This window comes from Harpia harpyja, chromosome 3, assembly GCF_026419915.1.
Source record: "Harpia harpyja isolate bHarHar1 chromosome 3, bHarHar1 primary haplotype, whole genome shotgun sequence".
Classification (NCBI taxonomy): domain Eukaryota; kingdom Metazoa; phylum Chordata; class Aves; order Accipitriformes; family Accipitridae; genus Harpia; species Harpia harpyja.
The window spans coordinates 68,728,994-68,873,172 of record NC_068942.1 but is presented as its reverse complement, the minus strand read 5'-3'; the positions used below and the strand labels follow the sequence as shown (position 1 = coordinate 68,873,172).

General features: G+C 44.2%; 1 protein-coding gene across 4 annotated transcripts; it reads left to right on the top strand.

Moving 5' to 3' along the window:
- The first annotated feature begins 27,693 nt into the window (after nt 1-27,693).
- BCL11B (BCL11 transcription factor B) lies at nt 27,694-124,727 on the top strand. 4 transcript variants are annotated; one of them, XM_052783115.1, is made up of 4 exons: nt 27,694-28,576; nt 42,292-42,657; nt 70,572-70,787; nt 117,531-124,727. In XM_052783115.1, exons 1-4 carry the CDS (start codon nt 28,519-28,521, stop codon nt 119,540-119,542), a joined length of 2,652 nt encoding a protein of 883 aa, XP_052639075.1. In that variant the 5' UTR covers nt 27,694-28,518; the 3' UTR covers nt 119,543-124,727. The 4 variants fall into 4 exon arrangements, with proteins under 4 accessions (XP_052639075.1, XP_052639074.1, XP_052639077.1 ...); XM_052783114.1 differs by having other exon boundaries at nt 42,289-42,657; XM_052783117.1 differs by lacking the exon at nt 70,572-70,787.
- Nucleotides 124,728-144,179: the final 19,452 nt, after the last annotated feature.

Genomic DNA, 144,179 nt, shown 5'->3' with positions numbered 1-144,179 from the left:
TTTAAAGTATGGCATAAAGAGTTAGCATAAATAATTAAACTAAATTACAGCCATCAAAAAACAAGGCAGGCCAGATCCAAGCTGCCTCAGAAGAAATCTACTGTAACTCCATAGCTGTCAGTGGAATTATTCCCAACTGACACTGGCTTAAGGGATGCAGAATCTGGCATCCCAGCTTTTGTAATGCAACCTCCTTGTCATTGTGTGTTCACTTATTCACTTAATTCATAAAATTCAATCAATCGCAATGGGCCACCCAGCCACTAGAGTGAAGAAAAGAAAATCTATTGTATATGATATTTCTTTGATCAACTACGTCTGAAAGTGCATTCCCCCCTCCCGCCCCCCAGCAAAAGAATGCATCAGAGACCAGGGCTGACATTGTGGTGCTGGGAGCTGATATTTCCCTCCAGCCTCATTTGTATTGCTTTATTGACATGTTAATGACAAAGTACTTCCCCAGGTCCTATGAAGTACAGAACAAGTCAGAGAAATTAGAATAATACCTAGTCCTAATTAGAAGCCAGGTATCTGCCTGACATGCTCTCTTCTTGTATTTAGCAGCTTCAGATACTTGTACGTTGATTGATTGCCTGCTTGCTTGATTGATTGATAGAGAGGCTCCACCGAGCTCATAGACACACACATGAAGGGAAGCTTTTGATGTCAGTATGAACAAAGATAATGATAGACTTACAAACAATGCCAAATGCTGAGTCTATGAATTAAGCATAATGCAAACAGAAAATATGCCCAGCACTGTTCTGAGAGCAATGAGACTAGAAGGAAGATGTGTTGTGTATGACTGAACCTCATAGCTACAGGCAAAATTGTACTGTCAGGAAGATTTGCAGGTGATGTTTTTGATTGTCTGAAGATCCCTGCACATAAGCAGGGCAACAGAAATTAATCCAAATCTTTCCTTTGCAGCAACACAAACACTGTTTTGGAAATGGGCTTCTAGAGCTGGCCTGCTCTGGGAGACAAGGGTTTAACCAGAAAGGAATCAGATTGATTTTCGGTATGTGAAGATCACAAATGTACTTCTATATGGGAGCTAGGGCATTAATTGATGAGAAGGCTCAGTGTGCAAAGGACAGAAATGATCAGCAAAACATAGAACTAGAGGGCTGCAGATTCCTCTCCGCACCCCCCCCCCCATCCACCCCCAAATAAAAATATTTAACAACAAATAGAAAAACACAAAAACTTTAAGGGGCACCTTGATCCTCAGATGCTGCTGAGCCCATCTTTCTCTGACGCCTTTGATCTGTACTCCCCTCCTCTGTTCTGCACAGTGACAAATGCACTGCACACAGGGCACAGAGTGCAGCACAGCAGGACAGATCCTTTTAGCTAGAGCTGTGCAAAATGTTCATAGCAGAGCCCCAAATCACAAGAAACTTGCTTGGCTTCAGGTTGCATTGCAAACTTGGAACTCAGGCCACGTTTGTCAAAAGGTTACTGAGATTTGCTAGCCCTTTGAGAAATTTCTCTCTTTCTTTCCCTTGCACGCTCCTTTTCTCTCTTCCTCTCTCTAATCTGCCTGAATTTCTAAAACTATTTCCACAGTGTTTAGGAGCTAGGAGGACTCACAGGTCTGGATTAAAAAACCTGCCAAAAGTAGTCTCTCATGGTGTCAATTCAAAACCAGGTGAAAGTAGGTGATTCATTCCAAGGAAAAAAAAAAATCAACAGCCAACTAACAATCTCTCAGTTCCTGCAAATTTGTGAGCCACAGACTCGGTTCATCAAGGGCTTGAACATCTTTGAAAGTGTCTCAGTAATCCTACTGATTGTCATAGTGTTAGGGCAAAAGCTGGAGTTTTTGAACCCCAAAAGTCAAAACAAAACATGGGTGTGTAATTCCTTTGCAGACCAAAGTGAGAGGAATCCCTGTGAAATGAAATCAGAGTTTCACACAGCTCTTTTTTTCAGTATTGTGTTTAGAGACACCATGGATCATCGGAAGTTTGTATCATCTTGCTCTTATACCATTCCTCACTCAAAGATCTCACATCACTTCGTAACGATTATCCGAGTAATTAATTGACATGTGGTCAAATAGAAAGTCAGTGCTAAGGTTTGAACCCAGGTCTCCTTAGAGCTTTAAATTCAAGCTCATCTGCCTTGCTGGCAGAAGTGCTGTCTAGTTCTGTTTGTGCCAATGACATTTCATGATTCAGTTTGCATATTTAAAGAATAGGTGAGTGATCTCTCTCTGGACATACCTTATGTGCTCTGGTGCACATAATATCAAGTGGCATATGAATTCAGCACAGGGATATGCACTTTTTTGGAGCTTTTTGCACTGTATCTGAAGTATCTACCCTTTCAGTACCTAACAAAGAGGCTGGAACTTATGCACAGACTTAATGAACATCTTCAGTTCAAACCAGACTTTTAAGCAATGTGTGAAGTTAGCACACAGCAGTAGGGGATGCTTTTGGTTTTGATTGACCAGACCCATGAATTTCAGAGAACCTAACGCTTTCACAGATGCTCCATGAACAAGCTCACTATTAAGCTAACACCTCTTGTGCCCTGATACAGATGTCAAGCTTGCTTTACAGGCTTGGAGAGACATTTAAAACAAAAGAAGAGAAAATAGTGCCTTAAGCTAGCGCAGGTTCAGTTGAGTCATTATGTTTTAATGCCCAACCCTTGTTTGTTTTCTATTTCTCTTTGGAGATCTTTTGCCATGGAAGGTTAAAGATTACTGAGATAACTAACAATAAATGTGTCTGGCATTGTGACTTTTGACCAATAATTATAACTTGGGTTGACTGAAATGAAGCTGTATCCAATTTTATTTTACACCCTATTGCAACAAAATTGACAAGGGTGTGAATTAAAACCTTAGCCCTGTTGATTAATATCAAAATGGGGGTGGCCATTTCTCTGAGCTTTGACAACAACCTGAGCCCTTGTCTTACCAGCAGTGTGGACTGCAGTGCTGCAGTAATTGCTTAACTGCTCCTTTGCCTGTTAGGACTCAAATGACTTGGCTTTGGAGTGGACTTCAGAAATGACTCAGAGTTTCAACAGACACACCCAGTTACTGGCTTTGTAGTACACTAAATGCTTTCCAATATAACATATTTTTTAAAGAAAGGCTGTGTATTGCTCTCTGTAGACCCGAGGGCATATATTCAGTCACAACATAGGTGCAGGTTGAACGATAACTGTGCAAACTGCTGTCTCACACCCTGCCAGCCTGCTTCAGTCCTATTCAGAAAGGGTTCCTGGTGTGGGGAGAAGAGCCCCACTCTGTGTAAGCTCCAGCCTGACTGCTGCAGCTACTAGGGTTAGCGACAGGGATGCTTACGCAGGAGGTAGTGCCCTCATGTCCTGTGTACATTAGAGGTTGCAGGTGCAGGTGGCCATCAGCACACTTCCTGGTGCAGAGACCAAGATTAGGTGAGATTTGCATAGGTGGTCAGTCATTAACAGTAGTCGTGGCTTTGCTGCTCTACACTGAAAAGAAGCACCTTACAGCCATACCGGTTTGTGGAGCTTTAACCAAGCCAGTGATAAGGGGTAGGACATGCCCTCTGTCAAAGTTTGAAAGTGTTGGTCATGTCTGAGATGGCAATCAGTTTATTGAGAGCAGCCATCAGAGGTGGGCAGTTACAAACCAGGGCTGCACTGGAACAAGTAACTGAGGCAAAAAGCATCAGGAATTCTCATCACCAAAGCATCCTGTTGCCCAAGTCATATAATCTTCACTATCCAGCCCAGCACCCAACACTCTGGTCCACCCTGGTCAGAGGCATACTGTAGGCATACTGCAAAAATATACATAAATTCTTGAATATATGCTTTCTCCATTCACAAATCTTCAAACTAAAGAGTTTGACAAAAATAAATGAGCTTGATTTCCAAAAGTTCTTAGAGTTCCCCTGTTGTCCTTTGTTTTTAATACAGATCAGGTGATTCTTCAACTAGAAAAGCTTTAGAAGCACTGTCTTCCACAATAAAACATGTTTATTAAACAGATTATTATCTTTCCTGCTTTAAGTAGTTTCCAGCATTTTGGTGCCACAGAGGAAGAACAGCAGCAGGTTTAGTTATTAATAATATGTTGTCATGACAATTTTTTTTTGCAGTGTTGGAAAAATACTCTCAGTAGCATTCTAGGTACAGCCAAATTTCAAGGTAGTCACAATGACGGATTTTTGGGGGGAAGAGTGATAAGGGGTAGGACATGCCCTCTGTCAAAGTTTGAAAGATTTTCTAGGAGACAAACTGTGCTCTTCTTGCTTGCATTTGTAATTGTCCACTCATGTAAGTGGTCCCATGAGACCTTCTAACATTATTGAGTATGAAAAAGAACACAGCATTCATGATACAGTTGAGATTTCTGCTTATTTTCAAGTTCACAAATGCAGAGCAATTTCAGAAAGGTCTTTGAGGACTACTTTTTTTTTTGCCAGTCTTGGTCTCAAGAATTCAATGGCAGAAATTCTCAGACAAAAAACCTGCAATTCGCCAGAAAGAGGTCTGTGTCGGAATGAAAAATGTGCTAGAAATTGTTCTGTTTTGAAGAGAGGTATCGTCTAAGCCAAGAGAAATAAGGAGGTAGTTGTGGCTTTAGGTTTTCATCATCCCTAAGCTCCATGCCAGTTTTAAAGAAAAAAGTTGGATATTAGCCAAATGTGACTTCAATCCCATCAGAGGAGTAAACTTTACATTAGAGGAAGTCCTTTCAGAGGAGCAGAGTTACATTTGAAACTATTTAGATGCCCACAGTATTTGGGCGCAAGAAGACTGCTAAGACAAGTATCCCATTTTACTCCATGGCAACCACACCATTTAAAATGGGAAGTAGAGATCACCTTTTAAACTCTTTGCCTGCTTGCTGCACGTCATCTCAGCATCATGCACTGCCCCCAGGTAATCAGGTATTCTGGTCTTCCAGTTAGTCTACTTTATAGGAAAAATAAATATCCATTGAACTGGAGGAGCAGAGCACTTGCGCACGTGTGAGGGGGAGAGAGACTTTGCTGCCAGAGATTAGCGCACTAATGTGAAATAAGGAAGAGAGGTCTAAATCTCTAGGTAAATAAATATTTTATTATCTACAACAAGTGGAAGGGCTTCCGCAAGAGATGTCTTGCTGCTGAAAACAGTTTATGGTGGATTGGGCCTCTTCTCGGGGGAAACCTGGCATTGAGCTCAGGCAGGATGGTAAGAGGAAAGCAAGCCTCCCCTTCTGTGTTGCATCTCTATCCAGGGGATATGAAAGGAGACTTTTTTCTTCTCTCTGCATAGTTTTTATGAGAAAAGGCTGACCTGCTTTAGGCTTCTAAAGCAGCCCCCAATTTCAAACAGAGATGGATCTGTGGGGCAGGTTTTAGAACCATTTTCTCTTCCTAGCAGAAATACCTCTGTTTTCAGCAAAAATAACCCGCCACATCACAAATCACTTCTGGCAGCCAAGAGCTGGGCATGGACGTGGCAACAAGCAGTGAGTGAACCCTCCCTAAGCAAAACTGACCCCAACAGGCATCTCATGTCCCCACTACCCAGGGCAGGAGATGCAGGAATAGGAGCAGGATCAAGAGGCACTTCTGTGCTTGCTCAGTCACACTCCCATAACAAAACGTCTCAAACGCTTGTCCCAACCACCAGCCTGTCCAGCCCTGCTAGGGTTCTGACAGCAGCAAGGTGCCACAACAGGGCACCCTGGGCACATTGAGTTGTTTTTTGTTGTTGTCCAGATTGGTATTGCATTTATTTTTAAGCCAGGCTGGCAGTTTTTATCTGATCTAAGTGAACGGTTGATATTAAATGTACATTTCGGTATAAAGTGGTGTGCCATCTCCTTACATTTGAGGACCTGGGGAGGTCACTTTGGTTTCTTAAATTCCCTGTTCACATGGGTGAGTATCCCCAGGAAGCACAGCACTGGGCTGCAGCCCGATTTGTGCCTGGGGGAAACACAGAATCTCTACACAGAGGAGAGATATGGGGCAAACAGCAGCAAAGAGGTACTGATAACCTGCCCAGGGAGGTTTGGTGCTGGGCTTAACAGAGGCCTTCCACTGTGTGGGACTGACATATGGCTTTTGCAGAAAAGCCCCCTTAGCTCTCTGGTAATCATCTCATAGATGAAGGAAGGAAACTTCTTAGCATGGGACTTGGGAAAATATGTTTCTTTGGGAGAGACAAAAAACTTTTTTCTATATCTTCAGGATGTTTGTGGGGAGAAGAGGACAGGCTCTGCGTGAGGGATGGTGTTTATATTTTACGGCAGAGCCTTGTATGCTTGTGCTTTCTGGGTACATGGGAAGGGGAGACAGAGATCTTGCTTATATCCTTCGTACTTAGAGGAGAACAATGCTCTACTGTCTTGGCAGAAGGGAGGACTGCTGTTAGATATGTGAGGGTAGGGTTTATGAGTACTGATAAGGTAGCTCAGTTTAACCTGAGTAGCCCAACGTGTTGCATGTTAAGACTATTTCGGTTTTAGCTCTGACCTGTATGTCTGCAGATGGCTATGCAGATTTCCTGCCAGCCCAGGAAACTGAGCTGCTTGTGGCAGTACTGCCCAGATATGCAGAGATGGATACGGACTGGCTTACAAGCTCTTTGGACTAGCCTGAAACATCTGTCTCACAGGAGTTCGGGAACCTCAGCACCCAGCTATAGCCACACAACCATGGCAGGAACAGTATTCACTGTCCCCCAACACTGTGATGGCTGGTATTCCTTTGGGAAGAGAAGGTGATGGCCTTTTCCGACCAAAAACATCCTAAGTTGTGAAAAAACTGTAGATCATAGTTGAGATCCTGGCCCATGTCAGAAGGAAAAGGTGATGGAAACATCTCTGGCAAACATGGACTGAAATGGCTTCAGAAGGGCTAGGTCTCTCCATCTAGAGAAAACTTGACAAAGACAGACATGCATCCCATGTCTTTGACTCTCAAACCTTGGGAAGAGGAGCGGCAGCAAGGAGGATGCTTTCACATGTGGGTAGTGGATGCCTGAGTAACGGATGGCTGAGAGCATGCATGGCGGATGGGCGCCATACATACAACGGAATCAGGTGTCGTGTGAGGCACATGATGTCTAAGGTGTGCTGAAGAATCCCAATCTGTGTAGCACAAAGAGCTGTGGGACAGATGTTACAACAAGGGCTACTCCAGCTGGGATGTGGCTGCAGGTTCCAGTAGCATCTGGAAACCTGAAATGCCCATGGTGAATGCAGCCCAGGGAGTCTCTCATCTGATTTTTCCACCGCAATCGTTTCAGGACGGCGGAGGTCCTGGCCGCAGTACCGACAGGCGTTTCTGTGGGGAGGATCAGGTTGCAGCGCTGTAGCAGCTGATGCACAGAGAAGATGGCTGAGATCAGCCTGTGTTCCCATAACATATGGTTGGGCCGTGAAGGATTGCAAACACAAACTCTACTGCGCAGAGCAACTGCAGACATTTAAACCACTGTTGAGCTTTTATTGCAGTGTGTTCTTACTGTTTTCCCAAGCCGTACTAGCACTGTGTATGTTTGGGGATTAAAGCGTACCTTGGGTACCTGAACACTACCTGTTGTCTTGTGGCTACGGTGTGGAGAAATGTCCAGGACGTATGGTTAACTTTATTCACGAATAACACTTAAGGTTCTAACACCTACCTGTGCTGTGGCTAACCATGCATCAGGTGACATGAGGTTTGTAAGGATGAGTCATATTTTTATTAGAAATGTGATAGACTTGGAAAGAAATGGACAACCTCGCAGGCACACAACTCCTTCCTCCAGGCAGAAGCAAGAGCAACAAACAATAAGCATATCCCTTAAATCACATCATTTCCTCTAATGGAAGATTTTAGCTCTCCCTGCACAGGTTTCCTTTCTTATATTTTTACCAGGGATGCAAACCTACAAAATCCGGTTTGGCACTGCCATGGTGTAATGGGACAGCCTTTGCAAGCACAGCGGGAATCCCAAACAGGAGGTGTCGATATGTCCCCGAACACACTGTTCCTGGTGTCCTCACGGGCAGAGCTGTCTCAGAAAGGCTGCCTATCATTGAAAGAGTTAAGAACATCTTGTCAAGGATACGCAGTTATCTGGAACTTTTGTTTATACAGAGAGGCAATAAAACATTCAGCGCCTTAGACCAGTGTAAGAAGGGTCAATACAAGCTCCAGCAGTTGTATATAAATTAACCTTTTAAGTATGGCCTAATCCATAATGATTCATTGACAGGAATTATTCCAGGAGGCTGAGCTGCAACAAATTGTAGCAGTTGTAGCTAACTACAGTACCTCACAGCTGCTGAAAGCTCGGCTGCCTCTTAAGATGAGGTATCTAAGGGAACATTTTAAAAGGCTTTGACAATGTATTTCCACAATACTTGTTAGAACTAGGACGTCTCCAATGATCTTATGTTCCTAAAGTGGAATAAAAGTATGAGGAATCTGAATATATACATGAAGGATGTTTTGAAAGATTTTTGCTTTTACTGTAGCGCTGACAGAATATGAAAAGGATGCTTCACTCCTACACACTGGAGTGGTCACCCAAGAGAGCTCATTTCTTCTCCTCACTAGGATTTAGCCAGGATAGTGCAATGAGCGTTTGAGCTGAGAAGCCTGCAGCGTATTTGCAATTGTCAGAATTAAAAGTGAAGGAAGACAAAACAACCTCTCCACTCCCACCCTCTGTCAAACATGCCTAATGAATAGCTCTACATGCACTGTATCAGAAACCCCAAACGTTGACGGCGACGTGAGGCACTAATTTGTTAGTTATCATATCTGACAAATTGTCATCATGGTTCCACTCCTTCAGAGGGTGTTGTGCGTGTGACCTGGGGAAGGGCTCTCAGGCTTGAGCTAATGGGTGTACGACTTGGAACAGAAGATGATGTGCCAAGATGGGAACCACAGAGTGGGCTGCCAAAAAAGAACAGTATAATTATCTGTGCATAATTCACGGCCGGAGAATAAGCTTTCCTCCAAAGTTGTCTGCTGTGGAGCTGTACCAGATTCATGGCTTTTTCAGTGAGTATTCACAAAGTAGTGACAATCTGTGCAGAAATGTTCACTTCTCCAAACTTTTTTTTTCTATTGGACTAAAATAGACATTTCTATAGCACTCTTTGCTCTCAGGACTGGTCTGTTAAGACAAGTGATGACTCACAGATGTATATTCTTACTTTCTTGGATAGTTATCTCTCCCCTCACCCCACCTAATCCCTTCACCGATGGGATTTGAAAAAAAAAAAACCTCTGCAAGGAAAAGCACTAAAAATACAAACTATTGCAAGAGTATTGGCTCACTGAATCTTTATAGTTGCTGCTATACTGTGACAACAGTGGTCCTAGTTCTCCAATTCTCAGGAAAAACACTCAGACAACATGAGCCAAAGGAAAATTTCCTTTAATTCTTAGCACTTTTAGGCAACACAGCTTGCCAGTTCAGGTTCTGTTCAGCAGATGGCAAGGTATGAATGCACCTGTGAGAGAGCATGCATATAGCCCACTGCTCTTTCAGTTATTATTGGACTGTATGAGGCTTATTTGGTTCTCTTACCCTCATCAGAGATACCACCTTTTCATCACTGTTATGGAAGACAGATATTTTGTCTTAGCAATGAGTGAAAACTCATTTTCCAAACTGTGTTTGTTTTCTTGAAGGAGATTCAGCCTCCAAATGGGAAAGCTCAGGAAATTCCTTAGCTAGTAAGGCCTTCTGGAGGAGATCAGGGTGAAGGACTGAATGTCCTATAAAGGCTATTCCAAACGGGAGGTAGAAGGCTCTTAGAGAAAGGCAAAGGAGATGGAAAATGTTCCCATAATTGCTGGCAAGGAAGATGCAGATTTTGCTTGGGCACATTTCTCTTTGAAAGCTGATCCTGTTTTGTAAGGGTAGACAAGGAAGAGTTGCCAAATTCATAGGACAACGAAGTTTGGAAAGCGCTGGCAAAATATGTGGAATTGGATTAAATTTGACAAAATGTCATATTGCTTTAAGGCTCCTCAGGGTGTCCTGAACCATTTTTGCTCCACGTAGTGCAGATTTCCTATAAAGCTTTGGCACTGTCACCTCCATCCCGAGCTGCTCAAAAATGTTGCTGTGGCCGTGCCGAAGCTGGAGGGACGCCGTCTCATGGGAATTTTGCCAAAGAATCGGTGCTGATCTCCCTCTGGTCTATGTGTAGGAACCCGCCCTCAGGGAAACTCCCGGTGTTGCAGGGAGCTTGTGGGCACGCGCGTGGGGTCTGTGCTGTGCAGGGGTGCTTGGGCAAAGCTCACTGGGCAGAGGCTGGAGGGCACAGTGCTAAGTGGACACGAGAGTTTGGATCTGGAAGTGATGTAAAGCACAAATGTGCTTTCCAGGCCTTGACTAGCTGCTTTGGGGGTTGGTTGTGTGGGATGACGCTTGTGCACTTGTGGTGTAAGTCTACCCTCTGTCACTGCCTTGTCTTCCGTTACTTTGATAATTTATAATTACAAAGTGAAGAATCAGGACTGCAGAAAGATGTCCTGGTTCTGGCAGAGTGCTTCAGTCAGTGGGTAGTTTATAATTTTAAGCACATGCTTAATTGCTTTGCTGGATCGGGGTGCAACTTTCTTGGTAGATACTGCAAGACTTTCATTTTCTGGGAATGCTCTTGGAAGGAGGAAACAAAAACATTTCCTCTATGTTTGTGGAAAATGAATAAAAATCTGTGAGTATGCAATGAAAATGAATTTCCACTTCTTTATCGTGTTCACCAAACAATTCAATGTAGCAATAAGGACCTAAGCTTACATGAACAGTGAGGAATGAGCTCTGCAGCCTATTGACCTGAGTGAGGAAACCATGGAGTACAGACATGTCCTGCAGTTTGCACTCATGTAAGTGTCTTTATCAGACTGACCAATAGACCAGAGGGCATCAAACTGGAGCTACCTGGGAGGTGTCTCCTGGAAACACCCCAGGGACAGGCTGGTGCCACACCTGAAGCTGCTCTGCTGATAACCAGATGACTTCAGTTTCCAGAGATCTTAACCCAAGAGCTTTCATCAGCATTGCATTCACCAAGAGGAAATTACCAAAAAAAAAAAAAAATCATACAAGAAAAGTACTGGAAAATCAGGTGCATACATGTAACCAGGCCCAGCATTGATCTAACGTAAATGGTAGCACTTATGAGGCAGATAATCCAGCTTCTCATTGATCTTGGCAGTACTAGTAGGGGGCAATATTTACATTTGGTTGAATTGCTCTTGGACAAATTTTCTCCACAGTATTAAATACAAAGAAGCCTTCCATTACCACCAGGAGAGCAGGGCTTTTCATTCATCTATTTTTTTCATCTATTTTTTAAAAAATGCGTGGCCTGGTTGTCTATTCTGTTGCTGGTCTTACACTGGGATAGCTGCACTGAGTAAAGGGAAGTAGCAACTACATCAAAGGCTGCAGCAGGGAAGAGTTGGACCCTGAATATTTGCAGCAAACAGCAGAAAGAGTTTTCACCTTTTTTAAGCACAAAAGAACAAGGAGTTATTATCCTTCTTCTCCCAGCAAACCAGAGCAAAATCAATATTCTTCCCTGGGTCATTTCTCTAAGCTTCCTTCTTTCCCAAATACCGTCACCTTATGCTATCTCCATTCTGGAGATATTCTGCTCCTTTGATGAAGGAAGGAGGGAAACAAGCATTTTTTTGGAAGTCATTCTTTGGATGCTTTTTAGGCTGAGATGAATTGCACTGTAAAGTGCCTGTTTCTCTCCAGGTATGATAGAGTTCAAGCCCTGCAAATGTGTGTGTGTGCGACCCTACAAGTCCTGTCCATTGCATCTGGGCAGTCCCATCATGTCTGGTCAGTTTTATCCTGCCATCAGGTAAAGATCTTGACCCCTTATTGTGTTCAGGCAGAAAATGAAAGTGCAAAGGAGTCACTGTCCCTGCATGTCCAACCCCACCACTCCGGCAGCGACTCAGGGTCCTGTGACTGACGATGCTTTGCTGGACACTTCCAGCTGCCTCCTGGGAACAGGACAGGGAGACATGAGTTGCAGGGCAGAAGAGTTTATCAGCACTGGATAGCCAGTGTCTGTGGCCTATCAGCATAAACAAAGAAATTGTCTTAATAGAGAGCCACACCTAGAAGTATTACAGACCTCTCATGGGATCACACAGCATGTGGTACATGAACCTGGGCAGTGAACCCATAGCAAGCAAGGAAGAACAAGTTTATAGAGCAGCAGCTACAAAGAGAGCAAACAAGTAACATGAAGGGAGACAAAAAAAACCCCCATATAGTAGCAGAGAAGCCAGAACCAAGTCTGTATGCAGAGCTGACCATAAGAGATAAAGATGAGAAAATGAAGGTAAAGATTTTTACTGTCTCACTGGGAATTAAAGGACAAGAAGCAAGTGAGATGCTGCTGCCAGGAATAATGCCTGAAACACTGGAGGAGCTGATAAAGGTGTTTGATTAGAATCATGACCCTGCAGACAGAATGAGGCTCTGGAGAAATATTGTATCTTTTACCCCACCCCAAGAAGCAGGAGCTGAGATAGATAGACACCCGCCTTGCAGAGCTGCAAAATCTATAGCTCTGGAGATGTTAAACACTCCCTAAATAGAGCCAAGATCATCTGTAGGACACATGCGTCCCTCTTACAGAAAAGTATAAAAAGAGATCTAGCCCTAGAGAAACACCTCCAGATAGCAAGGGAACAGCTAGCTATCCCAGGAAAAGGTCAAACCAATACAGCAAAGGAAGGCAGCAAGCGGGAGGGAACAGCCTACCAATAACGCAGGCAGCAGGGGCCAGGGTGGGAGCTCTGTAGCAAAACAACAAGAAAGGCTGAAAGAAAAATGCCTGGCAAGGGCAAAGATGCAAGAGAGGTGGAGAAACAAAATGTTTGCCTCAATCCTGCAGCTCCCTAGGGAGTTAAAAAGCAGAATGCCTTTCAGATACCTGCAGCGTAGCTTCAGCAGCAGGAGGGACCTTGGCTGTCCACACACCCAGCAGAGCGTGGCCACCAGCCTTCAGGACCCACATCTGCTCTCACATCTCATTACAGAGCCAGCTGGGTCATGAAGCCACGATGTTGTTGAAAGAAGCGATAAGCAGCAATTCTAACCTGGAGAAATGTGACCACATCATGGTGATGTACAATAAAACCACCTTGAGGTCAATGGGCAATGCAGGCTGTGGATAATAAATCCATGAAACGAGATGTTATTGCTCGGAGTTTATAACAGTTGACATTCAAGATCACCACCCAGGGCAGAGCACTGGGGCAGTGCACAGCCTTCCTCCGGTCACAGTACAAACCCTCAGTACCCTCCAGTTGCATGAAGGGACAGACAGTCTCTGTCGGCCACATGCAGGATTTGAACAGGACTAAAGGGCATGGCTCTGTTCCCTGTGCCACATCAGAAAAGATAACATCGCCCAGAGAATCTGGCCCAGACACTGTCTGCACTGTGATGAGAGACATCCTGACTGTACGTCCCTGTGCACCGTGTGTAAAGGGTAAAAGGGGGATAAAATATTCTATCCTGACCCGGTAGCTTTGGGCACTCATTTTTGGACATGTCTGAATGCCTACACAAGATACCAGACAGAGGTGGATCAGGTCCAGAGCCTTACATGTTACTGTTTCAGAAAGTGTGTTATATACTTTACAATAGATCTTACACTACTAATTTACATAATTATCAAAAATTATTTCTTCAACTTGTATTTTTAAGAGATGGCTGAATCTGTGGTTTGCCTACTGTGCCAAGAGCCTGGCACGTGGCCACATGCTTTCACACATCTCCTTGTGGACCACTGGGTCGAATTCTAAAACCAGTGGTGCCATCCTACAGCTGAAGCAACTCCATCTACACAAGCTCAAGTGCGATCACAATGGGACCAACTGCCCCTTTGTTTGGCATCAGGACATATCAATATCTGACACTTCCTATGCAGGTATCCATATATTTCAAGTGACTGACCTGCTAGAATTATCAATAAAAGAAAGATAACTTACGCAATAATCATCGCTTCCTGACAGCTGAAATTTCAGAGGAATCAGCTCTGCCCTTCTTTTAATGACAATGAGTAACAAAACCTTACCTATGTGAAGTTTGTCTCTCACTATCAAAATAGCTCAGCTGACCTGTGTTAAAGACTGTGTAACAATCGTTGAGAAATAACAGGAGAGGAACAGGCAGAGATTTTAAGCTGGACATTCTCTCCAACAGATATAAGACAGCACAGATGACCTAGCTTTAAAACACGGCCTCGTTGAACATCTGCTTTTTTAGTCCAATACATACTAGGTAAAGCTTAAAACATATATTTAAACGCGTATTTCTTTTGTAAATACAATTTTTGAAACACAACTTGAGATAAGACATCTGTGCAACAACAGTAGATAAAAATACGGTATTTAATTCTCTTTGAAAAATTATGCTTCACAATATTCGTCACTGGGGAATTGCGGATTTTTTGTGCTAGCAAGGTACAAGCAAGATCCAAGAAGACAATCCCTTGCAGAAAGTGCTTACACAGCACAAATCAGTTTCTTGCGTACTGAGGACAGCTGCTTCATTCTGCTCTAAGTAATATTTAAGCTAGAATCTAAGAAAAAAAAAAAGAGAAGTTTGTTAAGCTGGATGCTGATGCTGATAGTGGTTGTTACTAAGTGCACCTGCCTCTCATGAGTCTCAGCCTTATGCTCTGTCCAGCAGGATTTTGAAAGGTATATGTGTCCCTTAAAAATGTAATTAATACCTCAGTGGAGTCTTCAAATGGCAGAAGTTCCTGGTTGATATCTATTTCAATAGAAAGAAACAGAAAAATACTGGGCATCCTCTGGTTTGAAGTGAAGTGGAGATAATAACCAAAGGAGAGGGAAGACAAGGGTAAATACAGTGAAACCACCAGGATGTGAGGCAGCAGTGATAAGGATATGAGGGCTCTGCAGTGATGTGGCAATTCCCTTAGGCTGTGGCAGGAATATCTCTCACTGATTAGAGCTAATTAGGGAGGACGAGGGTTGAGCCTTTTTATCCTCCTCAGTAAATTTGCCTTTGATGCAGACTGGTTATAGCACAGCTCTGGTTCTAAAATGGGGTTTGAATGCCCTTCCTTCACTGGTCCATTTAAATAAATACAACAAGCTCTCTAGGTCTGTTATGCACAATAAATCTGTTTTGGTTCCTGACGACTGATTTCTTCGGCTCTGCAAACGAGGTGAGAACACCAGTTTTGTTTCTTTTTAGCACTGTAAAGGAAGTCTTGTGTAATTTTGTGAGTGCTGGAAAAAGTTTAGGAAAGAGGTAAGGAAGTGATTTGGATTCTGGATTCTGCACCTTTTATTGAGCGACCACAGGTGATTTATTGGTGAGAAAGTTCAGAAATTTCATGACCAGAAATTGGGAATGACCAGTATTGGGAAAAGGATTCAGTTCTCTGTCCTAGCACAAATCAGTGAGATCAGTCAGTTGGAAGCTGAAGCTGGACAAATTCGGGATGGCAATAAGGTGCATTGGCTTTTTAATAGGGGAAGCAATACATTATTGAAACAATTCACTTCAGGTTGTTGTGGAGTTAAGTCAAGTTGTTAAGTCAAGACTGGGTGGCTTTCTACAATTCAAGTGGGAGCTGTGCGTTTGGTTGCTCGAAAGGCTGGATGAGGGTCTGCTGCCTGCATTATACAAGTGGCCTCTAGCCTTCAAACCAACTAATCCAAGTACTCAAGAGCAATGGGCAGATCTCCGAAAGTTGAAAGGTTTGAATTGCACGTGCCTCAGAGACATGCAATTTGAATACCAAATGTCCCAAATGGCCACAAAATAAGCCTCCTTGGGGAATCCAAACATTTCACCATATTCATCAGAAAAATTAAGACCTCAAGCATACGGCAGTGGTGGTGGTGACGTACAATTAAATCCAAGAGGTACACAGCAGCATACAAGCACATGTATGCTGCGTCAGGGAGCAGTAGACACTTCTGCACAGCACCGTGCAATGCAAGTGGCCGGAGAAGCCAAAACCAGGTCAATGCCGCGCTGTGCCAGCCCAGCCTTGGGCCTCCCATCTGCTTTCCTGCACCAAAGCTCACCCGCTGAACTCTGCTAGGTGAGAAGAGCACAGCTGAAGTTTGACCTCTCACATGACCCATCAGGCTTTTACTGCAGCTTCGTTACTGTGCTCTTAATTGCTGTGCCCCAGAAGATGGTTGCTGGTCAGCCAAAGCCCCCCAACTCTGCAGGTTTCTGTCTTGGTGGATGCTGGCCAGCTGGGGAATGGTTTCAGGGCTCATACTCTCGAAAGCACACGAAGCCCGAGCTGATATAGAAGAGCAAGATGGTAACCGCAGGCACTCGGGATTCATGAGGTAAGCCTGAGCACTGTGCATGTGACTGAAGAAGCATTTGCTGGTTTAGTTTCTTTTATTGTGTTTAGTAAAGTGTCCTTTTTTTCCCTGGAATGCTGAGCCTTTTGGTTGGCACCGTTTGGGCTTTTGGCACTTTTTTTTTTCCCCTCTGCAGTTAGGAAAAGCTCTTTTTTTAACTGTGAACATTTTTTTCACAAAAAAAATGCCCAAATCTTAATAAAATCTGAAGGTGGCAGCAACGAAACAGTAGCAAGGCTATGGCTACAGCTTCTAGGTCAGGTTTGCATCATACAATGAAGAGATCCCCAACCCACTGCAAAGTTGAGTTTGTAAAGTCTCACAACTCGGCAGTTTGGGTCTGGAAGGGTCTGTGGCTGAGTTGGTAAGCCCTGCGTCTCCAGCAGCACAGTCCACCCCTGCACTGGGAAGAGTGGTGCTTGTCCACCACGGCTGCCTACAGGCAGAAGCTGCCTGCGCAGAGCCCACAGGCGTGCCTAGCCCTCCTCAGTGCGTTTGAATGTCCTTCTGCAAACACAAGGAAGGGGTGTATACAGGGGTGAGAGTATTTACAGGTTTTGATGTACACAGAGGCTTTTAGGCAGGATGGTTTTACTGCATTCATATTTCATATCCTTTATAATATCAGCAGAATGTATCACGCTGAAACTGTAAATTGATTTGCATGGGTTGGTCATCTCAGAACAACATCCAGCCTGCAGCAAAGAGATATGCTGTACTTAGTTCAGAGATAAGGCGTCTCTTGGTTTGTCAGTAGTAAAAGTACTATCACGGGTGTTGCTGGCCCGCAGCTGCGGTCCAGAGCACCCCACCTCCCCTCCTGCTAGTCCCACGGCTCCTCCTCTGACTTTCTCCGCAGCCAAAGGGAAGGAAGCGTGGAGAAGTTCGGCAAAGTTCACCCACCACCACCAGAACTGCCTGAGCGGCACGGCCGTGACAGAGTGATAAAGCAACAGCTATCACCATGAGTGACCGGCGGCATGGGGTCAACCACAGTGAAATCCCCCCTGAAGAGTGAGCCTGTGAGGTTTCATCCTGAAAAAGGGCACCAAACAGTCCAATATCCCAGCGAGCTGCCGCAGAGGACAGGGGACAGTAGGTCCAAGTGCCTCATGGAGGCTGTTTGAGATTCCCTTCTGGATTGCCCGATAAATTGCAAGTGTGGCAGCCTCTGCAGCTTTGGTGGGGTCTTTGGCGGGGCAGAATATCTGTCAGCTGCCTCACGCTTGTGTCCTCAACCGCAGCGAGTCCAGAAGGCGGCCGAGCGTCCTGGCTGCGGTGCTGCCGCCTGACTTCCCCCAATTAGTTGCGTGATGGTCGGTGGGACAGGAGGCTGAGGGGGTGAGCGGGCCTTCCTGGACGGCACGGTGGGGGATGATTAGGCAGGGACTGGCAGCGTGCTCCTGCTGCTGCTACTGCTACCGCTACCGTACGGTGCTTCACGGAGGGGATGCAGAGGCGTAGCAGGCAAGCAGCAGGAGAGTAGGATGCCACATGGCGAGGAGGAGGAAAAGAAAGAGGTGGAGGAGTAGGCAGAAGGGAGATTCAGTTTAACATGGCATGCCAGGCCTCCACTGCTGCTTCCCTCCCTCAGGCCTGCTCATCATGAATTTAATTTGCGCATGGGGTGAGGGGGATTTTGTTGGCATTGTTTTATTCTTATTCGATGTGCTCCTTTGCATGGCAAGCGCTGGTAGTGTGCTCATCGCTGTGCATATAGGCAAACGTGGCCTTGGTGCGCTTTAGTCTAAGACCCTGATTCTGCAAACACATGAATAGTCTAAAAAGCAAGAGCACTTAGTAATATACTTAAAATGACACCTGCTTTTGTCTTCTTCTCTCTCTCCTTCCCACTCCCACTATACTTTTGCTTCTGGATAGCTAATTTGAGCTCAGTATCTCAAAATTTGAATACAGAAAAGATAGTGATTTTTTTTTTTTTAATCTCAATTTAGAGGCTGACCTCATCTACATATATTCAGTAAAACAAATAAAATCCACTTGTGCCCTGTCCCAGCTAAGATTCAATATAAGACACCTTCTCTAGCAGGAAGGGCTAGGAAGGGTCAGGCTTTGGATGGCAGTTGATACGCAAGGGCATTGCCATTTGGAAAGATTTGTCAAAACCTGACTCAGAAGAAATTAGTTATGTACTTTGGTAGATGATTGTTTGCTTTGCTTACAGACATTAACTTGCTCTCTCAAAAAATTATATTTGGGAAAGCATCTACTGAATTTTGGGGCAATTTAGTGGAAGGCAGTAAAACTACCTGTAATTCTGAAAGGGGGTCAGAAAATTGACAAAAGGTAGAATAAGCATATATATACACACACACACATATACATATATATGTTTAAAAAATAGATTTCAAAAAACATTCCTGGGCTTTCGTGTAGAGGCTCCGAGCAGCAGCAGACAGCTCCCTCTTCTCAGTAGCTGCAACATCATTACACAAAGATACAGAGACACAGGAGCCACTATTCAAATGTAGCCCCTCAACTTCATGAACACAAGTGGGTTCTATTTTGGTCCTTGCTTTTGAGGCTGCTTTTGATGAAGGGATCAGAGTTTTTCAGCTCCCTGCCATTACATGTTGCTGTTGACCTCTACCTGCTTCTAGCTTTCAGAACTTTGTTTCCGTTTCCATTTCTTTAGTGTGAAGGTTGGGGATGGGAATCTGTATTTTTAAAACCTTGGTGCCAACTGCTGTGTGCTGTTGTATTGTGGCTGACTTTTACCTCTCTTACATTTCCTCTTGTGTTTCTAGATCTGAATTGTCCAAAGTGTCTGTTGGAGTATGGCCTCTGGACCCACATAATCCTGGTGACCTGGGACATAAACTGTTGTACGGCAATTCCTGACTCGATCAAATTGGCAACAGAGCCTCAGGAATTATTTAGGCACTTAACAACCACTGAGTGCGGTAGCAAGTAAGCTGCAAATTGAGAATCCGTGCGTTATTTTTATTGTGGCTTGATGTGTCCCCTTCAAAATCAGAGTCTTTTCTAGACTGCCTTTTTCTTTCCTTCCCTCTGAGCAGACGGTGGTTTTGGTTATCCCTGCACTGCTGTTGCATGATCTCCGGACAACGTTTCCAGTGGGCTGTCTGTCATAAATCTTCAGTCCTCTTGCATTTCATGTTATCTTCAGGCAGCCTGGGTTACTGCATGGGCCATGGAGAAGCGAGCAAGGGAGTGAGACCCTGCAGTCACTGGCCATCTGCAAATTCAAGGGTGTGCAGGGACAGGCGCAAACCTTGAGTACCATCCTCATATGACATTGAGGGAACTTACTCAAACTGACCCTCTTCTTGTACAGCTCAGTAGCCTAATACTGAGGAACAACATGACATTTTAATATCGCTATTGTTGAAGAAGAGAGGTAGAGATGCTATTCAGAGGGGGATTTTTAGCAGTCAGGAGAACTGGCTTTTAGCCTTTGCAATCTTGCATTTTTGTTTCTGTCCCACAGCTTGCCTGAGTAACCTTTCAAGGTTATGGGACCACTTTTTATGCCTCCTTTTGCTCATTACTAGGAGACGTATCCCAACCATTACCCACCTTTATGAATCACCTGGAGATGCAAGTGAGACATAAATGCAAAAATAATATTATTGGTATTGTATTATTATTTTTCCCAAGAAAATCACTGTTTTCCACAGAGCAGAGCGCATGATTTCTTGTTTATTGTGTAGTAATAGCCTTGTTGTGATGGTAAGTAGGACACAGATACAGCTTTTCAGTGATGTACAGTACTCTTTCTTATCTTTAATTAAATGCTATTCCCTTGTATTGGAACATACTCTGTGATTACACATGTTTACAGTCTCTAAGTAACTTACCATCAAATACACTAATGAAAATCAGTGCCCCAAAGCGACTTGTGCCTTTTGTCCTGTACTATCCCACACCTCTCTCATTTTTAATTTTTTTATTATTACTTCCAGTTTCCATTTTAAAAATTAAAGGGTTGAATTAAACACTTTCGTATGAATTTCTTCCAACCATCTCTGCTTTTGATCTAGGGACATGTACCTATCTAGCTCTCTGCCCTTCCCCAGAACAGTAACCCCTGGGGACACCATAGAGCATAGAGATGATACAATTTAATAAAGTCACAATAAAACATCCAAGGCCTTTCATACTTTTTCACTTTCTTTAACTCAATTTATTTTTCATTTCATGGACAGAGATTTAGTCCTGGTATTAGTTTATGATTTTGCTGAAAGAATTACCGAACACATACAAAAAGGAAATATTATTTTTATTATTTATTTTGTGCCATGTATACCATAGGAAAAAAAAAAAAGAGTTGAAATCACTTCAGTACCGCTGTGTTTTTCATTACAAAGTTATTACATATAGAAATTACTCCAAATTATCTGAAATGAATGGAAATTATGAGGCTTAAATTCCCCAGGTTACTGCAAGCACAGCACTGGAAATTTATTTTGTCATCTTGCTGAACATAATTGCTACAACAAAATTTCTTCCATTTTACAACCGCAGCATAACTTATTTATACCAGTGTTGTTGTAATTTTACATCAATAAGTTGCATGGGAAGGAGTACACAGGTGGTAATTGAAAACAATAATTTGTAGTGGGGTCCAGGTGGAACAGTTGGCTCAGAAAAGACTTCATTTGCTGCTCCGTAAATGCTTCGCATCTCGGTGGCCTCTGACTAGGGTGCTATCAAACCTCTGGTCCACCCAGTGCCGAGGTGGCCTGATCATCCTAAATTACATTTCAAAGTGTCAGCGGAGGTGAGAGGAACAACCGATCTATCATCGTGGCACTGACCTGCAGCTCACGCGCAGAAGCAAAAGCAAGGTGCCTGGGGAGAAGGCGAAAACAAACTGGGAAAGTGGCAAGCATGATCCTGGAGTCGGGAGTGGCATCCTTGAAGGAACCGTGGTGCAAGGAAACACAATCCAGGCCTGGGGCGTGTGTGTGTGCGCACACACGCGTGTGCTGGCAGGATGTTACGGCCAATACCGGCTGTTGCCCCTGGCTTTTCAGCTCAACTACCTTCAATGAGCCTGGTGATACATTGTCATTTGTTTGTCGAAGGGAATGCTGTTATTTGATCATTTTCAATTAAGATGTGAGTAGTTGCCTGAGACACGAGCAATGACGTTCACATTCATACTTTGCTCCACTCTTTATGAACAGGAATGTGTAATTTGGGTGCAATACACAAGCACTCCCAGGCCAGGCATCCGCACTTCTCCGATCCGTAATTGTCGACAGGAATAATGAAACTGCAGAGGCTGGTACTGAACCTAGAAACTGATGAATTTCCCTGTTTGAGTTCCGTTGCCCAAGTTAAAATAATAAAAATAATAATAATAACAATGCTAATACGTTACTATGGATATGCCCTATTTAAATAAAATAAAGTAGGAAGAACATAGAGAGATAAAGAACAAGAATGAATGAGGTGCCGTTCTCTTCTGATGTTCAGATTCAGATTTTCATGATTCACAAGAGACAGGCTGGAACGATTCTGTCATGAGTTCAAGCTGAAGATTTCATTGCCACGTTCAGAGCTTAGAGGCCTTTGTTATTTTAAACAATCGAAAGATTTCAAATCCTCTTAAAATCATCTGAGAAGGGAAAGGGAAGAAATTGGTTGAAACTTGCACTTGAAAGCAGTGGAGAGCTGTATGGATCCCAAATTTCAGGTTGTATAAGTTCTGAGGAGTACCTATGGAGGAGGGGTTCTTTGTCCCCTCCACATGCAAACGCAGTTGCACATGAATCCCTAGAGAGAGACAATGTTACGCATTTCCATAACGGAGGAAGTTTTAAAAGCACCTCTTTAAGATGAAGATTTCCCTCAATTTCTAGGAGTTTTTCAGGGACTTTTTTTTGGTTGTTTTTTTTTTTGTTACAGCGAAACTAGTGCTGGTTCACAAAACTCAGCTTATTCCACCAAGCAATGATGGCATTTGTTTTCCAAAGACACAAACAATCCTTGGATTGAATTTGTTAAGGAATATGTGCCAGCTGTTTTAAAAAAAGCCTCCCCAGCAACAGCGGATTTTGCCCATCTTCCTTCAAATTTTTTTTTTTTTGTAAATAACAGTCCTAACCCAGGTGTTATGTGGATGCCCGAATGGTATTTGTAGTGGGATGGAGCATATATAGCAGATGTGATGCTTGACTCTAATTTACTTTGGATGCTTGTAAAGCAGGTTCCCCTCTACCTTTGCCTGTTGGCGTGTGTACACAGATGCAGGTAGTCCTTTGTAGGATGAGAGATGGTGCTGGAGAGAACTGTTACCTGACTTTTAGAGAGGCCCTCAAGTTACGAATGTAGGGGCATGTCTTGCTCTCACCGCAGTCCCTGAGAGTCCTGCAAGTGATTTCAGTGGGACCGCAATGGAATCTCTACTGTCGAAAAGTCTGAAGCTTAAACAGACCAAATTCTGCCTTTAGGAATGCACCTTTTAAACTGAAGAAGGAAAACAGGGCCCAATCCTGCATTTTATCTGATTTAAAAAAAAAAATCAGCATTTTTCTTCTGCTCTGTCTTGCTGGTTCCATGATTACTTTTTGGGGGTGGGGGAAGAGGTATTGTTTTGATTTTGTTTATTTTAATTGAAAAAAGGTGTGGGAGAAAACTGGGCCCCAGCATTTGGACTATTACCTAGTATATTTAACACTTGGAAAGAGTTGGAAAAATGAGGGACTCTGCAGGAAAAAAAAACCCACAAAAAAAACCCCAAACCCCACAGACCATTGACTGAGCAGGGGACTCCAGGGAAGGTTTAGAATGTAAATGTTGAGAAAATCTCATTTTCTAAATTCACTCCTTGAAACATCAGCAAGTGACAGCCACCAAGAATAAGGGGACACCAAATGTCTCGAAAACACAGCAAAATCTGCATCACTTTTGCCTCTCTCCAAAAAGTCTTGGGAATGGGGCAGGGGGATAACACACTATCTGCTTAAGCCTTCATTTCACTGCACCCTCAAATATACCAGTGTCATGGAAAAGAAAATCAAGTGAATAAATGTTGCAATTTATATATATTTGAATAGATAACAAGAACAATTTTACTGTTTGCCATAAATGAAAAACCCCACCAAATCATTCCTCTGATTGAGGTTCTGAAGCTCTGTTTATGGCTGCAAAGTGATTTGATACAAAAAAATTACACATTTTGAGTTATTATATCACCCAGAAATTTGATGCCACTTAACTATGTAATTTTCAGAAATGATATAAAACTACTGCAGAAAAATATTCAGGGAAGCCCAAAAGACCTCTTTTTATCTTTTTTTATGGGTCTAAAATGAGAACTCGCAGAGATCCTTGCACTGTATGTGAAGGCTGAACTGCCACCTCGGGAGCTTTATTAATATGTATGTAAATATGATCTGGTTAGATCCTGTGCTTCTGTGTCTTTTCACAAGGTGGAGCGGCTAACTAAGCCGATCAGATCAACGCCCTGTGTTTATTTTTTTTTATTTATTTTTTCTTCCCAAGCAGCAACATTTAAAGATTCAAAGAGAATGAGGACAGCAGCCTCATTTATGTCAAGATTGTCTCAAACCTCCTTCCTTCCTTCCTTCCTTCCCTCTCTTCTCCCCCCCCCAACTCCCAGATCTGTATCAAAAACAATTTACTTCTAACTTAGCATGAGCTTTCTCAGTAGAGACTGGGAAGAAACTAAAATCACATCACACAGAATCTGCAGCTCCAATTGTTCTTCCACTGAAAAGTTATTTGAGCAAATGGGGAGAAAGTGGAAATGCATTCGAAATGTGTCCAAGTGACACATCAAGCTTATCCTCCGTGAGGATATTGGGACTTCCTCTTTACACTGAAGCCACTGTTATTTATATATCTATATCCGTGCCAAATTTTAGCTAAAGACATTGCACGATTTAAAAAAAAAAAAAGAAAGAAAGAAAAGAAAGAGAAACCCAGAAGCTGAACATGTGTGTGCAGCGAGTTCTTGACTCAGCATGCCTTGCTGTATATAGGATAAAATGGAATATTTAACATCGTATTAGCTTGTTTTCCCCTATGATAAGGACAGTGTTTCTAGATGAGAACTCTTTGAATCCCCGGTATATTATGAAGACAGAAAAGATTATTACCTTAATACAAGTTATTTTGTGCAAGAGAGTGCTTTTTCCCCCCTAATTTAAAACAAGGGACTGTAGCACCTTTAACGCTAGCGAAAAGCTCGTCCTCTTCTTGCACGTCATGCTCCCCGTTTGCCTGTTTTCTTCTTTCTTTTGGGCATTTGTTTTTTGTTGTCGTTGTTGGTTATTTTTCGTTGTTGTTGTTGTTGTTTTGGGGAGCTGAGGCCCCAGGTTTGCAGGAGGGTGGCGGGAGGCCGGCGCTGTGCCGTAGCCCCCAGGCCGGAGGAGCGGGGGGGTCCGGGGGGCACAGCCTCCCCTTTCCCGGCTGCGGGCGCTCAGCACGGCCGCGCACCCCGGGACAAAGCGGGGCGATGTCGGGGGCCGCCGCTGCCCGGGGCAGCCCCCCGGGACCCCGGCCCTTCTTGCGGGGCTGCTGCCACCGGCTGCGGCGGTGGGGGGGGGGACGACACGGACACAAGCGCGGGGCCAGCTGCAGATGGAGGCGGGTCGAGGGATAGGTCAAGGTTAGAAAGAGCTTGCTATTGATCTGGCTTTGAACGCGAGACAGGGAGAGCAGAGAGACTAAAGGGGGAGCTGTGAGACAAGACATTAACAGCTTTCAGTGCTAATGATCACAAGTGCCAGACAGGGGAGGAAAGAGGAGACTGAGAAATCACTTTGGAATTTTTTTTTTTTCCCCCCCCTATTGGGATGTATTTTCGGAGGAGGAGGAGGAGGAGGAGACAGGCTGGGGGCTCACCCCCCGCAGCCCTGCCCGCAGCCGGCGAGGCGGTGCGGGCGAGAGGGGGCTCCGGCGGCCCCGCCGCCCCGGGCAGCCGGGGCGCCCGCCTGGTGAATCATTGCCGGCCCTTATCTCCTGCTCTCAGTGCCCACTGGAAGACACTGGTTAATCAACAGATGATGCCCAGTAACTTCCCGATAAGCTGCGCTCCGAAGGGGTGCAGCTTCCTGCCGCTCGCTGAGAAACGGCCGCAGCCGCTGCGAGCCGGACTTTGCACCCCCGAGGGTGGAAAGTGACACCCCCCCACCCCCCACCCCCCACCCCCCCCGTGACCGCGGCCGCAGCCCCGCGGAGCGGCCCCGGGGCCGGGCCGCGCTTCGCACGGCAGGCACAGCCACACAAAGGCTCTTGGCCTCGCCGGCCGGGAGGAGAGGAGGGATCAAAGCGGGGAGAGGAGCGAGGGCAGCCCCCAGCCCCGCTGACCTGCCCGGGCCCCCTTCCCCGCGGGTGCGGAGGCCAGCGGAGGGGAGACCCTGCCCTCCGCCCCCCCCCCCCCCCCCCCGCGAGAGTGCCGCATCCCGACCCCCGGCCCCGGCAGGCTCGGACAACGTTGTCCCGCCGGGCCGGCCCCGGGGGCACCCCTGCGGGCCGGGGGGGCCGCGGCTCCCGTCCCTCCCCTGCCCGGCGGCGCGGAGCCCCTGCCATCACCACGCACATTTTTCTTTGCAGGACCCTGCCAAACAAACCAAAACACTCACGGCGAAGAATCTAAACAGCTTAAGCGCCGTTAAATGTCTTTTACGTGTTTGCCGTGCCTTAATAGAGGCGGAGGGCTGAGCCGGGGCAGAGAAGGGCACCGCAAGGCTGGCCCCGCGCCCACCGCCCGGCCTGGGAGCTGGGGGAGGGAGGGGGGGGCGGCTGCCCTCGGCGTGCCGTCGGGCCGGGCTCCGGGGGGCCGGGGGCTGGCAGCGCCGAAATGCGAGCTGTGAGCGGGCGGACGGGTGTGGGGAGGAAAAGGCAGATTTGCTGGAGGAGGCGAGAGCGATGCTGTTTAGCCAAATTCTACTCAAAACTGATTAAGGGCACCGAGATGAATTCTGGTCCCCCCAAGGCTCTCATGCGATTTAATACAAAAAAAATATATTCATTTAACGTGGAAAGTAAATGACACGAGTACAGAGCGGCTCTCCTAGCGTGCTCCGGGTGGAGGCTGGCTTTCTTGGGTTTCTGCTCCATCTGCCTTCAAGCCCCCAGCCCTCCCCCTCTCCCCATTCCCCTCGCCCTGTCCAGACCTGGTGCTGAAAAGCTGTTTGCACCGAACAATTTCCTTGTCTGGGGCGGCGGGGGGGGGGGGGGGGGGAGAGAGAGAGAGAGAAATAATCGCAGGAGATGGGCTCGGAGAGCGGAGGCAGAGGGGAAAAAGTTGGTTTCCAAGATTCTCCCAAGTTAGAAGCGCACGCAGTTGTGGGCATTTACCTGCGTGTGAAAAAGGAGGACAAGTGCACCGAGATGCGGTCCCTGGGAACTCGGCGTCTCTCGATTCGTGGCTGAGACTTAATTCCTCCAAGGAAAAATCCTCTCTGCCAGGATTTTAAGGGAAGGGGGGTAGGAGGGTGGGAGAAGAAGGTCGGAGCGCGTGTGCGTGTGCGGATCGGGTGTGCGCGCGTGTCCCGCTACCATCACACTTCGGGTAGGGAGAGAGGAGGGAGGGAGGAAAAAAAAAAAAAAAAATCCTCTCCCCAACCCACACAGATATTTGTGTTGTTGTAAAACTGTTCGAAAGAAATGCAGGGGGGGACGTGCTCGCCGCCGAGGAGCTGCGGCGGCGCCTGGAGGGAAGAGCAGCCCCAGACCCCTCGGCAGCTGCCGCTCCCGGGCACGGACGGCGGGGAGCACGACCCGGCGCCGGGCCCGGACGGCGGAGACCGGCCGCCGCCGCAATGAGTAACGGCGAGGCGGCGGCACCGGCGGGCAGCGCGCCGCAGCCTCCCGCCCGCGCCTCCCTCGGCCGCCGGCCGCGGAGCCCGCCGCGGCCCCGGGCAGCCGCCCGCGCCGCCCCCCGCCCCGGCCGCCCCCGCTGCGGCCGGCGCCGGTCTCGGGGAAGTTTGGCCGTGCGTGAGGATGCGGATTTATTCCTCCTCCCCCCCCCCCCACCCCCCGCGCTTTCCTCCGGTGCCGGCACTCCGCGTAGCCGAGCAGGCGGCGCGGCACAAAGCCCGGAGCGGCTCCCGAGCCCTGCATGGGCTTTAGTTTGTGTGCGAGTGTGTGTGTGCGTGCGTGTGTGTGTGTGTGTGTGTGCGCGCGGGTGTGTGCGGTGTGTGCGAGTGGCGTTTCTTGTTCTCTTGCAGGGTACAATGTTAAAAAGCCACCGCTAGTCGCCCCCAGTGCTCCTACTCTCTGGGTCTTTTTGTCTCTAGTGCAGATTAAACGTCACGTCCGCACTTGAACTTGAATTTTATCCCATTGTACAGAGGCAGCCCCAGCCATAGAGAGACAGAGCGCTCCCAGAGAACCAGGACTCCGCCATCTTCACATTGCAATATATAATAGTAATAGCCAGCACCAGCCCAGCTGCACTGGGGGCTTCCTTCCTTCCAGTCCCAGTGCCAGGCGAGGGGGGAAGAGTGCAAAGTGGTGCAGGAGCACTGGCAATCCAAAAGCACCAGGGCAAAGCAGTGCCACTTGAACTGGGAAAGAGGAGACACAGTTTTGGCTACCCCTTTTCAAAAAAATTCTCTCTATATATCTACCCAGCAAGGGTCAATCTCTGAAAAACATTTTTTTTTTTTTGGCAATTTTTTGCGTGTGGGGGCAATCCCAATTCTAGTACTTTTTTTTTATATTCCTGCGGTTTTTTGCTTTTTCGATTTTTTTTTTTCCTTTTTTTACCCTCCTGGTGGAAAAGCACACTTGCCAATTTGCCAAGCACTCTGGAAAGAGGGAAAGAGAAAAGTGTCACTGGCGGTGCATATCCTCCCAAGTTCAAGAAGAGATCTGGAAGTCCAAGTGGCAGAAGCTGTGGAGAAAAGACAGAGTGTGTGAAAGAGAGAGAAAAAAAAGCGAAAAAGAGCTTTTCCTGATGATGATGATGATGATGATGATTTTTAATTGAGAGGGGATCCCATCCAGTGCACCACAGCAGCAACAAAAAGGAGGCTTTTTTTTTCCTTTTTAATTTTTTTTTTGAAAGAAGAAGAACTCGATAAAGAAGAAGAAGAAAGAGGAAAAAAAAAAAAGAGGAGGAGGATCGCCCCCCCAACACATCCCCCCAAACCAGTGCAGCTCTCCAGGCGATGCCAGTGTAAATGCCAGGGCAATGTCCCGTCGCAAGCAGGGAAACCCGCAGCACTTGTCACAAAGAGAGATTATCACACGTAAGTTTGAACTTGGAACCAGACCGAGCCGAAATCGAGGAGCAAAATTAGGGAAGGGGAGGAAGCGGTTGGGGGGGGGGGGGGGGGGAGACTCCAGGAGCAACCAAAGCTGGTAAATGACTTCAGAGAGAGGGAGAGGAGAAGGGAATTAAAGAGGGGAGGGGGGTGTGTGGCTAGGGGGGATGGGCTGGGGGTGGAGGGGGGGAGAAGCCCGAAGTTTGCTGTGCGTTTTTGCAGCGGTGCGGAGGTGAGGCGGACAGGCAGGCGGCGTGGAGCGGGGAAGGCGCTGCCGGCGGGGAGAGCGCGGCGTGGGGCGGCGTGGGGCTCCCCCGGGGAGCCGGTGCGTGTGCGGGGGGCGACGGAGCGGGGCGCGCCGCTCCGGACCGGGCCGGGCCGGGCCGGGCCACCCCGCCGGGGCTCCGCCGCTCGCCCCCGGCCCGGCTCCTCGTTCCCTGCTCCGGGGACAGCGCGGAGCGGTGGGAAAAGTTGGCCGAGCGCCTTGCCTCGGCGTGACAGCCGGGCCGGGGCGGCGGGGGGGGGGGGGGGGGGGTGGATCAAGGTGGGCAGCGAGAGGGGGGAGAAGCGGAGCGGCCGGGGGGGGTACTTAACGGGAAGCGCATGGAGGCTGTGGGCCGGACGGGCTAGCGCGGGCCGGCAGCGGCGGGCGCCGAGCCCCCCCGGCGCGGGGACGCGGGGCAGGTAGATGGGCAGGCTGCACCCTGCCCGCCCCAGGTGCATCGCCGGCGGGGGGAGATAACTCTCCTCCAAAGCGAGATTGGGGGGGGGGGGGGGGAGAAGGCAGGATCAGCTCGGCTGGGGCTTGAGGCAGGGCAGGGGCTGCGGAGGGGCCGGGGGCGGGCGGGGGTGTCTGTCGGTGGCGGGGGGCGCGGGGAGAGCCGAGGCAGGGGACGGGGCTGGAGGGCACGAAATGCGGGCCGGGCAGCGGCTCGGGTGCCGGGGCAGGAGCGGAGGCTGCACTTTGCCGAAGCTCCCATTGTGAAATGAAAACACGCACATACCCCCCCCCCCCCCAAAAAAAGGAAAGGAAAAGATAAAGCGGGGGGAGGGAAGGAGGCGCCCCCCCCGCCTCCAGCTCCAGCATCCCCCCTCCTCCCCGTTCCCACCCCTAAAGCCCCGGGAGAGGGGCGAGCGCCTGCAGGCAGAGTCGGGGGCAGGTCCCCGCGCCGGGCGCCCCGCTCCGCTGCTCCGCCGCTCCCGTCCCCGCGGGGCTTGTGCCGCGGGGGGGGGGATGTTGGGGAGGGGGCGCCTCCCGGGGCGCGGGGCCCCCAGCGCTCCCCGCTGCTCCGCCGCCACCGGGGCACGGGGAGGGCCCCCCCCCCCCCCAGTTCCCTCCTATAGCATCGGACCCGTTTGAGGGGGGTGGGAGAAAATGCCCGGCGGGCCGTAGCGAGGTTTGGGGGGGCGGAGGCCGGGATGGGGCCCCGCACCCCGCCGGGAAGGCCGGCCGGACACCCCCCCCCCCAAAAAGACGAGTCCGCAAGTTGCTATGCTGCGGGGGGCGGCGGCGCGCACGGAGCCAGCCCGGGGCTGAGCCTGAGCCGCGGCGGATCCGAATATTTATGTTGAGATTTTAAAGAATTTAAATAAATAAATAAATAAAATATTCCCCCGGCTTCTCTCCCCTCCCCTGAAAGCCAAGAATAGGAGCCATCTGCCAGGAGCATTTGGTGCTTGCGAGCTCCTCTCTTTCTTTGTTACCGGTGATAAATTTCTGTTTGTAAGATTTCCTTGGGAATCGAGATATATATGTGTATATAATTTTTCCACCTCCTGTGAGATTTTTTTTCTTTTCGTAGCGGAGGGTTGTGGGGGGACGGTTTGGGTCCCGAAATTTCATTTTCTTTCGCTCTGTCTTTCCTTTTTTTTTTTTCTTTTTTTTTTTTGGTGTGCGCCTTTATTTTTTAACCCGTTCCTCCTCCCCCCCCCCCTCCAGCCCATCAGCTGGTAGAACACAAATGAAGATGCATCTGGTATTCAGCTCTTTCTGGGGGGTTTGTTTTTAATTCATTGTTATTTGGAGTCAGATTTGCATCACCATAAAAGGTGGATTCCCCCCCTCCTCAACTCGTTAATTGCATTTTTGTTTTTAACCATCCGGTTTGGAAAATGCGTCTCCCTTTTTTGTTGGTGGCTTTTTTTTTTTCCTTTTTTTTTTTTAAGAAAAAGCATCAACCACCTAACCCCTCTAAATCGCCCTGTGCAATTTCTCCCACTTTTCTGTCTCAGTTGCGAGGAGATGTGGGGTGTTGAAAGGGGTTGTGCGGAAAATCTGGTTTGTTGCGCACGTCTGAATTTGTTTAAAGGGGTGAAACATTTCTTTTCTCGCTGCTGTTGCTGCTGAGGGGGGGGAGGTGGGGTGGAGAAGAGAGCCAGGTAGGTTTGTTCTTCCAATTTGATCTCCTTTTCTGATCGCTTTACTTGAAAGTAAATAATGAGGCAGGAGAGCATTAAAAGGTGCCGAGGAGCTGCGTGTACAATGGGTTTAGCGGGGAGGCTGGGGAGGAATGGAGAGCAGAGCGGTACGCAGCTTCCCTCCCTCCCCTCTTGTATTTATCTCTCTCTCCATCCTGAGGAAGCTGGCGAAGAAATCAGGCTGCATACTGAACAGTGGCAGAAAAAAATGAAGGTATCCAGGGGAGGAGGGGGTGGGAGCCGGGGGGGGGGAGCTGCGGCTGGGGCTGGGGCTGGGGTTGGGGCTGGGGGGAGCAGGAAGCGCAGGCATTTCAGCGCACAGCCGCTGAGCCTCAGCTGCAGGCTTGCAGGAGGGGGTTTCGCAATCCCCGCACTCCTCGGGAAGGTGTCATTCGTGGGGGAAAAGCAGCCAGGGAGACCGTCCTCTCTAAGAGGGAGTTTGGAAAGTAGCGGGCGACGGAATGGGAAACCAAAGCACTTCCAACAAAATAAAGCCAACCCCAAGCCAAGCCCCTCCAAGCTGGATGAATTGATACTGTTTTCAGAAATCTTGCATTTATGTCATGTTTAGCTTGGGCTTCCCCCCCCCCCCCTCCCTTTTTGGCATCTGTCAGGAGAGTTGCATTTCAGGATGGATTGGAGGTCTGTGCCAGCGAAGGAAAGAGAGATTGGGAGAGAGATGGGGGGAGAGAGAGAGAGAGAAGGGTTTTCTGACACTGCTCAGCTGGAGTTTATTGGGTTTCATGCTCCTGGTGTTCAGAGAAACGTTTAGATCCTGAGTGTAAGACAAACAAACAAACATAAAAAGCAGAGAAGCTGCAATGTAGTTGTGCTCCAGAGTTGCAGGGTCTCATTAGCACAGTGGTCTTTAAGACTGAAAACCGGAGTGGCCTGTTTGTCCTTTCCAGGCTCATCCAGGCAGCCTTGTAATGGATGCATGTGCAGGACAAAAAGAGGGGAAATACATGGGGAGAAAAGAGCAGCTCTGGACCTTTCTTCAGTGGTGGTGGACAGAACAAACTTGGTAGCTGAGCTCACTTAAATGGGTGGACAAAGTAAAAGAGACGATTATGTAGCGAAGAGGAGGCTGAGCTGTTGAGCTGCTCTGTGCAAAGAAATGTTATTTTGGTTTGATTCAAATTGCTGATTTTCCAGCTTAAGATCTTCTTTTTTTAACTTGAGAAATCTGTTTTCAAACTAGCCCTGCATTTTGCATTTAGAGGAAATGTGAAAGGCGCGAGCATGTGAAAAGCTCGCTGGTAGCAGTTTTGCAGAAGGCGGCAAAGCAAGAACATTTCTGTAGAGCAGCAGCAAAGATTGGGAGGGAAAGGCACAGTAAAATCATACAATTCTAGGTAGAGAACCAGGTTTCCCAAGGAGGCTCTTCAGTACCTGGTCAACAGGTTCCCTAGGAAAAGTAATAATTTCCTTTATCACTTTGTATTTGTACATAGTCATTAAAAACAATAATAAAAAAAAAACCTATGATTTTTTGCATATCAAAGTTTTGCAAATGGCTTCAAGGAGCTTCTCTTAAAATGCATTTAGATTTAGTGCAATTAATGCACTCTTCCTGTAGAAACCCCCCCCCACCAAGGCAATCAACTCTAGTACAAAGAGGATGGTAAGGTGTGACTGAAGAATTAGAGAGGAAATTATTATTATTTTGGAGATGGCTGACTTTTTCGTAATACCTGCATAGTTGTGCCCAGAAAAGCTTAATGTGCTTTTAAAAGACATTACATGTGTTGGCTTTAAATAGGACAGGACAAAAAAAAAGGTTGTGTGCTGTCGACTTCCAGGTTGCCTCTCATTTGAATATACTTGTATTGGACTTACAAGGTAAAAAAAAAAATATATATACTGGCACATTTTCATAGTTTCTGGTCTTCTAAAATATTTTTTAAAAACTGGTGCGGAGTAACTAGATTGTGGATCTAGATTGTTCCGTCCTTTTCGGTTGATGTGCTCAGTGGCTTAAATAGATGTACAGCGGGTGAGAAATCATTTTGCATTTTTTTGCTGGTCGGCAGATGCAAAGCATATTTTGTCAGGCTTATTTAAATATTGAGAAAGAAAAGTCTTCAAGATTTTACAACCTGGCTGCCTTCAATAGGAATGGCTGGAGCCCTTGTCTTGCGCAAAACCTATGTTTCTCTGCAGAACAAAGGGTTGTCTTGTGGCATATTTGACAATAATTATGACTTAGTGGAGTGTGCGCTCGTAGAAGTAGTACAAATTATTGATGCCAGTTACCGACTTCGGTCGACACCTCTTCAGCGGCTCTTCCCTGGGCTGCGCTTGCTGCCAGCACACCTCTTCGCTTTAAAAAAGCCTCGCGCAAGATGTTCGCTTCCCTTCCACGTTGCCTACCTGCATGGCTTTGCGCTCTGTGTTGTCTGTTGATGGAAAATACTTTCCAAAATAAACTTTGCTGGCTTTTTGAGTTGCTCGCACGCCTGCCTTGTGCCCCCGGCTGCCAGTGGCGGGTGTTGACGACTAGGGGGAGCTCATAGCCTGTATCATGGCAGGGCTGGCTCCGGCCCTGCGGCGCGGGATGCTCTGCCCCAGGAAGCCGGAGCCGCCGCTCAGCCCGCTCGCGGGGCTGCAGAACGTTTTCAGGGCGAAGTTGTAGTATTGATTGGCATGCGAAGAGCTATAGAGCGCTCGCGGAGAGGGGCTGCGAGCGAGGCAAATCTATTTTCAGCTAGATCGCCGCTGATTAATTGGCTCGGGCGGACAGGAGTTTCGAATTAAAATTAGTTTCTAACAGCGCCTTTTGTTGTCAACATACAGTGTTTAAATTCTCAACTTCTTGTCGGCAGATAGCGATCGGGGTAATGATACCTGTACAAGAACGAGTCTCGGGGAGTGTGGGGGGGGAATTCCACGGAGATCCGTTTGTTTGTTCCAGTGGACGTAAAAACACTGAGCAAGGAAGCTGGAGTTCTAGGAGAAGGTGTGTACAGCAACAAGGCAGACATAGACGTACATAATTTGGCGTTGATTACATGTCAGAAAGCCACATGTACCCTAGCCGAGAGGATTTGTTATTAGATAGTTTACCGTGCTTTGATCCTCAGGTCCTTAGAGCAAAAAATCTGCGGGTCCTGCAAATGAAAACAAGCATTTTTTTTTCTAGAGAAATAAACAGAAAATTACGTCTGTCATGTACAAGTTGCTGCTGAGCAGCTCACAGGCTGCTTCACCGGGCTTGTGCTGTTCTCTGCCGCAGTCAGCTTGTGCGTCGTGGACGGACTTTAGCGGGACACTTTCTTGCCCAAACAGATAATTCGTGGTGTACACACGGGAAGCTTTGATCAGTGGACGTTTATTTCACCCAACCTGATAAATTCAGCAAGTTATGGTATTGTTAACATAGCACAAGTGTCTTCTCATTTTTAGGGTGCAATATGTGGATGGAGGTTATCCTGTGACAGGAAAGCGTGCTTGATTCTAACCTGAAAGAGAAGTAAATTAGGTCAGACAAAAGATCAGGGCTGTCATCAGCTGTACAAAAACCCTTCACTCTTGGGTAGAGAGGGCCAGCAATTTATCTGATGATTTCTCTACTTCATTTAATGTTTTAATTGAGCTGCTTGGAAGCATATAGACAGCAGCCAGCTCGTTTGACAGACCGGTAAGCTGAAGAGCACAGTGCCCAGGCCGCTGCTGATGCTAGTGTTTCCCAGCCATGGGGAAAACCTTCCCTTCTCCCCTCCCGAAACCTCAGACTTCGCCGACTGTGGCTTTCCTTCCATTCCACGACTGTTAACTTTTATGAAGAGAAACAACGATCCCCCTTCTCCTCCTTCCCGTTGCCTCTGACCACCCAGCACACGCACACCCACTCTCCCCTTCCTCCTGCTCCGTCCTCTGCCTCCCACCCGTCTCACTCCCCCAGGTCGAAGCCCAGCGGAAAAGTCTCCCCGTGGAGACCTGCTACCCTAAAATGTCTCTCTGCCTCCTTGCCGGAGCACTTCCTTCTTTTGGGTTGCAGTTCGGTTTCTCCAGGGTTGCGTTGCAGTTGTTGGTTGAATTTGGTGTCCCCTTGGTGGCCTCCAGAGAAAGCACGCGGAAAAATAAACGGGGTCTGGGGGTTGCCGCCTGCTTTAAAGTTAGCAATACCATAAAAGTGCTTGGTGAAGCATCAGCATTGGCTGTAGATGGATTTATATATATATATGTATCTTTTTAACGAGGGAGGGAAAAGGCATCAATAACTGCATGCATTGATAAATGTATGATTCATTCAGCTGCTCTTACTACAGCACCTTCCTCTTTCGTGTTTATTTTCTTTCTTAAAATGTATCTGGGCAGACTGCACACCGTTCCTTGGCACCCACGGTTACAGCCTCAGAGGCAGTTGTGTGTTCAGCTCCTGAACATCAGTGAAATTTGCTCACTGTCTGCCCTCCCTCCCGAAAAGCTGTTGCTTGCTCGGTACTGTAAGACCCTTGCTGGAGCTTTAAGCAGTAGCTTCTTTTTTTTTTGTCTTCTTTTTTTTTCTCCAAAGGATATATAAAAAATGCCTAAAGCAGGCTATTCGAAAACAAATTAAAGCAGAGGGACACACTTCATGCGTTGCAGGCACGCGCCAGTAGAAGGGGGTTAGAAGAATATCATCATTTTACTGGCAAAAGTGACACCAGATCGGGGATTTGATTAATGGTGCAGCATTCACAGGGACTTAGTTCTGTATTTTTGACATATGCAAGTCTTTTGTGTAGTTGCCTCAGTGCAAGAAATTCCGTTTTTTTTTTTTTTCCTGGAGCAGCTGATAATTTGTGTGTGTGCTGGATATGCCCAAGGTACTTTCCAAAGACTAAGCGCTAGACAGCACAGTATAAAAAAGGAATCCAAAGTTAAGGGAGAGGAAAAAAACACACTGGTTTACTTAACTTTTTTATGACCCCTTTTACTAAGCCACTGGAAGAAGCCATAAATTCGCTGAATGTTATAATGAATATGCTTCAATGAAAGTAAAAAAAAAAAAAAGGGCTTAAGAAAATTGTATATGAGCAACAGTGTGCCATACACAATTGAGAAAGTCTCTTTTGAGCCTGATATTTAAGAAAAGAACAAAGTTGTTGTGTGTTTAATACATGCTCAAAACTAATTACTTAATTTTGATCCTGCCTTTTAAATCCTGGGGTAAGACTCTGTGCTTCCAGTATCCTTTTCCACACCAGTTAAAAGCCTGTACCCAAATACTGCTCCTTCTCCTTTTGTGGCACCGAGCGCTCCTTTCTCTCCTTGGTTGTCGTTTAGTTTTAAATAAAACAAATGTATTCACTGGGGAACAAAGAATGCTTTTATATCACATCATCACATCCCATTTTATCTGCAGAGATTTACAGCTTCTGCAGTCCATAGAAGAGCCTATGCATTTTCTGCTCTCAAAAGCAGTAAATATTTTTTTATGAACGTATAGTTTACTTAAGCGGAGACACGCCACTCCCTTCCTTAACACTGTGCATAGTTTCTGATGAAATAACATCTGACAAGTGTTGGAGATTCGCGCGGCTCCTTGGATATTCTTGGCTTTTGTTCCGTTTTGGGTCCGGCGTGGTTATTGTGTCGTTTTCCTTCTTCTTTTCCCCAAACCCCGCTGCGTTGCCCGGCTCTTTGTGGCGGTGCTTGGGCTCGCTCCGTCTCAGGTGTGTACGGAGGGTTAAACTGCTCTTCCCAGAGATTCGGGATACTTCTGCAAAAGCTGTCTGACATGCCAGCGGTGCAGGGGAGTCCTCTAACTGGCGGCTGTGCGCGGGGCTTGCTCAGGCGTTGGAGTGAAACTGGTTATTCCCCCCCCCCGCCCCATGCCTGCACCACTGGGTCCCGATCCCCTCGCTCCCGTCCCCTCGCTGTCGATACCCAGCCGGGGGGAGGTGGGGGGGGGGCTCGGCGGGCTCCATCCCGCCCGCTGCGGGCAGGTGCCGGTGGCCAGCCCGCCACGGCCACCGCCACCCGCCGTGGCGGCCCGGGCCGGGCCGGGCCGTGCTGCCGTCCGGCACGCGGGGAGGGCGGGCTGGCGCGTAGCGGCTGACCGGGCCGGAGCGGACCGGAGCGGACCGGACGGCGGCGGCTCGGCGGCGGCGGCGGCCCCGGGGCCAGGCGCGGGCGGCGCGGCGGAGGTTCGCCGCCGCTCCGGCCGCCTTTGTGTGGGGGAGTCGTCGCTCGGAAAGTGCGGCAGAGCTGCGGGGCCCCCGTGTTTCTGGGGCTTCCCCATCAAGTCGCCTCTTTTGGCCGAGTCAGCCTCAGACTTCTGTTTAAAAAAAATGGAACATACTCTGAACGATTGTTTGTCAGCCCTCAGAAAAATTAAAAATTGATGGCAGATAAGCGGTGCCTAGTACCGCTGAGCGTGATGCTGATGCAATATGTAGGCAGAAGCTCGACTCTGCACCTTGCAGCTGCGGGGAGGCTCTGAAAACAGGTTATTGATAAACTTCGACGGCGAGGAGCCGCGTCGCCCGCTTTGCGCAGCGTTAGTCTTTGTGCAGCGAGGATCCTGACACCGATCTCGGCGATAACCCAGCTAGAGAGCATGTGATCCGCGCTATTTCTGTTAAGCACGTTGATGTTACAGTAAATGTGACATGTGGGTGTTGATTGAAGGGACATCATTTTCAGGCCTGCTTTGGGCCAACACCCTGAAGAGCGAGTCACTTCTTTGTGCTCGCTCCCCAACTGGGCTGAGCTCTTTCTGGATGTGCCTTCGAGACAGCAGCGTCTGCGTGCGGGGAACGGCGTGCTCGGCACGCTGCGGCACGCCGGCGGGCGCCTTCCCGTGCCTGGGCGCCGGGAGCCATACCCCCATGGCGGACCCTGGGCAGCCCCAGCTCGTCCCAGAGATGGGTGGCCCTGGGGCAGCCCCTGCTTCGCCCCCCCAGGTGGGCATGAGGGCGGACGGTGTCTGTAGCGGGGTGCCGGGGCAGGCAGGGCACCCAGCAGCACCTCTGCGGGGAAGGCACTGGCAGCGCTCGCCTTAACCGTCCCGTTATCGATTTGTGCAGAAACCAACCACGGAGGGGAGGTTTCACACGCAATGCTTTGGCCCGGCACCAAAACGTTCCCTCTTCCCCCTTTCTCTGCCTCCTTCTGATACTGTAGATCGGGAAGAATAAGGAAGGGAATAAGTTGGCAACTTTTAGATCCCTTCTTACCTTGGTTCTGCAGTGCAATAAAAAGGCAAAAAAAAAAAAATTACTGCTGCCTCGACCCAGCCTCACCCAAACGCTGTGAACAAGCATCCACTGTTCCATCCTTTGAGGCCTTGGAAATGATTTTTAATAACACAGTCTTTTTCACTGTTAATGGGTATGATTTTGAGACATCTGACAGGCAGAAAGTAGTTAGCATGTGCATTCGCTTTAATACTGGGCATGAGAGTATTGTTTGCATGGGGCGCATATGCTCTAATGATGTCACCATGCTGAAGTAGGAGCGCTGGTGGTTTTGTGACAGTGCCTTTATGGAATTGAGGGGTTTGTCCACTGTATTTTGCCATGGGAGGCAGCCAGAGAGCTTGGAGATGCTGCTTAGAGTCCAGCCAGCAAGTGTAATGCTTTTCAGAGTAGCGCAAATGGTTTAGATTCTCTGGTTGCATTAATTTCATGAAGCCATTGGATAACAAGTGTCACTCACGTCCCCATAGATCGCCCGTCCTGACTCGCTGTGCTCTTTAGGCAAGCAACGCCAAGGCAGTCCTCTTCGGAGGAATCTCTGGGTGCAGGAAAAATGCCGGGCACACCTTAACACACCTGGAAGAACCAGGGCATGAGTCCTGGCTGGAAATAGCTCGTTTGCATTTTTTTTTCCTTTTCCCACGTAAGGGAGATGAGATGTTTTTCATTCTCCTTTTTTGTGTGCCTTGATTTCTCCTTCTTAAAAAAAATATAAATTAATTTAAAATAAATACTCGTGAGGAAACACCCTCCTCCCCCCAAACCCAGCTACCAACAAACAGCAATAAAACCACAAAGTTAAATTCAAATAATGTGAAGCGACTCATTTGAAACCCACAGACACAAGCGGAGTCAGAACTTTAGATTGAGACTGGCCCAAATTGCCCCATTGGTATTAAAGGACTCCTTAAACAGCCTAAGATCTTGGCTGTTGTATTAACCAGGCATGACCCTATGCATTATGGGCTGGACTTGCAGGCTTTTTTCTCTTTTCCTTTGTGGGTTTTAAATCTCTGCTGTAATGTTACTTGAATGTAGGTTTTTAATGGCTTAATTGAGTTGTCAATAGGAAGCCTTTTCTTCTTTTTTTTTATTCCGAGTTAAAAAAAAAAAAAATCCAAATTGCCATGGATAAAACGTATCTGAAGATCTATTCAGTATTTTGTTTTTCATTCTTTTGTATCTGTTTTCCATGTCCCGAATAAGGGGATGTAATATAGCTTCTGCATTATTGGGTGTACGGATGGTCTCATGCTTGGTGATTTATTAAGCTCAAATCAGAAATAGAGTCGAGTAAAAAAATCTTTTGATAGTTTGAAACCCAATTACTACTGATCACGAGGGCTCGGTGTACCAAGAAAACGAAAAGCTGATTTTTGGTAATGTGATGACTGCCAAAATATGAAGGAATACCAGATGTTATTTTTAAAAAAATGCCATTGCAGAGTCCTTGGAAAGAGAGAGTGAGCGAGTGTAAGCGAATAGGCATATGTGGATTTAACTAATATTCAAACGAAGTGTAGAACTGAAAAGAAAGAATTTGCAACAGTTTAGTTGTTCAAACCTCCTTCATGTTTCCACAGATGCCTGGTCAGGACCCTTATCAAATGCAGCAGTTTTGCTACATTTTCTGAAGAGCACAATGTAAATCACAGGCAAAAAAAAAAAAAATCCTCACATCAAAAAGATAATCAAGTTATGATCTGTGCTTTTCTTTTTATTTGTTACATATATATAAATGCCAAAATTCAGTGTTTGTAATTTAAGAGACAGACTTTAATCTGAAGGCTTTACAGGAATGTTAGGTGAAGCTAGTAACAAGCATTTTCCCCCTCTGCCACCTTTTTTCCTTACGACCCTTGGTTCAGTTCCTGTTTTCGTGTTGTCTTTTCCAGCTCTTTGTCCCATCTCCCGCGTGTGTATCTGCGTGCCTGTGTGTGCCTCTCTGTATGGTTTTTTTTTTTTTAATATTTTGACACACTGCTCCCCCTTAATAGGAATTCTTCCTAGAAATAGTGCGCACATTTCTAAAGGACCCTTTTCACAGTCCTTTTCTTTTGGCTCTAAAATGATGTATATGTAATTGGTAATTAAAGGTGCAAGCTCCCTTCAATATAAACAATATTGCTCAATGTTAGATCATTAAAGGGAACCGCAGCACTAAATAATTACCTTTTGCATCGTGACACACTGTTTGCAGGCACCCGCTCCCTTCCCAGCAGTCCCTGTTCAGCGCAAGGTTATGGTTACATTTTCACTAAGGCAAGGAGGCATCTTTTCATGATATAAACTGGTGAATTAATTACGTAGTATTGTCTTCAAACTCCTTTTAAACTTAGATTAAGGGGGAAAAGTTAATTAATGGTTTTCAGAACGAGTACTGTGCTGTGTATTTGGTAAGCTTGGTGTGAGTTAGGAAACCGAAGCCTTCCTGTGCTCATCGTTTGCTCCAGCAGGATGGTCCCTGCTTGGGTGCTTTTCTGGGGTCCCCGTCTTTTTCCTGCTGGTGCTGCTGCTGCTCTCCGCTTTGCTGTTAGTGAGCTCTGATGTAATACAGCTGGTAGATACACCGATCAAGTATTTATTCTGGAAGGCAAAAATGGGGGCGATTCTTTTTCTAAACTGCCTTTTTCAAGGCTCAACCATTTTTGTTGCCAGGTAATACATTTCACCTTCTACCTCTTGTCCCTTTCCTATGTGTTTTTTTTGCAATTTACTGAAGAGCGGGACAAAACGCCTTTTGTTTTCGGCTAGGAGGAGAATCCAGATCTGGATTATAACATCTGTTTATCTCAGTCTTACTTCTTTGAGATATTTGGGTGACTTGCTTTCCCCAGGAAATCCATAAGCAAACTGCTTGGGCTAATAGAGAACATTTTTCCTCCTATTCCTTTAATCCTGATTCGATTAGAGGTCTCACTCACTGATTTACATACTGTTAGTTCCTCTGTTTTGTTCAGCCCAAATCCTATAGTCCTTGCAGAGGCAAAACAGCCTTAGGCAAAAGTCAGTGGAAATTTTGCCTGAGTAAAGACCAAGGTTTGTATGATTTGGCAGTTACACAGCAGAACAAGAGAAAACAAACTAAAACCCACGTTTTGCCCCAGAAATGGATGGTGATCCATAATTATTTTATAATGTAAGAATTATCTTCTAAATACCCATTAAAAATGCACTGTGTTTTATTAATTGTGAAATGAGAAGTTACTTATTTCTTAAAAACTGATGCAGGTCACTCAGAAATGCTCTCCCAGTCTTTGGGGGTAATGGTATGAAATCCACCAGGTCCATGGGCAAGACTTAAACAAAAAACTTTTATTAACCTATATAGCAACTGCAGGGTTATTTGACATCAGGAAAATAGAGTGGAAGATTTCAGGCTCAGCCAATATTCCAGTATGTTAAATAAGTAAGTGCCTCATTCTCTTTCCCACTGTACACAATTTTGAAACCCCTTAACTTCTCATGAGACTGTATCCTGCGTACCATACCCTTGCAAATAGTTTGCTGTAATTCTTGCTAATGGCTGGTCACTTAACCTTGCCGGTATCTTTGTAATGGGACAAGGTGGTGCTAATTTTCTATGCCACAGGGAGCCTGATCCTGCTTGTTTGGAGCACACAAGCTTTCCCCCTCTCTCTGAAATAGGAGGAGAGGTTCGGGTGCATAAGCTTTGCTGGATGAGGCCTTAGCCAGATGGCTGGGAGACGCGGTGGGAATGAGAAGGTGGGATAAAAAGAGAGGAACTATTTCAGAAAGTGACTTGGGGCTCGAACGTTCGCAAAATGGCTCTTTGCTGATATCCTTGCAGCGCTGGCAGCAGTGGGAAGGAGGTGTCAGGAAAGCTATGCCAGGTCAGCCTTTCCATTTTGTTTCAGGCAGGCTTGGTTGCAAAATATATTGAAATCATTCTGGGAGAGCGGAAAAGCTGAAAAATAAAAGAAAGATCTCATCAGGCTTGGCTTCTTTGGGGGGCTGGGGGGAGGCTGGGCCTCTCGTGATGCATCCTTCAGAGTCTGTGAACATTCAAAGCAATCTCTTTCTCTTCTCCCCTCGTCCCTTTCCTCCCTCTTTCTCCTTGTCCATGTAAAGCAGAGGCTGACCATGTGGAACCGGCACTCGCCGACGAGGATGAGAGCCTGGCAATAGCAGAGCCGGGCGGCATCAGCATCACCGCAGGCGGGACAGACCCCGACTTGTTAACCTGTGGACAGTGTCAGATGAACTTCCCGCTGGGAGACATCTTGGTTTTTATAGAGCACAAGAGAAAACAGTGCAATGGCACTGGTGGTGCCTGCTATGAAAAGAGCATGGATAAGAGCAGCCCTCCCCCCTCCTCACGCGCCGAGCTCAGGAAAGTGTCAGAGCCAGTGGAAATCGGGATCCAAGTCACACCCGATGAAGAAGACCGTCTTCTCACGCCTACAAAAGGAATTTGCCCCAAGCAGGAGAACATTGCAGGTACAGCATGTTTTACACTCAATCAACTGCCTGGGTAATCTTTTAACGAGAGCCCTCTAGAAAGCGCCATGAAACAAGAGGCTTCAGTAACAGGTCTTTATAGGAGCCATCGGTCTGGAGGATCCTCACAGCTCAGCAGGGCTCAGCAGGGCTGTCCACCCCATGTTTAATTCAGTGTAGCTATCTGCGCAGGGCCAGCTCCCAGAGAGAGGGGCCTCTCAATCCCCTGGGAGAGCCGAGGGACAGCCTGTACATGTAGGAAAAAGCAGAAGGTTGGGGTCAGAAACCACTTCAGGAGCATCCTTAAGCAGGTAGCAGTGGTGGAGGGATAGGGGACTTTGGTGAGATGCTCAGTTCAGTCCAGTTCAGATACCCTTTGTCACATGCAGACCCACTGGGAAGGAGCAAATCCCAACCCCACTGAATTCAGTGGAAAAATCCTCTTCCCACTGACTGCAGCGGGAAGAAGATTTGGTTTTAAGGGCTAAAGCAGGGGTTCATTAGGTCCTTGCTTGGTCCTTCCGCTGGGGTAGATGTCAGCTTCCTGGTCTGCATTGCTACCTGTGCCGCCTGTCCTGGGTCTCTGCGCATGGCTGGAGCTGGGTGGGCGACACTTCCATTCACATGCACTCCCCAAATGGCGCTTTGGAATGAGGAGACGAGAGCACAGGCTGGCCTGGGTGAGCAAATTGCAGGCATTCCTTTTCCTTAAACTCTCGTACGTGGTGCAGTTAATGTTTACTCAGCGGGCCTCCCCGGCTCAGAGGTGGGCAGGCGGGTGATGGTACCCACCTGGGCGAGCTGCTGTGCAGCGGTTCCTGCAGAGCGCCCGGCGTGGGGCCGCTTCCGTCGTGCAGGGCGTTCCTCCCCTCTGCAGCAGTGAAAGGGAGGCTCTGTTCCCTGCTAGTGAGTGGGGGTTTTATCTTACACAGCAGGATCTCCCCTCAAATGGGCCTTTTTTGTTCAAACCGACTGTATCCCATACAGAAGACCAGTGGTAATTTGTCTTTGCTGCCACTATCCCAGTTTCTCTAGGAGTTGCCCTACGGGATTAGATCTGACAGTCCAGGATCCTGCCTGCAGTAGAGATGGTCCCTCGAGGGGATCCCCAGAAGACCTGTGAGAGGCTCCTATCTTTACAATTGAAGCTTAAGAGATTCCTGCTTTTAGCATTGGAGGTCTCCGAGTCAGTCCCCAGCATCTCTGATGGGCTCGGCCATCACAAAAATGAGGATGTAGGCTTTGAAATGCTGCAGTCTTCAGATCTCCAGATGATCTGCCTCTTAGGAGAGGGCATAAGCCATCCATTGATGACCTTGTTGACTTCCAGGAATCTTTTTTGGGTGCAGTCACCATCTTGGCACGGGGCAGCTGGTAGCTCTGGGGACATTAGCAGTGGCAGCCTGTGCTGTAGCATTGGAAGCAACCCTACTGTAAGACCTGACCCTGTCCTTTCCTCATCCTTTTTCAGCTTTCCCCATCCTTTTGCAGTTGTGAATGCATTTCTTGGCTGAGATGACTACCTCATGGTATAGCAGCTTTGAGGGCTAGATTTCCTTCCCGTTTGGTGGGAGCAGAAGAGAAGTATTCAGGACCTTTTCTTCCGCTCTGCTGAAGGCCTCCCGGATGGTGCTGAGCACTCTCAATAGCTGTTGATCTCTGTGCGAGCTGATGACACTCAGCCCCTTGCAGAGGGCGCCTAGTGCTTAGAAAGGTTGGTCCAGGAGACCTGTGCTGCAGTTGCAGTCCAGACCTCACCTCTTACTAATCTGTGCCCAAGTTCAGTCCATAGCGAAATACCTCAATGGCTATGCCCAGTGGAGAGAGTGCCATCCCATCCCAGCTTCTGGGGGTCAGCATCAATATAACTAACGCTTTTGCTGTGCAGAAAGTCTGCTGGGGGAGGGGATGAAGGGGATGTTCACATGTGGAAAAGGCATAAAAAAAAATTTTTAAAAGCCAATCTGGAGCACCTAATCTCTTTCAGACTAAACTGAATATCAAATGAAAATATGTAGGAAAGATTTTGAATTGAGAAAAATAAAAGGGTTTATCATTTGATTGGCATTTTCTCAGCAGTGCACGGAGATAGGGACATCCACTAAATAGTGCAGTAATAATGCTTTCTCAATTAGGAGCCCAGCTCCGAGATAAAAAGGTGCAGTGTCCTTCCATATTTTTTTTTAATAGCAGCGGATAGTTTTCAATAGTAGGATAAAAGCCTCACATTACAGCCATGGAGGGTAGCCATGAAAAACCCACAGAAGTCATTCACTGGAAAGGCTTTAGTGGGATATACCAAACCCCTTATTTATATTTCAATAGAAAGGCTTTCTGCATTAGCCAAGAAAATCAGAATCTGCATTTAACATTAAAGGTATTTCCCAGTGAGCGGCTGTAGAGCATTGTTGTTAGATTTGTTAAAAAAAGAGACTAAATACGATTTCATAAAAGGGAAACTTAATCTCTAAGGCAGCTTTCTCCCACCCCGCCACCCCCTCCCTTTATTTTTTTACTTTTTTGGTAATAATGCAACAGCCTACAGTATTTTTACTTTATATGTGACGAAAGATATTCTTAGCCTTTCTGTACTGCGACAGGAAGAATGAATTTCTTTATTCCACCAAGAAATATGTAAAATAATCCCTTAGAAGTATGGGGAGATATGTTTGTTCAAAGCATTTAAAATGTTATTTTAATCAAAGGCACAAAACACTCTACATGCTGTGTCAGCTAAAGGAGACCATTACATTTTAACAGCAAATCATGCTCTTTTTCCCCCTCCAAGCCAGCCCCCCCCCACTTTGAAACTAACTTTTTTTTTATTAAATAAAAAGGCAAAAAAAGATTAAAGAATAAAAAAACTTCAGTGGCTCAAATGTATAAAGTAATTTAATATGGTGGAAGCATTAATTATTTTAGCTTAATTGAATTCTGAGGACTGCAGTAGTTGCATTTTTGTAGACAAGCTCTGTTTATTATTTCTTTGTGTAGATTAACAGTAAAGGAAACATAGATAACTTTCAGTTATTTATTGTAAAATAAATGTGTCAATTCATGTGTAAAGCAAGCTGTTCAAAGATAATTGAGTCTTTATATTTGAAGAGGGAAACCAGAAATCACCCACTCGCCACTCTGGCTCCCTGAAATATGCTGCCACCGCTGCTGCCCTCAAATAGGTTTCAGCTCCTCTCCTTGATCTTGTGTTATTTTTGTAGACCTTTTTATTTGGTCGAAATGATTTGTGTGGCCTTCTGCGGTGTGACTAAGCCCCCAAACCTTACAGCTTCCCATGGCTGAGTGCAGCGAGGGTACATCAAGCGCTGAGCTTGGCTCTGCCATTGCACCTCTCCTCCCTCTGGGCATGAGGATGTTGGGATGCAGCACCCACCGAGCGTTCACGCTGGCACAGGGTGCTCCGGAGTCCTGAGGTCTTTCCTCCCCTCTTTTTTTTTTTTGCCTTTCTTTCTTTCCTGGTAACTCTGCTTGCTTTGGTCACTGAATGCCTCTTGACCACAAAACAGACCTTGTGCCGCTTCGAGGGAGGCAGGTAGAGCTCAGGAGTCTGCAAGAATTTACATGCATGCAACGCAAATCTCCAACTGACATTTCTAGATAACTGTAGAGACAAAGGCAACTTTATCTCCACAATCAGCTTTTAAAGACCTTCTGAAAATGAAGTCTGTCATCTTTTCCTGACTTGTAACTTGCAAATCCAAGCTTTTCAAGGCGCTTTCATTTAGTTACCACTGTCCGTAAGGTGTGTGGTAGCATGTTAGCTGGCACTGGGAGGACATGACTTGCTTAGGAGCAGTCTATCCTGTAAAGTTGTTTGTTTTTTTTTAAATCAGCTGACCTGTTTGAAAATCAGTTCTGCTCTCGTACAGACGGTGTGATAGGATCGAACAGATGTACCAGATTGTTGCACAGCAAAACACAGCCAGGCCAATGAGTTGGCTAGGAGTTATCAGTCACTGCTTCTTTCACTTCACTGCTGGCAGGTATTTTGGAAAAAATTAGTCCACCATTGTATTATTTTATACCTCTTTTTATCTTTCATATTTATTAGAGCTTGGGCATAACCAGGTGACCTGTCCTGGCTGAAGAAGGCCCCGGGGAGGTGGCTCCCGCTGTCCTTTGACTGATGGTATCTCCTGTCCTCCTCATGGCCCTGCTGGGCTCGCAGACCACCAGGCTGTTTGTTAGCAGGGCTCTCTGAAACCATCCAGATTAAAGAAAAAGTACTGGCCTGCTTGTTTTTAATGCTGGATGGTTGCAGAGAACCCCGGCAGAGAGGAGGGAGCCTCCCTGGGGCAGGCACCACTTGGACCAGACCTTCTCCAGCTTCACTGGCTGGTCCACACGTTTGGGACAGCGTACCCTCGCGGACTGATAACACGCCAGCAGCAGAGGTTCATTAAGACAGCATAGTTAATTTCTGCAAAGATGGTGCTAGGAAAGGGGAGGGGGTTGATTGGAATTCCTCGTTCATCTGGTCCCGGCCACCAGTGCTACGCTCTATACATTATGTACTTGAACTAGATGTGCATCGTGAAAAAAGGCTCCCTGTCAGAGGCAGGATTTAACTGCAACCTCTGCTCCATGAATGTTCATTTCAGGCTTTTGAATGGTAAAACTGCCAGTGAGAGAAACTAAATAACTCGCATGTGCTGGAAGCCAGAGATAAACACCGCCGCAGGTTGCCATGAAATAGGCTATTTGATATATTTAGAATTGTTATTTTTCTCCAAATTAAGATTAGTTAAATCCATGTGTGTTGTGTGAGTGATTGTTAACTCAATGGCATGGATTATCCTTTTTTCAAATCATGACAGCTAATTATTATTGCTGTCTACCCTGAGACATTCACTTACAATGTACCATTATGGACCCGCGCACCCATATTAACTGTAGGACTCAGACAGCCATCATGATGCCTTCACACGTGAGCGGAGGAAAACGCGAGCTGAAACAACCTGAGGCTGGTGGCGGCGATGTCGGGCAGGTTGGGAAGAGGTGTCCTAAGCAGTGCCGAGCCGCCACGGGGCTTGGGGGCCATCGCCTTCCCGAGGCTGCCATGGCACCGGGTCCTGCTGCCAGCACCTCCCCAGGGCGGTGGGTCTTGCAGGAGTGACTTGTCACAGCCAGGCCAGGAAAAACACTAGGTGGAGAAGAGGCTTCCAGAAGTGTGTGGCAACAGTGCCTGAGAAACTCGGGTTTGTAGCTGCAATCCTTTTTGGGAGGCTTTTCCAGGCTTGTTTCTTCCCTCACGTTTGCCAGGCTTTCCCTGAGCACAGAGGAGTTACCTGGCCTCCTCCTCCTCCTCCTCTGCAGCTTCACCAGGTATTTAGCAACGTGTTTTGCTAATTGGTGTTGCTAAGCAGTATGGGGGGGGGGGGGAGCGACACATGGAAGGTGTCAACCGCGGCTCCCCCGAGAGCGGCGTTAATGAGCAAGCCTCCTGCCCCCCGGGGACCTCCACTGAGGTCTTGACTTGGGTTGCGGGGAGAAAAACAAGCCGGGTGATCTCACCCAGAGCCCTGCTTGCACCCGGGGCAGGGTGGGGGGCACGTTGGGGGAGCCTGGCTCTCCTCCGGGGACAGGGCACCCCCAGCCCACGGCGGGGGGGCGGGGGGCCGTGGTGGCAGCTGCCCTTCCCTGGCTCTTTGCAGCTTCAAGCATGACAAGAGGCAGCTGAAACGCTGACGGCTTAAAGTTTTAAGGCTCCTGGTGAGGCCAGGTGGAGGCTCTCCAGCTGCTGTGATCCCCCTTTGGAGGATCCTTAGGGGGGCTGGTGTGGAGGGCGTCCTGTGGCGGCTTGGCAGCCCCCCATCCTCAGCATGCCCACCTAGCTGGCAGTGAGGAACGGCAGGGCCGCGGCTGCTTTGCGCTGCACAGCATCTCCCGCCAAGGCAGGGGTGAGCACCCTGCGAATCCCGGCAAGAGTTAAAGGTGAGAAACCTGCCGATTACGAAACCCTTTCTTCCCCTTGCTTGAACTCCACCGCACCCATGTGGTGTGGCTCCTGCGCCCTCTGATCAGCCCCGGCCCGGGGGCCACCGGCCGCCCTCTCCCTGCCGCCATCTGGGCTCGCCCCAGCCGTGTCCTGCCCCGGGGGCTGGCCCCACCGGGCACCAAGGCTTTCCCTGCACCCCCGAGAGTCAAGTGTGAAATTAATCGCACCGAGTTTTAAAAGCAGACTCAAAAAAACACTGAGGCATGTTATGCCCTCGATTCTCCCTGCCAGTTTGTAGCTTTTTGTTTTGTTCCTCTCACCATCCTGTTTTTCAAAGTTACTTTCTGCGCCCTGTGTGCAGTTAGCTGGACTCCCACGAGGCTGGGACAGCAGGTGCCGGTGCTGGAGGACTGGCGGGGGGTCTGGTTCGCCCTACTCCGCCCCGGTTTCACCTGGGGTAACTCCCCTGAAACCGGCAGTGCTGTGCCAGATTGATCGGGTGGTGCAAGCGGGGACCTGCCCCGGAACGCACGGGGTGCCGAACTGCGAAACGGGAGCTTGCTGCTGTTATTTTCTCTCTCTCCAATCTCTCTTAGTTATAGTCATCTTTGGTTTTATGTGTGACAATGCTAGGTAAAACCTTTTCGACAGAAATGCCATTTTGCAGGCTGATGAGAGGGGATTTAAGAAGGTCATTCAGTACACGTGGCCAGAGTCTTCTCGCTCTGGGGTGGATGCGTATCAGGAGCATATTAAGAGCAAAACTTGCTTTTTTGCACCAGCTTGGCACTGCTGTTACCCTCCTTTAATTCAGTGGAAGGACTCTGAACTTACTCAGAGGTAGAGCCCAGTCAAAATGTCACCCAACAAAGTGTTTTTTTGCCTTTATTTGGGCCCTCTTGTGAAATTACTTGGGCCATGTGTGGGAGACCAGAAACTGTGTATATGTCTGATTATTATTAGCATGGAAGATTAGATTGGTAGATTTTTTAGACAACACTAATGGTAAATGATGAAAAGGCACTGGTCAGCCAGTTGTTACTCATTTTTCTTGACAACTTTGTGAGCAACTGTTAAGAGCAAAGTAAAAGTAGTGCCCAACCATCCCATAGACTGCTTTGGCATTTGTGTGGATGTGACTAATAGCAACAGGTTTGTGCTCAGTGGAGTATTGACTGCAAGAAAGCAGTTTGTGTGCGTTCACAGGGGAGTTTTGCACTGCAATGTAGCCGAAGGAAAGCCGGTTGTGTGGAAGTACTATAAAACAGAAAAACTCCCATACAGATAGCAAAAGTTGCTGTTCCTCTCCGACGGCGAATAAATACATAAAGGCACAGAAATGGTTCCTTTGCTTCAGCAGGACAGAAGTGCTGCTATAGCGTTAGGCTGCCTCCCTTCATGTCTTTTCCATAGATTGTTTTTCTTTCTCAGCCCGTGTTTGAACTGCGCTGCCTATACACACAGTGACCAAATCGGCTGTGACATAAAGGTTGAACCTTTGTGGGTTTTTTTGGAGATTGGAACATTTTTCTATCTAACTGGAGAAAAAAAACCCCTGTGAAGTAATCATACTTTTTTGTACAAGAAAGGCTTGGATTTCTATGTCATGTCACATAACTTCAAAGGGCATAGATTTGGGGCTGAGTTTCAGCGCTGGCTTCGGTGGCCGAGTGGGAAGATGGGAGCCTGGAGGGTGAGAAATAGAGGAGAGAGGCCAGGTATAGAAATAAAACTGTGTGTCTCAGTGGACAACTCTGGAAGCCCAGAGAAACTGGGTAGCTCTTGGCTTGGGAGATGCGTGCGCTCACTCCAACGAGAGCATCCTTTTCAGCACGGTTCCTTCTCCCCGTTCCCTCCTACCCTCCAAATGGTAATTGGTGGGCCGTTCAGTAGAAATATTATTAAAAAAAAAAAAAAAGAAAAAGTGGGTGGGTGGGGTATCTAGGGATTTGGTGTCTAAGCTCAGGAGTTAAGCCGGAAATCCCAGAGATGTAATGAAAACAAAACGGACTTTTCACTCGCGCTGTGGCATTCTGGCAGTGAGAACGCTTTCGTGAGCCAATGTTTTCATTGTAGGTTTTCTCGAGAGAAGTAGTGGAAACGAATCGTTAACCCCTTAACAGGAATGAATGTGGTTGCTGCAGCGGGGAAAGGAGAGCCGTCTTGGCTCCTAGTTGCCATGTTGCAGAGCTTGGGGGTGTGTGTATGTTTGTGTGTAGTGGGGAAGCTGGGGTAGATACCGCTTGTAAGGAGTTTAATAATCTTAATGGCAGATGTGAAGTGGTTACTTAGCGGTTGTTTTTTCCTCTTTGCATGTATGCCTTTGCAGAAAGATTCGAGCGCGATCAGCACAAACCACTGTTAAGCCCAACAGCTCTTAAACTCCCTTTCTTCTGGCATTTGGTAGCGTATTTCTTGAGTGAGAAAAGGGGGACACTGCTCGCCGGTCCCTCGGCAGGGTCATAAAAGCTGCAGATGGAAAAGACCTACCAAGTGGCAGATCCCAGTTTTCTTGGAAAGTGGAAGTACAGGATGTGTCTGTTGCAGGCGTGTTACGTATATAGCTTTAAATGTCCAGCAGCCTTGGACGGTGTTCAGCCTTACAGGAGTAAGCCCCTTCATTAAAAACAAGGGAGTTTGGGGAGGAAGGGAAATGGGAGTGATTAATCTAATTTACCTTAACAGCCACTTTTGGTGAAGAGACTGTCTGTGCCTGTTCTCCATGCTCTGATTGGGCTGCATTTTATTTTGATATTTTATTTCACCTTTTGATCACGGCTGGCTCTTACCGTCTTTCTCTCTCCACTCTCCCATTAGGGTGTTTTATCTGCACATATTCTTCCAAGTGGTATAGAGCATCAGCCCCCTGCTCTAGCTAAAGAGCATCTCATCTACCTTTTAACACCTCGGAAGAGCAATTAAAACCATTATACACCTTCTTCCAGCTACCCTAGATCCTCCGGTCCAGCCCTTGCATACAGGCTGTGGGACTCCGGTGCTGTGCAGACTTTGGACGTAATTGCATAGCTGCTGCAAGGGGCTGTGTCTCTGCAGCTGACCTTGCTCCGCGCGTCTGGCCTCTGAATAGATGTTTGCCTTCTTTCTTCCCACTTTGACAGCTCCCCCCCTCCGCACTCCAGCCCCTCGCTCTGCCCCAGCCCGCTCCTTGTCTGCTCACGCTGGGAAAGCACCGCGGCGGCAGGGTATTTGTGGCTGAGATTGCCTTGGCAATGAGCAGAGCCTGAGGAGAGCGTCGGTTCTCCCGCACACCCCTGTTTGAAGAGGGGAAAAACAAGAAAGGAAAGACATACTGCTGAATAAATGATGGTTCTACATGTTTTTTATACCACGCTGCTTTCGTAATGGTCATTTAAACAAGGTGGAGTGGTGGGGGAGGAGAGAACATGACGAGACTGCAGACAGGGATTAAACAGCCCTCTTCTTTTAAGACATTTATTATTTTCAGCGTCAAACCTGTAGCCAGCTAATGTAACTGTAAAAGTCTCCTTTGAATTATTGGCGAGGTGTTCTGAAGTCTTCTATTATGGCTGATGTACTTGGGCGCAGGCAAAATCCAGATTTGAATTTAGCACCTACTTGTTTTATTTTCTTTATTAAACCAACTCCCAGCTCATTTTTTCCTTTCAATACCGGCTTTTCGTTTCCCGTTTTCTGGAGTGCCCTATTACTAGCTCATAAAAAGAGTTAGAAACTGAAGGGAAGTTTCCTGAGCAAGAAGGAATTTTTTTTTTGCCTTTTTTTTTTTTTCCCCCTATGGCTTGGCCTGGAGCCAACCTGTCTTTCAACAAGTAGAGAGCCATTCCAAGTTGAAATTTATAGAGCAGAGTCCAGGTTCAAGGGCTGAAGCCCGCCAACAGCTCCAGCCTCTTTGTTACTGATTAATTCTGCAAGCGGTTCAGCTGGTTTGCTCACTTGTGCCTGCTCTTCACAGCACTGCAGCGCTTCCGAGCCGGCTGCCGCTGCTTCCCCCTCCCCTGCTTTTCAGCAGCGCTTTCCCCCTTCACTGTAGAGCAAGCCCCCCCAATTCATTTTAACCCCATGCAGTCCAAGCTGCAGCACGTCAGCTTGACGGTAAAATTACAAAAAAGCCTTTCCCTCTGCTTTTTTTCCCTCCCCCCCTTTTTTTTTCTTTTCCCTACAGCTAATTTTAAACGTCTGGAGCTTCCATTTCACTTCAGCTCGTACTAACGATTGCTTCTTGGCATCGTTTGGAACCCAAGTTCCCAGGTTTTAATTAGTTTACTCAAACGCACGCAGCGGGGCAAAATAGTTTCTTTCAGCTTTACCTGCAAAGGATGTTTCCCGTCTCAGCGAGGGGGTTTCCCTTGCGGAGGGATTTGAAAGGCAGAAGTTTTCAAGTGGTCTCAATATGGGGCCCCACAAGAGTGAGTGTGGGAGGTGAGGGGGAGAAACAGCAGGAAGAAAAAAGGAAGAAAAAAACAACAAAAAAGACTTTGGGAAAGTACCTTGAAATGAGGATGGTCCCAATCCTGCAACAAACTGGATGTCAAAGCATAACCTTATTGACGTCAATGGGGGTTTTGCCATTGGCTTTAGTGAAGGCAGGATTTCATCCTTAGCTCGCACCAAGCTGTAGGTACGCCAACGGTCCTCTTGCAGTCAGCGGGATTACTGATGTGCAGAAAGTTAAGCACGGCTGTAAGCGTTGGCAGGATTAAGATCTGTGGTGGTATTTTCAGACCGAGTGAAATGCATGTGGGAGGTTTTTAAAGAAGAAAGTGCATGGGAGTTTTAAAAAAAGGATAGTATAGCCGAGCCTGCCATTTTTAAGTGCCTTGGGGAAAAACCTAGGTTGCTATTAAAAATATCAGAGGACTAATGTGTTACTAATTGTGACACAATTAACTTCTTAAAAGTATTCGATTGTGAGTCCCAAGAAAATAAAAAGATGGGGATGAACAGCTAGAAATTTGGGCCTGTGTTTCAGGTTAAACATTGCTTTTTTATTAACTAGAAATAAAAGCAAGCCTAGAGGTTCACTTTACTGTGCATCTTGGTTACTCTGCTCCTAGAAGTCTACCTTTGAGTAGCTTATTTAAAGAATTAAAAAAGGACAACACCAACAAAAAGAAGCTCAAACCCAGTAGCTGTCTGAGACCCCTATATGTGGCTTTACCACAAAGCTCTTAAACTCTTGTTTAAACATTGCTCCAGAGCTGTTACTCAGGAAATAAAAATGTGTGCTGTTTGTCTATAGCAGATTAAAAGTTTACCTTTAATGTGACAGCTTCTCAAATCTAGTGTCGGAAACATGCCTCTATTCTATCGTATTATGAAACAGGTCTGGAGCAAAAACAATACACTTAAGAGAGAATGAGATAGAATTTGTGGGTTTCTTTCTTTAATGGTTTATAACCAGAGACCTTTTCTGTGTCTGTCTCTGAAACTTTTGTGCATACAAGTGGCCAGCACATGTAAGCCACACTTTGAAATTTAACAGTTAACCTTAAAAAATCTTAAGTTCAGCAAAATGGAACTTTTTTTTTTAGTCTACCAACAGCTCTTTGTAATGATCTGGCACAGGAATCTAAAGTTGTTTTTTTTCTCCAAAACATTCATAATTTCAGCAGTAGAAAACTGAAGTATACCCGAGCTCTGAGAAGGCTCTTTCACATCTGCCTCCGCCTGTGTGCCGATTCCCTGGGGTCCCATTTATAACAATCTAACAAGATAGAATCTGCCTTTGAGTATCAGTAAATATGGCTAAAGATCACAAAACTGTACTCATAATTGTTCTAGACTAAAAAGCAGAATATAGTGTTTGATTAATGTTTATGGTACAGGGCCTTTTTGCAGAAAGACGTTAAAACAGTAACCCCCCAAACCCCCTAAAACTCGCCCCTGAGCCCCCACTCCAACCCCCACTGAAGGATGCTATCCTCATTGTGCAAAGTTCATCATTTAAGATGATGCACTTTATTTTTGTTGAAGCTGATTGAGGATACCCGATCGGAGCTGTTTCTTGAAAGGGATGCACAAGGTAGTTTTCTGTTAGCAGTGCTAGTACGCAGGAGCAAAGGACACCTTTGCTGGCCCCCAGAAACACCCATCCCTCAGGTCAGGGGGCTTTTGACAGTGCATTCTTTTGGACTGGCCTCATCCTTACCACATCTGCTCTGTGGGTGAGGAGAAACACCGTCAATCCTCAATGCTCCCTATCGGACAATTAACGTTCTTTAGAAATATTTAAGCAGGAGGGGGTTATGGATGTAGCGGTGTCTGTCAGAGACCCCTAACAAAGGCACCTGCTTGTTTTGGGAGGACTGACGAGCTGGACTGATGAGGTCTCTGTTGGCACTGGAGCCTTGGAGCTGCTCAGGCTAGCGTTTGTGCTGGGCGACCGGCAGATTGCAGCAGGCGTTACCTAGGTGGGGTGATGCACTGGTTGTCCTCACTCCCTCAGTGGGAAGCTTGGGAACTCCTATTGTCTTTGCTGTTGGGAGACTTCCCTGCTGTCTGGAAAGGTTTATTTTTTTGAGCGAGAGAGGGTGGAGAATACAATACAGATGGATCTGTTTCTCTTTCATTAGCTCTTTTAAGACACTTGTTTAAATGTTTTCGCTTTGCTTTTCAAATGGTAAACGTCAGTATTTCAAGTATCACTGTTAAGAAAAAAAAAAAATTTAAAAAAAGCCCAGGCCAGGACTTTGTTAAAATGCTGGTCAAGAAATGGCAAAGGTGACTCCGGACATGCACAAAGAGGGGCAGATGTGCAGAAGAGTCGGTGCTAGTTTACAATCAGGGCAGAGCCCAGAGCAGGTCCTGCGGGGGGGAGCCAGCAGCAGTGGGAGAGCTGGGGCCAGCAAGTGGGGCTGGGTGCTGGCAATGGTGCCCGGGGGATGTGCTGGGCGGGTGGCTGTGACTTTTGCAGTGAAAAACCCATGTTTTGGGGAACAGGGTAAGGGTACAGAAAGAAAACCTGGAAGGGCAGATGCGCATATGCTCCAGCGGAGTTTGTTTCTTGCTGAGGAAACTGTGGCCTTCAGGGCGAGGCACTAACTGGGGTGTGCAAAGCACTGTGCTAGCAGAAATACCACCCCAGCGTGCCATTCCGGGAGAACCCTGGAACATCTAAAATCATGCTTGAATACTTCTGTTTCCCACCCTCCTGTCCCTACACTTCTCCCAGCCCTGGCTGGGTGACGGCAGTGCTGAGCAGAGCCTAAACCCTGTGCCCCGTAACCCTTCTCTAGGGCAGGTCTGCATGGTTTGATGGGTAAAGCGCAGGAGACCATCAGCCCTTTCTCCAACCCTGCAATCCCACCTTTGTTCCCGGCAGTGGAGCCAGTCCAGGAATTTTTAGTGCTCGTTGTTGTCGGTTTTAAACCTCCCATCTCTTTGCCAGTGCCAGCTTTAAACCGCCCACAGGAGATATGCAGATAGGCGCTCTCATTTCTCAGATGAGGCAGAAAAGATGTGAATGGTTTGATTTTCCGAAGTGCCCGGCTGCGTCCGGCAGGGTCTCGGGGCGGTCTGCCACACTCAGCACCCCTCTGGATGAGGTTGCAAGCGCTACCGTCCAAAATGACAGCAGGGAGCGGGTGACGGCAGCGGGGCTATGGCCTGGAGAGCCTGCCCTCTGGTTCACCGCTCACAGCCCTACCCTTTTGTACGTGCGCTGATATTTTTGAACAAGCCCAAATCCCTCTGGGTCTCCGTGCTGTTAGCAAGTTCCCCCCCTTCCCAAAGTCCTTGGCAAAACGGTTGGATTAAACAAATGTGAAATCACAGACAGGGCACCGGGGAGGGCGGCGATCTCGCCCGTCCCCTCTTGCAGCCCGCGCACTGCTGGTGAGGATGGATGGAGGATGGGAGGCTTTGTGCCACTTCCCGGAGCCTCGGCAGCACTGCCGCCACGGGCACAGCGCCAGGAGATGGCTTCTGCCTCGTAATTGAATAAGGATCTAAGGAAATTTCACTTGCGAGCATGCGATAGGGCCATTCCCCGCGTGGGGAGATGGGAGCCCCGGAGCTGGGTGCCTTGGGTGAGATCCTGTCCAAGGTTGGCTGGATCAGGACGAGGATGGGTGTCCTTGCCACTGCTGTGGGTGTTGGTCCCAAGAGGAGCTGGGACTCCTCTGCGCTGCATCCGTGCAACTGGGTGCTGAAGAAGAGGAGGCAGGGGGGAAGGGGGGGGGGGGGGGGAAGAAAAGAAAAGATCTGTGACAAAATCGTGCGACACCCACGTAAATATTGTTTGTATGAATTGGGTCCTTCATCTTTTGTTAGCAGCAGCTTGTTAATTAACAGCAGATTAGTGCTGCTTTCTTCTGACACATGAATATATTTTGGGCTAGAAAATACTTGTACTCAATAAAACTGTGTGACTGAACAATTCAGAAAGTACCAGTGGAGCGCCGTAATGGATTCCCTTTTCATCCCCTCCCCCCCGCGTCCTCCTCCTCCTGCTCTAAATGCAAGCAGATTTCTGCAGTCTAGTGCAGAAGAGACATGTTAAACACAGCTAAATAAATCATGTTTACTCTTGGCGTTCTTGGTAGTGAAAAATCTGTTGGCTGTTTTTACTTCCTTATTTCTCAGCATTTGCTTCCTACCTGTTTTTGAGCCTGTGCCCAGAAATAGTAGTTTTGTCAAACGAGTGGATTATGCCAACCAGCAGTTGCCTCTGCCAAGGAAGCTGCTGGATCGCAAAACCCGGTGACTTCTTTCTTACAGTGACACTGAGATCCTCCCCCCCCCCCCCCCCCCCCCCAATATTGGGATATAAAATAAAAGTATTAAAATGTGGAGAAGGAGAAAATGTAACCAGATCCTGGCAGTTTAAGAGTCCAGATTAAGGAAAGTTGAACTTCTGTTCCAGAAGCTGTTTGTGGAGGTAAGGTGCTGCAGGTAGCAATAATAGGAACCAGACATTTTCCCTTTCTTGCTATCATTCCTTGTCCCATTCTCCCCACAAATGGGTGTGGGTTTTGTTTCAGCATTGGTTTGTTTTTTTTTTCCCTCCGCAGAGCGCTTTACAGCTGGGAGTGAGAGGTAACTAAGCCTTTATTTTAACCAAGTCAGCTCATGAGCTGTGCTGTTTGCAGGCAGCAGGTGAGCTCTGGTTTTGGGGCTGAATTCTGCTCCTGACTGCGTGCTCCTGGGCAGCTCCATAAACCTCTTGCTTGAGTGAGAGCTGCCCAAGGGGCTGAGCTCCCTTTGTAATGTGGGGTGAATGCAGACATGACAAAGCTGTGCACAGCTATATGTGCGTGTGTGTGTGTGTGTGTGTGTATATATATATATATGTATATGTGTCACATCTGCTGTCATCAGCAGAACTGTGTTGAGTGGAGGGGAGCGTAGCCCAAAAGGTAACTAACTCTGTTTTGATGCAGTCCTGGTTATTAAGCGCTCCTCTTTGACCTCAGGTGGCAACTTTTTAGCCTGGACTCCTTGCCACAGTTATCCTAGATGTCAGTGATCCCAGATGTGACTGTAACATGGATTACGAGCCTGGTGCACTTTCCCTGTTTGGTTTTAAAATTAGAAAAAAGATCCTTTTTCCCATCAGAGCTTTGCATGTATTTACTCTTTGATCACATTGGAAGGGCCTTATCCTGTCTCCAGAGGAGCTTTAGTTCTGCTTTCAGTGGTAACACGGATCTGGCCCGTGCTGAATATTAGCATTTTAATGGCTTACTTAAAACCCCATTGCTGGTACACTCACAGGGCTCCCGGCACAAGAAGAGTCCAGCTCTGGGGTTTTGCAAAGCGATGTCGCAGGCTGCAATGCCTGCTGAAACAGAGGAGCGGGGTTGGCCCATTTGTCATAGATTATTAGTATTGTCAATAATAACATGTCTACAGAAGCCAAATTAATTCCTTCTTCTACTAAGTCCAAGAAATGCCAGATCAGTTTCAGAACAGGGGAAAAAATAAACAGAATCAAAGTTTGTATGTTATGATTCCTCTGAATTTCTGGTGGGAATACTCTGCGATAGAAATGATATTTCCATAGAGGCATTGGCTGCCAGTTTGCTTAATTACATTAAATAGTGGTATAAACCTCGGCAGAACATAAACCTCTGTTACAGCCAGTCATTAGAATATTGAATCATAAGGAATAATGATACCAGTGCTAACGTGTTACAACAGTCTTTATTATATTAGTGATTGAAGTGTTATTTAAAAAATAAGGTTTGTTGTAGTGGTTTAGGTGTGCATGCATATTTTCTCTGATCACCTATTAAGAGAATGAGGACTGGATTTGAATTTATTACAGGGAAATAAAAGGCTTGCTTAGAGGAAGAACTACTAGATCGCTGCTTATGATTTTACAGTTTGATTCCGCTTGTCCTTAAGGAAGGTTCATAACGCTTACTGTAGAAATGCCATCTACATCTAGAAAATTAGGGTTAAAAGGACTACTTTGTTGAAACTAATTACAGGCTAGTTCAGTTTTTTAGTTGGTGACATTTTAGAGATTTTGCTTGTAATGCAAGAGGTTATAGAAAGATTTGGTTAGACTGTGATATACAGCAATAAGCTGCCATTTGAGTATATTGACATTTTCATCAGAAACAAAACAAAAACCCACTAGCTTTTATTTTACTGGGGTGATAGGTATGAATTTAACATTGCTTCCTCATCCTGACCATGGATGTTTGAAGGAATTCTTTTGCTTCACCTTGGTTTGTACAGTATCTCTGTTTTTTTTTAAATACACTTTCCTGGGTAAACAACTTCAGCTTCCATTTCAAGCAGACCTGATAATAAAAAGCCTTTTTGTGTCTTATACTTTTATCTTATTAAGAAAGATGCTATTCTGTACAAATAAATCGGTGAATTGGGAGTTATGGGGAAATCTGGTCCAGAAAAAATACACCTCAGAAAAAATGTCCCATATGCAGAATCGTTCTTGGATTCTTGTAGTTGGCTTTGCTATTAGTTTTGTGTCATACTGTCGTGCTTGTGTTTTACCTCTCCTGGTGCAGGGTTCAGTTATCCTGTCTAATTAGCACTTGTGACTGGCCAAATTCTGCTTGGATCCAGGTCTTTGGGTGAAACTTTCATTGTGCTATGTAGCAGCAGGATTGGGCGCAGGTTTGCAACATGCTTCCTTGTGCAAATGAAATGTCGGTTTATTATTTCCCTTTTTTAACGTACATTGTAGTCTGAACTAGATTCCTGGTTGCTGGTTTATTTGTCTGCTTTCTTTCGTTACTTAAAAGCTAGTTAATTTTCTGGCCTCTTTTCTATTCAGAGAGCATTATTTACTCAGTTGTGCCGGTGTCCAGTAAATTGAGGACTGAACCTTTAGATACTCCTAGTTCCCCATGTTTGGTGGATTGTTTTACCATCTCCAGTTGATTGCTCCGCACATTTAATTTGATAGACTCAGGTATCAGACTTGGGCCCACTTGTACACACGCAGCTGGATTGGTTTTCCCCCTGAGAGATCCAAAACTCAAAGGGAATCCTCATTTTAAAAATCTCTGTTGCTTTTTACCCCGCTACGATCGCTTGCTCTGCTTTGCTTAAGTTTTCTTGATCTTAGTGAAATGCTCTGCTGAGTGTGAACGCGCTCTGTGTACAAGGGAAAATTTGCAAATTATAAACGTGCACGTTAACGGGACCCCCCCGAAACACTGTTATATTGCTTGAAGTGTAATGTATGCATTCACACTAGGTAGGTAGACTATTTTTCACATTGAAATTCAGCACTTATAAAGTGCCTACACTTACACTGCTTTTGGCAAGGGGTGAGCCAAAAAACAAGGAGCTGTGATTCTCTCCCAAAGCTAATTGTGTCTGTATATTAAGTTTGTCCATCTGTGCTTTGCAGGGACATCAGCATCACCTGATGGTCCTCCTTCACATTTCCAGCAGTGAAGCAGTTAACAGTGCTGCTGCTTAATATATTGCTGTTACAGAGTCGTCTTAGTTTCCAGGACATTTAACTAAATCAGGTGGATGTCATTAGCTGATTTTCACAGATGGGGAGACTGAGGCACAAAGGGGCAGAGTGACTTCATCTGCCTCTCTTTCCTCAAATTCCCTCCCCTTCCAGGAATTGTTTTTGCTACCAAACAGCTGCTAAAGCCTCGTCCTGCCTAATTTCACCACACTTTTTTTTTTTTTTTTTTAATTTTAGTGTGGGACAGGGAAAAAATTCAAAAATACTAGTAGAAGGCAAACTTCAGAGCAAGCAAGAGATACCTAGCCAAGCAGCAAATCCTGCTGTTCTCTTTTCCAGAGGCCATATTCTGCCTGAGGATACATGTTTGCAGGGTTCAGTCCCGAATGGCCAAGGCAGAGGAGAAATCCACCAGTGTTACTGATTCCTGCCTATCTGAGGCTCTTCTCTGGCCACTTCATTTTAGCCTCTTGACCACGTTCTTGTGGTCAAGCCCTCTGGTTATTTGTAGTGGTATTTCTCTCTGTAGCTGCCTGTATGTATTATTTTGCCCTTTGGAAACAGCTCTTTCCATCCAGTGAGTTCCTTTATTAATTCCAGGGCCTGTTAAATTGCTGCAGTCGTCTATTAGGGTGGTTATATGTTTCAATTACATCAGGAATATTTGTTGGTATGTAGAAATATTCACGGTATAATCAGGACTAAAAATTTTAATCCCCATAAGGATTTTTACAACCATTGAAACTCCCCAGGACTTAATTACAAGAGTTGGGGAACAAACTTGGGAAAATTGATGAACTGTTTATTGTCAACCCTTTATGCCTTTTGGAAAACAAAATCCACAAATCAGGGTGATTATTGTTATTTGTTAGTTTATTGCGGTAGCTTCTGGACATTGAAGCTCAGATCAGGGCACCATTGTGTTAGGCACTCTGCACCCCTGGAGCAAGAGCCAGGCTCTGCTTGGAAGCGTTTTGGGGCTGAACAGACCAGACAGGCAAAGGGTGGGAAGGGGAAAGCCAAGCTCCGGGAGGAGACGTGCCGTAGCCTGGGTGGCTCGTGCCCTGGGGTGTGCCTTGGCCCCCTTGCCAGCCCAGAGCCCTGTCTGCAAGACCACCCTCCTGAGATGAGAAGACGCCCTGGTTTCCTATGTTATATTTATATCGCGGCTGTTGGTATGCTGTATTTACTTCTGCCTTATGATGTTTTAGGCCCAATCCTGCCCTTGTTTCCCCTGCTCTCGCTCCTGGTTGCTCTCATAGCGGAGGGATGCGGTCTTCTGGCGGCAAAGCCTTGCATCGGTGGGGTGGGCAGAGGGCACAGCAGGAGGAAGTGATGATTGCAGCCTTGGGGTGGGTGAGAGTCATTTTTCTTGTGTGTTTAATCGGGGCGAGCCAAGATATTTCAGCTTTTCACTTAGCTTCGTGTTCAAAGCACAAAGGCAGAGGATCTGGGAGCAGGTTTGGATGAGCATCAGGTGGGAGGGGGGACAGGTGGTCCTGCAGGAGCCCCCACGGGGACCCGGCTCATAGGGATGCTGCCGATGCTGCCGTGTGGCACCTGGATGCCCCCGCGGGCTTCCCACCCAGGCCCCCAAGCAGGTCCAGTGACAACCCACCCCCCCATTTCCTAAAAGACAGGTTTTGGCACTGCGTAAGCAATCTTGCAGGCATAGTGTGGGCTACTTCTGGGAATCCACATGGTCTCTTAGGTAAGTAGAAATCTCTACAGCCTGCCCTCGATGTCTGAGCCTCCAAAATGCCATGCGCAAATATGTGGACAACCTAAAATGTGGATTTTTATGCAGTGAGAAGAGTTACATGCGCAAAACAGGGTATTTATTAGGATATTTATTAACCACACGGGGTGTTCCAAGCTCAGTTTATTTATCTTTGTAAAGTGCTTCCAGATCTTTGCGTGGAAGGCACTAGAGAAATGAAAGGCGTATTATTATTATTATTGTTATTATTGTTGTTGTTGTTGTTATTATTATTATTACAGCATCTAACTACTGACAGGCAACCACAGCTGCACGCTCAATTCAAGCCACTTAAATTTGGGGGCTGATTTTTACAATATTGACTCTTAATACTTTTTCCCATTGACTCCATATGCTGAAATGTGTGTTCACCTGCCCTGCTGAAGTATCATTATTCTCCAGAAATATGTAAATGGGGTGCTTTTAAAGAAAGGAAGAAAATGTGGCATAAATATTAAGTATTCACATTTATATGGTAGAACTCAACTGCCATTTAAGAAGGGCTTCAAAGCAACCAACTGTATGAGCTGGTAGTTGCTTCTCTGTCATTAAAAAAGAAAATGCATTGATTAAAATAAAGCCAAGGAATCTCATAGACAAAGGGTAACATTTATGGTGTTCAAGGGTCTGACACGAGCTACTAACAGCCCAGGAAATGGAGAGCTGAGTTTCACAGTCAAGCGTTTTAATCAGTACGGTTGTGCACAGCCGCTGCCGCGTGTGTGTTATGTAATATCACACTTCACCCGCCCACACACACCTAGAGACAACAGGCATCTTCGAAAGGTCTTGGCATTATTCAGAGGAAAGACTCCCAGCAATACCCCTGCCTGGTGTTTAACCTTATCTTTACTTACGTTTAGGCATTTCTTCCCCCCTTCCCCTTCCCCTTCCCCTTCCCTTTTTCTTTCCCATGGTACATCAATAGTGGGTATTTTTGTATCTCCAAAAATGGAGCAGATATAGGGGGAAAAATCCCATTAGCTCCATGATGTGTTTTCACAGCAGCTCTGAAGGTTCCAGTCATGGCCGTTTTGTACATTTTGTTGCATTGTCCTCATGCTGTTATTATTTTTTTTCTTTTGTAAGTAGACTTGAAATGTTGCATTCTGAAGACACCAGCTAATTATTAAATGGTACCTAGCTTATGCTTTCTTTAGATTTTAAAATAGGAAATAATTAGCCAGAGGTTTTAAATATGTGCAGAAAAGCCAAATAGGCCTGTGAAACCCCAGGATTTAATAACAAAGAAGGTGAGTCGGTTTTCCAGTGCCCTAAGAGTTTGAAGACATCCTTACTCTGGCTTCTGAGTAACAGAAAGAGTTCAACCACATTTCATTGTGGTATAAGGTAGCCCTGAAGTTAACTGTTTTTCCAAAAAAGATGGGGGGAAAAAAAAAAGGCTGTTGCTGGCTGCTAATTAGATGTATTTTAACTGCAAAGTCATTTTAGCAGCTAATATTGTTATTATGTGCTTCAGTGTGAATCCTTAGTGAAGCTATTAAACTGTGAGAGCCTGAACTTATCAGACATTTTGTAATGTGGCTGGATTTTTTTATCCTTCTTCAGAAACCTGTGGGGAGTGGAGGACCTTTCTGGCTCCGACATGGAAAACACATTTCTTACCGACTGATTACTAGAGTGGGCAGCTGAGACCTCCTTGCACCCTCCTTTTGCACTTTCTTTTCCCTGGCAATAATATTTCTTCTTTCTGTTGCACTCCCTCCCTCCTCTCCCAGACAGTGGTCAAACCCCGCGACACACCCTAGCCAAGGAAAGGGATTTAACGGCAGGGACCGGTCTCGGTTATTTTGGGATACTTTTGACTCCTGCCTGTATACAACAAGTTGGCGGTTCTCAGTAGCTGGTAGGCTCTCAGCATCAGGCAAGCTCCTGCTTTTGAAAAGCAATAGCCCACAGCAGACAGTGGACTTAGCCATCATTTTCCTATTGGTTTCTCACCCAGGATTCTTACTTTGTAATTGCTGGGTTGGGTTTCTCAGGGTTTGGATTTTTCCCCCGTCTTATTGCATCGGTTGCTTTTATTCTCCTTCGCACTCTAAAACAAAGTGACTGATACAATATCCAAACTGATTAAAAAGAAGGGGATTTTTTCCCCCCTTTATTTGCTCAGATTTGAATTGGGTTATCTGCCTATCTTGTTTATGAAATTTTGTGCTGTCTTTTCTGCACAGACTGTGACTCCCAAATCTTCCACAGCTCCATTTCCATATTCCTGCATGCTTGTTCTTTGTTAATCACTTGGCAAGCGCTTATTTGAATATTAAAAATTTCTTTAATCATCAAAGGCAGGAGCACAGCTTCATGAATATTCATATTTTTTCCTCCTCAGACTGGATTCTAGTTCATTACCCTGCAGTAAAGCCAAACAGTCATCAATCGCGCTCATTACAGCCGCTGGCGTTTTGATTGGCTGCCTGCTGCTGGTAGCCTGCGTCCCCCATCCTCCCGCTCTCTTCCATGAGCTGTCGTGTACCTGCCAACAACAACAACAAAAAAAATATCAACAATGCAAGAATAAATTTCTCCAGTTGAAAAACAACTTTGCAAACTTGTCAAACAGTCCTTGTCACTTTTTTTTTTTTGGTTTTACACCAAAAAATAATAAAAAAAAATTAGAAGGGAGAAACTTGAGCTTTAGAGATGAATATTTGTCAAGAGAGTTGACGTAAGTTTCATTTGCATAATGACTTTGTACTTCTGCATTAATAAAATTTGCATATGAAGCCATGTTAATTACTCCTGATCATGCTTTTTGCATTCATGCATAGTAATTTTCTCCGACTTGTGAGAATTAATGTCTTGGCATGGGGGGAGGAAGGGGGGGGATTGGGGTACTGTCAAATTTCTGTGCCAGTGCCCCTCACTTACACTCTTTCTCCTTCTTGCTCACCACGTCGCTGTTCTTGATCTATGACTCATTTATGCATTATTATTTGAAATTCTTGGGAGAAAGAAATGTATCAATTCAAAGGGAATCCTTGTCTGCCAAAAAAAAAAAAATCCCTGAGCAAAATATAACAAGAAATCCCTGCCCTGCCCTCCTCCTTCTTTCCCCAGTGCCGCCTTTCCATTTCCAGCTTGAGTGAAGTTTTAGTCTTAGCATCGTAAGTCGGTGCAGGGGAACTGCTCCAAAACCGCTACGCGTGTGCTGGGGGAAGAGGTAAAGGCTGGTGTGCAGGTGTGTCTGGCTGAGTGCTTGGACTCTGTGCCTGAGTGTGTATAATAGCGTGTCTGCCTATACCACTGAGTCTTTCAGCCTTTCCTGGGGGATGCTGTGGGTGTCCACCACTTGCAGGGTGTGCATGCATTGCTCTGCTAGTTGCTGTTGGAACTGGTTGTGCCTCCGTGTCTCTGTACACTCTGTGTCTGTACACATGTGTGCTTGTGCAAGTTTGCTTCATCAACCCTGTTGGTGTCTGTGTAAAGAGACATGGTGGAAAGATAATAGTGTCAGTTGGGAACAGTCCGTATGAGAGCGTGTAATACAGATGAGACAACTTGTTTTAGGAAGAGCTTGGGAAAAAATCTGTTGGAAAGATTAGTGAATAGATCTGTCTTTCACTTTTGGATGTGTCTGTTCAAGGCTGCTGCAATGGTTCATGTAAAACCCATCTCAAAACATCTGCAGTACTCTCCCTGAACATGACGGGCACAGGGCAGGGTTGAGGCTGCAGCCTGCACTCTGAATTTGTAGCCATACACTGTTTGAACAGATGTTTTTCTTTTTATTGAAAGAGAGTTTTTTTAATAATGGAACTGAGCTTTAGTCTCTAACCAGCTATTGATTGATTTTCCATCACCAGACAGGCACAGAGACACACAGAGAAAAACTTGGTTCGTGCCCTGTTAAGTGGTTTACACGTCTGCCTGTGCAGCTGCCTGTCTGCCTGTGCACAGACACACACCCAGGCACCCACCCAGGCAAGCACACAACACCCCCAGGGACACACCAGCTACACAGCTACATGTGGCTGCATTTACACGCAACACGAGCTGTAAAGCAAGGTCTCTTAAATTGAGATCGCGTCCCCTGCTCTGAACCACACTCTGCACCACTCTGAATGTCCTCTGAACCTGAGGTGGGACATTGTGAACACTGCTTGTGGCTCCATCTTTGTGCTTTGCTCAGGGACTTTTCTGCGGATGTGCCAGAGGAGTGTCATGTTCTACGTATACCATATCATATGGCCAGTCATGCCTAGGTTCAGGGAGAGGGACAACAAAAGGTTGCAATTTATGCCTTGATTGTGGCTTTTGTCATGTTCATCTAGGCTTTTATGCTCATTTCCATCTTCTGGGGTCATGTCCAATTTACCTTATTTTCTTCTTTGCAAGTTTAAAAATAGCAGAGAGCAAAAAATTTACTCTTAGCCGTGCCTGGGAGTCAACATAACCAGTGAGCTACTGCCACGCACTGAGTATATGCCAAGCCTGTTTAAAGCATGAGGACAAAATTCTCCTTTACCATCAGCAATGCAGATCTTTTATTTACATAGTGACAGTCCCTGTGCATGTTTCACACTCATGCTACGTGCAAAACTCCCCTTCGCATCCATGCAGAATGAATGCAGAATATATAATTGAGATCTGCAGTGCAGGTGAGTGATTTCCCAGTGCTGACCCAAGAAGAAAATCGAGCCTCACACATCGTATCAGCGATGTCTGAGCGACAGAGAGCTGCATGTGTGTGCCTGCTCACCCCAGTCGGATCAGATGTTTTCCTCTAAGACTGCAGCACAGTTCTTGCGGTCTGCTTTCCCTTAGTGCCAGTTGTGGCTCTGTCCTTTATGGCAGCCAGGGGCTTGCAGGAGTGTTTTCTTTTTGAAACCTGTGTGCAACATGATGTGGTCAATCGGCTGTAGAATTCCAGAGACTGGCTGCCCTCCCTTGCCTGGTGCTGCGTGGGTTGAACAGAAAACTCCCAGCACCGCCTTAGGATACTGTCTGTCTATCTACCTATATCTGTTTATCTTTTTATTGGTTTGTTCGTTTTGTGTTTGTCCATCACCTGTAGCAGTTAAGTTGAAGAACGGTAGAGTCCCCGTCTTAATTTTCGGTTTTAAATAGAGCCTTTATAGGGAAAAAATCCCACAGGAGAGGAGCTGGAGAGGTGAAACATGGGCATGTTCCTAGCAAACGTAAGCTTTGTGTTTCTGAGCACTGCTCTTATTCTTTCTAGAGCTATGAAGAGGTATCATGTACCTAATGGTGGAGGTCTCCTTTTCTCCATGCCTTTCCTTGAGGCCAGCAGATACGATTTCCCTCTTCATGATTTGCCACTTGATCTGGTTCTCTAAGACTGTCCTGATTTGTGACAAAGAAGCAAACCCTGAAGTGATAGCAAAGAGGAGGAGGGACCACCTGATTTGACTTCCCTTGTAGGGGCAGACTCAGCCTCCTGGTCTGGCAGGCCCACGATCTTTGTCTCTTAGCGCTGGGCTTGGGAGTGGTGGTGGGACTCCCTGAGCATCTGCCAGAGTCTCTCTTTGTCTGTTCTTCTCCGTTACCAACCCTTTCCTTTCTGACACTAAGTTAGCGCCTTTTAGATTTCTTCATATATACATCAAAGGACAGAAAAAGACCTTCAGAGTGACATGTTCTGTTCCATCCATTCACTGGCAACTGGTTCATATAGTCCTTCCCGTAAATTTGTTAGGTACCTTGTTAAAGCGGATCGCTGGCTTGTCTCTAGTACCTCTGTTGGAAGGCTCTTACAAGATACCTTTGCTGAGATGGTTAGAAACCTCCTATTTGAAACCTTAATTCCTTTTTCATACTAGAGGAGGTGTATTGGGCAAGAGCAGGGAGGCCCTCCCTGTACCCACTTGGTGAGCTCTTAGCATCTTCTCGAATGCCTCAGGGCATTGTATCAAATTCATTGCCAATGGACAGGTGGGACCCACCATCGCTAGAGGAGAAGCTGTTGCTCTCAGGGCAGTGTTGCATGCTAGGACCCATGCACCTCCACATTAAAACCCCATGCCGTTGTGGTTGATGGTGCACCTGGCGTGCTTCGTATAGTTCCTCTGTATGATGAGCTCCTTCAAAACCCATTAGACGGCACCACAATGTGCAGAGGGCCAAGTGACTGCAGGACCTGTGCCCTTAGTCATGGTGGGGCCACAGACATGTCTAGGGGTAACCTGAGACGTAGCTGCCCTGTGGTCCTACTCCAAATCCTGATTTCAAGCTCACAACTTTCCCAGCAAGGACGAGTGCCCAGGCAGCTCAACATAGCCTATGCTAGCCTAGTTGTTTTTTAATGTTAGGAATATAAGATACAATTGTTAAGTCATTGGAGGGAATCTTTGTTACTTTCTGCTTGTTCCCTGAAAAAAACAAACTTGTTATTCGTTTATGTTACAGTGGCAGTAGAGTAGTTCATACACACACAGAAATCCACGTCTGACTCAATCAGTTTCCAGGTGTCGAGTGCACAGTCCTGCCCAAAATGCAACGTAGGTACGATCTGGATAGTAGTTACCATTACCTGCTTGTGTAGTGCTTCCAGGGAGATCAAACAGTTACAAAAGCAACTGAGCCCCCAAAATAAAAAAATCCTTCCTCGTCCCACAAGCCACAGAGATGGCTTCTATTTAAAACCAGTCCTCACAAAAGAGCACAAATTTTATCCTTGATGCTTGAAGCTCAAGTATTTACACAGGGAATTTAGATTCTTCACTTGTGGTTTTGGCAAAAGCTTCACACAAATGTTTTGCACTGGTGGTCTCTTAGCCATTTAAGATAAACGACAAAATCAAATGCAGTCCTTGCAGACTGGAGCGCTGGATGCTGTGCCAGGGATGAAGTATCCCCGTTTGTCTCACATGTGTAGCTGTCAGATCAACATGCAGGCCTAGTTTCCGAATCAGGACTCTCAAGGTGGAGGGGCTCCCGTTGAAAGTGTTGCTTTTTTAGGGTTGGAGAGAGCATGGATAAATATTTCTCCTTGCTGCCACGGTGTAGGCTCCTTCAGAAGATGTTTTTTCTAGGGTTGGAGGGAGCACAGATAAATATTTCTCCTTGCTGCCACAGTGTTTGTATATATCTGCAAGGGGCACACGCATGCACAGCCAGAATTGCCACCATTAAAAAAAAGAGAGCATTTGCCAGAAGATACCCCACAATTAACACACATATTTCCTGATCTAAATACAGGGGGAAACTGTGGTTTCTGATCTACCACTGTGCGGTAACTGTTGGCAAATGCCAGCTTTTTAATGGCGACCACTCCACCACATATCTTCATTTAGAAACTGCCCTTGATTAGTAGCTATCCTTTATTTAATAATTAAGTGGCAGGCATAGTTTTAAATGAAGGGGGTGGGATTTTCAGTGGATAGTGCTGTTTGCTCAACTTCCCTTTAAGCTCTGCTAATTCGTGCCAGCCAAAAATGCGACTCCTACCTGATTCTGCGTGTGTGTATGCTCGTGCGTATTTGTGCAGGTGTATATCGGTATTTAAGACTTGTGTCTTAGTTTTTCAAAGCCGTGGAGCTGAGTTTGGACTAGTGCCAGGAGGAGCGAGTGTTTCCAGCAGAGCAGGAGAAAACTCTTAAAAATACAGCTTTTAAATGGCAGGTGATTCCTAGAGGGGTTAAAAATAAATAATACGGTTGGAGGTTACCATACCGTCTTTTAGCTACCGGGAAAAAAAGTTGCTCCCTTCTTCACAGGCTCGATAGGGAAGCAGCCTGCATAATCGGGGCATGCAAAATGCACAACTGGCCGCAGCTCAAGCGGGAAGGCAGCACAGCGTCCGCCAATGCTTCCTTCTGGGAGCTCGGCTCCTGGCACCTCACTGAAGCCATTTGAGCTCTAAGTCACCACACTTTGTCCGGGCTGGTGTGTGGAGCCCGCTTCAGCGGCGGCTCGGCAGAAAGCCTGCCCAGTTTTGTGTCGTCTCAATGCATTAACACAGCCGTAAAACAATAATCCCCCTTTTGATTCGGTCCCTGAGCAAGCGCCGGTGGCGACGTCTGCCGCCTCCGGCTCTGCTCCGTGCCAGGGCCGGCCGTTCCCCCCGACTTCGCCCCTCTCCGTGCCCCCTGCGGGCCCCCAGCCCTGGTTTGCGGGTCCCCCAGGTCTCTTCTTGCTCTTCCCCTGCCCAGCGTGAGCCCACCAGACTCAGCCGGACCCAGAGAGGGGTTCAGACCAAGCGTGTCGCGTGTTAGGCAGCCAGCCCCTGCCTCGCTTGTTTCCCCTGATGATGCCTCCTCTGTCCCTTCAAACTTAGATCCGACTGACAGTTTTTTCTATTGTTTTTTCTCCAGGGCCGTCCAGGCCTGCAAACCTGCCGGGGGCTCCCATAGCTGCCTCCTCCCACCCTCACACATCCGTGATCACGTCACCTCTCCGCGCACTGGCCTCCCTCCCGCCCTGCCTTAGCCTGCCCTGCTGTGGTGCACGTGCAGTCTCAGTTGGCGGGACTCAGACTGAGATTCAGACTGAGACGTCAGGCACATTTGGATGTCATTGTCAGTTGTCAGGTAATAGAAACATTTTTTTTTTTTTTGTTGCTATCTGAAGGTCAGTAGTGCTGCCAAGTGATGTCGTCTTTGCTGTGGGAGAGCTGCCTTCGCTGGGTCGCGTGGGGAAGGCAGAGACGATGCCCTAAACCACCCCCCTCCCCTTCCTCCTTCTCCCTCCACCCTGGCGGAGGATGGGGAGCGGGAAAGGGCGAGCGACTCCCTCCATTTCCCCATCCCTCCCCCCCCCGCCTGCCCACCTTCAGCTGTCACTGGCGGCCACTGCCAGGCCGGTTGTGCCATGTTGTGAAGAAATGTCTGAGACTCCTCACCGAATGTGATACCCCAGTATCAAGATTTCTTCTCTCTGGGCTGTTTATTTTAAGCTTAATTGGATAACATTTAACATCTGAGGTATTCCCCCCCCCCCTTTTTTTTTCCTCCCTCCCCAATCATTTGTATTAAAGGCTCTCCTCCGCATCCATGTGCACGCAGGATGTATGTGCTCCATGCCGTTTTCTCCCTCGCTTTGAGAAAATGCTCCTTGGTAACTTGCCACACATCCCTCGCCTCTCCCCCGTCAGCTTTTCTTTTCCTTTATTCCTTTCGGATGCCTGACTTTTGTCACCGCGAGGAGGGGAAAGTGATGTGGAAATGAGGGTGCACCAAGCTAGCCAAAGAGGACACGGACATATTGTCGCCAGACCCCATCATTTCAGACCCAGCGATCTCTTTGAAATCAGTGGGTGTTTCTGAGCGTGGCTCAGTTGCAAGATTGGGTCTATGGTGAACTGCGGGCTGGAGAGGTGAAAATGGGGAGGATTTAAAAGAAAATACAGCTGTGGCAAAATCCGCAAGCGTTTATCGAGTCTCACTGTGGTGGGCCAAACCCTGCAGCCCTCATTCATGCTAACGTGCGTGGAGTTTTAATAGGGAGTTCCCAGAATGATGCTGGATGAGTAATGCGTGAGGACCAGAGGATTTAGAGAGACAGCAACGACTGTCAGTAGTAAAGCCTTTGGGAAATGGTTCCTCATGTCCTCCTGAAGCCGGCAAAACTTTGCTGCGCTCAGCTTTTTCCTTCCACGAGCAGTGGTACCACCTGGCTGCAGTACGCTGTATCTCATGAGAATGTCCCTGTACATCTCTCATTGTTGTAATAGAGCGAGACAAAAAGTTTTGCAAGAAATTTAAATTTGCATCTTGGAAACCCTTGATCTTGAAAGATAAAATATGCTCGGGATGAGGCTGAGAGCGCTCCACAGGGTCCTATTTCGACCCTGGGTGAAGCTGAGAGCGTGCAAGGAAGGCTCCCGGGCTGCCTGGGAGAGGCTCAGCCTGCACCCGGCCGCTTGCACCAGGCGCAGGCACTGGGCTTGCAGCAATGCCCTGTGTGGCACAGTGCAGTCAGTGCATCCAGAGGATTTGGTCAGATTTCCTATCTGAGCTGCCGCATGCAGCGTGGGGGGGATGCTATTTTAATCAGGCTCTGCTTCATCAGCCTCAGCAGATTGACCAACTGGCCTGAGATGGGTGTAGAGACGGACTCTTCCGAATGGTGAGCGCTGGATCAGAAAGTCAGATAGCTCCCCTGCCTCCTCCCTGTAACCAGTAAGCCAAACTGGAACTGATCTCATGGTTTGCTGTCTCTGTCCTCACTGCTGCGGTACGCACGCAGGTGCCTTTGGTAAGCAGGTAGTTGTAACAGTGAACTGGATGCCCTGGTTCCCTGTTGCTTCTGATGCCAGCAGCTAGTGGGGAGGGAAGCAAGTACAACTAAAAATAGAAAAGGAAGGAAGGAATAACTTATTAAAGAACGTGGGAAGGCAAGGCTTTTGTACTTTGAGTACTTTGAGTTCTCACTTTGGAGTTGTGCGCTGTGAGTTTTCAGAATTGCCTGTTTGCTGGGAGAGCGATGCCAGCTCTGTGGAGAGAGAGACCTGTTATCATGGCTTCCTGTAATTACTGCTGCAGTCTGCAGCACTTAGAGAATAGGTTATATCAAAGTGCATGCTACATGTTTATGACAGTAGTTGGTCAAGGTCTGCTTGAAAGAAACATTTGCTTCCCTTGAAAAAGGAGATTATGTCTACTTAACCCTTTCTTAGCTCCCATAGTATTCACTGTATATGAGCCTGGGCATGGTTTAAACCCTGTGGCAAGGGTTACGGGATTTTTCTAGCCCCCAAAATGTTTTGTGGAAATGAAAGAAAAGTGAGTTCTTTGTGTCGACTAATAATCTGGTGACGGTCCCTACATTGTGCCCTCTTTTTTAATGTAGACATTTACAACAGTCACTTGCTCCAGCTTTAGAGATCTGCTTGTCTCTCTGACTTGATTAGCCTTTTATTCTGTCAGCCCTGTTCTTGCTTCTGAGGAATTGTTTCCTTCTTTGAACAAAAGCCATCAACAGTTCCCGCCTCTCCTCCTCCTTCATCATTTCTTACCTTTCCTGTTTTTCAGCATTCAGGACCTGGAGTTTTTCCATGCAGTTGTCAAGCAGGCTGCAACTCTGAAGGCTTGAATTTGCAGGTTCTCCCAAATCTCTGCTGGGCACTCACAAATCGGGCCCTCAAGAGTCCCAGCAGTTTTGTGCTGGAGAATCTAAACTTTTGGCTGCTGGTGGGATTTGGGGTATGCACGTGTGAAAACTGCATTTGGAAATCTCCGACCTAGATAAGAGCGATTGCCTGGAATGCTGAGTAACGTTCAGTCATGCACAGGGGAAGTCATGCTGCCTCATCCAGAGCTGTTTGCGATCTTTAGAAAATGTGCTGCTGATAGTAGTTTCAATCACAGTGAATGATGCTGCGAAGTCCGCTTGGGTGTCGACTGTCGCTCAGCCGGTGCTGGTCGTGGTCCCCTCGGTCTTTGTTCAATTCTTTGTGTTCTTGCCACCACAGGATGAGGAATTTGTGAGTGAAGGTCTATGTTTTTCCATGTGATTTAAAAAAAGTACCCACCATTAGAACAATCTCTCTCTCAGTCTCTTTATTTATTTATTTTTTGCCTCAGAGGCTTCTGTCTGCTGAATTGGGTTCTCCCATTTAAATGTTTTTAGTGCCTATTTAATTAGAAGTTGGAATAGAGTCATGAAATTCACAGGGTTGTGTAGCTTGGATCTAAAATATGAATGGGCAAAGCATTCATTTTGCTTTACCCCTTGCCAGATTAGGGTGCTTTTTTGGGCCTGCTTTTTATTTCATTTCAATGAATTGCAACTGCTCAGGGTAACTGTAAAACATACACAGGTTTTTTTGCATAACAGAGACATGCAAATGATTGTTGAGAGACTTAATTATGTAAAGAAAAGTATATGCCCGTATGCATGCACACATACACTGCAATGCTTTTTGTGGGGCTATTTTTTCACAATACGTCTTTATAAGGCTCTTTTTATGATGCTGATTTATTAATATTGTACATTAAGGCTTAAATTGTCAAAGCTGCCTAAGAGATTTGGATGCCCATTTCCCATTAAAGTTAACGAGAAATGAGCTTTGAAAATCTCAGTGCAGAAGTGCATGGCACTTTACAGTGCGCTCTCCAAAGAAAAAAGTCCCTGCCCTGAAGATCCTACAGTGCAAAAGCCCCAGAAATGGAATTATAATCGGCATAAGACAAAGGGGATTGTAATGGCACAGATAATAATTTATCCCCTATGCCTGCATTCACGTATATACGTGATCCAAAATCTTTGGACCTGGGCCCGCGAGTGAGGGTTTTATATACCTCCGTAAAGATAATTAAATCTGTCCAATACACATATATTCAGCTAACCAGTGAAACTGCTTCCTTCCCACATGTAGGCTGATGGAAGGAGGTGGAAAGCAATTATGATACTTAGTTGCATATATAAAAACAGCAAGTGGGCATGGACAGCAGTGATTAATGGACAGGGCTGTGAAGTTTAAGGTCTAAAATAGAGGAAGGCATGGGGCCATAGCTCAGAAAAGAGGAACAAGCTCCTGTTAATTCAAGGAATCAGCTATATTAGTCATTAGGACATTCTGAAAATCACACAGTCATCTTGTAAAGTTAATATCAATTTACTTGGCTACTGAAATTCTACTTACTGCATCATTTAACTAGTCTGGTGTTTTCTTGGCAAAGGTTAAGGTGACAGTAAAGGTAAAAGAAGTACCTGTAAGTAAAGAATAGATTTTAAAAGAATACTTTTCCCTCCTTCAATTATATCACCATAATCGTTTTGTGTTGGTTTTATAACTGGAGTCAGCCAATAAGAAGAGTTAGATTAGACCACCCTGCTGTAAAAAGCTTGATACAATTAATACAGTCTGTCTAGAAAGCAGTATTATTTCAAAAACTTTTATGTTAATGATATGGTATGCACTCGGCACATTTCTTACTAGAACAAGAAGCAAGCTTTTGTTCACTCCAGACTGGGTTTTATTAACACAGGAGGATCAATGGAAAACAAAACAGTAATCAGAGCGGAGAATGCAAACTCATGCAGCAAAAACCTACTAAATCATCAAGTCCCAGGACGATAATTTATATTTTACTCTTCATTTTTTGTTGAGTGGAATCTCAAAAAAAAAAAAAAAGTCCACTAAAACTTGTTTTCTGTTCAGGAGGAGAAAAAGGAATTGGGTATACATGTCTGAGGGCAGACAAAGACCTATAGTTTCCCTGAGACCCTTTGTAAATGTATCTTTTCATTTTGCTGCATAAAGAAGAGGTTTGCATAAAGTACTGGCTAACATTCAGGAGAGATGTCCCTATTAGTCATGGTTACATGTATTTATTTATTTTAGTGAAATATTTAATGCATGCTATAGTAGAATTGACTTTGTGGACAGTACTTACAGAGTGCAGGGATGTGTGAGAGATGTATATACTAAAACCAGTAATGCATCAGTCTGAGTGCATGCATCCATCTTTTCATCTATCTATCAATCTATGTGTTCATCCATCTATCCAAGTATTAAAATCATATGTGACCTGTCTGTCTATGCAGCTGTCTCACCAGATATTAAAATCAGATCCAAACTCAAAATAAATGGATCTAATCACAAACTGGTTTTTTGACTGAATGTCATGTTTGTCAAGAGGCAGCAAAGAGACCTTAAGATGGTAAAGAGGCGACTAAAATTAGGGTGCTGCATGGGGCAGCAGCGCTGGCAATTTGAGCGTGGCTGAGGCTTTGTTCTAGACAGATGCCTGATCACTATAACTTTGTAAGTCCTAATTATGTCAAGTTAAGAACCAGCAGGAGCAATAGCGATATTTAAAGGTGCTTTAGAGTGGATGCTTGCCATTTCCAGACATCTCAGGAAAAAAGAAAAGCCCTTAATTGCAATATTAATGGGTGGAACTGAATCTGGTAGTCTTGGGACAAAAGGGTTCAAGGCAACGTTGCCTGCAGTAAAGACAATGGCTCCAACATTGAGAGAGTTAACTCGATCGCATACCACTATGCTGAGCCCGAGAGTCTGAACTCTTCAAACGCTCCAAATGGAGAGCTAAATCAAAGAATCCTGTTTCAAATCCATCCAAGATGTTGCTGTTTTTCTCCTCTGACAGGAGAAGCATTTGGAAGTGCAGTTTCTTTCTTTTTTTATAGCTGTCTTAAAAAGGAGTTTGGATGTTTAGCACAGCTGGTGCTCATTACATTATGCACTATCAATAAAATAGCATGTGTAATTAATTTTTAATGCAGTGCTGTATGCAGCGCTTTAAAGCAGTTACTGTATGGGGAGAGCCGACACCGGTCACTGACATCAGAAATATTGAAATAGAGGGCTAGATTTTGCATTTTTAAAGGGTGTATGTGCAAGTGGGGGAAGGGTAATTCCCAACCAGCAATTCTCTGGCCACAATCAAATTTAAAAATATAGGAACAAGATGGATGAAGGTGATTTTATAATTTGCTTATTGGAATGAACAAATTTATTTCCTTTTAGAGTTTGCTGAGTGATGGCTGGGTTAGGAGTAGGTGACTTCAGAGTATAGGTAAGCACCAGGGGACCGCACGGAACCGATGCATCTTTGTTAAAGCACGAACAGGCTTTGGTGGTATCAGGTGGGAGATGAGGCAAAAGGGGAGGTTATGGGAAAGCAAGGGAAAGCCATTTCTCTTTTATCTCATTGAGCAGCTTTTATTTTACAGGGCTCCTTTCTTGTGCCTTGTTGTTCCCATTAGGAATAACCCCCATTTTTCCCCCTTGATTCATTAAATATTTGGGAGTATCAGTAGTTTGAAAGGGAGAGAGTAGCTTGGTTACAAAGAGGCACCACTGATGGCAAGGTGCCTGCTGCCCTGACAGAAGACCCAAACAAATCACAGGGTCTTCTATTTTCTTGGCATTGGTGCAGCACTTTCCAGAAGACACCAGCATAAATAAATACTGCTTTAATGGGGTGCGGTAGGCAAGGTTTGGGCACTGCTGTAGCTTTCAGCGGCCGTTATGTCCAGAAACACCTCAGTTGTCTGAAGGAGGAGCAGACCTGTTTTTGAAGTTGTAGCATGGTGCGTGTTCGTATTCAGCAAAGGGACACCAATGGCTTTCATGTTTCTGCAGCAGAGTAACCACCAGGGATGGTTTGCAGGATAGGACCAGCGTTGCCTTGCTGCCACCTCCTTCCCACCCTTTTCAGGGAGTTGAATGCCTCTTGGTGAACACTTCCTAAAAGAGAAGAAATGAACTGCAGGAAGAGAAGGAAGGAAGCAATCACCTACAAAGAGACAAAATTAGGGGTAGTGTTTGTCAGGTGCCTTGCCTTTTTGGTTGGGCAATGCACCAGCTTTCTAAGAGCTGATTTTTTTTTTTTTTTAAATACACATGCACGAGGCATAAATGTTTGCAATTATTCTTTCTTTCTCTCAGTAAATTGCCATTCATTTGTACATAGCATATGCTAAACAGTTCACTTGTACAGCCTCACCTGGCATATTCAGGATGGAGTTTTCTCCTGCCCCTTCAGCAGTAGCTTTTGTCATCACTTTTCTTCTCACTTTCTGTCAGATACATGCGGATGTGTTTGTGTCTCTGAGCCAGGAAGTGAATTGGGCTGTTCAGTTTATGAGAACAGAGATAAATCTCTTGCACACAAATATAATGCTCAGTGTCAAAGGAAGTAGGGCGAGCCATGGTGCATGGTGTAGGTAGTTGTGATGAGAACCGCTCTTTAGTTCACAAGCCAGAGTGGGAAAGGTGGAGGCAACAGTGAAGCATTGTACATTTTGTAGTGAAATAGCTTTATTTTGGGGTTTTTTTTTTTTTTTAGAGGAATTGGATCCCATATTCCTGGGGTGGCTTAGGTTTAGGCCAGAGAACTGCAAAAAAATTACCCCGTGTCCCTCCAGAGCTGCCTAATTCAGAGGACCCAGGTTCCTTTTTGTTTTCTGAGTGCTTCATAAAAATAGATGAAAGGAAGAGTTCTGTGCTCAGATGGGATGCTTTATGTTCAGAAAGGGATTTGAGGCAAAGAAGCCACGCTGGTCCACCTTGCGTGTGCCCCACTGCGCTCCTGTATGCTGCATGTTGGGCCTTCTTTCTGCTGAGCAGTAAAGAGCTGAGCAACTGTTAGCAACATAAGTTTTTATGCTGTTTGCTTTCTTTTGGACAGGCTATTTCCAAGCATTTTTGCAGTACGTACAGAAATCTGGTAGGCTAGAGTATGGTACATGCCTTTGGCATCTTTATTTCCCTCTTGTTTCTGTCTTAATCAGACAATTTCTATGGGTTCCTGTTCCAGCTAATGCAACCTGCCATAGCACAAGCTGGGGAAGCCAGGTTCAATGAGTCAATAAAGCACGCACTTGGAAGGAAGCAGGCAAAAATCCCACATAGCGAAGGTTTACATTTTTTATGAATTCAGCTGTAAGAGTCAGAGGTCCTGGGACTTCTGGAATGAGGTTAATGCAGTCACTAAGTAAGGCAGTAGGAAGACGCAGGCGCTGGAATCACACCGTGAAATGGTCCTTTCTAAATTATTGTCTTTGCTGTTAGAATAAAGAGTCTCTGGTTAGAGAGAGGCCAGTTTGCACAACATACCTGCAGCTTTTATGCTTGTTTAAACGTCATTGGCCATTTGGAGCCAACAGTAAATGTCTTATTTTCAGTACATCCCCTGGCAATGCGAGGGGAGCATCCTATCCTTTCTGTATGTCAGACTGTCTCCTTACATGTCCTGTATTGACCTAGATTACTTCACGTGAGACCCAAATCTAAACCTGATCCTTACATCTTTTCCATGGCTGCGTGACAAGCGTGTGCTTCCAGGACATGCTGTACCATGCCAGCAGTCCATTGAGGGATGGGTTAGGGACTGCCTAGGGATGCTTAGCTGAGCATCTTTCTAGGAGGTGTTTTCTGACTTCGGTGGCATTGTGCTGTTATGCCAGCTGTGAACATGGTCTATGGAATTCAGGGATGTATAGAGATTCAAATGAGAATCGGAGTATTGTTGGGAAATATGTACCATTTAAAACTGTCCATGGCGATCAAGGTAAAAAAAAATTCATGGAACCTTCTAAGACCTCAGCATAGCACCAGCGCCCTTTGCCTGCGGGGGAACTATTTTTTCGGTTTGCATCTTCTCACAGAGATTTGGGTTATTTTCTCCTCTCCTCTGGTTGAACAGGGAGAGAGTAAGTTCATTTATTATGGCACAGACAGGCTTATAATGCAAAGTCTGTCCAAAAATTAGGTCTGAGTGTTTACAGATTGATTAATCCAAATCCTTTATAAAAAATGTGTGAACTGTTGATTAAACTGGGAATAGGATCATTGTGGTTTTGCCTACAGTGAGGACAAGATTAGTGAGTAACTCTACCTTTCTGCAAAACCTTATAAAATAGACTAATAATAAAAAAAGATGTTCTTTCTCTATTTTTTCTGGTTGTTCCTTAAACCGAACTGTAATACCTTCATTGTAAATTTGAGGTAGAATCTTAAAAAAAAAATCCTGTGAAATTGCTGTAAACTCCCTCCCAATTTCCTTCATACTTTCTCTGCACATTTTCCACGAGGAGCAGTGTGAAAGCTGCCGTGGTGCTAGTCCTTGCCTCCACCACCACTGTCAACGTTCATTAGTGCAGTTGAGCACACTCATAAATGTCTGAGCTTTTCCCATATTTAGAGCCCTCTAGCCAGCAAATCTTCCCTTCTGCTCTCCTCTTTCTGATGAAGAACACAGTGGTCAGGGTTTGAGGTGGGCACTTGAGGTATAATTTTAATTCTGTGGCCTGGTATCATCCAAAGCTGTAAAGGAGAGTACGAGTGTGTGGGAGACGGTACTGCCAGTGCCTTAAATAATTTGCTCCTTGCCCTTTCCTGCTAAGTTTGCCAGGCCGTGTCTTGTGATTATAAGCTGAGATTTCTTAAATTTGTTTTCTCCTTAATAGGTAAAGATGAGTGAATGCTGTTTCTCACTTTCTCCTCACTCTTTCTTCACAGATGTCTTTGCTCTCTGGGGCCGGCTGTGACTGCCAGGGAGGTATTACCCAGGGATTTTATTGCCCCAGGGTTAGATTTGCCCCGCTGCATGGCAGCATGGGGCTGTGTTGCATATAGCTCCCTCCCAGCAAGTCCCAGTGAGTCACCATCCTGCTTGCTGGGCTGTCTGATGGGAACAGGCTGCTCTGTCCGTGGCCACTCTGGCCATGGAGCTTTTCCCCATCTGCACCATTCCCTTCCCCTGCTCTTCCCCAAACTTTCATACAAATTTCTTTTTTTAATATATAGTTTCAGCTTTGCCATCAGGTAGGTCCTTCATTCATTGCTGTCACTGCCAGTGGTCCCTACAGTAATAATTACAGCATTTTTTTCTAAAAATCAAGTCCAAAGTGAATTTGCTGGGTTTTGTGGTTTTTTTTAACTTCACGTTTTTTTAAATGGAAATGACTGCTGAAAGTAAACACAGCTTGCAACGTACAGACTTATTGGGCCAGCATGAATTTCTTTAATAAGCTGGGGTATGCATGTGTGCGTGCGCGTGTGTTTTTTCCCCCTTAGACGTTCGAATAAGAGTGCTGTCTCTTTAAATCCTAACTCAAACTTTACTGGCGATTTTACAGAGCCTGGTTTCATTTATAGTGGAGCCAGACTTGCTGTGTGAGAGCCGTCCGCATGCTGGAATTAGTCTTAAGCTTGCTTCTGTGGTGTTGCCAAATTCCATGTTTGTGTTTTATTTAGAATTCTTTTCACGGCCAGTCGAATCTGTTCAGGCACACATAGGCAGTGTTGCGCCCCATGGAGAAAATAAGCAAGTTTGCGTTTTCTTTGGCATAGGCCATGGCCACAAAAGACTGTGGTCTAAAAAAACATTTTTTAAAAGCTATTTTAACCCATAACAGATGTATAAAGTAGGCACACGCATGCCAGCTTCCTTAGTTTTAATTAAAAAATAATTACGGCTTTAATGGGATGCTAGTGACAAATTTGGATGAATGGTGGGTGACATTATCTCAAGGCTTGCTTCAACTTATAAATTAGTGCGTTTCTCTTGGCCAGTGGTACAGATGAAATTAAACGAAGGAGCAGATTAATATTTCTTAAAGTTACATAAACCAAATGAAAAATCAAATCAAATAAAAAACCAAGGCCCCTTTCTCCCTTTCTCGCTCAGATTCCCGTTTGCATGAGATCACAGAACATGGAGGAAAGGTTATTTTCCCTGGCTGATAAACGATCTGGCCAACGATAAACTGGGTTTAGGTTTGCAAGGTACCTGTCCCTTTCGTAATTTCACATCGGTAGCCACATCGCCAAATTATTGTGATTAATGTCAGCAGGCGCTTCTATTTATAACCACATCTAACTAGCTAACACAGTACCTCCGAGCCAGGAAATCTTAAATATAAAACCATCCCTATGTGCTGCATGTTGCAATGGTTCTCTCTCCATACCTCGGCTAACTGGCTGCCTTTTGGGCTGCGATGCCGGCCGTGATTCTTCACATCTTTAGGCTATTTTCAATTTGGGGCTTTTAAGGCTCACCAGAACTGGGCTAGATGCACAGGCTCGCACAAGTAACAACAGTTTATATTTATGAAGAAATAAACAAAGGAGTAATAAACATGTAATGAGCTAACCCCAGATGGTATCTCTGCTGTTATTACAGTCAGGTGTATGCAGAGCTGGGGAAGGGAAAGGGAAGGATCAGCATGGGAGGCTGTGGATATTGAAGGAGGAGGAGGAGAGGCCTGACGAGTTCACTGGAAGAAGTGTCTTCCTCCTTCCCATGCAAGCCTCCATCCCACTGATGGACACCCTGAATAGGTGCTGAGAGGAGAGGCGATAAAGCAGCACAATTTTTCAGGGCGTGCAGCAGAACCACGTTTCCTCTGGATCTGCTCATCCCACCCTGGTGCTTTTCAGCAGCAGAGGCAGCCCGGCATGGGATGGGGCTTTCTGAATGGGAGCAGATGATTGGCTTCATGATCTACGGCACAGGCAGACGAGGATCATTTTGTGTGTGCACAGCCAAACCCTGCTTGCCATTCTTAGACATATTCTTTCATGAAACTTCTCATCTGCTTAACGTTTAGCCCCCTTTATAAAAAAACCCTGAAATGCTGCTGATGCGTGTAATCTAGATGGTCAGAGCTCTTCACTTAGGCATTGCCGGTTTTCTGTAACAAACATGTTACCTTGTTTCCTCATTAAAAAATAAAAGCAATTTTTCGAAAAAGCAATTGAAGGAAAGATAGAGAAAGAGAGTATCAGGTGTTTGGTGAATAGCTGTGCACCTTCCCCTAGATCAGTCCGGATTTGTCTTGTGATCTACAGGTGTTTTGCTACTAATTTCCACGCAAATGTGGCGGTGTCCTCCACCTTGCTTGCTGAAAGCTGCCTGCCTTGTTAAGCCAGGGAAGCACAGCAAGAGAAAGCTGCTCTGCTCAATTCAAGATAATCTGGAGAATTTGAGCTCCTCGGGGTGATCTGCTTGAGCCCTCGGGGAGAGCAGTGTCCCTCCTTGGTGTGCAGGATGTCCACTGCCTGAAGCTGAACCAAGCCAGACTCTCCAAAGATACGATTCTTAGCCTTTGTTTAACTGCAGCAAAAGAGAGAGAGATTTTCCTTTGTCGATTGAATCAGGATTTCTGTGGTAACGTTTCCCTGAGCTTGAATTCCTCATGAGTGAAAATGAAGTTCCAGCATTAAAAACATGAGTCACACAGTGCAGATGAGAGTCATTTTTGCATTCCTGGAATTTTTGGAAGGGAAACATTACATTCACGATAATCCTTTCAATTATACCTTATTGCTAAAATAATCCATGAGGCATTCTGCAGTAGAGCCCTCTGCTATTTGGTTACAGTTGAGGCTTTGAAAATAGCACCTGAAAGCTTTTAGACTCCTGTGTGTCAGTATTTTAATTTTCTTTTTATGTTGCTGCACACAGGATGATCTGGTGTCTTTTTTATTTACTCCTTAGGATTTTTTTGTTTAATAAATAAGGCTAATTTGATTTGTTCTGATCTGTCTCAAGTATCTAATTGCTGCTGTAGAGAATGATTAATGTCCAGTTGAAAGGATTCCACATCTATAAATGAGAATTGAAAGCAGATGTTAGTTTGATGAACGTGTGCTGCCCATTCCTTGTCTGCACTGACTCAGAGAGCAGGCTGCTGAGATATCGCTATCTATCAAAAGAGAGATGTTAGATGCCAAATACAGTTCAGAGTCACACACCTATCATGAGCTGAGTGAACAGTTAACAAATAATGTATCCCAGGTAGTTTTTTTCTCTGCTTGTAAAGTATCTATACACAAGACAGCGTTATCCTCAAATTGTCAGAAGTACTTGACAAACTCCAGTTCAGGAGAATGCACTGTGAATTGATTACAACCAGGACTTTGTCTCTCAGTTTTTATGCAGGGAGTAGTGTTGGTATGTTGTCCGAGGGCAGGTAAGTTCAGTTTTCAGTGCTATTGCATGTGCAGTGCTGATTCTGAAGTTAATCCAGCCCATTAAAAAAAAAAAAAAAAAAAAAGCTGATACTGTTCTCTTTTCTATTTGTGGACTGGCTAGGTGCTCAAGCATTTCTGGCAAGCCAGGCCAAATGCTTTTCAGAGTTCACTAGCTTGAGTTCATGCAGATCTGTGGAGAGCAGACAGTAAAAGGAGCAAAAGACCGAATTGCCTGGCCACAAGATCAGGTTTTGTAGCGTCCAGCCAACTTTGACGTACACCTGCACACAATAAGTGCAACAGCTTTTTAGATAAAAGCAGGTACAAACAGGATCTTTTCACATGGGCTCTCCAGTTTAGTAGTGCATGATGCTTTACAGTCCTTTCACAAGTGGTGCTCTCTTGGCCGTTGGAATATGTCTTCCCAGCCAGTGTGTAACAGCAGGTTAGCAGCCAGTGTGTGTCAGAGTGGAGGAGGAGAAATTTTGGCTAAGGGCAGGCATTTCTGATAATGGCAGTAGGATTGTCAGTGTTTCCAAAAAACAGAGAGCACTTGCTTTTTAAAGCCTCTTTTAAAAATCTTTCCTGTACTTTTACAATGTTCACAGCATTACTGTGAAGAAAAGAGAAAAAGTAGTTAGCTTAACAGATTTAGTAACTTTGATTTTTTTTGGTGAAATAGCCTTTGCATCTTTATTTTTTGTTAAATCACTATTCAGGTAATGTCTATGACTAGAAAACTATTTCACAGATGGACAGATGGAGATGTAAAGACCAACACAAATCTTCCTTGCTGTCTATAAATCAGGCTGACTTGGGATGTGTATATGGCAGGAGAGAGAGGGAAAGAGAGAGAGGAGGGAAGGTGGAGGATAAAAGGGACAGAGAAAGGACTTGGAGTCATGGAGAAGGATAGGTACTGGCATCCCAGAGCTCTGGCTACATCAGCTTCTGTACTGTAGTCATGTCAAAATTACAGCAGAGTACTTCCAGTGGGACCCTCCGTTCCCCTGGTACCTGCTCTCTACGTAGAGCAGGCAGGTGAGAACAGAGGAGAGACTGGTTTTACATTTAGCCAGCTTTTCCATTTGGGATGTAACCGTAATGACATTAATTTCAAATGCAATTTTTTCTTAAAATCCTTGGGTTTTGTTTCATAAATGGTACTGAACTGAGGAGCAAGACTTTTTCAATTAAAGTAACTACACTTTACTGGGGTAAAACCTGGCCTTTTAGATTCTTTCTGATGATTTTTCCTGACTTGTATCTACCTGACTGTGCTATAATGTCAACAGTTCCCAACTGATACACCTCACAAAGTGACTGGAAATCTGAAAGTGGACCAAAATAAAATAAATGGTAGCTCTCTCCCTATCAGGTCATACTTTCAAGTTATTAGAAAACAAAACATGCTTTTTGTCTTCCTTTACCTCTCTTTCTCCACTCTTTTCTTACCTTTCTTGTCTTATAGGGAAGAAATGTAATTGATGCAAATATGACTATCCTAAACTAAGCTGGTGAAATACTCACGTGGCTGATATCATTACTGGTCAGTCTGTAGCGCACGGTAAACTTCACTTCTGTGGAGGAGAGGCAGGACTGAAGTCAAGAGATGGGGCACAGCTTACAGTGCAGTCAGCAAAATGTGTTGTGATTTCTCTTGGTGTAGTCTCCTGACAGGTTGTTCCTACATCCTTACGTGGGGTAGGAGAAAACATCCTTGAGACAACGTGTAAAGAAAGCTATCCTTTGTAACATGGTGGCTTTCCTCATTGCAATGAACTCAGCCTGCCGAATGAGCTGCGAATGTGTAATTTTTTGCAGGACAGGGCTTGTCGGCAGTGTTTTATCATTTCTGGAAGTGGTCACTTGAGCAAGTACACATGTGCTATGAGTCAGTATTGGTTTGCTCTGGCTGCTTCTTAGCAGGTTTTCCTATGAATAAAGGTGTGCCTGGCCCTGAGCAAATTGTGGAACTCCCTTGTGTTGGCAGCAGGAAGGTGTAAAAGGGTTGGGAACTTCACGTGGAGCGCATAGCTCAACGTGCATCACAGGCTCAGCATCAGAAGTCCCATGTTTGCTCTGCATGGGCAGATACTCTGTTGGCCTTACACAACTGAGGGCATGGCTGTAAGTTTTAATCATGTGTCTAAAATCAGAGGAGAACACCGCACAGGGAACATTCCTTGGAGAAGGCAGCTTTCGGAGACCAACAACAGGCTGTCTTTACAGATGGGAGAAAATAAAGCATTCCTGTCCAGGGGTCCCCAATGACATCAGTGAAAGGACCCTGTATCTGGCTAAAAAAGGAAAATCCAGGTTGAAAAATACTGTGAGTGGATTTGAGAATTTGTTGTATGCTTTTATTGCTATCCGGTGAAAAGTATTGATAAGAGAAAGAGATTCTTGTATTGCATGTCCTATTCCCTACAGTCTGGGAAATCTAAATCCAAGCCTCTGCTGAATTTTGCCTGTGATCTTGCAAAAGTCCCTTAATTTCTCCGTGGAAAGTATCCCACCAATTCAGTAAGGAATTCCAATTCTTCACTCTCTGATGGGAGTATTATGAGGATGAAGATGTGGGAGTTTCTGAGGTGTTCAAACACTAAAATAATAAAAAGCTACAGAGGTACATAAAATGAATGTGAATAATTTAGGCTAATTTTTGAGGAATTGCTTGTCCTGGGTTTTATTGGATATGATGAAAATGAGACTGAGGGCCATTGATGGTGATTGATGTTTGTCCAACCGTTACTGTGTTTAAAATACTCACAAGTGTATAAGAGGTACTGCTGTTACTCCTCTCTGTGAAAACGGTGGATCAAATTGTGCTCTCAGGTACAGCAGCTCGAGACCATTACAAATTAAGCCATTGGAAATCAATGGGGTTGCACATTTGTAACTGAGATCAGAATTTGGCTTGGTCTTGTGTGGTGCTCTGTGTGTTAATTCTTGCATCTAAACCTGGAAGAAATGGCTTTTTTATTACAGCAGTGCTTGAAGAGACCCCAGGAAAGTAAGGTGTAAATATTAGAGGCTGCCAACAGCTAGTGGCAGTTTCGGCCTAATAAACTGGAAGTAAATAACTTGGTGATTAGCTGGAATTGGCAGGCCACTTAAACACAGTGCTGACTGGGTACATGGTTTTCCCCGTTCACACCTTAATACTATATAACAGCACGGATAGATGCCTGGAAGATATATGAGCCTCAGCAGAACTGGTTCTGAATATAGCTTGACACTTCTATTTGTGAATAATCTCAATGATAACAACAACAATAGTATGTACTTAGCTAGATCCTTTCATCCCGAGGAGCCCAGAGCACTTCTAATTTGAAGAATGAGCAAACAATAAAATTCGAGTCATTACAGCAAGTATAGTTTTGCAGCTCAAATGCAGAACTGGGAAGCCAAGGGAAATTGGGGTTTCTTGCTGCTGCCCCCACCACACAGTCCCTCTGCGAACCTGGCCAACTCCCTTTCTCCCCAGTGTGTCTCCGTAGTGGGGATGTGTGAGGCTTAATCTCAGGCAAACAGGTATGTTGATAAAGCAAGCAGTGCAAGAACCTAAACAGGATTATTGTGAATAGACTTCTACGTTGAGAGAAATTCAACCCTTGGAGATCCACTCTAGGAAGAAATACGATCAAATAGCGAGGGAACGAATGAACTCTTTCAGGGCAGGACATAGATGAAGTCCATGGGAGTTATCAGAAAAATCAATTGCTATTGATTCTGTGAGCATTAGATCAGGCTTCTTGTTCCCTGACTGCCATTAAGTTGTATTTCAGGAGACAACAGGGCATTTTGGCAAGGGTAGTAAGAGAAAGTTTGGCACGGTCCACTCATTTTTGCCATTGCCATGTTCCTGTCTTACTTCTCTCTCTTCTTATGTCTGTGTACCATAAGTAGCAAGAGAAGATTCCGGTTCAGTTGTCATTTGCTGTCTTTCTGAGTCCCACTTTAAGCTTTAATACGCAGGCTTGTTTTAACATTTTGTTGTTCCACTGGATGACTTTACTTTTTCCTTTGCAGCGATGAGGTTCCTGCTGCAAGGAGGAATTCCCCGCTCCTATGTAATAAAATGACCAGACTGGGTTGGCATAGTGTTCCCAAAGAGAAAAGGATATAAAATACTCAAACAGTGCCAGGCTCCCTGACAGAATTAATACTTCACAGTATTGTGTCACTCCTGCAGCCTCTGCTTTTCAGTTACCCATCCCTCTTAGTCATTTCATTAGTCATTATTTTTGGCAATGGGTGTAGCGATCTGGTTTGACTGGAAAGCACCAGGGTACAGTGTCCAGATTTGTTACTTATGAATAGTGGCCATCTTGTTCACATGTAGATTCCTATGAATGTAAACTGTGTAGGGGTCAGAGAGTGTAGTGTTTCTTAACTCCTCTGCTCTCTGAAGTGTAGTCTTTTGGTGGTTTAGAAATGGAGTGATAATCCTTAAAAATGCTGCAACTTGCCTGGGATTGTGTGGCATAGTTCATCTTTGTGGTTTCTCCTAATCAGCCCTCACGGGTGAGTATGACCATTTTACAGGCAGGAAAAAAAAGGGCTTAGGCACAGACTTGGTTAGTAAGTTCCCGGCCTCTAGAAATCTGGTCTGGTCACGTCGCTACATGAACAACAGGCATAAAATGAATGTACAGTTGAAAGTGATTTGCTTTGGGTTTGGATTAGGCCCATAATCCAGGTCAGCAGTTATCAAATTATCTTGCAGAAGATAAGAGTATTTTGGCCCAAGGTAGTCAGAATTGAAATGCGTGACAAAAGTATGTCTAAAATTCATACTTAGGAGGGCTAAAACTTATGCATGGAGATACTGGAGCATTTCTGATCAAATCGTGGGATCTGCTTGGCTTTTAACTTTTACTGTAACTGACAACATGCAAAATAAATTAAAACAAGGGGGGACCTGAAAGATTGAAGTACAACTAATTTTATTTTATTGAGATTAAGTACTTGATACCTGGAGCCTGCCAGGAAAGCAAACCAGGGTTGGCTCTACAGTGTGAATCTCTGGGTTTTGAAGAAGCCGAGAATCCCGAATGGCTGCTTTATGTGGGATTTCTTCATTTCTTCCACCTCTTGGGTGAAAGTCAGCGCTGTGTGAAGGTAGGTGTGCACGCTAGCTTGCAAGCAGACACGAGCTTGTTCTGCCTATGCTTCAAGCCAACTGGATGCACGCCAGCCCTGCGCCGGAAGCCGTACAGCTGTGTGCATGAGGACTTGGAGCCCCAGCCCCGTCTCTCTGCAGGGCTTGTTAGCTCGGGTTTGGGGTTGTGCTAACCACAGCTACATGTCCTCTGCATTGGTGCTGGCTTGCATCTGGCCAGGTTGGAGTGCAGGCAGGGTGAGCCTTTGTCAGCCTGCCAGATACCATGTAGACATACCCTTCCTCACCCTAGGTAGCAGTTTCTCAGGCACTTAATTTTCGTTGAAGTCAGCATGAGCAAACGTTAGTCATCTTGAGTAGCGGTTGCCAAAGGAGGTCCTTTGTGTAACGCATAGATTTAGCAATCTAGGCATTGACTTTGCATTATTAATGTTTGGTCTGCTTTCTCTCAGGCCTTTCCACTCTCTTGGTCACTGTCAATCCCCTTTCCTGCTAGCTGCTCCAGCCCATAATTGCATCTGACTGCAGTGATACAGTTGTCAGCCCTGGAGAAGTCTCTAGACTTTATCGCTACTCTCCCTCAGGCAGTGCAGTTTGCCACCAGCCCTGAGAGGCTGGTTTGGAGTCTCTTGAAATTGTTGAGATCTCGATAGTGCATTATGGTGATATTGCCCTTTCTCTTCACCTTGAAGAAGGGAGTGGCAATTCAGCCATAAGAGAACGAGTGACTTCAGCAAGCCGGTGTTTCTTCCCTAGGGAGTATAATAAAGGTGTCGCCCTAGAGGGTACAAACTATGCTTCACAGAGTAAAACAAAAAGAGTAAAAAAGAAGTTGGTGTTGGCTCGTGTTTCCAAGTTGTCTGAGCTTTGATTGGTTTCTATAATTCAAGGAATTGTAGAAGTACATTTTACATTTCCTTTTATCGTCTGTTACTAACGCACTAGCATTCCTTCCTACTTGGCTTCTAGCTGAGGAAACTCAAACTTCATAGTGATATAAAAGCTTGAAATTGCCCAGAAAAATTCAACTTCCTTCACTCTTTCAGGTGCTAGCGCTGGTGTTCTGAAAAAACCCCCACATGATCTAGGTGTGAAACTGTGGTCTGTTCAACTCACTAGAAACTTCATGGTGACTTCTGTCAGGTTTCTCATAAGGATTTGCATCCCAAGAATCGAGAAGTATAACAAATGTTCACTTTGCATCAATTATTAAAGTTTCAAATTGTGTTTTTCTTCCTACTGGAATGAAACCCAGACTTAAAGATTTCTGAGAAATGGAATTTTGTTTTCAGTTTTTTTAGGCAAAACCATGATATTTTGGTTCAAACCCCATGGCTTCTGGGTCAGTATCAATGTTGCTTCAGCATCTTTCTCCCAGATAATTTGCAGTCTGACAAAAGGAATTGAATATGGGTCTCATGACTACTAGGGCAGGTCCCTGACTACTAGGCAACTTTGTCTCTTGCACAGTCTTTCTGATGAAACTTCACTGAAACTCAGCTCTTAACACAGGTCATCTTAGCTGTCAGGAATCTTTGGTAGAAGTGTTCTGAGCAGCTCTAGTCCACCGTCTTCAAACTTGTTTTAACTTTAACCAAGTAAGTCAAATCTATAAGATAGGATCTGTGGTGTCCTGTGAAAAGGAATGGGCTTTATACATTGACTACATAGCTTGGCTGGTACGGTTATGCTACAAGAGCTTTTTTAATGTGATAGACATAAGAAAAGCCTTCCATTTGTCTCTTCCATGCCTTGCGTATCCCAGCTAGATTCCAAATAGGATCTGAAAGTCCAGACATGGGTCACTCAGCCCTGGGGTGTTATGGATGCCCTCTTAGACCTGGGAGGAAAGCAGTGGAAACACACCTTGTAGAGAGGATGCACTTTACAGTTGGAGAGATGTAACCCAATTTGTCAGCTATCACAAAACACTCATTTCATTTCCATTGCTACAGTTTTGGCTAGAACTGTTCAAGCCCTGGAGGGTTTAGTTCACAAGGTTGTATGTGAACTGAACCTTGCTCTCAGGTTGAGGAAGGGTGGGTGGAGAATCAAACCTTTCAAGTTTGCTTAGAGGGATGAGTCTGAGAAATTCACACCTTCACAACTCCTCATCCTCTTCCTCTACTCATGTGTGCACTGACCCCTTTAGTACTCTTTACTCAGGACTTCATAGTGATCCCGGTAATACTTTCTCTCTGCGTTTCTGGCTTTCTCTGCTGAGTCAACCAAAGTGCTATACAGTGCTTTCCTCTCCTTTGGGGCTCTAGGTGCTGCCACTAATTAGCTCTTGCATTGTTATAGAGCACATTCAGGATCTTCCCCGCACTGTAGGTTACCTCATTGCAGGTTTGATCTCTTGGTAATTCATATGTGGAATCTGGCCCTCTACCCAAGTTCATGAGAAGTGTGGTTTATAATTTGTAGAAAATACAATAGGGGTACAGTTCTGTTCAAACTACTGAGAACAAACACCAATGCAATACTGTGGCTTGTTAAGCCTATTTGCAGCAGGATCCACATCCAAAAATCCCCGACCCAAAATCCAGTACGTAAAATTATATTTGTGTTCCACAGCCTTGATGTGGCACGTGCAAGGACTCAGTGGCATTTTTAATTCACAGTTGTGTCCCTGTCAGTGTCCCCTTCTTGAATGTTCATATCAATCCCAACTCTGTTGCGGTGTGTTGGCTATATTCAGTTCTTGCTTACACCCAGTTGATTACCAGGAATTAAATACATGTAGTGGCAAAACGTATTAAAGATGAGATAATAAAAGAACAGGATTTTGTGTACGCTCCCAATTACCTTAATGAGTATATATATTTTTACTTTGGCTGTAGAGATGTTTTAATGTGGCTCCTCAACTTGGCACAAAGTAACTCCCTTTCTTGCTACTTCCCTTAGGTGTCCTAAGAAGAAATAATCCAAGCCTGTGAGTGATTTAGCTGCATGGTCCACCTCACTTTTCTCACAGTGCAGTTTAAGTGCAGTACAGAACATGTGGCCTTGAACATGTGGATTTTGGTGGAAGACAAACAGATTCCCTCTCCCCTTGATGCTAGAAATAGCAATAGCACTGAGCAGTCAAAATATTTCTGTCTCTGGTTCTAACTGTATTTGAGTGTGCCTGTGTTTCATGGTCCTGTTATCAATGTAGGAAAGAATCCCCCATCCTTGATAGCTTTTTTTGGTGCTTTTTGCAAACATGAGCGTGAAGAAGTAAGGGGGAGCTCTTCCACAACAAATATTGCTGCATGCTCTGGGATCTTTTGGAAACAAACCTTTTTTCTTTAAAAAATTTATCTTCTAACAGTCCTTATTATTAAGATATTCATTCTTATAAAGGCATGTTAAATAATTAAGCCTGTGGAAGGGGCAACATCAACAAATGCTGGAATATATTTAAATAATGAGGAACATCTTTAATTTGTACATGTAAAATAATTGTGGGCCGATGGCAGGTTAAGCATTCCTATTTATTAAAATGTACTTGCCTCTCCTTTAGAGGAAGAAGGTTGTCGTTTCCTATACTCTCCCTCAGCCTGAGCCACTTCAAGGCTTCCTTCTCTTCAGTCAAAAAGAATCAATTATGCGTTGTGGTTGCTTTCCCCCAAAATACTTTGATTGCTTCATTTTGTTTTAGCTGAGAGCACTCAAGTCATTCCTCTTTATACAGGAGGGAAGAGGGGTGTAGAAATTACCCAGTCTGTAACCAAATAACCTGGCCTTTAGTGCGGATTCCTAGTGATTCAGAATATTGACAGCAATCAGGAGTCTCAGGCTGTTGAAACTTCCCCTCTAATTGAACTGGGAAAGGTAAACCAGTTTCAGTGCTCCGCACGCTGTAATTGCAATAATTTAATTTAGCTATTTAACCTGTAATTCAGTGGTATTTATTAAAGAGCATAGGAGAAAATGAGGCCATTAGGAGCCAGAGATGAATACATTGAAATGAAAATGAACACTTCTAACTGCTAGTTGACCTTCGTTTTGTAGCAGTTTTTATTAGGCTGGTCACGGTAATTACTGGGACGTGAATCATGGAGAAAAGTGAATAATTCTGTAATGAACATTTTTATTCATTATCTCACATTTTCAGGAACCAGAAAAGTATCATGTAAAAGTATCTCCAATGTTCTCCTTTTGTTTGTTTTTCAACAAATAATGGTTTGTGGACAGTAGCCCGGTGCAAAACATCACTCCACTGTGAGAATTCGTGTCATGCTGAATTGAGGGGCCCACGGTGATCCGCATGCAGCATGCAGGGCTGCATGGCGCGCTCCGGGAGACCAAGCAGTTCGTAAATCAAGCAGGACTCGTAATTGTAGATGTAGGACATGCTGGTCACCTGTGTTAAAACTTAGGATGACACATTTTGGGACAAAAGCTGAGGTATTAAAAATTTTCCAATGACTTGTGCTGGGCTTTCTGGGCTCGAGTCCTTTTACCCTGGCTCCTGCGAAGGGGCAGTTTCTTTGGGAATAGGTCTTCCTGACCATCAGCAAGTTGTTTAGGGGAACAAGGTCAGCATCTGTGGAGGCTTCTGAATGGTTTTTGTAAGGCGAGAGTGAGGCCTCTCCCAACACCACTGTGCAAGCAGCAAAGCGTCCTCTATTCCTCTCCTGCTTCAGCTCACACTGGCATTTCCAATGCCAGCCTAGCTCTGCAGCACATGAGCTGCATCCCCGGCGTTTGCTCCAGAGGAGAAGGGGTGGAGGGAGAGCAGGAGTGGGTGGATTTGTGGCTCTGCCTCTTGCATGGCTGCTCTGGGACTGCCATCTCGCTGGGGAGCAGGGGAGGGGATCAGCACCCTGCGAGGAGGTGGGAGCCCATGTGCAGCCGTGCACCGGTGCCTGTGCGCCGTGTAGCACGGTCTGCCAGGCGTCCTGCCACCGCAACCCTTCCAGCCGTGTTGTTTCATTAAATCTGCTCCTTTGCTGCAGCAAATTGTTCGGAGTTAGTGTCTCAGCAAGGAGGAGAACGGGCAGCGTTTTGGCAGTTGCGCTGTGATTGATATTCTGTTCGCTGCTCTTGAACACTCTGATCGTTCTTTTTACCACTCTTGTTTTCTTACTAGTGTTATTAAACCAGCCAGACTCTACAGGGACCTGGCCTCATGCACTCCCATAGTTCACAAGATCTGGAGGGGTTTTTCTTTTGGTTTTGTGTTTTGTTTTTGTTTTTTTTTTTAATAATTTTTTTGTTTAGTCTTTTTGTTTTTATTAATTACTGCCCAATAAAATGAGATGTAAGTTCAGTGAGAGCAGTGCAGTGAGGAGGGTTACTCCCCAAATCCCTCCAGCATATCTGCTCTATCCATGGCCATAGTGATTCTAACATGGATGAAGAGAGTGAATTTACTGAGTGTAATTATTCACCCTGAAGAGGATGCTAATAGTTCCAGGTTTGAAGCTCTGCATGCTGGAGATGATCTTTGCTAGGCATTCTTTTCTCTACTTAAAAGTGGCCAATAAACTTACACTAAGCAGCAGTGATGAAAAACTCCAGCTGCACTAACCTCTTAATTTCCCGAAGCGTGTGTTTTCTTACTTGAAGCTCTTTGATTTTCAGCCTGACTTTGAAAAGGAACATAGGTTTCATTTAGCTTTAAAGTGTCCCAGTGATACACATTCCCGAGATAGTTTTCCTAATTTCTTTCACTGTCTTCACTTTAAGGCACATCTCCGTCCCTCTGGCAAATCTCTCACTGTGACTGACATCAACTTGAGGCTTGGTATTCAAATGGCTGAGGCTATATTCTGTAGGCTTAAGGTGGTAAAAACCAAATGGAGTTGTAAGTGGTAAGGTGTGAATACTTTCAACATTCACCTGGGGTCGGAAATTCGACATAACTTAGAAACTGAGATTGGAAGAGTGTGCTTATGGAGAGGCATCACAGACCTGGGCTGAAGAAAGGGTATGTGATATTTTCCAGTTGACTGATTTTCCTGCCATATTCCCTTACCAGCAAGCTACCTCTTACGGTGCAGCCTAGAATCCCAGCTTGGTAGCGATGCCGCTGGTTACACCAATTTTCTCTACCTAATACTAATTTAACCTCTACCTCACTGAAGAGTCTAACTGGAATGGTTGCTGGGGATTGGAAAGCACTCACCCCCCCTTTGGAATTTGGCAGTGTGATCTCAGGGTTGCTTGCCAAGTCTTTTGTGGGGGGTTTAGTTACCTATGACTGGTTTTCTTTAGAATAGTGCCACGTTCTTCTGGGCCCCTGTTGCTAAATGGAGATGTACAAACGCATGTCTGACCACCCCCATTCGGTGATCAGCCAGAAAACCTAATCTTGGGTCAACCTAATAGGGTCGAGTTTTATTACTAATAGTTTTCTTCTGCGGTGGCTAGTTAACAATTACGGATGATATGTGAATGCTGACTCAGTATTGCCAGGATACTCAAGGATTTGAGAAGGCTTAATACAGCTCAGAGTTTAAAAACAATTAGCAGATTCTGGGCTGCGTTTCTTTTAAAGGCATTTATTTGCCTTGTTTATTCAAATGGGTAGAACTGAACGTCCTTACTACAGACATTCTTTTTGCAATGAAAGAGTTAAAAATCCTTGCTGTACATTTTTTTTACATCTACAACAAAGATACTGTAGTGGTGAGAGTTACAGACATACCTGTACAAATAGATACGCATCCAACATATTCCTTTTATATTCAATATATGTGTTATACACACATATGTATCTGCATGTATACGTGGGTAGGCAATAGACAATTCTACCATTAAATTTTTGTTTGGAAATAAATGCCAGACTATGATAATGGTATACTTTTTCTAGCGTAGGATATTTTTAAGCCATAGACTCTGCCACTGGGGACTGTACTATGAGATAATTGACCTCCACGTGAGTTATGTGTCCTGAGTCTAAAGCAAGGGCGCACGTGGTGGCATCAAAATCAATTATCTCACAATCCATCCCCCAGTGGAAAGGGCTACTGCAGTTAGAATAGACCCATGAAAAAGATTTAGATATTTTAAAATGTTTTCAGTGACTTAATTCTTATAAATAATGTTATTCCATTATGCAAAGAAATAGAATAATGGTGGTGGATTAAACTGTGCTAAGTGTACCTACTGATGGACTCTGTATGAGCACTCACTAGCTGGGGATGAAATCTTATTGGGGTATCACTGATGGAGTATCACCAAGGCTGTATTAACTGGGCTGGCTCCATTGCTGCCACGCAGGTGACTGTCAAGTAGATGCATCTTAATTTCCTCTGTGGTCATCATCCTCTTGCGTGTGTCAGGGAGGAGCAGAAGTAATGGACAGAGCTGCTAAGCTCTGAGGACAAAATTCTACCTCCGCCAACCCTTGCAAATCCTTGCCAGGGTAAAACTATTTGGAGCGAGCAAAGGTATTTAGCTCAGGGATGGCATCTCCAGTCAGAGCTTGATCACCCAAATGATCATAGCTAAACTCCCATGTACTGGAACTTTGAAACTCTTCAATTGCCCAGTTGCTTGGTTACAGGATCATTTGTCATCTATTCTGGTAGCAGGGTGAGAGGTGGGGGAACTGGAGGGAAGGGGGAGAAGATTACATGTGCTGTTGAAAATGCAATGAGCACATTCGATCATATCTAATTCTCATTTATATTACTGTGGACATCCCTACTGCCCAGCTGCCCTCTCAAAGACTCAGAGCTATGGGATTTTTTGACGCATGAATGAAGACTGGGAAAAGGGCCAGCATGCTGTTCATAGGCTTCTTCATCATTTATTACCTTCTAGTTTTAATTGTTTTCCTGCTTCTCTCGAGATATTTATCTAGGAGGAATTGTACTATGCAATGCAGACACGCGAGGTGGCAACTGAAGATTGCTTGTTAGCTCAGTGCACCGTACAGTAGATGGATCTTAATAAAATAGAGAAGACGATTTACATTAATGGAAGAGGCCCATTTGTAAACCTTTCATTACTTAAGTGCACAAGTTTGTCCATTATAGAGGTGTGGGTTATGTAATAATCACCACATAACTGCATTGTCTGTGTCCTTATAGTAATGAAAATCAGATCTCTCCGTATGCCACTCTGTTGCACCCTATTGTGTCTGCAAAGGCTACATTTATCTCTGGTAAAAGGCTCTGGGAGATTTACAATAGGGCAAAATTTGGTCTGCTTAGTTTCTGACTGGTACCTCAGCAGTGGAAAAATTAAACAGAAGCCACCAGAACAGAGCTTGGTGATAGCAGGTAAAACAAAGGGGAAGCTGGCAAAGGAGGGTAGTGAGGAAAAGATAGGAGTGGAATGTACATATCACAGAGTGAGATTTGAAGGGAGGAATTCAGATATCTAGTTCCCTGTAGCTTCAGTGGAGCTTCATGGTCCTTTTCTGTGGGCAGCTTTCAGATGTCACCCTCGCTGCCGTTTGGATTCCCTCATCAGAGCCCAGTGGCTTTGTTGCAAGCAGTACCTCTGGTTACCTTTCATGGTTCCCATGTTGTTTCCCAGCCCTGCCCCGTCCTGCTGAAATTGTGCGTGCCATGGCCACAGCCTTTCCTCCTTGCAGAGCTGGCGATGGCTGTGAGGGGTACAGCGTGTGGCCGAGGTGCAGAGGAACTTGGTCTGCGTTTGGTCAGCTTCCAACTCCAAAACCTAACACAAATGCATTGGTGTACCCAGGGGAGGGAGAACTGGCAGTGCAGAGCCGTGTGAAATACGGCTCCAGCCTTCTCTGGTCGCTGCTTTGTGTTTTCAGAGCACCCCACACTGTGCAGGAGATGTGACAAATCGCTCTGAATCTCTGAGGAAGGTCAGGCCCGTAGGCTGAAGCAGGAGTGACCACTTTGATTTAAGTCCTCTTTGATTTGAAGAATAAAAAGATGCAAGTCCCTTTTCATGCTTTGAGGGCCAGAGAATTAGGGGAGCTTTCATGCCTCTGTCCCATTTTAGTCTTCAGGAAGGCAAGGTTTATGCATTACTCCTATTTCTTTTTTCAAACACAAGAGTACAGTTGAGAACAATTGCGCATGCGTTGGGGCTTGGAAAAATTGAAGACCACTAAATGTAGGGATCTTCCTAGGTGGAGAAAGTGGCTTTAGAAACGGGCAGATTTTGAATGGATGAAAAATTATTTTATTATTTCTCCCAACACCTCAATGACCTTGAGTGTTTACCTCACCTCTTGGGGGAGTGGATAGGGCTGCTTGTTTTGTCATAGTGAAAGTTCATGTTATTCACTGAAGCAGACAGGACTTCTCTGTTTGTCTGGTACCTAGCATTCACTGTTAGTTAATTGGGAGAGTATTTGTTGACATTGATGGGTCTGCTGAGCAGAGTCCATGTTGCCAAGTTCAGTAGACAAAGCATATACACCAGATTTATCCATTCCTCATCCATCTTGACAAAGGGATAAATATTGACTCAAGTGTTCAATCTTGTTTTCCTCCCATCCCCCCTCCCAGCAAAACCCAAAGAACATGTTTTATGGATAGAGCCAAATGACCAAGCTTAGATAAAAATACATTGTGCTTGTAGATATGAAACGGAATCAATTAGGCTGAGTAACAGGTCATTTTGCCTGAGACAGCACACATCATTAGGTCTAAAAAGATGATAATATGTGATTTATAAATATATATCATATGTATCTCCTAATGAGTTAGGAAAAAAACCTTTTACCATCACATATTTTTAATTGTATAATGAACATTAAAGTATGTGAATCAGCTTGATTTAAAAATACAAAAGAGCTGAAGTACCCTAATAATAAATCCGTAGGTGTGTGTTGGGAAAGAGATGCAGTTCGCATGACTGATGAGATATTAACTGTTTTGACCTGATCTCTCAGTGACTGATATTGATAACACTCATTTCTAGAGCGCACCAAGGCTCCCATACAGCACAGCCTCTGTTGAGGTTGGAGGGGGTGTGTGCAGCTCATGCTGAGTCCGGTGTTTCTAAATGGGGTACTTGGAGCAACCCAATTAATTTTTGTGAATCATGGCTGTAAATTTAGAAAGCAGAAAATGCCTATTTCATAATGCTGCTCTGACTCTGGCAACGTGACATTATTTTTGTTGTGTACTCTCAAGTGCTCCTCCTCGTCTGAGGCACCATCAGCTTGGGGCTTCTCTTAAGGATTTGCCGGCCTCAGAGTTAGGAAACGTTTTTCCTGATAAACGGCCTACACTGTCACTGGCCCAATTAAATCCCATTACTTCTTGTTATACCCCAGTGGGATTCCCCAAACAATTCCTTGGCATCCTCACTATCTGTCCTCTGTCAGACACTCCTGGATGCTCATCTGGAGCCTCCCGCCAAACTCTGGCTATAAGTCAGCCTGATAGCTGTCTGCTCTGTGCATGTCCAGGGCCCTTCTTGCTGCTTTGCATCCCATATCGCTCAATGGCATTTTTTTGTAAATCTGGCGTGCCACGATGTTTTGGTTAGAAAATAACTTCTCTGTAGAGTTAAGCATCTGCCTGAGATTGATAAAGGCCAAACAGTCCAGACCAAACGTTGTCAATTAATCACTCTATCACCCAGCTCTGTTGGCCGGTCTCGGGGGTCATAGAAGAGGGAAGACTCTTGATCACCGATCCAGGGACAATGACACCGAGCTGTGGAAAATACCCTTACTTCTCAATCTGTACACTTCAGTCAGCCTTTGTTATGCAGACGGGCCAAATTCAGTCCGCAGTTTCACCATCCCAGGGCATTCTTGAAGTCGGTATCTGATCCACAGCAAGACTAAATGGGAAACTATTTTTCCACAGAAGAATGACCCAAGACTGGGTATAATTTTGTGCATCTTGCTAATTGGAGAGTGTTGTCAAATTGGAGGTAATTCAGAGAAGAACAACAAAAGTGATTAAAATGTTGGCAGGATTGTTTCATAGGGAAAGATGAAAAGAACTAAAAATATAGGAGCAAGTTCAATAAGGAGCAGGTAGAGGGAATATGATGTAAGTAACTAGGAATATCGGGGGTGATACAGTAGTGTGACACCCCCTCCAGACCCCATTTCCAGAAGGTTTGGAGTGAGGTTATGAAGTCTGTGAAGCCAATGGGGCTTCAGTGTCAGCTTGATGCTACGCACCAGGTGCATTTTCAGAACAAGAGCTACAGCCATGAATAATAGGTAAACTGAACTATGTGTGAAATGAGCATTAGGAAAAACTTCCAGACCATGACTGATTTTCAGGTTGTAGAGTGTTCTTAAGTGGTGGAAAAATGCCAAGTTTCAGCAAGTACTTATAAAACCATCTCCTAGCTTTTGGTGAATATGCCTCCTTTGTTTGAGGCATTTAAACCTAGATTAGATGTTAAACCTAGACTAGGAACAGAACAAGAAACTAATCAGTCGATCAGAAATCAAGAGCAAACAAACTAAAGGAAGGATGGTTTGGGAAGGAGCTGCCGTATCGGACTTGTGCCCAATCCTGAAGTTTTCCATCTGCTGTTAGTTAGAGGTCAGTCTCCTGTGGAATCGGTAAGGATTTGGCTGAAGTAAGAATTGTGTAAAAGCAGAGAGTGTGATTTTGCTGTCTGTGTCACTAGGGAGTATTTTGTGATGGTCTGCTGCCGTGACACACTCGGGTTGCGCGTGGCTGTGCTAGTGTCCCTGTTACATGCCCTGTGAGTCAGGCAGCAGACCTAAAGCCGATGTAGTTTTTCGCTCACACCAAACAGAGATGTGGAACTCATAGCTGCAGGATGTCGCAGGGGTTAAAAGTAACAAATGGGTTCAGCAAAGGACTAGGCAAAATCAGGAAGATTTGGTGGGTGGTTAATAAAAATGCTAATCTGCTGTGGATCAACTCTTGGCACTGACAGACTAAATCATTGATTGCTAGGAGCTGGGAGGCCTGGAGAGGGTCTAGCTGTGAACTTTTTTCTGCCTTGATTCACATGCTCTTCTTTCTCTAAGCTGGTGGCCATGGTTGAAAATGGGGTCCTGCCTGTGGGCATGACCCAGGGGTTTTATGTTCTTATATGAGCAAGAGCAGTAGTGTCTGGCTGATGGGATCTCACTATTTCACTCTGTCCTGAAAGAGACCTGGAGGTTCCAGCCCAGGATGCCATCATTTCTCTTACAGGCTTCCTGTGTGAAGCCAGCGCAGCATTTGGGCCTGGCCTGAACACCCTCTTCCACTAGTTTAACTAAAGGGGTCTTTCCGACTGACAATCCAGAATACTTCAGAGTATAGATTGTTTTAACTGATTGCCACCCCAGTTTAGCTGACCTGTTTTAGTGTACCTATATAAATTTACAGTGAGAAATTTCCTGATATAGCCGGTTTTAAGCTGACAGAAATAGAAGCTACACTGGGGTTTGCACTGGTTAAAGTGAGTCCTTTTGATTAAACTGGTGCCAAATTCTGTGTGGACAAATCCTCATATTGTAACAAACCCACACATTCTCCCTTTCCTCTGACAATCATATCAGGCTGGTGAGTCCTATGGACCCAATCTAATAGAAATGGAATTTTTACCATGCAAATCTTATTACCTAAAGTGCCAATGAAACTAATGGGATTTTGGATAGTAAAAAATATTCTGTATGTGATACATAGTTTGGAATATAAATTCGGCGGGGGGGCGGGAGGGGAATGTAAGGAAAAGCAGCTGTTACTGCATGTGGTTCTTTGTGACTTTGGAGGACCTGTTCCAACAGCCTGCAGCTCCCCCTTGATTTCAGTGGGACCAAAGTGATGTTCAGCATCTTGATGAAAACACTGAGCTCCTTGCAGAATTTGGTTTTCAAAATACACAACTAAGTGTCTGTTTGTTTTAGAATTCATTTGAGGGAGGGGAACAGAAATAAAAAAGTATCCCAAACACTCCACTCCAAGGACAGACATTTAGAGGAATATGTTTTTCCAAAGGGAACCATTTTTGCTGTGGAGGTTGCCTGAATGCATCAAGAACACAGGGAACATTTGGACATATTTCGACAATCCCTGGATTAAAAAAAAAAAAAGTCTGAATCTGTTAGATAACATTTTAATTTACACCCTCCCCAATATAAACACACACATATATGGTGTATGTTATATGTATGCTAGTGTCCTCAGTCTACCAACCTGTGTGGCAGCTCTCAGGCTGAGGACAGTGTCAGCAGATAGGTCCAAAGTTAATAGCTGAAGTGCTGCAAACACTACAGCCTTTAAAACTGTCTCCTATAGTTCCTATATGTTGTGGTAACACAGCACAACTTGCAGAGGATTCAACACCCCTTGTCAATGCTTGGGCAGAATTCCTGCTGACTCTTCTGGGAGCTTAGTTTATGAGTACATTCAGGCCTAAAATATTTTAAAGTAAAATCTTTTTAATAACCTACAGCGTTGCACCATTTCGATGGTGATGCTGATTACTTGGTGTCGCAGTTTAACCCCAGCGGGCAACTGAGCACCACACAGTCGCTCGCTCACTCCCCCACACTGGCAGGATGAGGGAGAGAATTGGAAGGGTAAAAGTAAGAAAACTTGTGCATTGAGATAAGAACAGTTTAATAACTGAATTAAAATAAAATAAAATAACAACAACAACAATAAATTGTAATGAAAAGGAAAATAACAAAAAGAGAGAGAACTAAAACCCAAGAAAAACAAGTGATGCAAATGAGAAACAATTGCTCACCACCAACTGACAAATGCCCAGCCTGTTCCTGAGCAGCAGCCCCCTGGCCAGCTTTCCACCTAGTTTATATGCTGAGCGTGATGTTATATGGTCTGGACTATCCCTTTGGTCAGTTGGGGTCAGCTGTCACAGCTGTGTCCCCTCACAGCTTCTTGTGCACCCCCAGCCTACTCGCTGGCAGGCCAGTATGAGAAGCCGAAAAGTTGTTGACTTAGTGTAAGTACTGCTCAGCAACAAATAAAACCGTCAGTGTGTTATCAACATTATTCTCATCCTAAATCCAAAACACAGCACTACAGCAGCTACTAGGAAGAAAATTAACTCTATCCCACCTGAAACCAGGACACTTGTTTTCCTGTCACCTCAGAAGGAAAGATGGGATAAATGATACCTTTGTTTTTGTATTTATTTTAATGAAACACACAGAAAAGGCACTTTGGAAAAGTGGAGGAAAGAGGAGGAGGTCAGATAAAAACAACTGCAGTCTGATGTTCGTTTTTTGTGGGGTTGATAGTTATTATTCCCAAAGAAAAGAATGTCCTTTTTTATTTGCTTTTAACATTTCGCCCTTGGCATCTGTTCCATCCATTGTGGACTAACCTAGACTCTTTTCTCTGACGATGGGTTAAAGCGAGCACTTACTGAAGAGCATTCTCTACTTAATTACTTTTCCTTCTTCTGGAAGCTATTTTTTTATAGTCACATGTTAATTGTGTATTAGTAGGCCTTTCTGATTAGTTGAAAACATAATGAAACCTTTGTAAACAACAGGGAGAAAGAGAGAGAGGGAGGGAGGGAGCGGGAATTGGGGGAGAAAGGGACAGGGAGAAAGAGAGGTGTGAAGTGGGGGCTGGACCGGTGGGGGGGAGGTCTGCGAATTTTGAAAGGCGGAAATAATGCCAGTGGAAATTTCTGGTTTTTTGAATGACAACTTCCCTCGCCCAAATTAATCAACTTACTTAACGAGAAATGAGATGCATGGAGATGCAAATTGCTGTCGATCTCCAAAAGCAGGGTGGCAAAGGCAGCAAGTTGGAATGGCGTGGAGGGGGGCTGAGCCGCAGCTGTCCACTAACAAGTCAGTCCTATTTGTAAAGGGCACGGAGCTGAATAACGGTTTTGTTATTGGCTTTCTCTCTCTCGCAGCCGTAGGTAGAAATGCTGCATTTGTTTCCTGCGACTATTTCAGCGAGATAGATGTCCTCCTCTTTCATCTTGCCCGCCCGTTTGATTCCCACAGTGGAGCCCTGTGTTCCCCGTGTACCCCAGCCTCCCCCTGATGGGGCGGAAAATTTGGATGCACGAGGAACACAGGCTCAGGTGTGGGGTCTCAATCACTCAAGGTAATGCTGGGAACTATTAAGTTACCTGCACACTCCTCAGAAGGGCAGGAAAAGTAAAAAAAAAAAAAAAAAAGAAAATAAACAGTACTTAGGACCCAATTCAGTGACGCTCGGAGCCTAGCCAGCGCAGATCAGATTCGGTGAATCAGCTGAATCAGGCCCTCTTCTCAGAGATGTTTTTTTCTTTTCCTGGAAAGCTGCTCCTTAAACACAATTCACATTGGTTGTTTTTAAAAGGACCATCCTCTGTTTGCAGCGCTGGATTTTGAACGGGCAGAGCCTCCCCCCTCCAGTCCTCCGCCCCCACCCCCTTCTGTTGCTGCTTTAAAGAGCTGTGCTTATAGGGATTTTGCAGCTCTCCGTGTGTTATTAGAAAACGTGTGGCTGGGACGGTTAAAATGGGAGTGCTACTGTATGCAAGAGCAATGTTCACTGTAAGCAATCCAAGGAAATCCTGCCAAGGCAGTATATGAACAGCAGCCAAACAAAACACAGGCGCCTTTCCAGTGAAAACCAGCACACTTCTGCAAATAGAGGAAAAATTGACTTTCTGATTTGGAGTGTTTCTACAACTAAGAAGAATTACTACAGTGATTGTTCTAAAAATATTTTTCAGCAGCACATTCTCAAAGGGGTTGGGATGCTTAGCATTGTTTAATTATGCTTCTCTTAGGTGATCAATCTGGATTGTATGGAAATAAAATAGGAAGGTTTTAGGATCTTCTGTCAAGCCAACATTGGCATTATTTTCTGCAGTGTTGTAGTGGCATAAACCACCACCTATTTAAGGAGCAAAAACTGTGTTTTTATCTTTGCACTTCAGGAAGTATGATTGGAGGTTCACCTTTCACAACTTCATAGTCATAGATTGCAATTTAACTGCTTAATTTAGAGCAACCCCCAAGATCCCTGCTTCTGTAACTGATGGGTTTTATTTTTCATCTGAAGTATTTTATACCTTCCTCCTTCCCTTGTCCGTCCGTCCCCGTCCCCCCCCCCTTTAGCCTTTTAAAGCTTTTGCTCGTTTTGCTGCTTTGTTCACCCAGTCTGGGATTTCCCTTTACAGGACCTTTGAGTCCTGTAGGAACCCTTTAGTGTAAGATGTGTCTGCAAACATTCTGGCATTCAAAAAATTTCCATAATGATGGAAATTGAATAGGATTCCACAAATTTGTTTATTGCCAAGAATAAATATGTTATTAAAAAAAAATTGTTTTGCTAGTCTCAGCTACAATTGTTTTCAAAGAATTCTTAATAATGGAGTTTAAGAATGCAGTCAGTTTATCTAAAGTGAGCTAAAGAAATAGGATAGATCTACAGAGAATTATTATCCTTTTATACTTCCAAAACCCAACATAATATCAGCATAAGAAAAAGCAACAGAATTGTCAAGGATTAATTTCAGTTTATATATTTCTCCTGTTTCAACTGTTTTTCTTTTAACTAAAGATACAAAAGATACTTTACTAGATATGTCTCCATTTATTCCTCTAAAATATTTACAGCTGAGTTCTTTAGGCTTATAGCTGCTGTGAACTCAGTTCTCTTCTTTTAACTACACCACCACAAACCAGATTTATCCCTACACTGAAGACAGTGTCTTGGGACTAACAAATCCCAATGTGGAAGAAGACCCTCATCCAGAGCCCATTGAAGCTAGTGGAAAGATTCATATTGACTTTTGTGGGCTTTGTATTGCGATATTAAACATACATTTCCTCTTCTTTTTTTGAATTTAACTACTCATTTTGAGGGTGAGATAGTCTTTACTTTAAACAAATCTTAAAGTTGCCCTAATTTACTGAATTAACTTGTGCTGTATTTACCATTTAGGCAAAACTTCCAGTAGAGTGAAACTGTTGCATATGCATCTCCCAAAATAAGATTGTGTTTTTGAAGGTCTAGTTGGAATAGCTGGGGAAAGATGGACCTCTGCCCTGTACTCAGCCCCCTTTCTCCTTTATGCATCGTGCTGTATTCATCGCCGGTCTTACAGAGAGCAAATCATGTATACACACACACACACGCACATATATGTATATATATAAAAATAAAAGAGAGCTTGAAAACGTAAGCATTTCTGCCTTGAATGTGAGGGATATCATCTGCTGTGTTCAAATTAGGACGTGGAAGTTGTGGCATATGCCGTGTCAAGGCACAGCAGCGCAGTTCTGTATCTTTAAATGTTCATGCATAACAGTGAAACCAGGTGAGATCTGGCCCCAGGTGCTGGCTCCTGCATGCATTGCTGAACAATTTTTAAAGGATGCAGATTGGGTGGTTGGAGGAGGAAAAAGTAGGTCTTTTTCTAAATAGATCTTTTTTTGTGAAATACATTGCAGGTTTAATGCAATGATTAAAACAACGATTGACTTAAGCTTCGTACATTCCTCTAATAGCAGCTCGATATAATCCGGTCCTGACCTGGCTCCCCCTGATGTGCAGTACAAGTTGTCATGGAGCCCCAATTATGCCAAACTGGGGGAAGATTTTGTTGAGACCATGAAACTCATTTCACTGGTGACTGTACACAAATGCTGAATTAAGGGTCCTTCACAGAATTACTCTGAAGGGAAAGCTTGGATGCTGAAGAGGTGCTCCAAGGACTGCTTCTGCTTTCCCTGTCTGCACATCAAGAGCCTACATGGCTTGAAAAATAGCTCTAGAGCAAAGTTTTTTCCTTCATTCCTTTCAACGTAAATCCAGTTTTGAATCATTTTACCTTCAAGTCCATAGGTTCAAATTCTGTGATCACCAGAGATGAGGCATCAAGGTAAATTTGCAGATAATTTGGATAGTGGCCCATGCTGAAGGTGTGTGGCTTCTAAACCTAATTAGAGGTGTAGTTTGTTGCAGGCAAAAATTATTGATACACAAGGAAGGTTTTATTTGGAGACATCTGTAGGTTGGCAGCTGTGCCAGCCATGTCTGTTCTTCTAAGTAACGGAAGCCGTGCAGCCGGGAATAGCAGTGTTTTGGTGACAAGTGTTGAGAATATTGGTTGAATTGCACTATGAAAATATTTTCATTATTTTTATTATTACTGTTCTGCAAGCAGATTTGAGATATATGTCTGCCTATGTCTGTGTGCATGAGCGGATGAGGTAGAGAGGGAGGGCTTTTATTTTTTATTTTTTTTCAGTCACACCTCCTTAGCATTTTGTACATATCAGCATTCTAGCCGACCGATTTGCTAATTGCACTGGAAGACCCACTTTAAATTCAGGAATACTGAAACTTTGAAACTGTAACATTTTGACTGGTGAGAATGACCAGTCTTCTTTTCTCTTTCGCAGTGAGCTAGTTGAAGGAAGCTGGCATTGTCGCAGAGTGAAAGCTCTGCAGAAGTGCCGCAGGTTTTTCATATGGAAATGTGAAATAATGGGGTGATTAAATAGAGCTGTATATTAAAGTACATCTGACATTAGAATTAGCATAATGTGCTCTAGCCCTAGGCTGAGTACTTTATTTGCCATCTGCGTCGGACCAAAATCCCCTGGGGAAGCGCTAAAATATTCTGAATAAACTCAGCCCGAGTTCTTATTGAGAGTAAAATACCATTTGTGGCACGTCGTATTGATTCGTCTTAATTGCGGTGCAGAAAAGAACATTCAGTTGCTGATGACTTTTGTACTCTGTGACAAGTCGGCTGGAGTTATTCTAACACTGCAGTTGGTTAACCTGAACAGACTGTCGTGCTCAGAGAAGGAGAAAACCTTATCTTCGGTAGCATAAACTACAGTATCATCTCCCGGCTTTACTCCTTTCTATCTCAGTGCAGCATCCTTTTTTTTTTTAAATTTTTTTTATGTTATTCCCTGAGAACAGCAGCCAACGAACTGAAGGGAAAATGGGGCTTCATTGAATCAGTCCGAGAAAATTCACATTCTTACCTAGTTATTCTCCCCAGTCTCCCTCCCCACACTTCTACCCCCACATCTTCTTAAAAAAAAGCCAGAAACATCTGACCAGCTTTCATCTAAGGGAGTGAAAATCAGTGGAACTTGTCCTTGAGGATCCATCTCCGGAACCATTAGTTCAAGAGATTTATTATGCATATTCTGTAAAAAGCTGTGGCTTCTCCTGTGCATAAGCCCACAGTCTTAGTCGGTTGTAATGGTTTGATTTTTGTCAACTCTCCACTCAAATAGGTTGCTGAATACCTTTGAAAAAGTGCTTATAACATGCATAAAAAATAAATATTTCATCTGAAGGAAAATACTTTGATGCTCCATGCAATTCTGTAACATTCATAAGGTCCAGTTTTTACCCTATAATTGCCTATCATTATACACAATTTACATATTCAAACATTCTCTACAAACCTTAGTCTAGCATGTTTTTATTACAAATTCAGATCAAGGGAATAACCTTTAACTTCAGAGACAAATGAGACAAATTTACAAGTGCATGTCTGCTGTTTTCTTGTGTTTTATAAATCCCTGCAGACCCGAACACTTTTGCTATAACGCCACTCAGAACAATATACATATATTACTACTTGTTTGTAGTGCTTCGGTAATGAGTCCCCTTTGTATTAGATAACCTATATAATTCAGCATCTAGGCCCTCCATAACGTCAATTATCTCCTCATAGCTAAATGTACATTCCATTAAAACAAGATTTACAGCCTTTATAATACTTCTTAGGATTGAACGTGGAGATTTTGTGGATTTAAAGAAGCAGAGATGGGAGTTAGCATTTGTTAAAGAAGCAATGAATTAAAACAAAAATGCTATTTCATTTACTAACTATGAATAGGCACCTAATACCCTTAAGAAATAGTTATAGTAAAACAGACTGAAGTACTCCTGGGGAAAAAAACAGGAAAATTTGTTTTCACCCTTTGGCTTTTTTTATTGTTTCCTAATTTACTCTTTATTTTTCCATTATATGACATGGACAATTTCCTTTATGTATCCTCCTTTAAGTTCCTATTCAGATTACTGAGAATTCTTGCTTGTAAGATGAGAAAATGGCACCTTAGAAAAGTCTGTGGGAAAAAAAAATCCCAGCACTTGCCAGTTTTCAAACAAAACTACTTACAGGAAACCGATTTAAAGGGAAGCTGCTGGCATATGTCATATGTTGTAGAAAAGACTGACATTATTTCAAATGCATTTGAATACCTTATGCAAAGAAAAGGCCTAAAAGTGTCCTTGAGCAGTACAAGGGTTTTTCATTAATGCTGTAAATGGGATCCTATATATTAAACCGCCAGCCATGGGTAGTGCTATGGTCTTTTTGTCTCATGAATGGGTACGTTTGCCCCCACATATTGCCTTCCCCATTTTCACTGATAGTTTTCGCTATTTTATGCAGCAGCTTTGTAAAGCATCCTTTCAGTCTGCTAGCTGATGTCTTAGGTTCAGAGAAACTAACTAAAAGACACAAAGCTGTTTAGATGCTAAAGGTGGAGTCAATTGAAACTGTTGTATCACAAAGGGCTAATTTAAAAGTTAACTCATTCACTATTGATCTTTTAATATTGATTTTCCTGCTTGCTCCTTACTTTTCACACTTCTCCCTTTCTCTGCTGTATAAATTGCCTTTGTATTTTAGAATTTAACACCAATTAGAAGAAGGTGTTCAGAGATGACAAACATGTTTTTTATCTTCCATTTTAATAGTGCTCCTGGGTCAAAATCCCTGTGTCGTGAGTTCCAATTTTTGCTATGCATTTTTCTTTCTTTCTCTGCACTAAGTAAAAGCACTTCTTATACTTCTGTAGGCTGAACATTAACTTCCAGTAAGCCACAAGCTCTTTTAAGGAATGAGAAATTGGACATCCAGAAGGAAGTTGCCCAAAATGACTATTGACATTTTATACCTAAAAATATAATATTGCCATTTTGTAATGCACTAGAAATTAAACTGAGCTGTGCATTTGGCTCATTTATGTGAATCTGGCAGTACAGATCTGAGGTATGATTAAGTCTCACAGAAAATGGTACTATTGAACACAAGCTGCATCTTCAGCCAAAGGTCGCCTGTGTCCATTAAGAAGCAGGAAGCATCTGTTTGTGTTATGCATGACTGTAGTCTGCCTGCAGTCTCCTTCTTTTTTGTAAGTATAAATGCTAGAGAGGACATATAAAATGCTTCTGGGGAAAGTTTAATGAAAAAAAATCACAACTTGGTATATTCATATAAGCCTAGTTAAGATCCTTGTTTGTGATAACCTGGTATAGCTTATCTGGAAAAATTTGAAGTCTGCAATGGTGGCCATCAGAGCTACTTTGAATTCATAGCAGGGTAATTCAAATCAGAGTTTGGCTAAGAGTATGATTTTAAGGTATCGGGTTGATATCTCTAAGCCTTCAAGGATTCATGCTCTTTGTTCTTGGAATTATGAAAGGATTGGCTGTAGACAGACAGCATGACAGTCTGACTTTTTGACTATGTGATTGGTAATTAATCTGTTTGGTTTTCCACTTGTATGATAAAATAATTCATTTCACAGAAAAGATATTTATTATTACAAGAATGATAAACAGACAATTTGCAGTCCTGCCTAATAGAAAAGGAACACGGCTGAAAAGCACAAATGGCTTCAGAAAATAAAATAGGCTCCCAAAAGTGGGGCAGCATTTAGTCCACCAAAGGCTGAGTTTGGTAGTTGGCTTTAGCATAGAAAGAATTAACAGTACCTTACTAATAGTAGTGTAATGTTAATATATTTTAATATTGGTGTCAACCAGTGCTGTTGTAGATCTTTTTCAACAGGTGGAAAATGCTCTCGAGAATATTCGCATCGCTAATTAAAATCAGTGCTTGGAATGAGAGGGTCTTGTGGGGTTTGTAGGTTCTCTTGGCGTAAAGCTTCTTGTGTAATCTCTGTAGAGAACTTGCAGTCTCACTAGTCAAGGTAGAAACAGGATGGAGAAAGCCGTAAAACACGCAGGCAGTGTGTGGGAGAAGAATATTGCATGAAGTCGTGATTCTTCTGTTTGAAGATGGCACTGGAGGAGACAGGCTATTCAAGAGGCAAGGCAGAAAAAGAGAACAGGGCCTAGTATGGGAGGAAACAGGATTCTGTTACTGAGAAGTAACACTGCTTGGTTACTTCTCCTCCTTTCTTCAGACACCCTTATTTTTCCATCCACCTCTTAAAAACATTTCATTTTTGTTTCCCTGTCACATTCTTTCCCTTCACCAACCTCATCCTGAGATTCCCCATTTCCAGATGATGACAGGCTCTGTGGCCCCTCATGCTTGGGCTCTTGAACCTAAACCTCCATCTCCTCTTCTTGACTGACATGCGCTTCAGGTCGGCTAAGCTTTACAAGAGAGAGTGGCTGTTTATCTGAGTGGAGAATTGGAGGTGCTTGCGTTGTGAGACTGCAGGCGTCTTGCTAAGCCACAAAACACCAACTTTAGTTGCTAGTTGATGCTTACTTTATGAATTGTTGGTGATAGTCCCCATCAGCCTCAGCCGGATGTGCTGCAAGACTCTCTTGAGCCCTTTCTTTAGACAAGGCAGCGTAGAGATGGATGCACTGTGTTAGCTCTGGGGATGGATAGAGGAGTTGCGCTTGTTTTACATCTTCAGCTCGTGTTGCGATCTAAACAAAATGAAAATGAAGAGAGGTATAAAGAGAAATGGTTCCTTTGCGTTTGGTGTTAAAACTAGTGACTGGCATTGGACTGGCAGTGGTGATCCTCACCCAGGCTTGGGCCCTACTTCACACTTCCGTCTTTTTTTTTTGAGACTGTCAGTCCCACTGAAATGGAGGTAGCAGCACTGCCAAACACCCCAGGGAGTGCAGGGAGGGTAAAACTCTTGATATTGGGTGTGCTCAGCATATGTTTATTTAATCATAAACATATGTAAGTCAATCTTCTTGCTAACTTGGATAATTTAGAGTGGCAATATGGCTTATAAAACCTCTTCAGCAGAAATACCTATATTAGAGATACTTTTGCATACCCAGTCAAGCATCGGGTATGAACCGATATAGTTCACACTGCAGATGCACACTGCAGACACCTGGAAAGTATTTGGCCCTTGTCTAGGTGACCTGTCAAACCACGTATAACCGTGTATTTTCTTCACTATGAAACACTAAATCTTTTCAGTATTTAATGCCCTTTAATGTCAGCTGGTCTTATAAGGAGACTTGTTAAACTAGTGTTCTCAATTATGGCATTTTAATTTAATAATAATTCAATTAAAGGTGTGTTTTTTATGGAGCATCCATGCTACCTTTATTGGTATTATTAGAGTAACCATCATAATAACAAGGAGTAATTATTTAAATGCTCATTAAAAATGGAGTGGTGGAGAAGAGAGTAACATTGGTGGAAAGACTGTAGGAACCTGATACATGTCTGTTCCTGAGTGCTACAATAAAAGGTGTCCTTTCTTTAAAGCTTGCAAGTTTCTACTTTTCCTGAACTTCTAAAGGTGCAGTAAAGCAGCATTAAAATTCCTTAACATTTTTATTGCTGCTGTTGTAACTTTGTAAAGGGAACCAGAAACATTATCTGGAAAGTATTGCTAGAGGTAAAGAATGGCAGTGGTTATGTGGACCTGACTGCAGGTCCTCACCGCAGTCTTGGCAGGGGTTATGGGTGGGTGATTAAAAAGGGGGGGGGGGGGGGGAGTTTGTTCTCTGTTACAGCTAACGGCATTATTCAGGCATGCTGAGGGGAGGATTCGTAAGGCACTGGATGTCACTGTAGCCCAGCAGAAAATAATGAATTCTCAACAGTTCTTATCTCACACTGATTATTGTTTGATGGTATCCAGAATAACTGAGGATATTTTGAGGGAAATTTATCTCCAGGGCAAAGGCGCTCAGCATTCAGGGTATATAGAAAGTAATGTACCAACTGGGCAAGGAAGATCTGCGTATCACTAAATGATACAAGTGAAACTGCAGAGGACAGATAAGTCAGGGGATTCAGGCTGCCTGGTGCAGTGGGATGAATGTCCACAGACCCAGGCTACTCTTGTTCTGGGCTGGGAAAACCGAACTGTCTTTTCTCACTGCCCCCTGTAAGGGCAGAATTTGGGAGGCAGGATCTGAATTTACCTTTGTTTTGTACTGTTCATGAAAGACAAAAAAGCTCATTATTGCTTTGACATTTTGAATGGAACATGATCTGTCATGCAATAATGGAGGGAACACGTTTTAATATTTCTGGAAAAGACCATCGTTTGCCATAATACGCAGAAAAGGCAAGAGTATTCAGTAAGTTCATAGTTTATAATTACCTGCTTAGGGAGAAGATACTAGAGAGATTTTTAATCTACCAGATAAAAACATAACAAGATCTAATGGCTGGCAGTTCAACTCAGCAATTTGAATCGAAAAGACGACAGTTTTTTTAATACTGAAGGTAGTCAACCATTGCCACAGACTACTCCGATGCATAGTGAACTCTCTCTCACTTGGCATTTCCAAATCAAGTTGGGAGAAGGGGGTGCTGAAAGACACGAAGTGGTTCAACTGCAGATCGCTGGGCTGGATGATATCTGTATGTGAGGTGCAGACTAAACTGTTTCCTATGTTTTTCATGTACATGTATGTAGGAAAAAATATTATGATCTTAAATTGCAGGAAGAAAAAATTTAGATTAGGCATTTGGGGAATGTTCATGATGGTAAAGGAGAGAAGGAATGAGGTAGACTTTGGGAAGGTTGTAGACTCTCCATCCAGGTGGCCTTTGAAGTGGGATAAATGGAGCATCTGCCGTAGATATGAATAGATGCGTAGATATGGACATCCTTTGGGTCAGGAATTGGACAAGGGCAACCCTTAAGGTTTATCCCAGTCCTCTCATTCTTTAAATTCACAGTCTTTCCTAGCCTTCAAATCAATGTTTCTGAACCTATAGACCTGTGTCTCAGTAGGATCCAGCCCTACAAACCTGTCTCATGTCTGAACTTCAGCAGCAGTATTTGTTTGGCTTTAGTGCAACCTTGAAGCTACTATTGACTGCTCGGGGCTTGTGGCCTGGATGTCTCATCTCAGTACATACACCCTATCTACCAACTAATGTAAAGATAAAAGATTATGCTTGAGCCATCAGCCCTGAAAATCATGCCTAGTTACAGACTGTAGGGTTGAATCCATGTGCAATTCATTTAACAGTATTAATAAAGTCTTGGCTTGTGCTTAACTCTAAGCACATGAATAATTTCATCACTATCCAACAGAGCACTTCAGCCTATGCTTAAGTTTCACTGATGTTGATTACTCATATGCTAAAAGTCAAGCACGTGCTAAAGTGATAAAGACTGCATATGGCAAAGCCTATACAGCTAGTTGTCATAAAGCGGGTATTTAGACAGACTTCAGTGCAGGTGGCAAGGGATTAAGATAGCCATATATCAAAAGTAGCCTTATAACAAAGAGTTTTATAGTGTAGGTGCACTGCATTATTAAATATAAGGATCATTCTTGAGCAATACATGGCTGTTTCTGGGCATGTTTAAAATATTTAGCAAGTTTTTGAATATAAAAATATTTGGAGTGGATCTTCAAAGACTTTTTGACATTGCTCTGTTCTTAAAAGTGAGCATCTACACTGCTCAGGGCAACTTCTAGGCAAGATAACCATGAAGTGATAATATGGAAATGAACATTTTAATTTATTTTTTTCATTTTTTTTAAACGGGGAGTCTGAGGAGAGTCTTTCAGGGTTGTGAAAGTTAAAACATATATATACACAGGCATGCACACATGAACACTCCTGAAGCAGTCAGAGATCGGTAGCCAGATAGCCTGCAGTCAGTTTTGCTGCCGTGTTGGGGTCTCCTGAAGAGGAGTGTTAAGGAGCATAAAAGCTAAACAAAACAAAAAGGAAGAGAAGACTCTTTTATGACTGCTAGCTTGTAAATCTTAGATCACTAATAGCACTAATTTGCTCTGTATGAAAGAAAACTAAAAAGGAGGGGGATTTACTTTCCTCACTTGAATTTCACAGAGGTGAAGTTTTGGAGAACAGAACAAAACAAAACATCTCAGTTCCATGTAACATGTAGTAGCAAGCATCCAGCCAGCTGCCATTTTGAGGGTAATTTTTTTAATCAGCCATTTCAGTTTTAGATTGGCCTTGATCCTCAGACTGCTCAGGAATTTTTCTCCTTACGTATGTGCCTTTGCTGAAGTAAACGTGTTGCTGTTGTCGTCGTCGTTGTCTAATACACAGCTGTTTTCTTCTTCCTGTCAGCTCTTGAGCTAAGCAAGGAGAATGCATGCACACACACTCACACACTTTATTTTTTTAAAGAAAAAAACCCCACAACAAAGAAGAATGCATGCTGTGACTTTAAAAATGAAAGAATCGAACAGCTGTGGGTAATAAATCGATTAATTAGAGTGGATAAAATGAAGGTGAAGGGTGCAGAGCACTCTTTAATTTGAAGATATATGACCTTGTAAGATGCTGCACTTCATTTGCTATTAGATCACACTTTGGAAGGGGCTTTATTAAAATCTATTCTAGGGTGAGCTGAGGTAAAACATATTGTTAAAAAAAGCTTTTGACAGAGTACGTTATATACTTTAGTCTGCTTCAGTGATTTCTGTCACTTTTTATACTACACATGTTGCCGTGCAAGAAAAGTTAAAGGTCTAGACATTTTCATCATATTTCTGTAAGAAACAGAAATTTAAATATTTGAAGTAATAATGGGAGCATTTACTGTTGCTTTGGCTGCAGAGCTGACATAAAATTCCCTAACTGCCTCAGCGCTGAGTAGATTTTTAAGGGATAATGTATCAGTTCCTCTCTGTGATTGTATGTGGCTTTCATTACTGTCAATAGCAGTTACGGGCACTTTTTCCAAGCCGAGTACAGTTCCCAAACTTGTGTTTTTTCTAATAGCGGTTGTTAGAGATTAATCAAAGCAACTGAGTCTGTCCCGTACGACGCAACGTGCAGGGCCGGGGCACAGGGGCCATGTCAGCCAGGCAGAAATGCCCACTGTGTTGTGTATGTTTTTTCTTGGCTGTGGAGAGCCGGCTTCTCCGAAATTGGGGTCTGAAGATGCTATCCACAGCAATAGCCCTACTAAATCAATAGGAGCATGAGGAGCTGCACCACATTTATCACCTACCTTTGTAAATAAGTCTCAATCTGATAGATGCTTTTTCCTTTACGCTTTTATGGATGTTCATTGGGTGATAAGATTAGATAGACTGACAGGCTGATAGGTAGGCACATAATCTAGCCTCCTTGTCTAAGGTTTTGTAGGTTTTGTTAGCAGCAGCCATTCCTGCAATAGCCAGAAGAGGGGAATTCAGTCAGCAGCAATCCTGCTTCGCCTGGTGTGCCCGAGTTGAATTTTTTTCTTTTTTTTTTTTTTGACTGCTATGAGTCAGTCCTCCTCTTTACAAAGGTAGTTTCAGTAATACGGTTCTGTTCACCTTATAAATTTTCATTTTCAAGCTCAAGCAATAGGCTTTTACGAATTGCAGTCTCCTCAATCTAGAAAGGGGTTATGTAGTTCAGCTTTGGACCTGAGCTCCTGTGGAGGGGCTGGGATCGGGCCTCCTTTGGGTCGTTATGCAGATACGGGTCGGGCGGGAAGCTTGGTTCAGGCTTTGAACTTTCAGGAAGTTTAGTGCCTTTAGGTGCAGTGGGGCCACTGCTAGCCAAAATATGTGCTTTCATAAACAAACAAACAAGCAAGAAATTAATTTTAGATTTTCCAAAATGGGTAGTTGTTTTTTTCAGGAAACCTCCCCCTCGTTTAAAAAAAACCCAACAAAACAAATCCTGGATCGTGATTTTCAAGTTGACACATATTTATGAATTTATCAGAGTCTTGCAGAGGCATTGAAAAAAGAAGGGCGTCTGGGAGGGGCGGAGGGGAAGTGCTTTTTGAAGATAGCACAAAGTTTATATCGTGCCCAGGACTGGAATTTTCTAGCTAGCAAAATTATGACTGTAGTGCAGACTTGTCCACACCTGTCCTTTATGTAAAGCTGAATCAAGGTTAAAGGAATGCTTTCCACCTTTATGCAGTCGTTCAAAGAGGCTAGAAAGGCAAACAGAACAATGTTTTTGGCTCCGGTGAGCATTTCTGCATTGGAGGGCAGGCTCAGGCTCAGAAATTCTTGGGACCCAGTTCAAGCACGGCCCAACGTTTGTTACTGTTAATTGCAACTGTGCTGTCAGCTTTGATTACCGGATGTTTCATTTGAGTGGCTTCTTGGTGTTTTGGCAAAAAGAAAGTCAAAGTGGTTTATGCAAGGGTACGCTTTCCAAGCTCCTGTTGACTTGAATAGGACTTGTGCAGCTAAATACCTACATAGTATTTTAAAAATGGAAGTGCTGGCATGACTGAAGCATGTATAAATTAAATTCAGCAAGATCTCAGGGGACTGCTGCATGAGTATACAAAAATATAAAATGAAAGAGTGAAAATGACACTGAAGCTTCTTGCAGGTGCCTTGTAAAACCTACAACACTGCATTTTCTTTGTTTTTTGTCTGTAGTCATAAATCCCTTGAAACAAGTTCCTTTTTGTGGAATAAACACGTGAAAGGATTTGGATCCTTATGCATCATAAAGGAAGGTTTTATTTGCAAGTTAGAAGATATAAACGTATATAGCACCGATGCGTATGTGTGATATTTGTCATACATGTTAAGTGAATAAGTGTGGTGAGTAAATGTGCTGTTCAACAATTTATATCAGTCAATACATTGCAATTAAGTCCTTCTTTCAGAAATGCCAAGGAGGAAATGTGTTAGCAAAATAAAGTGCATGCCAACTGTATTTAAATGTTCTCCGCTGTATTATTTTTTGAGTGTTCTTTCTGTTTTTCTTTTATAGGTAAAGATGAGCCTTCAAGCTATATTTGCACAACATGCAAGCAGCCTTTTAATAGTGCTTGGTTCTTGCTTCAGCATGCCCAGAACACACATGGATTCCGCATCTACCTGGAAACAAGCCCTTCAAACAGTTCCCTTACTCCACGCATCACCATCCCTCCTCCTCTGGGACCGGAGACTGTTGCACAGTCCCCGCTGATGAATTTCCTTGGAGACAACAACCCTTTCAATCTTTTGCGGATGACAGGACCCATCTTGCGCGAACACCCTGGCTTTGGTGAGGGTCGGCTCCCAAACACGCCTCCACTGTTCAGCCCACCGCCTCGTCATCATCTGGATCCACATCGCCTTAGTGCCGAAGAAATGGGGTTAGTTGCCCAGCATCCCAGTGCCTTTGACAGAGTTATGCGTTTAAACCCCATGGCAATTGAGTCCCCAGCGATGGATTTCTCCAGAAGGCTTCGAGAGCTGGCAGGAAACAGTTCCACCCCTCCGCCAGTCTCACCCAGTCGCACCAACCCTATGCATCGCCTGTTGAATCCTTTCCAGCCGAGTCCTAAATCACCTTTTTTGAGCACCCCACCGCTGCCCCCCATGCCCCCCAGCAGCACTACGCCTCCCCAGCCTCAGGCCAAGAGCAAGTCCTGTGAATTTTGTGGGAAAACATTCAAGTTCCAGAGTAACCTTATCGTGCACCGGCGCAGTCACACAGGAGAAAAGCCCTACAAGTGTCAGCTCTGTGACCATGCTTGCTCCCAGGCCAGCAAGCTAAAACGCCACATGAAAACGCATATGCATAAAGCTGGCTCCATGACGGGCAGGTCAGACGATGGACTGTCCACCACTAGCTCCCCAGAGCCGGGCACAAGCGAGCTCACTGGAGAGGGACTGAAATCCAGTGAGGCAGATTTCAGGAACGAGAGCGATCCTTCCCTGGGCCATGACAATGAAGAAGAGGAAGAGGAGGAGGAGGAGGAAGAGGAGCTCGAAAATGAGAGCCGGCCAGAGTCGAGCTTCAGTATGGACTCAGAGCTGAGTCGTAACCGAGAAAACGGCTCCAAGTCGCTGCCGGATGAGAAATCCCTCGTCCTGGGAAAAGTCATCGAGAATGTAAGTCTAGGTGCCATCCAGCAATATAACGACATGCTAGCTGAAAAACAGAAGAGGAGTAGCTTCATGAAAAGGTCTTCTGACCAGCGAGACTTGTGTCCCCGAGACCTCTGTCAGAGAGATCCAGGCGACGAGGACTCAGTGGTGGGAGAGCTGGACCGCACTGAGGAAGGGACGGTCAACGGAAGAAACTTTGGCCCGGGTGAACCCTTCCCAAACTTGTTCCCCCGCAAGCCGACGCCTATCACGAGCCCCAGTTTAAACAATTCCTCTAAAAGAATAAAGGTAGAGAAAGATTTGGACTTGCCACCAGCAACGATAATACCTTCCGAAAACGTTTACTCCCAGTGGCTGGTAGGGTACGCAGCATCGCGGCACTTCATGAAGGATCCGTTCCTCGGATTCACAGACTCCCGACAATCCCCCTTCGCGACCTCTTCCGAGCACTCGTCGGAGAACGGGAGCCTGCGTTTCTCCACCCCGCCAGGGGACATGCTGGACGGGGGGCTCTCAGGGCGCAGCGGCACGGCGAGCGGAGGCAGCACCCCCCACATCAGTGGTCCCGGCCCCGGGCGACCCAGTTCGAAGGAAGGGCGCAGGAGCGATACATGTGAGTACTGTGGCAAGGTCTTTAAGAACTGCAGCAATTTGACGGTGCACCGTCGGAGCCACACTGGAGAGCGGCCTTACAAATGCGAGCTCTGCAACTATGCATGTGCCCAGAGCAGTAAGCTGACGCGCCATATGAAAACGCATGGCCAGATAGGGAAGGAGGTCTACCGCTGCGACATTTGCCAGATGCCCTTCAGTGTTTACAGCACCCTGGAGAAACACATGAAAAAGTGGCATGGAGAACATTTGCTGACAAATGACGTCAAAATTGAGCAGGCAGAAAGAAGCTAAGGCCCCCCACCCCCCGCCCCCGCTAGGTTAAATTTCAGGGGTCTAGGTAACATTTTATTTGTACAGTTTAACTATTGCCAACTGAGAAAAGATGACCTAACTTGCCTCCGTAAACATAACTTAGCATAACTATGGTAGGTGCCAGACTTTGGCACTTAAATGTAACCTGTGTCTACAAAGTTCTATTAAACCCGAGGGTTGATTAAGGCAGTAAAAATTGTGGAGCCTTTTAACTGTGCAATAATTTCTGTATTTATTGGGTTTTTGTAATTTTTTGGCATGTGCAGGTACTTTTTTTTATTCTTTCTGTTTAAATTTCTTTTAAAATTTTGTTGGGTATCCCTGTTTAATTTTACCCAGTCATAGCCTGAGATTACTTGCATTGTAGGGGAGAAACATATCTTTTAAAATTATAATTTTTGGGCCGCTGCTTTGTTGAAATTTAAGCTAAGTGTGTGTAATTTCTTGTGAAGAAGCCAGCATTTGAACGGAAATCTTCCTTTTTTTTTTTTGTCTTTCTTTTTTTCTTCCCTTTCCTCTTCTTAAATAACCTTGAAGATTAGGGAAAACAAAATTATACAGCGGATAACAATCTTTAAAATTAGCACTTTCTTTTGCAATTGGATCAAACATGTAGCACTGACAATGTTGCTGACGATAGAGGCCTTTTCTAGATGGATTTCATCACTAAAGTTATGACAACAAAAAAGACATAGGAGTAGAAGGCAGCTACATTCCAAAACCAGAAACATTCTTAATTGTGCATTACTATCAGATAGTTCCTTCCTGTTGTTAAAAGCTATGGCAACATAATGGTGCCATTTTGTCACTTTTTGGGGTGTCTTTCCCACCCTCTTCCCCTCCTGCCACTCTTCCCAGAGACAGCGAAAGTACATCTTGAGTATTGTAATATTCTTTTTGAACTTGGAGGAGCCGAATGCCACCTTTTTTTCTTTTTAAACTGCAAAATCATAAATTTGAGTTCAGGACATCTACGTTAGTCCAGAGTTGTTGTAGTCAAAATAATTACTAGAGGATGGGAAAGTGTGAATTTCTCAATGAAAAGCCTCAACTCATAGGCATTTGGTTTATGAATAGAATCATTAGAACTATCTTATATGATGTACAATGATGTTATTATAAGGAAGGGAAAAACAAATTCTAGTTTATTTACCTGTCTGGGCAAGATTCTGCTCCTACTGAAGCCGGTAAGAGTTTTCCCCTTGGCTTAATTAGGAACAGAATGGGATTGTATTCAGATAAAAGCATTACGACAGAAAAAAGTAAAGAAAAGAAAAATGCACCTGCTCTGCTTTCAAATTCCAAATTTTTTAAAGCCTTTTATGACTAATATTAGCAAACGGTGGAGAATTATGGTTAGAGATTTTAATTATGTTGACCCGCACTTTAAAGCTTTTGTTTGTGGTTAAGAGAAAAATGGCTTCTCAACAAGAAATTACATCATATTCTTCTACTTGGCCCAAAGGTGGGTTAAACTGTAAGGGAACAGCTGAGATTAAGTGTCAGTGTTGCTAAGCATGGCATTCACAATACTGGCACTATAAAGAAAAATAAATAAAAATAATTTATTGGACAGTTTTTCTACTGCCATTCAATTTGACGTGAGTGCCTTGAAAACTGATCTTCCTATTTGAGTCTCTTGAGACAAATGCAAAACGTTTTTGTGAAATGAAAAGACTTTTAAAAAAAAAAAAGTAAAACAAGAAAAGTACATTCTTTAGAAAAAAAGAGCCACATTTACTTAAAAAAAAAAATTACTGGTTGAAGATAGTGGACATGAAAATGCCATAAGACCCAATCAAATGAAGATGTATACCCAGCACAACTTCGGACATCCATTAGCTGAATTATTCTCAGCCTTTTTTTTTTTTCAGGACAACGCTGCTTAGGAAATGGAATGGAAATGATTTACTGCTGAATTAAAACTCAAATGACACAAATTACAAGTTGTTATCATTGAATGAGAAAAAACAATTCAGGAACAACGGCTAATTTTTTTTTTAAAGTTAAATTTAGTGCACTCTGTCTTAAAATACGTTTACAGTATTGAATACATACAAGGGTAAAAAAGAAATTGTGTGTATGTGTGTTTGAGCAATCTTTTTTTTTTCAAAGTTTGCTTAATAGGTTATTAAAAAAAATGCCATAATGGCCATGTGTATATTGTTTTCTTTTGGTGACGGGGTTTTAGTATATATTATATATATTAAAATTTCTTGATTACTGTAAAAGTGGACCAGTATTTGTAATAATGGAGAATGCCTGGGCATTTTACAAAACCAGAAAGAAAAAAAAAAAATCCCTTTTCTTTTTTCCTTGAAAATGTTGCAGTAAAATTTAAATGGTGGGTCTATAAATTTGTTCTTGTCACTGTAACTGTAAAGTCTTGAGTTTTAGTAAATTTTTTTCTGCCTTGGGTGTTGAATTTTTATTTCAAAAAATGTATAGAATCTTGTATTTGGGGATTAAAAGGTGATTGCTACACCATGTAGAAAAAGTATGTAGAAAAAAGTGCTTAATATTGTTATTGCTTTGCAGAAAAAAAAAATCACGTTTCTGACCTGTACCTATTTTTCTCTTTTTTTCTCCCCTTCCCCCCTTCCCTTCCCCTTCTGGAATGGATATTGATATTGGTTGATTCATATGATGTAGGCACTTGCTGTATTTTTACTGAAGCTTGTAATTTTTTAACTGTACGCTTGTCCTTTTAAAGGGATTTAATGTACCTTTTTGTTAGTGAATTTGGAAATAAAAATAAAAACAAACAAACAGGCTGCCATAATATATTTTTTTAATTTGGCAGGATAAAATATTGCAAAAATAAAAAAAAATTTGTATGTGAAGTCCTTATTGTACAGGAAAAAAGGGGGTTGTTAGACGACCTTTGAGTAAAAGAAACAAAACAAAATAATTAAGTGCTTTTTTATTTTTAATTTTTTTGTTGTTGTTGTTCACAGATAATTTTAGTTGTATATATATTTTTTTTGTCAGAAATGGCCTACAAAAAAGTGCTGTTCCCACAGGGCTCTAAATAACTTCAAAGTTGCCTGGACCCCTTGCATCAAGGTTTTACCAGGTATGGTTGAACCAGGCTGGATGGTTATTGCCTATTCATGTGAAATGAAATTCTGTTCCCATAAAGGTGTCTGGGGTGATGTCCCACAGCTTCCCCGCAGATTTGAGAGAGAGAGATGAGATTTTTTCCGCCCCTTCTAAACAAGAAGATGTCCAACACATCTTCCCTGTCCTGGCCACCCCCCACCTCACTGCTCCCCACACCCTGCCACCGTCCTCTGGAAGAAAGTCGTTTTATAGCAAAAAGTGAGAGCTGTTGCTTCCACTTCGACATAAAATGGTAAAATGGTCTGCTGTTGGTACAGCTGTAACCAGGTTGAAGTAAAATTGGTCCAGGCACAGCCCTCCTCTTCCCTGTCAGAACAGGACCTACTCCGTGTACAGGTCTTGCCAGTCCATGTTTTTAGCTGCTTTGCTGCTGTTCACTCCTAATTGTACATTCCATAAATTTCTGAATGTTTGAGGGACTGGGATGAAATCCTGTGCCTTTTGATTTCTCTCTTCTTTGCTTTTCTTTCTCTCTCTCTCTCTCACGCTCTCTCCCTTTTGGGTCGAGGGGAAGACAGGTGGCAGAAGAGGCACTGAAGCTCTAGTGAAGGGGAGAAGGAGAAAATGCTCACCGCTCTTGCAGGAAGTGACGGTAAAACTTAAAACAAAAACAACAACAAAAAAACCTATTGCTATGCCAAATTCTTCTGCTGCTTTCATCGGTGCAGAACTGCTGGAGCAATTGGAGAGGCATGGGTGTGACAGCAGGGAGAATTTGGTCCAGCTACCTAACAGATAGGTATATGTCTTCCTGGCTTGAACAACGTACCCTTAAGACTTCTGGACAAATTCTGGATCTCAATTAAACTGATATAAATCAAGAATTATTCATCACTCTTAGTCCTGGATTACTCCAGTGTAGCTGAGGCTGGAGTTTGGTCCCTTAAAGGCACATTTTCACTTTTTGGTGAAAATTCAGATCTCTGGCGTTAGTATAAATCCAGAGTCATGTCACAGAACTCAGCAGAATCCCTTGGACATGCATCAGTGTAATGAAGATCAGAAGTTAACGGCATATTTTCAGTCCACAATTTGTTGATTTAAGAAAGAAATTCACCTTTCATTTTAGTGTAAGTAAGTTGTTTAGGAGCTCCAGTCTCCCTGTTGTTCTTAATTATCCAGGATAGCTAACACCAGCAGTTGTCTAATTTTGTGACTTAGATCACTGAAACTAACAATAAGTCACCCAAAAGCACAAGGGTTGTGTTTCTGCAGACTGTAGTGATAATGAAATGGCCCTCCTTTTCTTCTTGCTTAGAAGAACTGTAGTTTACTAGGCCATAAGCACAATATAACATAGACATAAAATAGCTAGAATGCTGCCATAGTTCTTTTCACAATTTAAATAGGTTTTTTTATTATTATTTTAAGGTTGAATTTATTACTTTCATTGTGTCTAGTCCTGCTGCCTTTGAAGTCCAGAGCAAAACTCCAGTCAAATCCCTTGGCAACAGGACAGGTCCGAGAACCTGGTTTTAGAAAGAAAAATACTGATTTTTAAGGAAAGGGTCAAAAAATCAGCATTTCATCCCAGTCCTATGTAAAAGACAGTCCAAGGTTTTGTTTATCACAGGCAAACTCATTTTTATGGTGCTCTTTGTATTTTAGAACTGCAAAGCAAAGTAACGTTGATTTAAGTTGTTTGCATTTGTACCGGCAAGGCAAAATATTTTTATTACCTTTTTCTATTACTTATTGTATGAGCTTTTGTTGTTTACTTGGAGGTTTTGTCTTTTACTACAAGTTTGGAACTATTTATTATTGCTTGGTATTTGTGCTCTGTTTAAAAAACAAGAGCACTTTTTTTTTTATTATGGATAAAATGTTGAGATGGCTGGAGGTCATTTCAATATGGCTTAGTGAAATATTTATTGTTCCTTTTATTCTCTGTACAAGATTTTTGGCCTCTTTTTTTTCCCCTTATTGTCACAATGTTGAGTTCAGCATGTGTCTACCATTTCATTTGTACGCTCGTTCAAAACAACGTTTGTTCCAGTTTCAAGTTATAAAAATAAATTGGACATTTGACTTGATCTCCAAATCTTGTCTTTCCTGTTTTTTTGAAATTGAGGGGTGGGAAAGGGTAAAAAGAAGGGAGTGAGAAGTTGAAGCTTCAGTACAGATGATAGAGCTTGTGCTGTATTTTCTGTCGATTCTCGTGGCAGTTGATCAGGAGAGAATTCTTGTTTGGGGAGGACACGTGAGCACCTGCATGATGCTAAGCAGATGCTCAAGTCCTGCTTACATCTCTTGGATTTAAATATAATGTCAAGTATTTCCTGAGTAGGGGTATTGAGAGAAAGTGGTAGAATAATGCTTGAAACAGTCAACTTTCTCATAGGAAATTATGTTACGTTTGGGCAATTAGCACAGTTTTCTGAAGATGGTGAGATGTGCTTTGCTCTTGTGTTCCTTTCCATCCCCATAAACTTAACTATGTGCTGTATGCACCTAAGTTCGTTAACGTGTTTTGCTTCTTGCATGCCAATGCAAACAGGGAGAATGCTTACCAATTTAAGCAGGAGCTGAATTTGGGCCACAGACTGCATATTACTATCTGAGAAGCACCAAAACGTAACTGCAGCTAAACATCTGCTCCTCCTCCTCAGCTAGGGACGAAGGCATGCGCAGTTAAAGGCAGAATTTTGCACAATTTGCAGTTTGAGGATAAGAGCTGACAGCTACAGGCAGTTCACTGTCCTGATACTCTTTATCAAGCCAACCTGTTAGCAAATGCATGGAAATCTTAAATGAGAGAATTGTTATTCAAACCATTATTGGAAAGCTCAGTAAAGATTTGGAGTGTCGGAGACCAGATTCTGATTTCCTGGAGGCTCTGGTCCAACAAACCATGTAACAGGCTTGTGATTCAAAGCAGGTGGGTAATTGAAATTCATTTCAAAGGAACTGCTCCTGGACTTTAAAGTATTTGGCTCAACTCAGAAGTCAGGAGGGGAAGCTAAGTGGTTTGTGCTACAGAAGAGCTCCTACAGATGGTCCCTTCCTGATCTCAGGCTCCCTGAATCTACAATCTAAATTTAGGTATGTGTGTAAGTGCTTTGCTGGATCAAGGCTTCAGAGTGATATAAAAGTTACAGGCTTTGAAAAGTTGCACTCATGAAAAACCAGTGAAAATGAAATCAGAACCCGACGCTGACAATTATATTGGGCAATAGTTCACGCTGTAATTCCCAAAATGCCATGTTCATTTTGAATACCTTCTGCAGTGAGCCGTAAAGGCTGTTACATTTTACTTCTAAATTTTGTACAGTTTGCATTTGAATGGGGTGTTTTTGACACCCCATAAACATGACTTCACTCTAGTGGAGCTTTACACTGCTGTGTCATTTTGTCAGCTTTAAAGGCATTGCAGGCCTTGCAGATGTTGAAGCGATGTTTGAAGACTGAGCGGCAGCAGCCGCTGCTGTGCACCCTGGCCTGTGGCCAGGAGGGCTTGAAGGTGCGAGGGGACTTTCTGTCCACTGCCTCTGCTAGGGGAGGTGGTATCTGCCCGGCAAGGAGAAGCATGGACCTCCTAGAAGTAGTGATGCCTTAAGTCATTACTGTTGGATCTGCTAGAGCTTGTCTGTCAGAGCCCTGATTACTCACATGTTGGCATGAGGGAAAAAGCCGGATTACGCCCTTTGACAGAGGAAATGTGACAAATCACACAAACAAGGCTGCAAACAACTAAATCCAAATGAGTCTCTCTGCAGCATCCTCGGGTTGGATATTCCTGTATCACACATGCTTGTGTAACCCAAGAAGAACTCTGTTATAATCAAGAAAGGAAAAAGGGTTAGAAAAATCTTCGTGAAATCCAAATGAAACCAATGGAGTTCAAACTTTGGTATGAAAGGAGAGGTACTTTAAGTCAGCGTTGTAGTTATTATAATGAAGTAACGTGTTATAAAGGTGATTTAATTTCTCAAGGGCCTTATTCCTCACACTGATTCTACACCATGTTGCTTCTTTGGATTCAATAGATTTACTCCTGATTTACATAAGTATTCCATGGGATTGAATCTGGCTTAGTGGTTTTATATACAAAAAATTTACTTAAATGATCAGAACATATAACAGAATAGCAGCGGCCATTGAACTCTAACTCCATAATTGAGATGTTTCCACGAGAAAGTGGAGTCAAAGAGTTACATTTACCCTATCAAAGGACAGAAGGATACCATGTGAACTGTACATCCAATTAAAACAGCCTGAAAACTCAAAATGAAAGGCTTGTGAACAGACCAATAATTATACACCAAAATCATTCAGGAAATAATTCTGAATAATGAATATATTTGAGAAAATTGTGATCTATTTGCAGACAACTTGTAAGCAAAAAAGAGGCAACATTTGCCTAATAGTTGATTTGCTCTGAATTATTCTCCTAGCTCAGCTAAACACTGACCTTTAGCTACTCAATGACAACATGCATTTCACTGTCTGACAGATGACAGACTGTTCTCTGGGATCACACATGTTAGAGCTGGAAAAAACCTATTCACTCCTTTTGCCCATCCACTACCAATGCAAGATTATTTCTTTCAGTACTTTTCCTAAACAGGATCTTATGCAGAACAGAATCAAATATAATTTTATACCTACCCATTGAAAAAAAATTTGCCTGGTAAGAAAAGATTCTTCAGCCAGTTTTGTCACTGTCCATTTCCCCGTGGGTTTAATCACAGGATATAACGATATGGTACTACGTTTATTGAGAATGGACATGTGCTTCAGGGCTTTGTTGGACTGTAGTTTGAGAGTGAGGCTAGTTCCAAAAGATATCCTAATTCTTCTATTTCCCGTACTAATCAGGAGACCATTGCATTATACAGACAATGTACTGATTTACAGATTACTTTTTCTGCACAGAAGTTAGACATAGGTTTCCTTTTATGTGTATCTTTTCATTTATTTCTTATTCTGTCAGGATACCTGTGAAATACCTCCTGTGCAAGTGAAGACCACTTACGTATTTTCATGTAGATTTGGCAAGTGCCAGTGCTGATTATGGTAGAAGACATAGGTGTCATCAGAAAACATCAAAGCTAATGAAAATGTGAAGGGAAACAATCATGTTTTAATGATTCCTATAAACTGGCTAGGAATTACAGTAATGCAAAAAATACACATTGCTCTTCAAAAATGTTTTAAGCATAAAGAATGGATGTCCAATGACTAACAAGTTATATGCATGAGTGTGCAAAAACTATGTATACATCTCTGTGTACATAACTTAGATTCAAATTTCAAGTGTACTTCTAGAAAGCTAAAGCATAATATTGATTTCATTCAAATTTCTCCTAAATTAACAGGCAAGTGTAACTGAGCTAATTTTAGTCCACAGCACTATATCCTTAAGATTGCCAGTTACTTTAGCAAAGCTGATTTGAAATGGATATTACAGTGATAAATGAAGACCCCTTGCTTTCCCTCTAGAAATCACAATTGGAGTAGCCATTGCGTGCTGGCAATGTCCATATATATAACATTTTACTAGACACTATTAAAATCCTTAAGATGCTGTTTTTTACTAGAAACCAATAGATCATAAAGCAAAGTTCAGTGACTAGCCAGACTAATCTGGGGCATGTGAAGTTTCCACAGTACCAAACTACCACTAGGAGGTATGTTTATAATTCTTTTTCTCACTATATTTATTAATTTATATGAAAAGATGGATAAAACTACCTGTGTGTTTGAGGGATGTTGGGCTTCACTCATCATAGTGCATGGGTCTTCCCACTGGGGTGAGATGAGAGAAACCAAGATAAGTTATAAAAGCTGAGCAGACATGGAAACACTCCAGAACAAACTCTCATCATTTAACTCTCCATGATGTGACAGTGAGAATAATTTTTGGAGTGAAGCAGGAGGCCAAAGGAGTAAAGTCTTCATATGATATATTCCCAATATGAACCATCAGCAAAACCAGGGAAAATTGATATTGATAACAATAGTAGTTTCTATTCAGGATGCGGCTGCAGCAATCTAATCGGAAACCAGGCACTTATCACAGAATACTTTGACTTCTTAGCAATGATGTAACATAATGCAGCTTCACTGAGAAAAGCACTATTCCTGCAAAATACCCCCAAATGACTGACAGAACGAATTGATGCAATTACAAAATTAGAAGAGGAGAGGGAAGGAGATGTTAAGAGATATAAACAAGGGAGAAAATAATGTTTCACATGGTAATAATGTTCAGAAAAAAGTAATGTGTTGGAGGATCATTGATGAATCAAGCCTGTTAGACGTTTCAAAATACCTAAGTGAAATGGGAGTTTAAATCCTATTTTAGAGGTAACTTGAGTTCTAAGATCTAATGATTTTTAACAAGCCTTGCAATTCCAAATGGCTTTTGAAAATAAGGCAGTGGTCCAAAGGTATTTTAGAAAAACAGTCTCCTGTCATAGGTATTATTCTGCTTATATTCCAATGGCTTAAATTATTACTTTTAATGTCTGAACATTTTTGAACATAGAGAAATTGGAATGCCAGGCTCATCCTCTCTCAGTTTGTGGCTTAGCCTCATCTTTACTAAAGAGAGGCAGAAGTCCTAACTCCCCATATTTCAGGTCTAGAAACCCATCACTGTACCCAACAGATAGCACAAATTCAGGCTAAACGGCACATGGCCAGGACAGTGGTCTAACCATTTCACTAGATATGAAAGACTGCAGAGTTATTTCCAGATCAATAGGTCTCATAAGTGTTCCAGTAGCCCTATGGAGAAACTCTCAGAATGACACCCTGGTGGAAACCTTGCTACCTGCAGGAGGTTCAAATTTAGATCTGTAATTTGGCTCATTGCAAAGACTCTTGAGGTAATGGTACGAAATCGTAGCTATTTAAAATGTCCAAACTACCAGCGACTAACAACATGAACTTTCTGGTTGAGGAAAACACATTTTGAGTCAAAAGTCATGTCTCTCTCTATGAAAAATGTTCATTGATGAAAATGTTTCTATGTATGTGCTAGTTTTGAAGTTTGATATGTGAAGTATTTGCAGTTTACTCCTCTGCCATAGTTAATCCTTTCTGTAGAAGAGTTGCATGGGTGCTCCTCACCCACTCTAATGCAAAGTCAGGTAGATTAGCCAGTTTTCTGCTGGCAGATCAATCTAGTCTGAGAAGAGGAGAGGACCTCAGGTGTACAATTTCAATTGGCACATCTTGTTCTGCAACAGATGTTTGACCATGGCTGTAGAATGTCTTGTCCATCCATGACGATGAGGATATGCCTATGAAGATGGATTCTCTTCCCAGATGTGGATCTGAAAGCAGAAGCAGATTTTTTTTTAATTTTTTTTTTTTTAGTAGCAAGTTAGAGAAACACATTTTCTAATTCTGCTTTGTGGGGGAGCAAACCAAAATGGGACATTGCCTGGTGTAAATTAGTATTGCTCTGTTGTGCCAAGGCAACTAGGCTTACTTACTTATCTGAGACGATGAATAATAAATAACTTGAGAATTATTTTCAAGTTTGTGCTATCCACCCCAGGTTGGTAAATGGTTTTAATATCTGATATATTTTCAAATATTATTTTTCAAGACGACTAAGATGTTCTTCAGATTTTTTAAAGCAAGAAGTGTTTTAAACCAAATTACCCTGATTGCTTTGTGGTACTGAGCGTGACTTCCCCAGTAAGTCAATCCTCAAAAAGAGTAGTAGGAACCTGTAGCTCTTGGTAAATTAGGTAGACTGTGCATGTCAGTAGGAACTTCTGTGATGTATGTGAATGATCAGCCAGCAGAATTAAGTAGCTTTTTTGTCATTTCAGTCTGATGTAATCTCTCGAGCAATTTTTCCCAGAAGTATGTACTTGTCTTGATATGCAGAAACTCTGGCCACATAGTTCACATGATTTTCCATACTTGGAGACTGTTTCTTTTGTTAGCTGTTATTCAGACGTGATTTCATGTTGCCACTTTAATCCCAGTGATGACTGATTCCTCAATGTAAAACCCATAGTTTTCTCTTCACCATGCTGTTTCCCCATACATGAGGTTTTGGTCATTCTTCCTCTGGCCACGCAAGACTGGACATTGACTTCTCCCTAAACTGTTAATATGTGAACTAATTTGTACAGGTAATCGTACCTCAAGGGAAGTTTCTTGGTCCCTGTGAAACACTCCTGTCCCAGAGGACTGGTGATCAGCTTCTGCAGTTCTCCCACATGATAGCTGCTTAAGCAAAACAGGAGCTTAAGCAAAAATGAATTCAGATCCTCTGAGCACAAAGGACACTAGAACAAGCTGCATACTTAGAAGTAAAAAGTGTTGTTTGGCTTGCCTCTGTGTCTACCAGACACACATCATATTTCAGTTTGTTTGAATTCCTACATGCTCTTGAATTTCTCTTCAGGGTACCTTTACTGTTCAGGGAGAGAAAGAGACACAGAGCCACTCTCAAAATGGAGCAGGTTTTAAGGGGTCAGTACTGGGAGCAGTTCTGTGCAATGTTTCATTAAAACCTTAGATGTTGGGCTGGAGACAACACATTATATTTGCACACCAAACCAAGTTGGGAGAGATCAAAAGTGTGTTGAAGGTTGGTGGTGGTGTTCAAAGTGATTTTAATATCTCACTAAGTTCACTAAACAGCCATTGGTCAGAAAAAAAAGGTATGAAGAATCACAAGTGACAGGGAGACAATAACATTTTGTTGCAAAAAAAAGGCAGACACCACCATGGAATGTATCAACAAGAGAGAAGCCTGCAAATGACATGGTGTACGCTGTCCACTCTGTCCAGCATAGTGAGCACTTTGGACATCCAGTTGTGGGTTAAAATTCAAGAAAAATGTAGGCCAGTTTGAGCGTTGTCCTGAAGGGAGCAAAGGAAATGATTAGAAGTCTACAATGTATGTTTGATGAGGAAATATTGAAGTAATTTGGATTGTTTATCCAAAAAAGAGCAGAAGAAGGAGGCAAAATGAAGGAGGGAGACAACTCCTCTCAAGTAGGGAAAAACACATTGTAAAGATGTTTTCCCCCTCCATGGTTTCATACACCTCCATGGTACCTGGAAGAAGAAACATATCCACTGTACCTTCACAAGGAATTTCACCTTATGCAACTCTCAAATCCTTTCCTTGGCAAACGTTTCCTTTCCTTACAAATCGGTGGTCATGGCTCCCTTGACTGTCATCTTAAAAGAGCAAAGATTTTTTAAAATGTTTACTAAACAAGGGAGTTCAATGGCAACACTTGCCTTCACCCAGGATTTATCAAACGTAAGTAGAGACCCGTGGACCAGATTCAGACCTGGTGTAAGCTAGTGCAACATAATCTTGGAAAGAGTTCCTCCTCCTTCCACCAGACCTGAATTTAGCCCTTAATTTAACTCAGAGAAAAATGCAAATTAGCCTAATTAAACATACAGTTCAAGCAATCAAGATACTGGTTTTATACTATATTGATCTATTTTAAAATATCAACGTAGGACAGTTAAAAGCAAAGGGGGCAATTAATGTCTTTCCCTGGAAAGGTGTGAAAGGTACCTGTCAGGTTTCATTAAGTGTATTTATTCTTTCCTTTCAAATTGTCTCTCATTTGAGCAGACCACTCTTCTGGGTTAATGGTGACAGAAGACAGCAGCGCTGCTGTAAGCATCCTACACAGCAAATGTAGCCTATTAGTGAAAGATGGGGAATCCTGAAAATGAAATACTTTATTGTTGATGCCTCTGAAATACCCCCTATACTATAACTGTCTCAGAAAAGCAAAGCTGGAGCTTACATAAAAACAGTAAGAGAAAAAATTGTTATTATAGTAGCTTTATGAATGGGGATCTAAAGCACAGAAAGGTTAAGTTACTTGTTCAAGGTCGTACAAAAAACTCCGTGAAGTAACTAGAAGTTTTGTGGAGATCTCCTGAGTCCAGTTCTGGTGGGTTTTGATCTGGTTCCTCAGTCCTAAAGGAACAACCATCCTTTGGGTAGATGTGTTGTTATGGCAAGCGACATCTGAAGGTGTAAGAAAAGAGGTTTTTCCATACAAGCTTCACCCAGAGCTTGTCCAAGTCAGTGAAAAATCTCCCATTGGTTTCAATGGGTCGGCTAAAAACCGCAAGGGGCAAAGCTATCCTCTGCTTTCGGGGGGAGCACAGCACGACTGTGTTGGGCCACAAGGGATCAGCCTGATCTCAGCCAGCCAACACACCTGCCCAGCACTGGAAGAGCCTGACCTGCCATGGAGAGTGAGAAGGAGCTGGGGGGAGTTTTCCTACTGGACTTGCTGCAGTGGAAGGGATAGGGCCAGAGACAAAAGAAGGGAGAAGAGGCGATGGGCAAGGAGGAGGGTCTTAGTGTATTTCCTGGCTAAACCTGTGCTGTGCCTTGTGTGTATTTCTGTGAGTTCCTCTGGAGTGAGTACTGCAGGGCTGTGATCACAGCCGTACAGTTTGCAAATAACCAACAAATGTGAGCAGCCATAAGTCTCTGAGTTGTGACCTTTGGTGGTGGAATAGATTTCCCTCGTGATGCTGAGATTCTTTGACAGCTGAGCCTGACTCTGAGTTTACATGTTTTGTCAGGCCAGCATCTCTCAGGGTTTGTGGTTAGGGTGGCCTTGGTGACAGTCACTGTTTTCAGTTCAGGCCATGAAAGAGATGCTGGGCTGCAGCAGCAATTCTTTGGATATTTTTCCAGCTGAAAATCTGCACATCTCTGAGCCTGACATTTTCTTCTCAGTAGTTTTTAATGTTATATGGATTTTTAAGAAGTATAATTTATGCCAGTGCCATTTAATGATGCACCTTTAACCAAAGATAAAACACTACCCATGTTGCTTCTGATTTAGCCTTTTTGGCCCGGTTGCTGCAGATCATTTTAGCAAGGGAAAGGTTGTCTGCAGTATGAATCCCCCAACCAGTGAAACTACTTTGTCTTAATTACCTCAGGACGAGAGAGTGCCCCTGAAGCAATCATCTTTGTTTGTTAACACACCCTATCTGCTGCACTACTTCCCATAAATAAAACATGACCAAGATTACAATGTCATGTTCCTGTGGACTCCAGACCCTGGTAGCTGCTCAAGTAGAATGCACAAAAACATCCCACAGCAACCTGGTGCGTATCGGAGGGCATATTGAAGGGATGTTTCTCATTCCTAAGCAACCACATGCATACTGGCTTCTAATATTAAACACGATGTTTGCTCGAATGCTAACATGACGTATAAGACATACTCTTTCTTGCCTTTGTCTTGGGTAAAAGGCAGATCCCAGGCCAGATCTGTAGCTGCTAAAAACCAGCAGAAGCTCCAAGATCTGGCCCAAGTGTTTACCGTCTGCAGATTGCCTAACTGGAGACCATACCCACAGCGTTGGCAATTACCGTGGCATTTGCCAGAGAAGGTTGTAGGTGGTGTTAAAGAAGATTTAAGGATTTGCAAGCATTTTGTCTTGGTTTTCCCTTGTTTTCCTCTCTACATGTTTGTCCGTTACTGCTCTGCCAGTCAGGCAGGATAGTACTTGATTGCTTAGGCTGGGACAAATGAATACTATAAACAAATAGACTGGCCTCTTAAATGTCGGAGGTGGGGGGTAACAGATATCAGCTGTGAAATATTTTCCCAGGCTTTGGTTCTCAGAGGCAAAAATGGAGGGTAGGATCACTCCTGCACTGAATAGTGTCTTACTCTGTGGTTGATCTCACTGAAATTAAGGGGCACTGTAGCGTTAAAGATGGTTTAATGGAGGTTAAGAGAAGGGCAGTACAAAATCACTTCCTTTGAGAATAATTTAGGGTTAGAGTAAGGGGTGGAAAGAAGCTGCCCAGGTAGCTCAGAAATGCATTCCTGCTCATTAGGAGGAAGGCATATTTTGCTGCCGTCCTCAAGGGGCTTCGGCTTTTGGTGCAGTGGCAGCCCAGACCAACCTGGTAAGACAGTAAGGAGGATGGGCTGGTCTGAGATCTGACACCTTCTGCCTATTCTGCTGGGCTGCTTCAAAGCCACGTGGCTTCATGGGTGGAGGAGGGCTCTTCTGCTCTTCTGGTTGTACAGGCCACTTCTATCACAGAAATGCTCTTAGGCCCACTTTGTATATCTACATGTCTGTTGGGCCAAAATAACTTAATTTCAAGGTACTCTCAACTCTCCTGCCTTCTTTTTCTTAAAGAAACCATGTTTTCTCTGCTCCCTTCTGTCCTTAAAAAAACCCCATTAATCCTGATAACAAAGTGCCTTCCATTGATCCACAGATCAGTTGCAAAGACCATTGGTGGTGCTTGCTTTTTCAAGTGGTTTAGCATGGTTCTTATTCAGAGAAGGTCCACAGGAAAGATCCAAGATGTGGAAAGAGGACAATTAAGAAGAGGTCTCTTCAGACTGTGAAAGAGATACTGAGGTCTGTAAAATCATGTGGGTGGATCAGGATGGGTGAGATGATGCTAGCTGGGGAAGGTCAGAAGTGTTTTTTCACCCTGTGTGCAGAACTCCTTGCTGTATGTTTCTAACAGTTCATATGCCTTAAAGGGGAGGCTTTGCAAGTCTACAGAAGAGAAACCCCCTGAGAATTCCTGAATATACAAGAATGGGAAGTTGCTGAGCTGCACATGGCTGGAGACTAGAAGACTGGAGAAATATTGTTAATGTTGCCTTGATCTTAGATGCTTCATATGCACCTGTTGGGGAACAGTTGGGGAAAGATGCAGAACTTTGTTCTGATCCCATACGGCTGCTATGGTCATACTCGGGGGCCAACGGTCAAATCGGCATGGCTAGTGTTATAGGCTGGTGTATGCCCTTCAAGGTACCTTTCTAAAATTTTCTGAAGCAATCTTCAAAGGTCCTAGTAGTTGGGGCCATCTTGTATGTTCGCAGCTGTGATGCTGTATTTGTTCATTCAGAATATCTCTGTTTCTGTGGCCCATATTATAAAAAAAAAAAAAATTCCTCTATGTCCAGTCAGCTTTCAGCATCTCTGCTCAGAGAATCAGTTGTGCCAACTGCCCTGGTGTTTTTTGTGAGAGAGACAAACATCTCCTGCAATGGGAACCAACAGCTCTTTTTATACAGGACACCGAACAGACATCAGAAAGGGCACACTGCTGTCTGACAGGCTGTTCCATGGATTATCAAAGGCAACTGCCTGCCAGTGCCTTGACCTACTGTATGCTTTGGTCAGGCCATGCATTTCATTCATTTGCGATTTCAGAGGTGCTTTTTGAAGGCAAAAACTCTTTTCTTGGCTAGTTGCTCTAAACGCAGGACTCTAAGTCTCTGTAGAATACTCCAGTCCTTTTAATGATTTGTGCCCTGTCACTTAAAGAGTTCTGTCTTTTTCCCAGCACTGCAATAAAATGGTATTTCCCTCTCTTGTGCTTCCTTCCTACTACTGTACTTTCAAGTTTTGTTTTGTTTGTTCAGTGTTGTCTTGATAAATTCAATATTGTTCTTCCTGGTTTCCTCTCTCATCTTTGTCTTTGTATCATTGTCCTGATTTACAAAAATCTGCTTTATTTCTTAAGCTTAAATCTCTATATCTGCCTTCTTATCTCTTGCAGTTGCCTTGTTTCCTCAGATACATCCCTGGCTTTTATCTGGCATCTCGCAGCCTCTCTTGGCAACTTTCTTCTAAGCGTCTTCTATTTCTTCATTTGTGGCACCATTATTCAGGTGGGTTTTACTCTGAGATTTGCTGGCTTTCATCAGTCAGGATGGTGCGCTGGAAGTTATGTAAGCACTGAAATTTTTTATTTAAAAGCTATCAGGTTAAAATGTGCAAAAAAAGGAAGGGGATGAAAAAGAAGGATGGTCAAAGCAATAGAATAATCTCCAGTCAAAGTTTACTGCAAGAAGAATCTGCCGGACAACAGCTTTGGTTTGCAGGGAAATATAGGGGAAAAAAACCCCAAACAGTAAATCTCCATATTGCACCAAATCAGTGCGGCTCTAAATCTCCCCAGCTGAGGGTTTGGCCCTTGCTGTTAATTCATTTGTCTTGCTCAGAAACCTATCAACTGCGGAATATTTAAAGTCATTTTGCAGCTGGGGAGAGAAACCTGTTCGGGCAGATTTATGTGTCCATGCAGAGGAGTAAGGATGTTGTGAACCTGCCTGTGCCCAGGTGTTTGGTGCTATGGGTGGAGCTCCTCAGCCGCTTCCCTCTCCCACGGGCAGGTGTGTGGGCAGTGGATGGGAGGGATGGCTGAGCTGTCATGGGGAGGGTTATAGGCTGCTGCTGGAAGAGGCTGGGGATAGATAGTGCTTTCTGCCCCGAGGAAGGGGCAGGAGGGGGACTGTGTGCTGCCGGGGCTGTCTCTGAGCTGCTCAGCCTCCCAGGGCTGCTCCTGGGCTGACTCGCCGTCATCACCTACTGCTGTCCCGGGGCTGCGCCTGGAGGCATGATCTGAGCCATAATTTGTTGATGAAAGGATCTCATAATGCCGAAAGGCTGAGTTACTGACCTCTGAGTCCTGTTAATTAAAGCTTGGTAGTCCAGGAAGGAGGAGAACCCGAAAAAATCACGTTTTGTCCTATGTAAATGTTGGTTATCAGAGGCCGCTACTTTCACATGCTGACACTAGGGGAGACTCCAGACAGACCAGCGGAGTTAGCAGACAGAAACTGGCCTTGTAAATCTGAACTGCCAGTTTTTGCGACAATGAACAAAAATGTAATTGTTTAACCAAATGTATGTGTCATAACTTGGTGACTTCAGTGAATACGCTTTAATTAAGTCCTTTTGTTGCTTTTCACCCCTTTCCCCCCAAGCAATTCCAAGTTTTTGAAAACAGCCAAACAAAGTCTGCTGTGACTATTATGTATCTGACAGAACTGTGAATGACCCACAACTATAAAAACACAATATACCCGCTCCCGTCTTTGGCTTTTAGGCAGGACTAGCCATAGCCATTACTGGGGTAATGAGAACTTCTCAACTCTGTGCGATGTGCTGCAGTCATCTCCTAGGGCAAAGCTGCATATGAACTGCTCAGCTGCTCTGAGCCTGCACCCTTGCCCTGAAATCAGGGGAGCCAAGCTGATGCATATCAGCTCAGGATTTGGCCCAAAGACATTTTCTTTTGTCTTGGGAAAGGGACAGTCTGTAACTGTGTCATTCAAGTTGGAAACCTGGCCTAAAGGCATGAAGCACAGGAGATTATAGGAGCTGCAGGTGGGATGGAGCTATGGAAGCCCTTCAACCAGGTTTGAAGAAAAGGTTCAGAAAGCCTGGTTGATGTGAAAGATGCAAAATAGGGGTTAGACCAAAAGAAGCAAGGAGAGAATGAGGAATGCATGGGAATGAAATCCAGGCCAGGGAAATGGGAAGGCAGTGAGAAAGAGCAGGTACCTCCTTTGTGGGAGGTAAGGGTCAGCAGAGTGGTTAGGTAGGTTTCAGTACTGGGCGCCTGAGCAGGAAGTGGGAGAAGGGGAAAACATTTGGAAATTGGAACTACTTGTTTCCCAGTCGGGATAATAAGGCATAAGAGCACCAGGAGGTCCCAGCAAGGTGGGAAGTGGTATGATCTGAGGCAAAGGGCTATGAGTGGTGGCTGGTGAAATGGGTTTGAGTTTCCATTGCAGAAGCAGGTGGAGAAAGGAGCTTGATTGAACAGGTAATTATTCTGCTTTTGCAGACCTATGGAGAATTTTCTAGACTCAAAAGAGGATCACAGAGAGGCAGACTGTTGAAAATAACTAAGTGGATGATCTCATTCCATTATTTTTAACTCCATATACCATTGATAATTAATTTGTCTGACACCATATTGATTTTCTGTCTCTTGTTTTATTGTCAGTGTTTTGTTTGCAATATATAACTGGTAAAGTTACAATTAACCCATATTGCCCTGTCCAAACACATCTGTGCATGTTTAGAAGCACAACATGAACATGATGCCTTGAAAAGATGCTTGCAATGTACGGTAAAATGCTCATGCCTGTACTAATGAAAAAAATTATGAGGGGTGCTTTTGTGGATGAAGGTAGAGCTAGAACTGATACCATACTAAGCCCTGTGTGGGGAACATAGTAGATATCTCATCATGCAATTATTCCTGTTTCACCCATATGTAGGACAAAAGATCTGTACAAAATATTCTTCTGTAGAATTTTACCTAACTGATTAGCATTTCTAAGGGAATACTTGTGTTCAAGCCAAATCAGGATACTTTGCATTTCTTGAAAGAACTTCCCTTCTGATAACATTAAAAACCTTGATATGCATATGCTAAACGTGTGATTCTCTGTTTTTTCTTGGTGACCTGACATTGTTTTCATTATCTTAAATGTAAGCTTTCTTGCTTCTAGAACAACTAATTCTGTTTTGAATCTTCAGGATAGCTAATATGCATATTTACCCTCTCTCCCGCTCTCCCTCCCTTTTCTTTAACTTAGGTTTTCAGTCCCACACTGTGAACTTCAGCCACCAGGAACAGCAGTTCCTTTGGGTAATTTGCAACAGAATAGCCAAAATGCTAAACCCAAACAAGTAGCAATGCCCTCCTGTGCACCCTGGCTTCTGCATCGTCAGTTCTGCGTGACAGAATGGCTTTGCTTTGCCATCAAAAATGCACAGGGTCAACCAGAGACAATCCCAGAGAAGCACCTCCCAGCCGCAATGAGAGTGCTCACAGTCCCCATCTCCTCCCAGCTGTTCATTCTCCTGCAACAGAGATACCCGGACCCTCCAAAATGTTTAATCCATCTGCAGTTTCCCTGACGACTGCCCAAAACTGTCCTTCCTGGCTGCCAACAGCTCTCAATACATCCGGGACAAGCTGACTAAACATCCTCCTTCCTTTCTTGATCTATGCCAGCAATCATGGCCACGCGGTGTTACATCTTGCGGCTGCTCCTCCTGGATTTTACGTAACATTATGGTCTGGAGGAAGCTGAGTCCTTAAGTTCATTCTTATTTGTGAGTAGGTCTGTGTTTAGTGTTGGTGCGATTTGTGCTCGTGCTGACATGAGGGAACTGGCATAAGAGCCTGGGCATCTGGGAGGACGAGTAGGCTCCTAGCTCTGAACCCCCAACCTCTGAACACATGGAAATTCAGTCTTAGTCACCAAAGCTGTCTCCTGAAGTTAAATGCTGTGAACATTTGTTGCAGAGGTTGTTTCGGGTGTTAAAGAAAGCTACGGTACCTATATTTTCTCTTGTTGTCATGGTTCATAGTATGAGGATCATTAGGCTTAGTAATTTCTGATCAGAAATGGGCCCAAGCCACAACTCCTCACTTGAATTCTCTAGGCGACACTTGGGATTTATCCACTGAAGTTTGTAGAAAGCTATGTAAATGGCATTCTGGTGGTGGACACTGATAGTTTTGCTCTTCTGGCTCGAGTGAGCACTCTTCCATTTGGGTAAAGCTTGTGTGTGAAAGAAACACAGCCTTAGGAAGGCTCTCCATGAAATAAAACAAAAGCCTAAGAAGCTAAGGACCATCACAAGCCTCACAGTCTTCCACTCCAAGTGTGAGACATGGTTTGTGACCTTGCTTTATCCAGTATGCAGCAACATGTGCAGACAAAAACAGAAAAAAAACCCCAAACCCAAACCCTAGGAAAACAAGAGGCCTGGCGCCACATACTCCTCCTCCATGGGGAGATGATGAGAGAACAAAGAACATGTGATGGATGTGAGACACATCACATAATGTGATGTCCTCAGATACTCAGATGAGCAAGTATCTGTGTTTTGACAGGGCAGAAAGACACCTGAATTTCTGTAACAGATCTCAATGGAAAGTGAAGATGCTGGGGTGAGTGTTTCGGTGCCACAGTACTCTTCTTGCAGTGAATGTTCATGGATCATCAAATTTAGTGGTTAGTATAGACATGTTTTCTTCTGGACATTTCATGGCATTCCTGACTTTATTAAAATCATGTGTTGTACTGCTGTGCTTTTTTTTATTTTATTCTTCCTTGTATGTAGAATGTCCTAGTTTGACTGCTGGTCTGGTGGCTATTTTCCAGGAAAACTGTTTTGTAACAGCTGGCGCACGTTCCTTGACTTTAGCTCATAGACTATCAGAGTTGAAAGTCTGCCTGTAATCATGTAATGGAGACAGGGCATGTTTTTAACTTACATAGTGAGGCTGAAGCTATGACAGCAAATATCACTTGCCTTACAGAGAAAGCTATAGATAGGCAGAGAGAGAAAAATAATTGTGACCAAAGGAAGAAATTCTTCAGTTCTGCTCCCACATTGAGTGACTGGAAGTCTGTAGGTGCATATTGTTGGTACCTGCTGTGACTACTTGCCTGTGGGAGATAATTTTCACACAGAAGGATTAATAATAACCAATTCCAGTACTTCCCAAAATCAGGAGCTCTTTTCAGTGGGCAAAACAAATTTCTTAGTTGCTTTTTGGAAGTGGAGCTTTGAAGAGAATCCTTCTGGAAATTAAACTTCAGACAACCAACAGGCATCACTTAATACAATCTCACGTAAATCACACAGGGAGAACTGAAATGATGAAGGTGTTTTGGAATTTGCTGCCCATAACCATCAGACATATCAGATCCAATCTGCAGCCATTGTAGTATTGTAGAGATTGCTAAATATGATTCTTTTTACAAGTTCTGATAATCTGGCTTTGTGATTTTTCAGGGTGTACAGGAGAGAGTGGTTCACTGGGCAAGAGATGTTTGTGACATATTCAGGGGAAAACAATTAGTGGATTTCTTTGTCCCTCTGAGTGTTGCCTCAGTTGGTGGGGTTTGGGGACACATGTAATGGAAAGGGCTGACAAGGTTATCGTCAGCCGCCTGTCTCCTTCACTTCCTCCACTGATCCCTCTCACATGATTTACATTGTTCTAAAAGGACAGGCCAACAATTCAGGACATTTGCAGCAGCTTCCTTGCTCGTCTTTCTGAATTTAAGTTGAGACAGGGCAAATTCTGGCCTCAGAAGGCTGAGCCTGGCTCTAGTTGCCCTCCCATTGCAAGCTGTTCTCGCTGCCTGGGGCTGAGAATCAGAGGCTCTCCTCACCCATGGCAATGCGCTGCTGGGCAGGCATGCCGTGCATATCCAAATCTGCTCACTGTGTTTGCTTGTACTGGGGTCCTCAGCCTCTCAGTTTTGTTCTCTTGTGTTTCCTCCTCCCCTGAAGGAGACTGTTGGCTTTCTGGGCGACATCTCCAACCAGATACCTGCTGAAACGAGACATGCTGTTCCAGCATAGATCCAGTCTGCCTAGGGTAAAGATTCAATCTGGAAAGCGGGCTCTAAGGCACATAATTAAAAAGGAAGTTGAAAATTATTTAAACATGAGTCTTAGCAGGGGAAAGCTGTAATCTGAATGTGTGGTTGTAGATACACAAAATGAATCCATTGGCTTAGTTTCCTCTCGGAGGTGGGTGCCTTGATATGGTATGTGAGCTGCACACTCGTTTGACATGTAGGAGGATACAACCCTGCTGAGCTGCAAAAAATGGGACATTGTAAGCAGTGGGATAGTTGCCTGCCTTCTTGCAGTCAGCATATTTGGGTTCATTATCAGCTGGGCTTATTATGTCAGGTTTAATGCTTTGCTAACTGCGGTTGAGTGGAGTGTGGTTGGTTTAGCATGCTGGCAGAGTGTTTGTGTCTATGCACAGTACAGCACATAGACATGCTATGTGATTGTTCGTATGCTGGGCGGAGGTTGGTCTCAACAGAAAAGTTAATTCAAAATATTGGAATTTTCTGTTGTAGATAATAAGAAATGGAAGTGTTAGATTTTGGGTCACAGCATACAAAAACACCATGGGAAAAACAGCACGCATTGTTCCTGCAGATAAAAACAAAATAAACAACAAAACAAAGGCCCGCAGAAGCCAAAGGAGCTGCTAGAGAAAAATGTGAAATCCACTTTAAAGAGAAAAAAAGCAGTAAGTCAGCACAGCACTAACAGGTAACGCAGAAGGTGACAAGTAACATGTCTCTTCAGAACCCCAGACAATGCCTTTTCTTTTACAGCTGTTGTCATTTCATTTGAAGGACATTAGTAACTTCATCTTTACTGCACTCATGGGAAGAAAGGAGAGGAGGCAGCACCTAGAAGTTATACTCTCCTGAAAGGAAGTGTTAAGGGTTATCGGGTAAGCTAAAACGGTGAACTAAAAGTGAAGTGATGTCCTTGGTGTTTGATGTTCAAGCACAAAAAAAGAGAGAGCCAAAGCGGTGCACAGGTCAGGTTTTAGTCCTTCCTACACATATAGTGTCCTCTCTCATGAGGCACTTCTTGAAAGCAGAGTTTTTGAAGATATCAGACATAAATGTATCATATAAGCAGCCTATCAAAACACAGTATCCCTTCTTGGGAAGTCACCTTTCCTAATGTGCTTTTTACCGTACTTAAAATAGCAGCATTAAATGTGGTTAGCAGAACTTTCTTATACACTTAAAATCCTCATCAATTATATAACTTAACACCATTTCACACCAAGTTCTTTCTTTCATAGTTTTTGTGAGCTTCCAACTCTCTTGGAGAATTAAGGTGTTTTCTTCTGGGTTTAAGAGAGTTACTTTTTTTCATGCCAGTATTGTACAAAGTCTTGTGTTTACCTTGCAGGCATCTTGATGTTGGTGCCAATGCAATTTATTCTTGATGATAAGAGACTGGCTTGTACTTGGTTCTTCTGTTAGCAGGGTGTTTTGAAAGTCGTCTGTTCTGATGTTTACTGGTTGGTTGTCTGCTATGTTCCTTTCCACATCCTGCTGACTGAGTCTCAGTACCACCTTCATGTTAATGTCCTGAGTTTGTAATAAGCATGTACTGTGATATTTGTGAATAATATGCCCAGCCACTGCTGTGTTACATGATTGAAGCTTTATCTGATCAACACACATATCTTCCTCACAAATATATTATTTCTCCTGAGATTACATTTGATCCCAACAGGGTCTCCTGATGGTAGTTTTGAGATGTCGCTAGTTCATCAGCTATTATATGATTCGAACTTTGGAAGTCTCAATTTTTGTCTTACTTATCCTTTCACTGTTGGCTCTAATAAAGCTCTAACAACACAGGGACTATCGACATGCATCTAGATATCAACCTAGTAAGGTCTTGTGTGGGAGAGATCCTCTCCCTCTATTTTTTTTCTCATTGAGGTTTTCTGTAATAGGCTGGAAATTTTTTCCTTTCTCTACTTGACCAGCTTTCACATTTCCTGGTAAATTGCTCAAACTCATTGCGAACAAACTAGTGTCTATTGTCTGAAATTATACAGTGTGGGATAACATTCGTGATGAAATGCTTTACTGCTTTGTTTGGGATGGTCACTGTGGTAGTGTCTGACAGTTCGTCTCATTCCCAGGAGGAGGGTTTTATATTAAACAGTTTAGCATGAGCATATCCCTTGTTTTGACCAGATCGCTTTTTCTCAAGATGCTGCTCTCTGCAGTGCCCTGGCCAGACTCCAAGTCAGGGAATAATTTTCTGTCTATAAAAATCCCTCTCGAAGTTACAAACAGTCAAGTCCTAAAGACTCTTGAATTTAATTTGGCAGGTTAAGGAAATGTCAGCTCAAGATAATGAGGAG

Excerpts from the sequence above, each read along its gene's own strand:
- BCL11B (XM_052783114.1), top strand. The coding sequence starts at position 28,519 with ATGTCCCGTCGCAAGCAGGGAAACCCGCAGCACTTGTCACAAAGAGAG. Across the intron at positions 42,658-70,571 it reads CAAGCAGGAGAACATTGCAG|GGCCGTCCAGGCCTGCAAAC; the intron begins GTACAGCATGTT and ends TTTTTTCTCCAG. Across the intron at positions 70,788-117,530 it reads ATGTCATTGTCAGTTGTCAG|GTAAAGATGAGCCTTCAAGC; the intron begins GTAATAGAAACA and ends TTTCTTTTATAG.